Here is a 144179-nt window from a genome sequence, read left to right as displayed (position 1 = left end):
AGAATGCAAAGCAATGTTTCTTTTACTCAGGGTGAAATTCTAGATGACTTCAATGAAACTGCTTTTGCCACCCCACTGAACATCGTAGCCTTCGAAAGCTACCAAGAAAAATTGTATAATCAGGCTAATGTACAGTGAATAAGAGCAAAATACCTTCTGTTTATCCTTGCACCTACAGGAAGAAAAGTTTTTAAAAGGTGGTTGTGCTCTATGAAAGTGTCCACAGCTAACTGAGAGGAGGAAGAAAAAGATCAAACTTGACCAGAAATGCCAGGCAGTTTTTTTTTTAACCTAGCTAAAATAAACCACCACTTAACACTCTCATTGCTTCCGAAGCTTCACTCCGAGCTTTTAAGATGAAAAACCAGTGTGATTTTTTTTTTTTTTCCAGACAGGATCCATTTTCTCCTTCTTTCATTCATGTCTTTTAATGTCCTCGATTTACATGTATAAATTTAAGGCTCTGTGCAGGATGTGGGAATGAGATCAATCAGATGAGCAAGCTTCATGTGACTGCTTGCTACAGACTACAGGAGGAAAACACTGTGAGAGGGTGTTTAAAAGAAAGGTTGTGGGAATAAGGTGTTCATGGTAGGGAAGATTTGAGCACTGGAATGGAGTTGGGTAAAGTTTCCCGTAAGAAAACACATCCTCACGTAGCTTACTGCAAGCTGAAGCCATTTTTCATTTGTTCTGCTCTTGTTTTGGATCTTTTTTTGTGGCAATACAGCTGAGCATACAGCCTGGTGAACTTGGGTTACTGTTGGGGCTCCTCTTCAGAACCCATAGCAAATGCATGTGATTGTTATTTTGATATCACAAATAATAAAAATACTCTTTACCTTTTCTCTGGTTCTTCTCCACCTTTATGGCACTCCTTCCTAGCAAGGGTGTTTTCCTAAACTCTTGCAGAATTATGCAGAGCACTGAGCAAATCACGCAATGAAAAAGCACTGCTCCTGAAGACAAGGAATTGCAAGAACATCTTGGAATATGAAAGATTTTTTTCTCCTCTGCAGGCAGAACTTTTTAAACAATATCCCAAAGGCTTAGAGAATGTGGAAAAATCCCATACTATGAAGTAATCCTTACCTCACTTAATGAAACTTTATCCTGCTGCAGCCTATGCAGAATAGGGCCCAGTGTCCCTGGTATCTTTCAAATTACATTTTCCTCTAGAAGTATGATTCTCTTTATCCTTTTTTCTTCTGAGAAGAGTAGCACAGCCTGAAACATTCTTCAGAGCTCTGTAATTACTTCACAACAACACGACAGCAGTTCCCAACCACTGGAATGAAACATGTTTTTCAATTAAAATGGCATTATCTCATAAGTGTCTTAAAGTCAATGCTAAATGGTACTTGATCACATAAAAATTGTTGATGATAGGCCAGTCAAACAGGCTGGACCATAACAGGCAGTGCAGTGTAGTGCTGAATTAAACGCAGTGAAAACACTCAAAAAGAGAGATGTAACCAATAAAGAACACCTTAAATTCTGCATTGGCTTGGGGAATTTTCTGCCTCAGACCTTACACATAATTTGCTAATTTGCTTTTTGCAAAATACTCCAGTAAGTACAGACACAGTTCCTGTTAAGTACACAAAGTTGATTTCACGTGATTAACAGCTCATGAAAAAAGAGAAAGATCCCTACAGAAGAGCAACAATGACAAAATCAATGACTCAATAAAGCATTGCTTAACTGTTTTTCAACAAAACCCCACAAACTTTAGTATTCTACCTCTCCAATAAGAATTAGAGCAGGCATAATTTTTAGGAAACATTTGAACATGAAGAGGATAGCAGTTGATTGAAAAGATTGTTGTAAACATGTTCCAAGCATTAGGAAGAAATACAAGAGAAATTAAAGAACAGGTGTTTCAGTACAGCTACAGGTATGAAAATGTTAAAAAAACCCAAGAAGACACAATATCATTTCAGAGGAAGAAGTCGGAATTTATTTAAAGAACAGCCATTGGCAACAAGGCTAGAGATGACCCTGGAACAGGAAAATTGTAACACCAAAATAAACCCTTGTGTGTGTCTGTAAAACACAGATCTGTAGCTCAGTCACTGATGAAAATGATGTGTGATGTCTGCAACAGTGAGGAAAAATATTTAATGCAATCACCTTTGAACATTGTGATGTCTCCTAACTATGTTAAGACTTTTCTTTCAGCATGTAGCTATCCATAAATGTGTTTTACCCTGGAATGGACACGTGCAAACCCCCAGTGCCCTGGATGTGCTTAAGGATCTGGGTGAGTTCTGTCTCCTTTCCCTCCCAGCTTGGTGTTTTATGTCACATCCTGAAAGCCCCTCCCTCAACCCCTCTCCTCCAAGTTTAGCACCTCTTCAGCTCTCCATCAGCTCTCCAGTGTAACAATTACTAATAATACCAAAGTGTACTCATCAAGCCACAGAAACATTCTTCTGCACCATGCCTAGCACATATCCTGCACTGTCACAAAGGGCAGCAGGAAATCATTTGCCCTGGTAGCATTGTTCTGTACATGCACCAATTTATTCTAATTTTAAAATTTTTCTGCTACCTCATTCAGGGCTTCCTGTGCTGCACCTGTGTCACTCTCTGCCTGAACTGTGTGTGGAAGGCTCTATTAAGATTCACTGCTAGAGAATCTTAAAATATACTATAATTAAAGCTCACAGACCACACTTACTCCAAAAGAATAAAAAAAAAAAGAAAAAAAAAGGAACAAAAGAAACCAATATAAATCCTAAGGGACCTCTAAAGATTAGTGGTGGAAAACAAATCCGTGCTGAAGAAAGGGCAGAGGCAAACACGAAAAGAAGAGGTCAGGGAAAACAAAAATATCAAAATGAGGTCATAATCAGAATGAGGTCATAATCCCACTTTGGGACACACAGATGCCTTTGCTTGACTGGCTTTGCAAAGAAGTAATGCAGGGATCAAGTACTGAACTGACACTACCCAAAACAATAAGCACAATGTTTTTTATAAGCCTACAATAACAAGATGTACCAACACAAAATTAGATTTTTATTTGCCATGTTAACACGCTGGTTTTCAACACGTTTTTACCCCCTAATTTCTAGTGAGAACCTCTCAATAAAAAGCCAAGAAAGAACTACACAAAAAAGTAGTGTCAGGACACTGTATGAATCTTAGAACAATGGATCAGATATTCAATTCCCTTTAAAAAAATCACAAATTCTAGGGAAATTTTAAGAAAACAAGTGACAAGCAAATACGGTATCTGTTAAAAATTAAAAAGGTTAAAACATCCTAATGCCTCAAGAAAAAACCTTTTATACAAATCCTGTAGTAAGCAATTCCAATTTGTGAACATGACTCCACAAATCACTGAAAAATGTGGCTATCTACTGATCTATCTATCTGGGCTATCTCTGTATATGTAAGACAGAAGTCTGGAAAATGTAATGAAAATCTTGCCAAAGAATCACCAAATCTAAAAGCTGTTGTAAAACATTTGAGAGTGAACCGGCTAAAACCGCTTTGAGCTTTTGTCAATAGCAATATAATGAAAGAAACAGTAGCAAAAGTAATCCGAGGAAAATGTATCCATTTAAAAAAATGGATACAAGAACAACAAAAACGTGGTATTTAAGGCAGTGAGGCAAATTGATGCAGTGCCTTGTATCCCATGCAGTCATTTTGCAATCCGGATGACCTAAAGTAGATGCAGAAAGGGAACTTTACAGCGAAATGATTTTATTTACTACTGCAGAGGATGCTGTTGGAAAACTGAACATGCTCTAAGGCATAAAAGCTCTTTTCCATTCCTAGAAGACTATCGGATAGGCAGTTGGAAGAGAAAAAATGCAAGCTGCATCCATCAGCATGTGCCAAGGATTGATGTTGGGTGTGGTAGCACCTAAAATATCATCGCTAATCTAGATCTGAAATGTGTTAGCAAAATGTTACATGTTTATCCAGGAAAAAGATGATTATGGCGGAATAGAAAAGCTACTTGAGCAACTGGAAATACCAGCACTTGTGGATACGGAATTCCTATCTTAAATAACAAAAGGAAACACCACTCCCTGGCTAACATAATAGACCAGATAAAAATCAGAGGGAACACGACTTTGGGGCAGGGTCTCGGGGGCAGGTGATGGATGAAATAAGAATCACACAGGATCTTTCTGGGCCGCGTGGAAGTCAAACGCAGCTCTGAGGGGAATGCACTCTCGTGTGGGGTTTGTCTCACAGGGCACTCTGTGCCGGTGCTATTCCACGGGCATCTCAAGGAAAGCCAACGTGCACAGCCAGATATCCTGGAACGAGAACCGGGAAACAATTGCTGGAAAAAACAAGCTCCGCCGAGCTCGCTTTAATGGGTTCCTAACTCCAAACCTGAGCACCTGAGGGGCACGCGCCGAGCCCTTCAAACCGAGCAGGGCCGTGCCCTCGAACCGTGACCAGGCGGGGAGGAGGGAGGAGCGGGGTCCTGCCAGCCCCTTACCTCGCCGCGGCTGCACCTGCACGATGCCCGGGAAGGACGCGGGGATCCGAGCCCCGATCCCTGGGCAGGACGCGGGGATCCGATCCCAGCCCCGCTCCCGCCCCGTCGCCTCAGGCGCCATCGCGACCCCTCAGGCGGCCCCGGCCTCGCGCTCCTTCCCGCGCGCGCACCGCGCAGGCGCGCCGGCCGAGGGCGCGGCCGGCGCCTCCAGTCGCTTCTCCCTCCCCCGGCTCGGGAATATCCGGGATACCGCTCGGGAAAAGCGCCCCGGCTGCCGCCACGCTGCGCAGGCGCGGCGGCGCCGGGCTTGGGGAGGGGAGCGCGAAGGAGGAGCGGGAAGCGGGGGAAGCAAAAGTTGCCGTGAGGGCGGGGCCGAGCCCGGAGTCGCCGCCGGGAGGGGGCGGGAGAGGAGCTGCGTGAGGAGCCGCCGGTGAGCCGGGGGTTCGCGGGCACGGGCGGAGCCGGGACGGGGCTGAACCGCGGGTCGGGCACGGGGTGGGCTGGGGTCGGCTCGGGCCGGGGGTCGGGCAGGGTGGAGGGGGGGGGGGGGGGGGACGAGGCGCGGAGTGCCGGGGGACGGGAGCGTCGCCTCCTCCCCTGGCCGGGCGGAGGGGCGGCCGGGGTTAATTCCCCCGCCGGGGCTGCGTGGGTGCGGGTCAGCGGCAGCTCCGGGGCCGCGGCCGGCGCTGCCCCCGGGAGTTGTGTAAGCGGAGGGGCCGCGGAGCGGAGCGGGCTGGGAGCGAGCCGCGGTGCGCGGTTAATGTTCAACGCGGCCGTCGCACGCCCGCCAGCGCTTCGGGAGCGCTTCCAGAGGCTGGCTGGAACAGGAAACGCCGGTACAGGTAGTGTTGGGGCTGTCTGAAATTTAATCGGTTTTTGCAGCGTTTCGGAGGCAGAGTTGTTCGCTGCGTGTTCTAGTGCAGGTGGACTTTTCGGAGGTACGTGGGTAGATGTATGAAAATGCATGCAAATCGCCTGCCTAGCGTCTGGTCTAAGTTTACCTGTATCCCTTGCTTTGATTTTCAACGCAAATATTTTAAAATTAGCTTTTCGGAGGAACCGTGGCTTGTTCTCCTGACGTGGGTTTTTCCCTTCCCGAAATAAGTGTGAGTTTTACATAGCTCGACTTAGTGCTTTATATTGCTCGTGCAACCCCCTACCAAAAACACCAAACCGCTTAAGCTTTCTCACCTTTGAAGCTACTAGGATTATTGAAAGAACAGCAACTTAATCGTGCAAACAGCATTGTGTCTGATTGATGATGCACCTTCCTTCCACCCTAAGGCAATGGGAAATACCTTGACTGATTTTATGATTACCTGCTCTTTTCTTATAGAATGAAAGGTTTATTGTTGTCAAAATGGTGAGATCTCATGTTATAACCTGAGCATAAATTAGCTTTGTCGAAGGGTAAATAATCCTTTCTTCCCCTAACAAATTGTTGCAAAGTAAGAAGTACTTACTGGTTATTTTTTAAAGTATCAAATTACTTGTATAAAAAGTTATTATTCTTGACCAGTGGGTTGTTGACAGTAAAAACACAAAAAATATGCACTTAACTTTCGTACCCAGCCTTGATAGTGCAGAATGTTTTTTGGCCATACAGTGTGCATGATGTGCTACTGACAAAATTATTTGGACGTGCAACCCAGAGGGTGTCAGGATTTTGGCACTATCCTTGCTTATTCCTTGGTTTGTGCCTTATACTCTGATAGAGTAAAACAGTTTAGTCACTGAGGGGTGCAGTGATGGGAGCAAAACTCATTCACAGAATTCTTCACAAACTTCATGGTTTGAGCAGAAACAAGTTGGCGTTTGCTGGGGCCAGGTTAAATGATGATGGAATGAGGCTGGATGGGGATTATGCATGAGATGTTTGTAGGAAGGTTTGTACAGGATATGTCAACTGAGAAATATGAGGTATAGTGATTCAGACATTCAAACTCTTTTTTTGTCAAGCCTATAAAACATGTGGGTTTAATGATGATGCTCACATTACCATTCCTTCTAACTCATTTTTGTCTTTTTTTTTCCTGGTGACTTAAGAAATCAGGAAGATTTTCGAGGAAGAGCAGAACTTGGTATTTAGCACCTCTGTTAATGATCAAACATCTGCACAGCTCAAACGACTGAAAGGCAGGGGCAATTAATCTGAGATAAAAAGGCAAATGTGAGTATCACCATAAAGATGATATGTTCTATCTTCCTGAGGCTGGACAAAGAGAACTCTGTAGTCTTTGAATAATCACATATAAAGCAGTAGGAAGTTGGAGAAACAAAAATCTTCTCCATAGTGTCTGTGTGATGATTCACTGTAAAGGCTGGCCCGTGTCATGGGCTGGGAATTTGTGTTCTCCAAGATCTTTACTCAGAGTTCCCATTGTAGCTATTTCTAAAGTCGGTTTCTCCTTGTAATAGATGAGGGAGGCTGAGCTGTGAACCTGTTGTTTTGGTTTTAATTCAAACAGGAAAGTTTTTATTGGAACAGCTTAAAACAAAAAAATGGTACACTTATACAAAAGCATCTACGCTTCTGGTTCTCCGTCCTGGAAGGATACAGAGACGTGTGACGTGCAGGAGCTGTGCTTTGGCATAGCAGGGGCAGCTAAATAGGCAAGGGCTCGAGAAGAGACAATGAACATATTGAAAAAGGCAAAAGTCTGGGTTGGAAATCTATGGGGATTGTTTGGAAGAATTTCTGGAGGAGACAGCATCAAATACTTCTTTGGTGTCTTGGGGACTTGTTGAGTCCTTGACCAAAGGACAAACAATGTGTCAGACCAACACCAGCTGGTGGTAATATACTGGCACTGGCCTTTTCTTGTAGTGTTCTTCTTGCATGTGTTGCAACTAAGTGCTATGAATGAAGTTTTTCTCCTTCTCTGATGTTGAAAATAGTGAAAATTTGCATTCCTGTAAATATGTTTGTGACGATTTTAGAGGTAAATAGTATCATTTCCAGAGACAAAGGCTGGTGGCTACTAAAAACATTACGTGTATCTTATGGTGCATGAGATTTGCTGACAAAGATATTTAAAAGGGGTGCTAAAGGTGGAAGGGGACAGGATCTCTGTGCAGGGGCCAAAAGATTATGATTCAGCCTCATTGAGGTGGGTGTAAGGGATTATTTATTTCAAATTTTGGCATTTTCTGTGATTTTAGAGCAGCTTCACTGTTTATTTCTTTTTTTCCAATGCAGGGAAAATCATTGCATTGACACAATAGAAATCAGATTTTCCTTCCGTTGACCAAATTTGGCAACTTTAAATAACAACCTTTTGAACTGAGGAAAACACTTGAATTCTTGCAGCTGCAAGCTGTTGAGTTTTAGTTTAATTTCCTTCTGTTAAGGGGGAGACAGTAACCCCAGTCCTAACAGTATTGGCTAATCACAGAGAATTTTAGTGGTGTCCCATCAAAGCTTTGTTCCCTCATAACATATTTCATCACTCTTCCTTCACTATTTTTGTTGTCTTATGTCTAAGTTCCTAAATTATATCAATTTAGCAATTGATTTCCCAGAGTTGTCAGACTGTTGGGTGGGGTTGCCAGTCTCAGCACAGAGGCTTGAACTGCAAGCAGAAGCAAAATGCTGTGGGGCTTACAAGTAACCCCAGCACTGGGCATGAGAAAGGTTTGCCATTAATAATTTGTGCAACACTCTGAGAACAGTTGCAAAGTGAAGCTGAGAAGATGTAAATAACTATTCTTCGGCCAAATTTCGGGGATAGAAGCAGTCAACAACTTTTGAATTTGTTGGCAGGTTTCCACTCAATTTGACAGAAGGGATAGAAGCCTCAAAGATGATTATGTACTTAAAAAGTGCATGAAAAGAGGCAGCTGGCTGTAAGAGAGAGACCTGGTTGATGATGTGAGTGAGGAGCAGAGTTGGCTTATGCCCCAGCTGGGGAGAAAACTGTGAGAACTCTGCCACGAGGCAGAAAATTATTAGGAGCCCAGGCATTGGTAGTTCCAGTGTTCAGAGAGCCAGCTGTTTATCTCATCAGTTTTATCTCATATCAGGCTATCAGAGATGCTTAAACCCAAGTGTGCTTGTAGAAAGTGATTGTTTAGGCAAAATATCAGCTGCACTGATTTCTAAGCTTCTTTAGTTACACTGCTTCTTGAACAAAGGAATCTGTGCCAGCCACAGCTACGTGCTGGGGTGTACCAACCAAGCAGGTGATAACGTGCAGTTCTGCTGACAAGTGGATTTGTTCTTCTGGAAGCTGTCAAGGCAAGTGCCAGAAAATTTGGACAGGCATATGTTTTGTCCTGTAAGGCTGCACAGCTAAGGGTAGCCAGGTGCTCGATGGGATCACCTGTGACTGAAGAACAGGGACTGAAATTGGGCAAGGTAGAAGGAGTTAGGCTGGTTTGAGAGCTTACAGCCTTTGCTTAGTGTCTTTGGTTGAGAACAGTTGTCCACAATGAATTCCTGTAGTCTGAAGAGCTAAAAATCCTCTGTAGCATGTCAGTAATGGTGTGTGAAATAGCTCTTTTCCTGAAATATTGCACTTACTGAAGACTCAGTATGGTTCAGTCGGAGAATGATCGAGTTGGAAGGGACCCTGAAGATCACTGTGTTCCAAACCCTCTGCCCTGGGCAGGGACAACTTTCAGGTTGCTCAGAGTCCCATCCAACTTGCCCTTGAGCACTGCCAGGGATGGGGCATCCACAAGTGACTGATGGTCTCTGCTCTGTCGCTCACGCCTTTGGCAAGCCAAGAACTTAGAAAGGTCTGGTGAACCCCAGTGGTTACAGTGCCCTTAGCAGCACGGGCTTACCACAGACAAGGAAGAAGTCTTCAGGTCCTAATTACAGTGCTATTGACTATTGAATTTAGGTTATGGGAGTCTGGTCCAAGTCCCAGTCACCTAAATGTCCACCCAAACTCATGGGAGGTGAAGCAGCCAAAACTGATCAGCAGCATCACTTCTCTGGTTCATGGAGCCATCTGTGATGGGGGTAGGCTTTTCAGCAGACAAATAATAATCTTGTGGGTGTGTTATTTTCTTTTTTTAAATCAAAACTGAGATATATTTCCAGTGTATATTTCAAAGCAAGATGCTGTTCTAGATTTTCTTACCTTATGGAGAGATGTGATGACAATCCCCTTGCTTCTGGCACTGTTGGAAAGCTCATCTACAGTGCCTCTTACTAATGAATGAGAAGCCTTGCACCTTAATATTTAATGCAGCGGAGAAAAAATTTGCAGTGGAAAAAAATTACAGTGGAACTTCTGTGGAACACAAGAGACCTGCAATTAACGTGCTCTGCAATTTATTAGAAGATTGTGTGATAGATGGAATTATTTGCATTCACAGCTTTGTGGATATGTGAAATTCAGCAGGAAGCATTTTAATGCAATGAGACAGTAACACAGAGCTAATCCAGAAACATTTTTTCATTAATTTCCTGCAGTGAATCATTATTATAACTTTTCCTGAGAGCCAACCCAACACCAAAATGCTTGGTGCTTGGAGTGTTAATTGTAGGGCATCCCTGAAATGCAAGAGGAAATGACTTCCTGTAAGTTCTTAGCAAATGAATGCTCTTTGTCCTTATCCTAAATTGTTCCAGAAGAACTCTTGTTTCCAAAGGAGAGTGTGATTTCTAATAAGATCTGTAGCTGAGACACATTTCCAGCTACGCTTTCTTTTCCTATCCTCTTTCTGAGTTAACTGAAGTGAACATAAAGAAAATGAAATAGTTACATGATGTTCTGTCAAGGTTAGTTACCAGCTAGATTTCAGACTCCTTGCTCAGTGCTGCCGCAAATCACACTTACTATCTCCAGTATTATTAAATCAAATTACTTACGGGTGAGATACAGTAACATCAGTAAACAAACAGAACTCATCTGATTATTCATGGGGCAAAAGAGACTTTTGGTTAGGTTCCAGTTATTGATTTGATTTTTAAATGCAAGCAAGAACCAATGTTTCCCTTAAATAAAAGGAGTGGTTTTAAGGGTGCAAGACTTCCTGTGGGTATTTTGGAAAGCCACATAACCCAGCTGTACAAAGGGAGTTGTAGAATGGTTTTGTGTGAATGTGGAATTGCTTGTTCTGAGCTGAGCCAAGTTCTCTTCCAGTTTATGCAGTATTCCAACTACACAATTCATTTTGGTTTTTCAATGCTCCTCATTAATTGTGTTAAGTTTACACAGTGGAAAAAGCTGCAGTGAGAAGCTGCAGGTTTTGAAGTATACTGATATGTCTTTAGTATCTCGCATGCTTGTGAAACCCAGGGTTAGTATCTCCATTGAAATGTGAGGCCCAAATTTTACCCTCTCTGTGTCTCTCCCCTTCTCTCTCTCTCTGTGTCTCTCCCCTTCTCTCTCTCTCTGTGTCTCTCCCCTTCTCTCTCTCTCTGTGTCTCTCCCCTTCTCTCTCTCTCTGTGTCTCTCCCCTTCTCTCTCTCTCTGTGTCTCTCCCCTTCTCTCTCTCTCTGTGTCTCTCCCCTTCTCTCTCTCTCTGTGTCTCTCCCCTTCTCTCTCTCTCTGTGTCTCTCCCCTTCTCTCTCTCTCTGTGTCTCTCCCCTTCTCTCTCTCTGTGTCTCTCCCCTTCTCTCTCTCTCTGTGTCTCTCCCCTTCTCTCTCTCTCTGTGTCTCTCCCCTTCTCTCTCTCTCTCTGTGTCTCTCCCCTTCTCTCTCTCTCTCTGTGTCTCTCCCCTTCTCTCTCTCTCTCTGTGTCTCTCCCCTTCTCTCTCTCTCTCTGTGTCTCTCCCCTTCTCTCTCTCTCTCTGTGTCTCTCCCCTTCTCTCTCTCTCTCTGTCTCTCCCCTTCTCTCTCTCTCTCTGTCTCTCCCCTTCTCTCTCTCTCTCTCCCACATACGCAACCCCAATTGTGTTGGTTTATTTACATTTATTCTGTTCTGTGCTGTTCCTTCAAATGTTTGTGTGGGTGATGTAGTAATGCCAAACTGACAGAATAAGCCATTGTTGTGAGAGGATCATGGCTTGGGCTTTGCATGTGGTTGTGGGGATGTTCTGGGAATGGACTCATTTAACCTTGATTCAAGAATTGGAGGGACAGCCCTTATTGTTGGAATTTGACCATCTTGGAGTTGGTTATTGGGGCAGCCAGACTGTTCTCCCGTTTCTGTTAGCACTGCTTTTCTGGTTGCTTTGAGAATGCAGCCAGGTTAATGACACATTTATGTATTGTTTAGTAGGCACTACAAACTTCTGAAAGCTGAGTACTAGCTGACAATTCATCCATAAAATTGAAATTAAAACCAGCTTAGCTTTTTGAGTGTTGAATAAAAAGATTTTTTTCTTGGTAATGTTTTTATTAGCAGGGAGATTCAAAGATTGAATAACTCGTGTATTATATGGTCTTTTTATAAGCTGCTGCTTATAAAAAAGCAACCAAAAAAAAGGTTTGGAGAACCTTTACAGCAGTTTTATTTTGGTCTTCAGAGATGTGTAAGAAATTAGAAGATAACTTAGTTTATCTATCATAATAAATTATTTATTATGCCTTAAAACAATTATTAGGTGGTGATTTTTTTTTTGTTCTCCACTTTTCTGGCTATTTCATCTTGCTTTTAGATTTAGAGGTTGTTCTAGCCACGTTCTCTTTTATTTTAGAAGCCCTTTAACATTTTTGATTTTTTAAGTAATTTTTTTTTTTCTTATTTCAGGTTCACTGGAAAGAGAATGCAATAAACATGGAGTCTTCTAAACTGGAATATATTTCATGGGTTACAGTTAGAAGTAAAAAGAAGATGGAAGAAAATGAGAGAACAGGAGTATAACACCTGACAAGAACTTTCCAGTTCTGTTTTATATATATATATACACACACACATATAAACTTTCAATATAATAGAACTAATGATTTATAGTAATACTTTGTTGATATCCCTGGAAGAAATCAGCTACTGTGCAACTTGCTTAATAAGAAGTTTTATTCTAAGGACTTTTAACATGTTTTAACCTTAACTGGACACGTTTATTTATTTATTTTTTTTAAGACTGAGGGTTCGGCTGTGTTTTTACTGGGAGATTGATCCTGAGGGATGGCTCACAGCTGCTCATGGAAAATGGACTTAAACCCATGGATGGTTACTACTGCACAGAGTTGAATGGAATGCCATGACTTTAGAAATATTATTGTAGAACCACCTTCTTTGCCTTGCACCCATTATATCCTTAAATATTTAAGTGTGAACATTGTGATTATCAATTCTAAAAAATAATGGCATGGGTGAAATTCCTAAGGAAACCTGGGGGTAACCTTGGAAAAGTTTATCAGCCTGGAAGCATTCTGTCCCTGGCCCCTACAAAAGGCTTATTAAATGAACCTGGACAAAACAGCTGCTTTCTTAATAGTGCTGTTCAGGTAAGAGGAAACTTCATCTCTTAAACATTTTTTGAATTGACTTTGCTTAGTGTGTGTGGGAAACAAAACTGGCAATTGTAGGAATAAGAGACTGTATGGAGGTAATTTTATTCAGCATGCAACTGTAAAGAATTGAGAGTATTAATACTTTATTTTGCACCAAATGTTACTTGCATGCATCAGGAATAGCTGGGAAACTTTTCTTTTGTATTTGAAAATGTAGAAGTTAAAACTTTCTGCTCAAATTTTAAAAGTAATGTTTCTGTACATGACACTTCTTTTACGTGAGTCAGCCATTACTACTGGTTTTGACTAGGGCACTTTTAAAATCCCATTTTCTCAGGATTAGCACATGAGCCTATGATATTGGGGAATATCAGAATATGCACCTATAGTGAGAGCCTTGAATCTAATCTTAGGAGAGATTTGTGGAATTAGAGTGGGAGGTCACTTCGTATCAAGGAAATGTGACTTGGAATTATCCTTTTAGCAAGGTACTTTTTGTAGTGCTCAGATTTTGTATCTGAATGTTTTTGAATTGTACAGAATTATTTCCCGAACTGGCAGAGGCCTTAATAGAGGTATGGACTTCCTAAAAACTGGAAGACTTAAAATTGGCTTGGATTCAAACCTAGGACCTATGAGAGGTAGAGCTATGGGGTGTGTATGGTACCTATGTATATTTAAAACAAAATTGTACTGTAGTTTTAGTGGAGTGTTTGCTGTCTTGCATCCTATGGGATCAGCGTGACCTATATTCTCTTGCAGTTCTGCTCTTTTCACTTAGGTGCCCTAAAATGAAGCCCTAGGTAATTTTTAGTTCTAGTTTCAGGCAATCCTACAACTTCACAACCCAGTGCTGTTTGAGACAGTTGCAGATGGTTGGTGACTGCCCTTTTACAAGGAGGAATGTGTTCCTTTCCTTTCTTTTCTTTTGACCTCTGCTCAACCTTCAGAACTCAGCCTTGGACTTGGATTTTCCGATGCATCCTATTTCATTTTAGCTTTCATATTTATAGATGGGATATCTTTCCCCCCTGGGTTTGCAGCTGTTGTCTTACTGTGCCTCTTGACAACTCATTTTTAGGGGTTTTATTTTTTTAAACGGACAACTTTCTGAACTGCTTCACCTGACGTGTACCCAAGACTCATTAGATACTGAAAGCAGTGTGGTGTAGCCAAGCTGTTACTGCCTTTTTGCAGGCTATTTACACAAATGCCTGTGTAAGCACCAGGATTATTTTGATCTGTGGAAAAACAAATGTATTGCAGCAATCATTTTGATAAGAGACCGTAAGAATATAACCTAGACTTAACTCTTATGTAGAGCTTTAAGAAAACTGCTACAATGTTTAGATTGCTGCTTGTTTCCTTGACAATGCTTCAACTCTTTCTCCAAAATACCTTGTTTCAAAAACTTTCAAAGACAGATCTAAATTTTAAGTGCTGAGTGTGAAACTCTCATTTCCACCTCTACAATTTACCAAATTAATGGAAAAAAGCCCACATGTCTTGCAGCAATACTGCTCCTTGAATTGTATGTTGTATGAAATAAAAAAATCCAATAGAATCTACTGTATGGTGTGTTAAACAAAGAACCCTCAGAACTGATTACATATTTTCTCTTTATAGGTGTTATGGCAACTTGACATATTTCGACGAAGTTTAAGAGGTTTAACTGGACACGTGTGTCAAGGTGATGCCTGCATATTTTGTGCTTTAAAGGTAAATAAATTCTGAAAAAAACATATTTCAAAATGAGGGAATAGTAATTTAAATTTTTTTTTTGGTGGCTGTATCATACCTATCCTTAGGTGACCAAGTCATTCTCGTGTAAAGAAGCAATTTAGTTTTAAGGACACTTCTAACAGATGTTTGTAAGAGAAATATTTTCTTGCATTTAAAGAAGAAATTTTGCAGGGCTCCTCTGGGTGTGGTTAGCATGGCATAAGTTATTTTTTTAACAGTGTAGCTGTGATATTTAACTCCATGGCCTATGTGCTGACCTCAATGAAGAGTAGTTAATTCATCTGGAACTATCTGTCCCCAGCTGTTCTGTACACTACTGGTTTTGCTTTCTTGGCTCTTTAAGATACTGGTTGAGTAATTCTGTTTGTTCTGTCTTCAGAATCTTGGACATTTTAATTTCCATGCGACATATGCACTGGATGAGGATAAACAGTGACTTGTTTGTGACTCGGGTGGATTTTTTTGATTGGGTTGGGGCTTTTTTTTTTGTTGTCTTGGGTTATGTTAACCCTTCTTACCTGTTTGACCATGAAGGATTTGTGTCAGCCTCTCCTATAAACTAAAGGCAGAGCCAATAAATTCTGGAACTCGGACTGTAGAGGCCACTGAACTGAGCATACCTCTCTGCACACCTGCTTATCTGTACTGGTTGGTTTTTGCTGTTTTTAGCTGGACATCTAAAGCTATGTTGCATAACAAAAAATTACCTAGAAGCCAAAATGAGAAGTGATAAGTGTTTTCAAAGCCCGTCTGTCAACGTCTTCATTTTGCATGCTTACATGGGGATAGTGGCTGTAATTTTTTTTGGCAGTCCATATTTTTTGTTTTGAGAGGCAAGATTAAATACTTGAGAGACATCCTGGAATGCCTCACGGTTAAAACACTACTTCTTGTAAGCAGTGCAACTCTGCTTCTCTATTTTATCTTTGCCTGCTATCCAACAGATTTTAGCCATAGGAAGCCTACGTGAAGATTGCATATCCTCATTTATATTTTACATGGCTTCTCTTGACTTGCTTTGGTTTTAGTCTCTCCAGTTCTCTTTAAAGTTTGACTTAGAATTCTTGACTGGGGATTAAAGCTTTAAATATCTGCAGATCTGTAATTCATTTAATAGCTTTTAAGTTCCAGTTCTTTCAGAATCAGCCTCCTTTACTTGCTAAATGATGAGCTCACTTGGATGGGTATCTCTGCCAAAAAGAAAAGTAGCAGCCAACTCTCTCTTCTGGGAAATGAATTAAAAACCAAGTGCAATTTACTAATCGTGTTCCAGAACTGCACATAGTGACCTTTTCTTCTTGTGTTGCATGCACAGGTTCAGCACTGAGCTAATTTCATAGCAAGGATTATTGGCATCCTATCTAATTTGTGGGAGGTTTTGCATATCCATAATTTTAATAAAGCACTACCCCCCTTCTAAGCAGTAAATATTACATTATGTAGTCAATCATGAGTGGTATTATATTATGCCCTAAGAAATGCACACCATCTGTAGACATGAGATACATAGAAGTGAACTGCTCTTCCAGGTGCCAAATTAAAAAAGCTGTATAATTACAGAACAGGGCTTGTGTTGCCTCTGGGAGCTCAAGTCAATCACTTCTAGTTTTGTATTTTGTATGCTGTTGTTCTACAGGTTCAGTATTTAGTTTGTTACCATAACTTCTTGCAGAAGAATCAGTAGCAGAGTACAAATGTAGTAACCAGAAGAGAAAACAATTTTGAAAGTTACATGGGTCTCTAAACATAATAAACGTAGATATTTCACATACTTATGCAAGAAATGATGTATTTGTGTAGAACCACGGTGTCTAGCTAAGTAAACATTGCATTTCTTCCTAGGCAATCTTTTCCCAATTCCAACACAGCCGAGAAAAAGCCCTCCCATCAGATAACATGAGACACGCCCTCGCCGAAAGCTTCAAGGATGAGCAGCGCTTCCAGCTGGGATTCATGGATGATGCAGCAGAATGCTTTGTAAGTGTCTTGATAAGTAGTTATGTTAGTTTAGGGGGTTTGGTAGCTCCAGGATCATGGGTAGGATTTAAATAACATCATCCTGCGGGTTTCTTTGTGCCAGTTTAGGGCAATGGACACATGGAGTAAGTGTCAAATAAGGGCATGGTGTACTCCTGCATTTGTTCATGCTTTCCTCCCTTAACTCTGTAGCTCAGGCAGAGCAGGAGGTTGGTGAGGATGATCAACTCTGAGTCACTCCTAGAAATATTTTGATGGAGAGAAAGGTTATCTTTTTAGGAGAAGCACATATGGATTTGAATATATTGTCTGTTCCTTGAAGTATTGAGTCACCAGCTATTGAAATGCACTGTGTTACAACTGGCCAGCTCCCTGCTGAATTCTGCTGCAGAAGAGATGTCCATTTTCCTACCCAAGAGTCAACAAATACTTGAAGATCTTGCTGTGTTTACTTTGTTCTTCTGTGAGGTGTCTTACTGAAAAACATGAGCCGCTGCTGCTGCCTTTAAAGGTGACTCCAGATGTCACAGAACTCTGGTAAAGAGACCTTCCTGAGAGGTCCTGTGTTAGAAAATGAAGATGTTCACCATAAAACACCTGCAGTATTAACCTTCATGGTTAAATCCAGACATGGATTTGAGGGGCAGCAAACATGGTTGCTCCTTCAGTTACTTTCAGCTTTGGACATCCTTTGGGAGTATCCACAAATTAATTCCTACCTCCTAGCTGTTTCTTCACATATGTAGGAGAATCCAGTGCAGAACTCCTGAAAGAGGCTGTTTGAGATCTTGGAGTCATTAAAGAGACCCTCTTATTACTGCTCCATCTATTCAAAATGCATTTGGACTCCTGAACTAATCCTCTGTCTGATCTACCTGAATAGATTCACTTCTTCCCATTGTCTCTGGTATTTTTGGCAAAAGGAAAAAATGGTCTTGCTGATTCAGGGAACAAACTTGTTGCAGCCATAGTATTTTGGAGCCAAGGGGCCCAGCTGGGGTACTAAATTGTAATGTTCTTCATGTGTTCTGACTTTATCAGTTCAGTTTACATTTATATTGTTATTTCTTTGCAGGAAAACATCCTTGAGAGGATTCATTTCCACTTAGTGCCAAACAGTGAAACAGATATGTGCACTTCGAAATCCTGTATTTCTCACCAGAAGTTTGCTATGACACTGTATGAGCAGGTCAGACCTTCATTTGATTGGTTTAACCAATAGCTTGTTTTCTCTTTCCTGAGTAAATAAAAACAAAAGTATTTTTATTTCTGTAGTGTGTGTGTCGCAGTTGTGGAGCATCATCGGATCCGTTGCCTTTTACGGAATTTGTGCGTTACATTTCCACCACAGCCCTGTGGTAAGAGCTTTTATTCTTGTTACTCATTTTTCTATATACACCCTTCTAATAAGATGCAAAGCATGCCAGAGAGAGGCTTTCAGGTGCCAAAAATTAATGTGTAATTTCTCGGTTGCAACGTGTTTTGGAGACAATGTTCAGAAATAGCATTTGGATTTCAAAAGGAAGATGCAGAGAGGGCTCGACAAAAAAAAATTGTATTGCTACTGGTTTACCACTGTGCGTTTTCATTTTAGTTATACAATAGAGTTAATTGAAATCTGTTCCTCTTTAGAAGGGAGATCCATAGTGATGTGCTTTATTTTTTGCAGTAATGAAGTAGAAAAAATGATGGAGAGGCATGAACGACTCAAGCCAGAAATGTTTGCGGAATTGCTGCAGGCAGCAAATACTGCTGATGACTACAGAAAATGTCCTGTAAGTGAACAAAAATGTTGCATTACTTTGGGATACAAGGAAGAACTTTAGGTTCTTTAGAACCCAAACTTTAGAATTTAGGATATTAAATCAGGCTAGAAATACACCCCCAAAAACAGGGCTGTGTTGCTGCTTCAGAGCAGTCACCTTAAGGCAAGCAAAGCTCTTACACTTAGGTTTTATTGTTCCTGTTACAGAGATTTCTCTTATAAGGTGGTGATTGGATCTACAAGTTAAGCTGTAGTCTTGAAGTGTTTTTATGACGAAGAACGCTATCCTTAAATTGTTAGAAACAAACACCATAACTGTATTTTGGAATTGAAGACATTGCAGAGTTTTTTTGAACTAATTGTTGTGCAGTGACTCACCTTGGAGTGAGTCAGTTTTTAAAACACTTTAGTTTTCTTTCCTCTCATGGTTTTTATTTCCTTTTTTCTAGAGTAATTGTGGTCAAAAAATAAAAATTCGTCGTGTTCTTATGAATTGTCCTGAGATTGTCACCATTGGTTTAGTCTGGGATTCAGAACACTCTGATCTGACAGAAGAGGTTATGAGGAATCTGGCAACACAACTTTATCTTCCGGGGGTATCTGACTAAAACTTACTCTTTGCTTTTTCTAGAATTTAATTTTACTTTCTATTTTATGTATGTGTGAATATATGTAAAAAAAGCAATACTCATATATATTTTTTATAAGCAAGACTTGACTTAAGCTTATATAAAGTTAAGTCTTCTTCATGTCTATTTTTATGATTCTTTATAATGTGCTGCTTGATGTAGTTGCTGTGAGAGGAAAAAATCCTGTTGGAAGTGTTTTGTCCCTAAGTACAATGATTAATCAAAGAGACTTGTTAGTTGAAAATCTAGGAATATCAATACTATTTTCAGTCAGAAAGTTGTGAAATTATTCCAGAGCATTAATACTTGACTCTTTCAAATAGAAAGGAACCAAAAAAAGTTCAAGTAGCTGTAGTAAGTGCAAAAATCAGTATTTATACTTGGGAAAAATTGTGTAGTACAACAGGACATTAAATAGCAGTTGCCTTGGTGAAATGCCAGCAGTAGGTCAGGAAATCGAGGCTGCGTTTTACACGTGTTTTAAAACATGTAATTTTTTACATTTTTACAGCTGTTTTATAGGGTTACAGATGAAAATGCCAAAACCAGTGAGCTTTTTCTTGTGGGAATGATTTGCTACACTAGCCGACATTACTGTGCCTTTGCCTTTCACACCAAGAGCTGCAAATGGGTGCTCTTTGATGATGCTAATGTAAAAGAGGTAAGTATTGGCTTTACTCCTCCCAGATTTTGGCATCTTTTCTTCTCTGGAGAGTGTTCTTCTGACACCAGTGTTGTGGAAAGCCTAACAACTTACTTGTTTCAACAAACATTCAGTGTTGTAATTTTTTTTTTAATGACCTTTAGAATTGATTTCACTGCTTTATGGTCGTGCATTACAAATGCTGAATGTTTCAGAATGTTCATGCACTTGTCTATTGTTGAATTTGTACTCCTTTTGATGGAAAAGAAGATGATGGCAGCTGTATCCATAGGGATGATGTTCTGATTTTTAGCCCATACAATACTAGTTCTATCTTTTTGTTGCAATTTATGTAAACCACAGTGCAAAAATTTTGTGTCTTCATGTACATTTGGAATTAGGCATTTGGTGTTTCTTGCTTAATGAATTGCTCTTTGGCTTCAGTACTGTTGATCAAGTTTTGGGGTTTTGTTTGGCTCTTTTTTTACTTAGATTGGAACAAAATGGAAAGATGTAGTGTCCAGGTGCATTCGATGTCACTTCCAGCCATTGCTGCTATTTTATGCTAACCCAGATGGCACAGCTGTGTCTCCAGAAGATGCACCAAAGCAGATTATTCACTGGTCTCAATGCAAGGCAGCAGGAGGAAATGGGGAAGACCTGGGTAATTAGATGTATCTTATTTTTTCTTTTAATAACACGATCAGCTATATTTCTGAAATGGGTGTCATGAAAGAGAAAAAACCAGGCTGTTTTGTTCTGAAATACTTTTATCAATCATTATCAAAAGAGTCTCAAAAGGAAAGCGATTAGTGTGTATACTCAGCATTAGACCTGTTAATAAGGGGATACAAATTGAGACTAATGGGTAACAGGAAAAAGAATGCAGTCGTTTGGTTCTGTAATTTGTACTGCTGTCTCAGGTTGGCTTTTTCTAATGTAATGCTAAGCACAACTTCCAGGGAGCTTAAATGAAAGGCAAATTGAATTTGACATACTATTCTTCACATCATGTGTAGCAATAGAACTTAGATGACTTCAGGGAGCAAAGAATTGAGGGCCCTGTTTCACTGCAGGCTACCCCTACAAATGTGGCAGTATATAAAATATCACAGAGCCTTATTGCAGAGTATATTGAAATGCAGTGTGGTTTTTGGTGATGTTTAATCCATAGTTTAAAAGGCTTCTTTTTAAATTTAGATATTGGCAATTTAAATTAGGAAGCCTTTTATTTCTAAAGATAAATGTTGTTTGACAGGATTTGAAAAGCATTCTGCTGCTAAAGTAGACCATGTGAAAGAGAATGGAATTGGAGATTCCACTAATCAAAGAAGTAATAAAAAACTTCAGCCAGATAATCCAGCATTCAGTAGAAGCCATATTCAAGCAAGTGGTGGCAGAGGCCCAGGTATGTATTCCCTACTTAATTCCCAAAGAAACCAAATTAGTTATTTCTTACTATGAAATATTCCAGTTGGTAGTGTTTCAGGTGGGTTCTAACCTCGAGACCAGAATTATTTCTAGGGGAAGAATTCCATCATTTTCTTAGCTATAATTCAAAGATCCATTCTATTTTTAAGTAGTATCTGAATATTTGCCATGGAATGTTAATTTTCCAGCGAGAGCCATAAATGCAGAATGTTTATTACCCTCGTTATTCTTTAACTAAAGTGGCACTTGAAGCCTTGCTCCATTTCTCAGACATGTTGCTGATTAAAAGGCACATTAGTGACTTGAGGCTGGGGTGTGGCTCTGTGGATCACTGGGTCCTTGAGGAACACTTTTCCCCAGCAATGCTGGGATACCAGAATTATTTGTAGTCCTGTGTGTTAAAGGACTTGATCTTGGAAGGACATCTCACGTTCTTTATCTGTGCTAAATAATTCATTAATCAGTTTAAGTAGTCCTAACACTAAAAACTAGATTTTACTGTCCCTAGATGTTTGTGTGTTTTGGTGATGAATGACTTTGGAATAATGATGTTTGACAAGAAGTGGTTTTTGCAGCCAAGTTAGGATACAGCGAACAAAAGGACAGGTTAAAAGATTTATCCAGGGAGTGTGCCCAGAAAGCTGCTGACATGAAAAACTTCACATCTTTACGGAAAGATACGGACAGAGGACCGAGGAAAGAGTCTGGAAGACAAAGAGGTAAATTTTTAAAATATTACCAGAGAATCAGTGGATTAAATAACTTCTAGCATTAATGCTGCTTCTGCAGATTTCTTTCTCCTTCTAAGAAACCACACTGTAAGATTAGGCTTTCCCCAGTTTTCAGTGTTCTGAAATACATGCTGGATTTGTAGAGATACTGTAAGAAATATATTAAACAATATCAGTTAAATGACTGCTTCCACCCTGGAAGTGTTCAAGGCCAGGTTGGATGGGGCTCTGAGCAAGCCGGTCTGGTGGAAGGTGTCCCTGCCTGTGGCAGGGCAGCTGGAACTGTGGTGGTCATTAGAGTCCATTCCAACAGAAATCATGCTAGGAAATACTAATGAGAGCTGTAATGGAGCTTCTTTTTCCTCCTTGTTCTTGTAAGACTTGACTGGAGAAGAGCGTTCCAGTGCTAAGTCAGGGTCTCCTCCGGTTGGGAATGGACTGAGGCACTGCGCGGATCAGCGGATCTACGGCAGCCAGGGAAGGGGCCCCTACAAGCACGACAGCCAAGTGCCTCACCAGGCAAAGCTTCCTGCACATGTGCTTGGCTCCAACAAAACAGAGCCTTTTCCTGCTGGGGAGAAACCAGTGACAAGGACACGGACCGACGGCATCGCTGGCTACGACACGGATACCAGTCAAGACTCCAGGGACAAAGGAAATATCAGGAGCAGGAGTAAAGGTTGGAAACCAATGCGGGAGACATTGAATGTAGACAGCATTTTCAGTGAGACTGAGAAAAAACAGCACAGCCCAAAGCACAAAGCAAACCTGAGCAGTAAATCTAAGCACGAGAAGGAGCGGAGCTTTAACCACTGGCCGAAGGAGAACCAAATGCAGAAGGGTTTGATGACTATATATGAAGATGAGACAAAACAGGATACGGGAAGTCGAAGTTCACTGGATTCTGAGGGAAAAGGGAATGTGGAAAAAAGCAAAGGATTTACAGAGAGAAAAATCCATGGTGATAACTGGCAAATTCAGAGGACAGAATCTGGGTATGAAAGCAGTGACCATATCAGCAATGGCTCTGCAAATCCAGACTCCCCTGTTATTGAAGGAATCAATACGGCAGATGCCAAGAATGTGAAGGAAAGTGCTTCCTGCAGGTAATGCTAGTGCTCTTAGAGCTTGCATAGGTTGTGTTTATGGAAAAAATAACCCGTTCTAACGTTGACTTGTTCTTCAAAACCACCCAGGAAAACATGCTTTGAAACTTGCTTGAAGTCAGGTATGTGGAAAGCTCAAGTGTATCTAGAATTAAGGGTGTGGGCAATTAAGTGCTCAATGTACCTTCACTCTGGTTCTCTTTGGGAGGCACTGAGCCAGAACTGCTGAGCCCTGCTGAGGGGCAGGGTGTGTTCATTTGTAGTAAGTGCTACACTTCTTTACTTGGGAGAATTTTAGGCTGTGTGTAACTTTCCATGTGTAATGGACTAATACAGTGTCCATGTTAATGACACCTGTAACATGGGTACAGGCCTTGACAAGGAGATGGGAATGGCAGTAGGTGAATCTTGGGTGCTGTTACCAGTCATAGTGCAGAAATTCAGTTTCCTAGATCACCTCAGATACATATTGACCACTTGGTAATTGATTGACCTGCCTGAAATAAATCCTGGCTGAATAGTGTAAAATTACTAAAGCTGGTTGGACTTGATGATCTGAAGAGGTCCATTCCTACTTAAATTTGTGATGCTTGAAATATAAAGTTATAATCCTTCCACGTGCAGTTTTCAATATTGTGTATCCCAAACTGTGAGTGGAATGTGGATCCTTCTGAAACCTATTAATTCTTCTTCCAACTCTTGTTGGTGTCCCTAAAATGGAAGAGCACAATTGGGAGCCCAAGCCTAGTCTCTGATAGGTCTAATGTGCTAGATCCAAGCAAATTATCAGACATATATTTTCATGGCAACTTACTTCACAGGAAAAGAGAATAGCAAATACCAGGATATGAAAGGGTCTTGACCTTTCTCCCCTTTGTCCCACTCTTTTCCTCCCACCAAACTCTACAAAATCCCACTATGCAAAAACCTGATGGGCCTTTATTGGTTAACAACATAATTGTATATAAAGCTACTCCAACTCATGGTTGTATTTTCAGTGTTTGATGCTTGCCTCAAACAGTGATTTTGCAAAGTTCAAACTGTCTCATTTTTAAGCATGCTCTAGAGGCAGTGGGGCACCCAAATGTGTCATTTTGTGAGAGAGAATATCAAAAATTTCCAGCAGTGTCGTTCGTTAAGAAGCTGCTTACACTGTTTAAACATCTGTCAAATAAAGAATGAAACTTTATCAAAATACAATTAACATCCTGGGACTTCTACAAGTGCTTTATATGACTGGTAATTTCAGTTGGCTGGCAATACCTACTAGTTCCCTGCTAACCTTTCAGACTCTGTCTCATAAACCCCCAAAAATATAAATTCATTACTTCAAAGTTCTTTTAGAAAGTGGAAAAAAAATTACTGATTCATTTTTAACTCAGTTCTTCATGTTTCTTTCAGTATTTTTCTTGTTTTCCTGTCCGTTCAATAACAGGGTTATTTTTTTATTATTTGACTTTTGCCCCTGTGTATCTTCTTCCCTGCCTTACTCTTGTAAAAGGTAGAAATTGGCAGGGTGTTTGTCAGCTCTCTATCCAGATTATTAATGTATGTTTTCTGCTTGCCTAAGACAGCAAGATTAAGAAAATCCTCTGATCTTTTTTTCCTCCATTTGGGTTTGTAGCTGTGATCTTTCAGTTTTATTTCAGTTTGAGGGGGAAATAAATTAAGTGACAATCCCTATAAATGAGACACCAAGTGGCAATCACAACATAGAGTAATATTTGTTATTAAAACAAAGAATTAATGAATAGCAAATTATCAGATTGGGAAAAGGAACAAGATGGAATGTTGGTTAGCAGGTTGCACTTACTTAAGACATTGATACCTACAAATAAATGGGATTAGGTGACCAGTGGTGTCTGTTCAACAGTTTTAGTGCTATAATCACAGTGCTATATCTGCTTCTTTTACAGTGAACAGAACTTGCCAACCAAAAAAGCTGACAGTGTGGTACATTCAGTACCCCAGCAGAACAGAAGCTTCCATGGTAAGAACCCATATAAAAATGAAGTTTTCAAAAACTATTGTAGATATACCACAATTTCTCTTCCCTCCAGCCCCAAAATCCAAAAAAACCTAACAGAGATGAAATGGCATTTTGGTTCTCTCCCTGTGGTTTCCCCAAAAGTTTCTCTAGGAGATTTTTTGGTGGATACTATGCAAGACTTTTTTTTTTTTTTTTTTTTTTTTTTCCTTTTAAGCATCTGTGGCACCATTTCTTTTCCTCCTAGATATGAAGCAGTATCAGGAAGAAACACTTGTAATAAGGAAGTCTACTTCCTTTTACATACTAATATGTCTGCTGGGGTTTTATAAAGTTGATAAATGCCTTGGCATATAAATATTATAGGTCAGCCTGAGGCCAGCCAAAATCATTATCTGCTGTAGCTGAAACAATGGGAGGGTGCTTGTACAAAGAGGGGCAATAAATATTAGGCCACTTCCTCAGGAAACAGTTGATTTTTATAGATATCATACTTCTTTTCAAATAATGCATAGTATAGTTTCTGCTAGGATTTAAAGTGGGGGTGTTGCCATACCACTTTTACCTTTTCTGTCCTTATTCTCACTTATTTTTTGGTGCAGAAAGACAACTAATTTGGTGTTTGCTTATTTTGACAACCCAAAACAAAACAAGAAAAGAACCCCCAACCCACAATGAGTAGCATGGAATGCCAAGATGTGGTTTTGCATGAGATTTATCCTGCTTTAGTTCTGTGTTATACCATTCTTACCAAACACAGTTGGATAGGAAAAAGGGGAAAAAACACCAGGGAAAAATACTTAAAATACTCTTTAGGCATGAAAGATGAGTGGGTTAAAGCCATGTACTGTTCTCTGGTGACAGTACTTAAGAATACTTTAAGCTTTCAACATGCATCCTACATTTTGTTTAAAAAAGTCCAGTGATTCCATGTGATCCTCCAAGATACCATAAGGAAATGAATGATTTGATCCCATCCATTCAATTATTCTAATTCAGTAAATAAATATTAAATAGCTTCCTATAAAAAAATGCGTGTATTTAATGGAAAATGATACTTCTGATCTAAGTGATCAATGGACCAAAAAGAGATCTGAATAATTTGGTAATGTTACATGTATGTAGAGTTAAAGATTTATTTGAATTCACCTTTGGCAAGGACAACAGCAGTCCTTTACAGGTATCAGTTGTATTACCTTGTATTTCATCTCTGAATATTATGAACACGACATGGATTGGTAGGTAAATACCAGACAGACTCTCAGAAAATATCACTTCAAAAAACAAATGCTCAGTCCTTTCTGAGAGAGGAATGGAATGCAAGAAATCTTTGTTAGGTCTTCATGGCAACTCCAAAAAAAAATTATTTTTTTTTTTTTTTTGTGTGTGCGCCAAACTTTTTATGGAAATAATGTTGGACTTCTAATTATGCCCACCATTTGTGTAACTGTGCTTTACCAGCTCCTTGTTTTTTACTGGAGCTGAATGAGGCCACTGTTCAGCACTTGAGGAATCCTGTCCCTGACTCACAAAAATAAACTTATTGTCAGAACATGATAAAGATAGAAACACTGGGTCACACAGTGCTTGGGAGAGCACGGGCAGTAAGCAGCAGGTAAATGTAGTACTGAAGCAAAGGTCCCACAAGGCCAGTCCCTAAATGGTGTGGTCAGATTTTGGCAAGAAAATGCCAATATTGAGTAAACAGGTGTTGTATCCCTGACTTCTATTAATCACTTTGTGTTTATGAAGTTTGAACTTCTTGAGCTGAGGAGAAAAATTGTTTTTGAGCTTGAAACTTAAGCAGTGTGAGGGCCAAATTTCCAACCTTATGTTCTGCAAGTTAAAAAAAGATTATTTATTTTTATGGTTTTCCTGTTGTTCATTTCAATAGCATGAGACAAACTGAAATTTAGAATCATTCTAAAGATCGGGTTAATGTTTTAGAATCTGGTTAGCGTGGTTAAAATCCAAATTGCCTTTGCTTATGTGTCACTTTAGAAAACCCCACAAACCAACCATAACTCTGAAAAAGACAGCTCATACGCTTAGGAAAACTGTACATTTGTAGTAATGATTTAAAACATGCAACTGCTCTTAAGGAAATCCAGTTCTTACCCTTATGGTGCAGTCAGTGTACATTAATGTCAAGTTTAAAGAAATGAGTAGGGAATTAAGCTACTTGTAGCTGCTTAGTTTGCTTACCATTAAAGAGAAACAAATGCTTTACTGGAGAAACAAATAAATGTCTTTAAATGATAAAAGAAAGATACCTAGGAAAGGTTTTGCAAGTGAATGTTGCTCCCAAAGTTTCTAGACTATAAGGGGTTTTAATTTTTTTTTTCTAAGAAGATTGGTCACTGGTTTTCAGAAATAATACTCCATTTTAGACAAGTGATAACATGCTTGCTTCTGAGACTGAGAGGTTGTTGTTATTCCACATTTCCAAAACTTACAATAAGTTTGCTCGTAATTTCAACTGAATACAGAAGATGTCTGAGCTAAGAGAGAGGAATTTGCCACAAGATTTGTTACAATAAGTATTACGCTTTGTTGCTGGGGTTTTTTTGACGACTTAGGAAATGTTAAAAAAAAAAACAAAACCAAAACAACCCAGGAAACGTGCAGCTAAAGCCTGTAAAGAGGAAGTTGAATTTAATGTGGAGCTGAGTTTTTGCTGGAGGTTCTGTATTTATTTTCATTTGGGATTTTTTTCCCCACAGAAGCTGGACTTGGCAGGATTTTGCATGTGTTCTGTCTGTGTAAATGGAGATATTAGACAAGACCGTGTCAGCCCTACCTGTAGAATGAATGTTAATCTCTTGAAAACCTGGATTGACTACCCAGATGTGAACATAGATGTCTGTAAATCTTAAAAGCAGACCTGTTTATAGGTCAGAACACACCTACCTTTTATTTATTGCTCAGCTCTTCACGACCCATTGCTAAGGATGCCGGGCTCCAGCTGAGCAGGGCTTGCGCGTCCCATATTTAGGTTTGCAGAGAACTTGGGGCCAAAATTCCCAATCGAGCCGGCGTCTGGTTTTAACCGTGCATGGCTGTCCTGTCAGCAGAAGGGAAAAGAACACATCTATTTTTAATTTCGCTGGAATTCCGCGGGCACAGAGCACTGGCGCGGCTGGATGTGCCCGAGCGAGCCGCTCGCTGGCCTCTGCTGCCGTCTGGCGGCCGCCTGCGGTACTGCCCGGGGAGCCTGGGATTGCTCCGGGAGAGGGGCTGGGAGTGGAACATCATCACAGCCTGCAGCACAATGACGTGTTCCTGCCCGAAACATCACCTCTTCCACTGCTGTTAGGCAGCTCCGTGGCACACCGGCGGTTTTGAACTCTCGGGTTCCTTGCTTGTCCCTTGCATGGGCTCATTCAGTAGGAATATTTTCCCATAAATATTATTTCTAAGATTGTGGTATTGTTTACTTATGACTTTTTTTTTTTTTTTTAATCTCAAGACTTGTGGAAAGCCACATGGGGGTTTTGTCTCTTGTGCTGTGTGCTGCTTTATCCTCAGCTACCTGTGTTCTTGGTCAAAGATTGGATATTTTTAGTCTCACATCACCTACAAATAGGGCAGATATTGACCCTCAAAATGAATATCACCAAACAGCGACACGCAAACTTTTCAGTTTAGTTCTGCTCTGTTGTTGGGGTTTTGGCTGGTGTGTTCATGAGTCTAAAGTTGCAGGACTTTAAATATTTAAACTTAGGGAAATAAAAAGTGAAATAAGTGTAGCGGTTATGAGTCTAGTTTATACATAGACAAAAGAAGCCATTGTATTAGTAATAATAATGATGATAATCAGCCATTCCTTTGAGTGGCTTCAGAGCAGGTGCCTGATACTAATGGGCTAATCATGGCATTAGGAAGAGTTGGAGTCTAAACAAATAGACTGCTGCTTGTCACTTGCCAAGTTAGTGTTTTACTCTGTGTGGTGTTGACATGAAGACTTCAATGCTTCCTTTATTTCCTGTTCACTAGGAGCTGCCTTGTTCACAACTTGTGTATTTTCAGGGAATGATTCTTTGCCTGGGAATAAAAGGAGCTTCTGGAGTGGGAGTGCAGTAGTGCTGGCCCAGGCACTCGGTGCTGTGTGTTTGGGGCACGTGGGTGACAGTGCTCTTTGTCTGCCCATTGTCCCTGTGAGCCTTACAGTCTGCTCTAGGGTCTGAGCTGTTAAAACCCACCAACTTCAGAACGACCTAGACCACCCCTAATCTCTGCAGTATTCATTCTATTTAATTATTGTAATCAAAAATGAATTTTTACAAGTCATAGTTCTTATTTTTTAACTTAAATGACTTGGGACGTTTGAATAAACAGCCTTTTAAGAAAAGCTTCCACTGAAAATGTGCTTTTAGCCAGATTAAATATTAAAGTGATCTTGAAAACATGTCTACAGGACTTCAAAACTGCACCAATTACCTATTTCCTGGTAACAAGAAAACGCAGAAATTGAAAGCTCAGAAAATTTCGTCCAGATTCTAAGACCTGACCTTCTGTGACAGATTATCTTCAAAACAGTTATTTGACTCATCTCAAATCTTGAAAGACATTGTCCTGTTGTATTATGTTTGTTTCTGTAATCTCTAAGGAATTGCAAAGAAGGAACTGGATTATGTATCTGTTAATCTTGCAATATTTTCTTTTCTAGCCCCAGATTTGAGGAAAGACCAGATCAATTCTGAAATTACCTACAGACCTCATCCTCATGTTGGTATCCCAACAGAACTACATTTGCAGGTGCCCAGCCCTCCAGTGAAGAGGTAACCAGCACTGGCACATTCCTCTGTAATAGTTTAAGAAATACTGATTTCTGTTATGTTACCTTGATTGGTATTAAGCATTGATGAGTTAAGGCACTCAATATTTTTGACAGGCAGTTCCTTTTGAATTTTGCATAACTGATGGGTCTGAATTCTGTCTGTAATTTTGATGCTGACGATGTCACCAAATACCTTAGATGGTTTGAAACTATCTCATCAGAAACAGAAGGATTTTAACATTTTTCTGTTTGGAATTATGTGCAACATGCAATGATTAACGAATCTGTGGTTAGTGCACCCACCCCTAAAGCTTTGAAAAGTTTGTCTGGAAGGGGGGGACAAGTTCATTTGTGTTTAGAAGCTACTGCTGTATCTTGTTGTTTGTAATATGAACCGTAAGTGCTCAGTATCTCCTAAAAATCAAGAATCTAAATACAAATTTGTCAACTTAAAGTAGCATCCATTAATTGAAAAATGGATGTATCAGAGTCACAAGGATGTTTAGAAGAGAGCAGAGGTCATATCTGACATAATCCTGAACGTTGAAGGAATTTATCTTGGCTTCTTGGGGCACATTTGCATTTCAAATGAAAGAAGCTCTGGAGTCATTTAATACAACTCGAACTCCAAGGGCTGTATCCTATTGAACAGATCCTAATTCTCTTGTCAATTCGAGTATTTCAGCAGTTTCACCAGGGCTGTATTTGAAACACGTCCCGGTTATCTGAGCCTTTTCAGATGTTTTTATGGGTACTCACATCCTGCGTGGTTTTGTCTTTTAGAGTTGAAATGCCTGAGACCAACAGGAAATTTTTCCCCTCATCAGCTCTCCAGCCAGTTGTCAAAGAGATTGTGAAGTCAGACAGCAGGAACAAGGTCAGTGAGCCGAACTCTTCCGAGTGGCTTCAGGCAGAGAGGTTCGAGAAGCTGAACGTGCCGGTGTATTGTGCGGACAGCGTGTCCCACCCCTTCCCGGACAATGCCTGTGGCAGGAAGCCACTCCACAGCGACTTCCCCGCCCCTGCCCAGCCGCAGCCTCATCACACGAGGAGCGGGTCCCATCACACCCTGGGTCCCAAGGTGGGGCTGGTTCCCTGTGCCCCTCAGAGCCTGCCCGAGAGGCCGGCGGTGCTGCCCGCCCCTCCCAGCGAGCACCTGCTCCGGAGGACGGATCCCCTCTGGGTGCCTGAAGCCGTGTACCAGAACATTCCTCCCCCTTTACCTCCCAAGAAATATGCTCTGAGCACTTTGGCAGGATCAGAGAGTAACTCGGTAGCGGATGGAAAATCAACGGAAGCGCTGCAAAACAGCCCATTAAGGCAAACGGGTGCGCCTTCCAAATCTGCACCAGAAGCAAGTGCAGTCCCGGCTGAACAAAGGCTTAGAGAGCCCTTTCCAGGGAACGAAGTGTTTGTTCACAAACCGGATTCTCCACCTCGCTTATCAGTTAATGAGTTCTGGACCGTGTCTGAGAACACGCTGAAGAAAGGATCTCGTCACACGGGACCCAGCCCTGGCCACGCAGATGGGAACGACAGCGTGTCCCTCACCACTTACTTCTCCGTGGACAGCTGCATGACTGACACCTACAGGCTCAAGTACCACCAGAGACCCAAGCTGTATTTCACAGAGAGTGGAAGCTTCCACAAGGAGAAGCGTCCACCAGCAGCTGGAGTAGATCTGAATGCCACATACCCTGCCACTCTGGAGCCCAGGCATCCCACCCCTGAACAGAGGTACAAGGCAAATGCAGAAGGAATGCACTGCAGTCGATAGGTTCTTTGAGAAGCCCAACACCTGGATCTCACTTGGGCATTTCATGTAGTCTGTAAAGGGACACAACCTCCATCTGTGTGTGTGATCATCAGGTACCCAGCTGACTGTACTTTGCTTGGGAGTTGTGACTGTTCAAATGAATATGCAAAGAGGAGAAGAGGTGCTAAACTTGTGGTTCTTTGATTTGTTACTCTAGTTGCCTTAATGCTTACCTCTGTTACTGAGCTTGTCTTCTTCAGCCTGTATTCCATGTGGTCCTTGGGGCGTGCACACCTTGCAGCAGGGGAATCAGCTGGATGTCACTAATTCTGTAAGAAGGTCTGGTTAGCTGCAGTGTAAGAAGTGTTCCCTCAGACTGTGGTCACTACACTCCTAGACTAACAAAAGGGAAAAGCATGCTACCACAACTAATGCAGTACATGTAGGCATAACAGAGCAGTATTTGTCCTCAGAGGTAGCAGGAGGTGATGTGGTTTTTTCAACTGATGTCTCCCTGAGTCTGTGCTTTCACAAACCTTCAAGTGTCTTTAATGCAGGTGTATCCAGAGGATTTTTTTTTTATTTGAAAAGCCTTAATAATAATATTTCTTTTAAAACCATTTTGGTTTGCAAATGTTAAATGACACTTTCAAAGGGAATTGAAGTAAACTGCAGTAATACTTTCCTATTAATACCTCTGCTGTTAGTATATGTTTTTCAAGATACTTATCAGATTTGTTCACCCTTTAAGCTGTATACTTTAACTTATTCAACTTAACTTCTGAAGTTACAAACCAGTATAACAGAATAGGATGCTAATTTTAAATAGAGAGTTATGCAACTATGAAAGATGAATTTTGTAATATTTTAAAGTAATTCCTACTTACGTTCCATTCTGACTTACTCTACAATTGCATGTGAAGTCAATGCTGCTATTTATTAAACACTCCTTTTTTTTTCCACCTTGACATTTTGGTTCATGGGGATCACACACTTATTTCTTTTTTTTTTTTTTCCCTAACATGTTTTACCATTTGGAACAGTCCTACACATGGATGTGGCCTGCACTGGCAGGTCAGGCTGAATGTGCAGCCAGACTGGTGGCTAAGGGGGCACGGACAGAAGAGGTTCCTCTTTCTCTCCTCTGTCACTCTGGCTCCAGTTTTGGCAGCTCTGGAATTTACCTTGTCTTTTGTTAACCTGACTTATCTCACTAACAAGGAGGAAGATGTAGTTGCCTTTTATTTTGTTAGTTCAATGAGTGCACAGAACTATCTGGTGAGTGCTGAGGCAGCGTGAGCAAAGCCTGACACAACCCATAAAGGCAGAATTTTTCCATTATTCACATTAGAGTGTTAACTTGGGGTGCTGATGATGATACCTAAACATCAATGCCTTTTATTATGAAAATAATGCAAGAAGGTTAAATATGCATAATAAACACTCTTACTTGCACTGTTTGTCAGAAAGGCTTTTTTTTATGTTTATAACTTTATGTACATGTGTTTTAATGCTTCAACCAAATGATGGCAGTTGTTTAGCACAATTATCCAAGGTAAACATTTAAACAGTAGTTTTGGTTGATCTGTGGCAAGGTCAGGTTTTGTTTTTTTTTTTTTTTCTTTTAAATAGCACGTACCTTACAGTAGAACTGGAACATTATATATATGCAACAAAACAGGTATCTCAGATTAACCTTCTTTCTACCTTCTTGGTCAAAATTTATTGTAGCACTTGGGGAAAAAAATGAGTTCTAGAATTTACAGTGAAAATACTATGCATGTTTCTGTATGGCTGCTAGTAAACAGCAACTTGAACAATGAACCTTTTGTAAGAAAATCAGTTGAATACAGAAGAACACTAAACTTGTAAGAACTTGGGTGAATGCTATTGTAATATTTTTGAGAGATTTCAGAACCTGTAAATTAAACTTTTGTAGTTCATCTAGCCATGTTACATAATAAACCTAGCCAGTTAAGTATAATTGTCCTCTAATACCTGTGTAAAAAAGAAGATTATTAGAATTTGTAAATAATGTATAATTTGTAAAATGTTTTTCAAAAAAACAAACAAACAAAAAATCTTGTATTTGAAATGACAGTATTTTTTATGTATGGACATAGCACAGCAACAACTGTGAATGATGTTAGAACAGTTATTTTTAAACATGCATAGCAATGTTGATACTTCTGTAGCACGAGCAATATGAATGCCTCTTACTGATACCAATGAGCTCTGCTCCCAGTAAGCACAACTGATGAACTCCTCTCTGAAGTAGCTGCAGTGACTTAGGTGTACTTCAGTCTCCTTGCTTAGCCTGGAACAACCCTACCAGCCAGCTTCCTCTGTGACCCATGTTTACCAGGTATTTCATAATTAAATAGACAGCTAATCAAGGCACCTTTGTTTTTATATATTTGACTCTGCACTCCATGTATGTATGTATGTAATATTTGCTAACTAATATGTGATAACTTGTTTTAACTTACCTAGGGTGCCTATTTATTTTTTTATAAATGTTCCCCTCCAGCTATAGATTTGTATAAGAGCCTAGACAATTTTTGTAACAGTAAAGATATTAACAAGTCTTGTAATTAATATATTTTTCAGTCTTTAGAATTATTTACTTGCAAAGTTCTACTTGTTCAAAATATCAAGATAAAAATTTAAAACCTTTGTTGTCTGTTCTTTTTGTGCTCCATGTTTTGGGGGAAAAAAAAAAGCTGGCTTTCCAGAACTACATTTCTCATGTGACAGATAATGCTGCTACTGACTGGTCAAAGTTTTTGTGGAGATGGTGACTTGAATTTTACTGTTCAGAAAAGGTAACCATCTTCTGAAATATTGGTTCATAAAGCTATTAAATAGATCGAACTTTTTAAGTAGCTATGACATGCATAAAGCCATTTTTATATCATAATCCCACTGATTTGGTAACAATCCATGAGCTACCTTACCATCTTTACAAGGGATAAGCAAAATTTGCCTGGATCTGTGTACTTAGGAGCTCCATGTGCCTAGGGAAGAGCTGGGACCCAGTGCAGCACAAGCCTGCACTTTGTTAGGTTTCAAGTTCTCTGATAAACAAAACCTTGAATGTCAGATCTGGCTGAAGGAGAAAACTCAATTAGTGGAAGATACCTTGAAGTTCAACTTTCTAAGCATTGACAGCCTTGAAGTCTCACCTGTCTTCCTTATCAAAAAAGAAATGGAGCAGCATTTCAGTCCTTTCCTGCTCCGTTGGACGTAGGGAACTCTTTAATGGCCTTATCTGAAACACTGGAACCCCCATTGTGGTGTCTGTGAGGCTACAATCACTGTGCAGGGCTCCTGTGCACCTTGAGGCAAGATCTCTGCAACCACTGATCTCACAGGTACCAGCAGCCAAGATGATAAATGCCAGCATGGCACAGCATCTCTGTTCTTACAGCACAGCTCTGGCTCAATAAACGAACCACTGCCCAGAGCAAAACTGTCTAAACAATCAAACAAAAAGAAAAGGACAGAACACCTGTTTTTAACCTCATCCTGGCCCATTTTAATTTATTGTGTGGGAAGACACTGAAGCACTCTGTACTTTCAAGTCTCTGCAATCGAGTAATTTTGTTATATGTGCTCCTGGAAAAAAAAAAAACCAACTAAGCGTGGATTTTACTTCTCAGAATTAGAAATTAGTATTTTCAAGGTCAAAATGCCAAAGAAAACTAAACCCCCTTCATCCATAGCTTGCAAGCTGTCTTCCCCCAACCCTGCCCTGGCAAAAAGCTCACTCCATGTGCTCAGCTTCTCTTTCTTTCTCCAAAGACTGCAAGAGACTCCTGGCTTTAACACAGGTTTGAAAGTCTCCCTCTAGAGAGACAGAGGAAATTGATGTTGAAACCTTTTAATTACCTGTCACTGTCTGCTTATAGCCATCCATGGACTGTGAGGAGTAGGGATCTTTGTTTGTCATCTGCCAGTGACTCAAGGCTGATCTTGTAAACCTCTCCTTCAGTTTCTAGCAAGGAAATCAGAACCTGATTTATCTTAATCAGTAAGTGAGGACAGGACACTGCTGCTGGGTTAGAACACTGACATGTTTATACACGTATATATTCATATCTACAAATACTGAGCCTGAGAGGGCTCAGTACCTGCTGAAGGTAAAGAAAGAAAAAACAGAGAAAGGCATAATAGAACACCAACCCGACTCAACCCATCAGGACTAACTTTTCAGAAGTAGAACAGCTGGCTAAGCTTCACCTGTTGAGGGAACAGGTCTGAGTTACAACTTCAGTGTACACAGGAGCTGCGTTTTATTGTCAGTCACTCTGCAGGGTTGTCCTTTCAGTGGATTTTATTCAAGCACTGTATACTTCCATTTCTGCACACCAAACCTTTAGGTACTAATCACAAAAGCCCAGTCAGTCTGTCGTACGTGACCCTTAAGGCACAGTTTAGGACACACGAATGGGATACAGGTAAAACCTGAACAGCAACACTTGTGACACGCAGAGATCTATCACAGTACAGGAGAAAAATGCGCCTCCCCCATCGACATTCAAGCGGAGTCGTGTTCCCAGTTGCTCATCCCGCACAAATGGTCCTCCTCTTCCACCGCCTGTGTTCATAAGGTGCGAAATAGGTGAGAATTCCCTTGGTGGTAATGGCCCTACAGGGAACAGAAAAGGTCTGGTTATGTTCTTAGGGCTGCACAGCCCTTCGGAAGATCCTGACACGTAAGGAGCCTCAATCACACCTCCCGAAGGAAGCGCGGCTAATAAATCTCGCAAACAAATAAATAAAGCTGGGGGTGCTTTGGAATTAGTTTCCAGTCTCCTGAGAGGCAATCGTGCTCCCGAGGTCTTCTGAGGGGGGGCTGTAGGAATGCCAAGGCTGCTCCCAGGAGCCCGTTCTTGAAACGAACCCTTCCCTCCACGGGGCACAGCCCGTCGGGGCTTACAGACCGACCGACAGACAGACCGACCCCGAACGCCGCTCCTCACCTGGGCCGCGTCCTCAGGGCAGCAGGTAGATAAACAGGAAGAGCGCCAGGTCGAAAAGAATGAAGAGCCATAGGTCCAGCCAGTAGGACTGTCCCGACAGGGATCGTGACAGCACCTGCCCACCATCGTCCTGCTGCCGCTGCTGCCGCTCCTGCTCCCGCGGCCGCCGCCGCTCCGCCGCCTCCATCTCCAGGGAAAGGGGCAGCGCTGCCGCCCCACCGCGCAGGCGCCAGCGGCTCTTCCGGGTGCGGCACCAATGAGAACGGAGCGCACGTACCGAGGCCACGCCCCTGGGCACGAGCGGCGGCCCCGCCCCCTCCCGCCTCAGGCAAATCCCCGCAATTCCCTCCTCAGCCACAGCCCCGCCTCAGGCACCGCCCGCCATTCCCGCCTCAGGCAAATCTCCGCAATTCCCTCCTCAGCCACAGCCCCGCCTCAGGCACCGCCCGCCATTCCCGCCTCAGGCAAATCTCCGCAATTCCCTCCTCAGCCACAGCCCCGCCTCAGGCACCGCCCGCCATTCCCGCCTCAGGCAAATCTCCGCAATTCCCTCCTCAGCCACAGCCCCGCCTCAGGCACCGCCCGCCATTCCCGCCTCAGGCAAATCTCCGCAATTCCCTCCTCAGCCACAGCCCCGCCTCAGGCACCGCCCGCCATTCCCGCCTCAGGCAAATCCCCGCAATTCCCTCCTCAGGCACAGCCCCGCCTCAGGCACCGCCCGCCATTCCCGCCTCAGGCAAATCCCCGCAATTCCCTCCTCAGCCACAGCCCCGCCTCAGGCAAATCCCCGCAATTCCCTCCTCAGCCACAGCCCCGCCTCAGGCAAATCCCCGCAATTCCCTCCTCAGCCACAGCCCCGCCTCAGGCACCGCCTTGCAAGGCGGGCCCTTGTGGACGCTGGACGCGGAGAGCATTTCTGCTTGTCGCTCTGTTTTTGGGATAAGTGATGCTTGTGGTGGCTTCCCCGGTGCTGGTGACTGGCGTTCCTTCCTGGACGCTGCTGCTCAGTTCCAGGTGAGATGCGGACATTTGGGAAGGAGCAGGCGGTCAGTCCTGTCAGACCGTGCTGGCCTTGTCCTGCCGCCTGTGCAGGGGCTTGTGTGGAAATAAACATTGACGAATTCGTACCGATGCGGTTTCTTGGAGAGCAGGTGATGCCCTGAGGAAAACCAGAAGACCCTTGGGGAAATCCTGTTGTGAAGAGGCTTAGGAAAGTTAAAGTTGTTTTAAAATACCCTCCTCTCCTTGAAGGTTGCTTGGAGCTTGTGCACGGAGCAAACGTGGCCAAGTTCATGTCGATAGTGTACTCTGTTGCGCTTTATTTGCACAACACGCAGCTGCAGGAGTAAATAAAAATAAATGAAGTGGCACAGCCTGATGCCACGCTCGCAGTGCCACCCTCAGTCCTTCCAGTTCACTCCATGTTGAAATCAGGGTTACTATTTTCATCCTGTCCAGAGGAATCACCAGAAACCCAAGAGTGTGAAACAAAACTTTTCCCTTGGTAGCTATTACCCCTTTTTTTTTTTGCCAACATTAGGAGGTATTAAGATATTTTATTAAGAGATAAAGCAGATTGCAAGCAGGCCTTCTGAACAGAGGTTACTTTTCTTAAACAAGCACTTAAGGGTAGCAGTTTTCCTTTATAAGTTCAGTCAATAGAAATAAGGATGGATTTGTCTTTGCGTAGCAAGTATTGCTAAAGCATGTGTAGTAGATGAAGTATGTTAGAGATTTGGGGCAAAACAATTGCAGTACTTCCCTTTTAAGCCTTGTCCCTGTCATTTAATTTTGGTTTTCCAATAATTTCGCCCAGTATTAAATACACAAAGGCTTTCTCAGTATAAATACCTTTTGTAAGGAAACTAAGTTTCCATTTGAGAGCTTGTGCAGAGAAGTTCTGCTAATGCAGAATAGTTTCTGCAGCCTTTTGTATTGTGGCACTTCAGTAGGACTTGGTACAAAAGACATTTTAGCATCTGGTAATGGGAGTTTGTTCATTCAAGGCAAAACAGTGACATAAAGAACCAGCCCACGTTTTCAGCAGGACTAGGTAACTGCAGCTGGATGGAAAGGGGAAAAAAAAAAAAACAACACAGAGGATGTGTAGAAAATGATCTTTTATTGTTTCTTCATTATGGTGCAGTTCTGTGTGAAGTGCTTAGCCCCTCTTGAAGAATCTCTTGGACTCAACTCCTTCATACACATAGGTCTGTTAAAAAATTAGGAAGGAAAATCAGTGGTTGGAATTGCCAAGTTTCATTTCCCAGATACAGTTCAGAGAGTTTTAAATTTTTTATAGGCGACTGAGAATTTTAACTAAAGATAAATGAAGTTATTTGTCTTGAAGATAATATTTTCTACTTCTGGAAAAGCTCTTAAAACCTTTTCTGTTCAATCTATTGCAAAATTGTGTCTAAATAACTTCTTAACTCACCTGAACAAGTTCATCACCCATGATTTCTCTGGTTGCTTGAAGTACTTTTCCGTTGTCTTTTCTGGTAAATGTCCCCACAAGTTTATTTCCTTCCAGGTTCCAAACACCCTATGATGGGAAAAAAACCCCAAATTTTTGCAACAGTTATGGCACTGATTTGGTTTAAAGGCTGTAGAATGCTTAAAAACGAAAAAGGATTAAAACAGCATAATAAAGCTTTTCATAGAGGCCGTAAAAATGAAATTTTAGTAAAACCATTGGCTTGTTTAAATGCATAATAGCCAAGCTAGTTGTTTTTTACTGGTCAATACACCCTTATTTTAAATAATTGTATCAACAGAGAGTTGTAATTTCTTGCAAATACCCACTCTGCACTCTAGGTGGTGGACTTGAGTATTGGAAGAAGTAAAATTGAAATTCACCTGAATTTCATCTTGTGAAAATTGGTACTTGCTCTGCTTTTTGGGCTCTCTGGAACCCTGAGATGCATGGTACAGTGCTGAACCTTTAACAGTAAAGACTCCCTTCTGCTTTGATGTATGAGCTGCAAGCATTCCTGAACAGTCGGGTTCAGGAAAACTTAATGCAATGCAGAAATAAAATTTAAATTAAAAACTAGGAAGGCAAGCTATTAATCTTGAAACTGCACATTACAAAGTCATTATCATGTAGTAAATATTGAAGGATGTAGGAAGACTCTTACAGTAGTTTCAGTCCCATCAGCCAGGCTGTAATCAAAGCTGACTCCCAGAGTAAATTCAATCTCTATGCTTCGGAAGTTGCTGGATTCTTTGACACTAAATTTGTCCCCATTTTGTTGGATGGTGATCTTCAGATTATCATGGGCTCCCAGCTTTCTTTTCATCATGCCCACACCTAAAAAAATCAGTTAACATGAATCAGGAAAAAACCCCAAACCTCTGGAGCATCATATTTGACCCTTTTTAGTGAATTCTGTGTGCCCAAGTGAGTTTATTCCAGTGTTCTGACCCAAATTTTTGTCCTTCAGTTTTCATCCAGGCCTTGTTCACTAGTACACATATAATACAAATAGATTGCTATCGATATTATGCACAGTTTGTACAAACTTTAAGAAAATATCAGGGTGTTAGAATCACTTGAATCGAGTGTTTCTCCGAAATCAAGGAATGATGTTTGCTTCCCTGTGTAATTTTTAAACTGGTTTGATGTTGTCAAAATAATATTCCAGCTATAGAATTCTGTTTAAAGTTTATCCATTCAAGTTGTCTGAGCCTTTTCCTTTAATCTAGACTTAGAGATTATTTTTCCTGCTGAAATAAATTTGGAATCACTTAAAATGCTTCAGATTAATTAAGTGTAATTAAAATCAAAACATTTCTCAGCATCTTATACTCCCCCTCCTCAGAATATTTGGAAAATAAATGCAGAGGCAGAGCAGCCAAGAGTGAAAGGACAGGATGGCCCTAAGGGAGCTCTCAGACAGCTGGAGTTAGTGTTCAGCTCGAGTGGCATTTTTCCTGTGGAAGGGATTGGAAAGGTGAGCCTTACCCAGTGCCTCCATGAACTTCTCATAGTTCTCACTTCTGTCAACTTTCCAGGTGCCGTCGAATGCCATGGCTGTGCCTGCAGGAGTGCTGCTCTGCAGGGATGAGTCTCTGCACAGGGAATTTATTTCCTGCTTTATCTTGAGAGCAATTTACAGGATGATGCAGCAGAGTAAACCTCACCTGATGCACTGACCTCTCCAACAACACGTCTCCTGTACTTTAATCAAATTCCCAGTCCTGACCACGCTGCTTGCTAAATCTCCCTTATTGCCCCCAGATAATGTCAGAATCTTTATTGCTCATCTCAATTAAGAATTGCTAATCTGTTCATTCTGTCTACCACGTGGAGTAAAAACCAGGCGTCTAGTGAAAGCAATAAGTAGTTAGTTTAACATTTTCTGTCTCAGTTGCATCTTCAAGCTTGTGGGAGAGTCTTCATCAACTGGAGGTGATACTATTTACCCAACAAAACAGACATAAGTCTCTACTTTGCCCATTATAATTTGTTTGGGGGTCTGTTCTGCTCAGCATAACAAGCATGGGGCAGAGGATTTACTGAATGTCTGCAGGTTGTTTCGGAAAACTCTTTCACACTGAGCTGTGAAAATTGGGATGGTAGTCTCTATTCATGTGATCACTTTTTAACATATTTCATTTAAATCCTCAGCAGCATCTTCAATTTTCTTCATTATAACACGTTCAGTGAAGAAACCAGCCTGAAGGTGTTCAGACTGTTTCCTCCTGAGGGTGATGAGGGAAGTACCTCACAACGTGTGTTTCACAGCAACAGTAAGGTCTTTGTGTGTAGTTTTCACATGCAGGTTTCCCCCCACAATTTCATGCAGTTTTTGATCACCTGTATAACTCAAAACATGTTTTAGCCCGTGCCCTGTTCTGTGCCAATCACACCTGCCCATCTTGCCCTTCAGCCAGCTCACAAAAACGGGCAGAGTTTATTCCAAGAGTCAGATAATCTGCTTTTCTTGCACTGGAGTGTATCTTGACCTCTGCAGTTATCGCTGTCGGTCTGACGTGATCTGTGCAGGATGTATACACACACAAAAGCACCCTGTGTCGAGATACAGTTCATCCAAGCTGTTGTCACATAACAAATCTGAGAACTCTCTTTACAGCCTTTGCAGAAAGGTTCTTTCTGGCAGTGGTTGTAGTGCAGCTTCTGCTGTATTTAGTAGGAAATCGACACCTAAAATAACGTGAGTTGCCCAATAGGACAATATATTTGTTTGTTTTTTCACATGTACTAGAATCATGCAGTCTACACTTCATTTAGAGTTCTTTCATCTTCCTACAGTAGCTGGTTTTCCTTCTAAAATCACAATTAAAATAGGTTTTATAGATTTTCTTAGTTGGAATTTTCCACAACCTTTTTCCTTCTTCTGTCTCCTTTGTGTGGTTTTCATAACTATAGCTTTTCATAACATAGCTTTTTCTTCGATGGTGCATTGAAACCTTGTTTTCTAATATTGCTGTTTTCATGACAGTTTTGAAAGCTAAGGGTGTGTTCTTGGCTTTGTGGCTTTCCTCAACGTGCCAGCTTCAGAACATTGAAAATGGAAAAAACTTACTAATCAAATTTGAAGTTTGATCTTTAGATAAGGTGGATGTCAATAAATTATTAACTTATATGGTTATGCCAACCTCGTCCTGCCAATCTGTGATCATTCTATCAAGGTGTATTGTGATGCCAATTGCCAGTGAAGTTCCAAAGATCATGGTGGCAATAAGGCTTTTGCAGTGGCTTGTATTCACTTCTCCTGTTTATTGTTTTGTGGCTTGTATTCAAGTTGTCCTGACTAAAATTAGCTGGGACAGTGGAACTGTTGGGTTAGTTAAGGCTTGGTGCCAGCAAAAGGTAATTATAATATACTCATGAAAATATTGATTTATATAGTAAGAGATTAATTCCTGATTAAACCATCTATGAGTATTTATGAGTGTTTTCTACTGAATGATTCTTCATTATGCCTTGGCATGGGCTGCAAAGATGGATCCCTTACTGGGAAGTTTCACTAACCACAGTACTCAGTTTTATATCAATGTGGCAAATAGTTCTATGCCAGTAAAACCAATTTAAGCATAACAACGGGTGGCCTAGCAACCAGGAGCTTGATGGAGCCTAACTAATGCCACATCTTGGATAAATCATCCCAAAGTACATACTGCAGTTGGGTGTTGCATTGCAGCAGGATTAGATCTGCTTGAGCTAGGTGTTGTCCTACCCCTGGTGCCCGTTTGCTGAATTTCTGCTTTTATTTTGGTTCAAGGAGAATCACCTGGATACTGCTAATGTGAAATCGGTTCAGCAAGAGAATTCAGCATTTGAGGATTACCTAGAAATTTCCAGTGAGTATAGATGCATTTGTGTGATTAGTTAGTTAGCAGTGGGCTGTGGGTTGTAAAACTTGCTCTTAACTGTCTGTGTACACTGCTCTTTAATTCCTGTGTAATGGCTCTGATCCATAAGGTGCTGCATTTTTGAGAGTTTTTTTATTGGAGAGAACTGTAGTGCGGGAGTTAGTAAGATCCAGGTTGAAAAAAATCTGGAAGCAAACTTTAGGATTAAAAAAAGTAACAACCCTGGTGTTTACTTTATCAGTTACTGCCTGCTAAAGTGAATCCTAGGATTACCTAGAGTATAGAATCTGGCCTTGTTTCCATGAAAAAAGGGTGACAGTAAAGAATTACCAATAAAAACAAGTGTGCTTTTCCAGAAAAGGCTAGAAGAATCTCTGACTGGAACTGCCATTTGACACTTGCCACACAGAGGCCGATATCCCAATTGCCCCACAGGGCTTTGTGTCATGCTTATCTAGGGTCTTTACTTTTTATGTCTGAAGATTCCTGTATTCCCTAATTTCTTTTTGTTTAGAATATGAAATGTGATCCTAGGGTGAGGTCAAGTTATAGTCCAGTGAACTAAGAATGTACTAAGTGAACTAAGAGTGTTGAAAGCCTGCATCAGTCATTTTAGTTTCTCCAAAATCTGAACTGCACTTTCTGCTCATTTCAACATAACTCTTTTCCTCGTTGTGAACTTTTTCTCTTGGTTATCATATAGCTCCAAACCCCACAAAAGGTTATTGTGATTATCTGGATTGGTGGATTGAATCTAATTTCATCTGTAAAATAGTGACCTTCAGAGTTCTTCTGAGTGCAGCATTACAGCAAGAGAGCACCCTCTGTGGCTAAGTTATTTAAATTACTTGTATTCGCAAAAGGAAAAGATGGTTTCAGATTAACATTCTTTTATTCTTAGTTTGGGCATCATGTGTTTCATGTAAAAGCAGAACAGACACCCAGGTTCTGGTTTTCTTTCCAGCTCAGAAATGGACTTTCCATGTGACCTTGATCAAATTAACCCCTCTAGTTATCTGTAAAATGGACTTTCCTTTCACTAAGCAGCTCTGCATATCGTAAAATGAATTGCCAGTCACTTCATTAACTACTGCAGTAAAAGCATTCTGGATGCTTATATGCAAATGTAGCACGTGTGAACGCATGCTATAATTTAACCATGGATTTTACTCCTCGAATTTGATGGTGTTAAACAAAAGAAATGATTTTGCAGCCATCATGAACTTGGGGTATTTTTCAACTGAAGTGGTTATGAAGTTCTCTGTGTGCTGAGAAAAGCCACTCTTCTAAAACTCAGTGACTGTCAGATTCCCTAAGTCTGTCCCTAAAGCTTGCTGTCAGAACAAATGCACTCATGTGAGGTTTTTCCTAGAAGTCTAAAAGGGTGAGGTTTCATGGGAATGTGAAATGCAATAGCTGTCACCACTGCTGCTAAAAATGTGGCTGGAGGACAGAGCTTTTGTCTTTCCCATTTGTTAGCGAGGCATCAGAGCTGTACAAGAAGAGAAAGACCTCGTATAATGTTCGTTCACCTCTTCAACAAAAATGCCCTCGCTCAAGGTCATGCTCTTTCCAGGGCTGGGGAAGAGATGGATCCCAGAGCTCCTGCTGCAAACACAGAAATTCCACTTGTCAGAAGGGAATTCAAACCTCCAGCAGGCCAGAAAGGCTGAGCAGGGGCATGGGCTGGTGAGGGGGTGGAAGTGTTGTAGTCCCAGCAGCAAAGGGTGACCCGATGTTTGCAGATATGCACGGGCAGCTCTGCAGTTGCGCTCAGAAATTGCAGCTGGTTCCAGCAAACAGTGCTTGTGTTTTGTGCCGAGCTAAATCTGGCCCTTCATAACTTCTTGAATGAGCCTGCTGTTTGTCAGGGGTGCACATAGTTTTTGGTTTTGCCTAGAGCTAAAAAAAGTCAAGCCAGAAGTGTTGCTGTGAAGGACCTAATAGGCAAAGAACAGAGATTGCCAAGAAGCCCACTGGTCCAGAATGACTTCTAGGATCAGCAGTTTTAGCAAGATGAGGCTTCGGTTGTCAAAAACAATTTTTTCCCCCACAGTTTTGGTTGAAGTCACCGGGCCGAATATTTCTATGTCTCTTGCAATTGATATCTCCCAGGAATTGATATATGGGGGCAAAGGACGAGGATACATCTGTGTAATTCTTTTATTTGCTGGTTCTGCTTTCTGTCAGAGATCAACTGGCAGTTCTTCTGACAGCTCTCAGGAGGTGCAGCTCCAGTGCTCTCTAGTGGTCAGTGGCACTGAATTATTTTCTGTGGTTTTGAAACAAGAACTGCTTTACTGCTGGCTACACTCGGTAGTGTTCAGAACTATCTTGACATTAACAGATATTTTCCTCTTCAGGATTTCTAGGACCTAGAGAAGTTACTATAAAATATAAACTTACAGAAGCAATAGTTTGAATCAGGCATTGAAAATTACACCTCCACAATATTGATTATAACAAACAGTAAAATTTGACATCATCCTTTTTATTTCAAAAAGCATCAAAACAGTACAAAGAGAAGAAGGAAGGAGGAACTAAGTAAAAAGCAGCAGACTGACCACAGAAAATAAGCTGACCCTTATGTTCTCTAGCAGCTTTACAGTAAGTAGGCCTGATGATTCTCTTTAGTAATGTAACTAGCTTTATTCTAAGAAGTCATAGGACAGAAGCAAGAGAGAACACATAACATTCAGAAGACTTTAATACTGCTTAAAGGCAAAACATAATATACAGAGAAATCCTTTAGCCTAGTACAAAAATACTGTGCCCAGAAACTATATATTTGTTCAGGTATTTTTAAAAGATAGAAGAATACAAATGGACAAACTCAGTGACTAGTGACTGTGATTAAAGTTTTTATTAAACTATAATAGGAATGTATGTTAAAACTATTTACAGTGCATTTCAAACTACATTCTTTAAGAGACACTTACAGGTGTCTGCCATGTGAATGCAAAGAGGACTCAAATTCTAACTTCAGTTACATCTGTAAGGTACCTTGGGCATCAGTGGGAATAGCTGAACCAGCAAAGAGCAGGTGAGGCAGCTGTCACCAAGAGTAAGGGTTTGGTCCCTCTTTACAGGTAGAAAAAAAAGGTAGATTTGACCCATTCCTTCACTTTCTATACAGCTCAACCCAGCTCCCCCTGAGGTAAATGGGAATCACAAAATGGACTTCAGGAGGGCATCTGAGCACGTGTGAGGTCCTGGCATGCCAAGCTCGTGCCGTGGGAGTTAGTGGGACCCAGCAATTACAGAGAACTGTCACATAAATACACATTTACAAACACTGGTATTCAGATATGAGTTCCTCTGTGGAAACAACCTTCCTCATGTGGAAAAGAAACTTTCCTCTGCAATTTCCATTCACCTCACAACAACCAAGATAAAATATCCTGCTGACACGATTTGCTGCACTTAGCAAGTGTTGCTGATTCCCAGGACAGCTTCTGTCATGTTTCTTCTTCCTGTCCAAGTCCAAACCAAAAAACTCAGTCCTCATTATTTACCCTACTCTGGCCAAACTCATTCTGCTGTTCAAGCTCATGTTTTTAATTAGCGCAAGTCCCTGAAAAAGTACAGCAGGGAACTGGGAAATAAAGCTGAAACCTCATGGAATGTAAACTGTATGTAATTTGACATGAAGAAAAAAACCTGCAGCATCACAGAGATTAGACTGTGTACAAAAAATACTATATAATTTTACTTGGGAGATGAGGTCTCTATAAAACCTTTAAACACATGCGAACTCATTATAAGTGAGGCAATTTCTTTCCATGAAAAGTCTTTGCTATGTTCTTATGCATAACTGGAAGGGACAGCAGCTGGATCACTCCTCTAATTTTAAGGGCCTAGATCTGATTCTACATAATCTTTCTGGATAATGGGTTGGAAAAATCCGTTATCTGGTAATTTTGACAAACCCTAGTATGGACTAGATAAGCGTCCTAAATTTGGCAGTTCATGTCACTGGAAGGTAAAATGAGTTGGGTTGGAATTCAAAAGATGCATGCAATTGTCAGGGGGTGATGCATAGTAACAGGCTTTGGTTCTCTCTTCTAAGGATAAATCAGCTGATCATCAGTGAAATTGTTTCCTTTTATCAGTAGCTCACTCCTACACGTGCTCTGTGAAGATATAAGTTATCTACTTTTAACTATAAACTACTTCTAATTAAAAATTAACACCATCTCCAAAATCAGCATTACATTATTTCCCTCCACTTTCTTTAACTGTGTGAGATAATAGAAAACCTAGGCCTTCTGCAGCTAATATTTCATGTCTGGCTCATTTCCTGGAAAAGAAGTAGTACCTACAGCTCAAGAGCCTCACTGCTATCTGGAATTAGAAGAGGTAGGGTTAATCAGTAATTTTGTGGATGTTAACATTAGTGATTTCTATTTTAGAACAAACCAAGAAATACAAGTGTACTTTAAGCATTAAACTGTGCTGTGGAGTGAGTTTGACAGAAAACATGTTTGTATCTGAGGTCAAGCAGAATACTGAGTTGCCTTCATTGAGAGGAGTATTAAGTGGGACAAATTCTTGTATCCAGAGATTTAAATCTCACCTGTGACAATGGTTTCAATGAACCTAAGGCTGAACTGACAAAGTGATCAACTCCATTTCAGCTGGTTTCTTGTGTAAGCCACACTGATTGCTACAGCTAGACATCATAAATTGGGGAGACTGTATTTGAGAGCTGACTGAAATAATGAGACACACAGCTCTCGATTAAAATAATGAAAGCTGCGTGGCAGTAAATCCACCAGCTAGCTTTGAAAATGTTCAAATCTTAAGACAGTGAACTTCCAGCAGCAAACCTGTAGCCAGGCTAGGTTTGGGGCTTTTTCCCCCCATATTGTCCCCTACCTACATTCTGAAAGGAAGGAGCAGTTTCTGCAAGTGACTGAAACAAAGCCATGACACAGAACCAGCACTCTCTGCTTTACCTTCAGGCAGAGGAAAGCACTATGGAAAGGCTTTGTATTACATGAAATACAGCACTCTATGCTTTTAAGGTACTTAAACCAGTAGTTTAAAGGCTTTGGTGTTGTAGAAATATATACAGATACAGATATGTTATGATATTTAAATGTTTAATTACTAGGAACTGTGTTTATGTCTATGTTCCTACATGTAAGGTGGAAGAGGTTCTATGGGAACTATGTGTACAGATATGTAATTAAATATATGCACATACTTTATAGTTTTCATAATGTTCATTTTAAGTCAGTCTTTAAAAAATGTAACATCATGCCCTTTTTTTCAAGTCAAAGATATGAATCCAGCACTCATTTGTAGCATTTATCAATTTAGTTATAATAAAGCTTTGCTGAACACACAATGTAGCAAAAAAATACTGGAATATTCATGTCAAAATTACATCACTGCACTGTGATATCATCATCATTATCTGCTGTGTCATCACCATGAGTTACTAGTCTCAACCACAATAGCAAGATCACACCTTTATATACATATATATTCCTATTTATATTAAATATTTATCTCATCAGTTAGCATAATAATTATATTTTATCATCTCAAGCACTCAAGGAAAAGACTATACAAGGACTATGCAAATCCTGAAGCAAAGTTTTCTATTTATCAAAAAGTACCTAAAACCTTTTTTGGGGGGGGTTGGGTTGAGGGGGGGCAGGCTGCTGTTATTGCATACTGTGCATGCATAGAAATACACACATGGAATACTGCAAAACAACAGGCCTGGAATTCCTGGTGACTGTTTAAATATTGGGTTTTTTTATTTTGTTGGGAAAGAATAAGGAGAAATAATTCTGTAGAAAAATGTTTTCAAATTCACAGCTGCAATAATTTATTACTGGTGCTCACTAGAGAAGTTTGAGATGGGATTTAATCAGTGACAAATAATTTAGGGTGGCAGAAATGCTGCTGATTGTCAGAATACCTTGTTCTACATTTTAAAAAATATCAACTTTATAACTCACTATCATCAAACATTTGGAAACACTTGCTTCCTCTTTTCTTAGCTTCTGGCATCATTTATCTAAATGAAGAAATTGATAAAAAGAGGGAGTTTTCCCTCTTTCTGACCAGCTCTTAAGAGTTGGGTTGACAATCTCCTAGGAAGAAGTATTTACTGCAGTTTGCAACTGGAAGTTCCTGGGTTATTGTGATAGAACTCAATTCCCACACTTCAGAGTGCAATGCCAAATGTGCTACTTTTGCCAAACACAATTGCTGATTTTAACTGAAAAAAAAAAAACAAAACCAAAAAACCCCAAACAAACATTATTACAGGTTAAAAAACTAGAACATGTCATGTGTCTCTGTGCAGCCAAAGTTACATGTGCTGCTAATGCATTTTGGGCTGCTGACATTCATCTCCTTATCCTGTCTACCTAAAAACTAGTACACTCTCCTTATATTCTTCTCTTGGGATTTGTCCAATGCATATGTTTTTTCCATTGGTTCCCAATTCAAAGCCATTTTTATTAATCATCTTCATTTAAATAATACACCAATTTTGGTTTTTACTAATGCAAGTTATTTGATTGCTTATTTTTCACCAAGTTAATGCCTCACATACAAATGGCAGATCCCTGTAGCACTCTTGGCTATTTTTGCTTTTGGTATTTTTTCCTATTTCTTCAAGACACTATGACTGATCACTTTTAACTCATGTTGAAAATTATTTTTTAAGAGATATTAACATAAAACTTTCTTCTAAGTGGTCATAGCCATTTCATAGTAACACTGGCCTGAAGAATCAGTCACTGATGGTCACCAGGAACGTTGCTCTTCCTGCATCATTCTGATTCAGCTTTCCACCTCTTGCTCTCGCAGTCATTCTCTTCTGCCTGTCATCCAGTCTGTTGGTCGGATGACGTTAAAATCAACTTCCAAAGGAAGTTAAAACCAGCGTACAAAACCCATCCTCTTTTGTCTCCATTTCTCTGCGTGTTTCTTGCAGCTTTCTGTGGGAGCCATTCTTCCATGGCAGCCTGTCAGCTACGTGGGGACATTTCATCAGTCTTCAAGCAGTTTCCATTGGCCATGGATAACTCTGACACCTCTACCACAAAACTCACATTGCTTAGTAATACTCAGGGGTCTTAGAAGTTTCTTCAGCTGGAATAACACATTTGCTAAGACGTCCATCTAATATGGAAAAAACCCCAACCCTACTGGGTGCACAGATTTTGGGGCTTTTCACCTTAGATCCCCCAGTTCTGCTTTCTGAGAGGTTAGCAATGGTTTATGCTGGAATAGGCTCTCCAGAGTGAGTCCCAGTCTTTTCTATGAACCTCCAGAAAGAGAACAGGCAAGACTGCTCAATACTTCTAGAACATAACAGAGCAAGATGGGAGGAGGGAGAGAAAAGGTGCAAAATGCAGTAGTCTTTCAGATACTGGCCACAACACCATCACCAAAGAACTATGTACATCTGTAAAGCAACAGGCTCTCAGGCACAGTCAGCGCCTGCACCAGTACCTTCTTTTGGGGTGGGGCAGCAAAAACCACCCCTGCAGGTCTTCTTTTCCATCTCAGTCTAATGTAATAAAAGAAACATACTGTCTTCAGATAAGCTTGGCATCTACACTGTCATGCTATATCTTGAAATGTGGAAAAAATAATACAGCAGTGGCAAAACAGAAGCCAAATTCATACAGTGTTTAGCAAAATGCACAACTCCCCTATTACTGTGTCTCCTACGTGAACTTGAGCTTGTGGTGGTGAAATCAGCATCTCAGTTCCGTTTGCCTTGGTTGCTTTCTCCATTTATCAGGTTCTCTTGCTGCTCAGCCAAGGCTTGCCATTTCTGCCTGTTTTTTCTGCAGCCATCCAGCAAAGGTGAACAGGCCTCTGACACGTGTGTTAGTGCCTGAAATAAATTGAGAACATTGAAAACAGATTGCGTTCCATTTTTTCATAACAGATTGCGTTTAATTTTTAAATTAAAAATGGAGAATGAAACACGTCTCTTGTATTTCTTTCAGATGTCTGAACTTAGGGGAATACCTGTAGATCATTCATTGCACTGGTTACCTAACACAAGGGCCAGGTACAATTTAGACTAGGATCACTTGGTAACTGTAGATATAAACAGCAGTGCATATTTCAGAGTAAATAACTGCAGTTTTTCTGGTTTTTAAATAAATGAAAAGCTACAGCTCTCCTCTAAAAGGAAGAAATATAGATATTCAGGCTCTAGAACTGTGGGCATTCAGGCCTGCTCAGGTGTTCTGTTCAAGAGTTCTCTGTCTGTACCTCTGCAGAGACACTCATCTTCTACTGGAGACAGTTTTTCTGAGGCTTCAAAGCAAAGGCTGCCTTATTTTCCTAACAGTTTCTACAGCACAGAAACACTTGATTTTCAGGAGCAGCAGCTAGTAGCTCCCTTCCTCTATCCCGTTTCCTCTGAACTGGTGACTATGCATTCTTTTTAGAAAAGTTTATCATGTCAAAGGGAAAAATTCAAGTCATCATCTGGTTCCTCAAACTGGAAGGTTCTTAAGAGTTTGGTTATCTCTTCATCTCCTTCCTTTTTCTCACCTTGATTTCTGTAAAATACTTGCTACAGTTCAAATAAACAAGACTTTCACTCTGATGTTTTACTGGTTTAAAAAAACCCCAGAAGTCATGTTGTGTTGCACACTGCAGTTTGACCAAGGAGCTTCTCATACAGTTTGTGACCAGAACAAAAAAGCATTTCAGTGAACTATCTCGTGCAATGCTTTGGTGTGTGACAAAACAGAAGAATGGGATGGGAAGTGTTAAAATTGCATACAGTTCCTATACATATCACATCACCTTTTGTATGATGAATTCTGGATTCTTTATAACTTTGAAACATTTTCTATCAGTGTACTGCCTGGATACTATTCTTTCCCTAGAGGTCAAAGCATTAGTTTTGTGACTTCCCCTGATAATCCAGAATATAACCCAGGGACATAACACCAATTGCATAGAGCACAGCATTTTAATTAGGTTTTAAAAAGATTGTGACTAAATATATTAATCAGACAAATACACAACTAATTATAAAAACTAAAAAAATTCTTCAACAGAATAATGAACAATATGTAATACGAAATAAATATTTTCCAACTAAGGGGCTAGATTTTAATTTGATTTTTATTCTGATTGTAAATCTGTGTCTACCAGTGAGCAGCTCTGGTTTCAGATATTTGCTGTTCTTCCTTAGTCACCATACCTCATACAGCTGCAAACAAACAGCATCTATGAATCCAACCTGCATGCTGGGAATTTTGTTTTTCTTCTCTCTGTTCATTAAATCCTGCAGATAATAAGTAAACAAGCTCTGTATTTAAACGCATTAAATAAAAAAACCCCAGCCAAAAGAGACAGTCTGGAATTAAAAAGCAGCACCTTAAACAGCACAGCAAGCTCAGCACAGCAGGGAATCATTACAGATGTTGCAGTGAAGGGCATTGGACTGCATGACTCCCCTCAGGAAACTGGCTTTGGGCTGACAGAACCCAAATAAACAGGCAGACTTCCTGGGTTTGGATAGCTGCAAATGGGTACCAATTAAACAATGTATTTCCTAGCCCATTTAATAACACTGACTTAAAGGAAATAATACTGTCTGTTCTTCTGGTTCCGAGATAATGACACACTACTGGTGTTTCAGAACCCCTAGGGAAGGAGCTGGTCCTGTACTGTGGTCAGTGGGAGAAATTTTAAGTGCTGTTTCCAAAAGACATTTTTGCAAGAGGTGAATCTGCCACTCACCGTGGGTTCTATGTTGAGTTCCTTCCGCTCTTTATCTCCTTGATCAAAGAACTCTGTAGCCACAAGCTCAGCAATCTGTAAGAGACTGCACTCACTGAGAGCTCTACAAGTTTGCTTGCTACCTACAAACAAGAATGGTTCCTATCCCTCCTTAGGATATATCATATTAGCCCCAACCCCATTGTGAGACTCCAGCTCAGCATTCCACCACTGCCTTTGCAGTAAAGGCTGGGTGGAGGAAATGAACTTTAATGCAGTTTGCATTTAGGAGATCTTAAAAACTCAACACATACCCGTTGCTGAACTGGCCATGGTTTGGTTATGGCTGACAAGTCACAAGCAGTCATCAGCATTGCTCTGCAGAGCAAGCAGAAAGAAAGGGATAAATTACTTTAGGTGAAATACATGTAGCCACCAAGTCGAGTGACTGGTAAAACAGAACATAGAACTTCAGGGAATTTCAAGTCAGAAAAACAAATGAAACTAAAGCAAAGTTATAAATGTAAACTCCATGTGCTATGAAACCAAGTTTCTTACACAGGTCACACATTCAGTAGTTCACAGCCAGGGAGTTCAGTGACCTGTGTGACAATGCCTGGGTTTAATGAAGTTCACAGCAACACAGCGTGGGAAATTGGGTAGCCAGTAATATTAACTGGCTTCTTGATTATTCCACTTTTACTTACAAAAATAGCTCCTTTTGTGAGGGATCTTCCCAATTAAACTGCTTCTTCCTTAGAAGTTCGAAAAATTCTCCTCTCCTCCTTTAAAAGAAGTTAAAACAAAACATTTTGCAGGATGCTGAGGTGATGCTAATATCCAGCAGTGATTAACTAGCCAAAGTTTCCTCTGACTTACTTGATGTATAGTGCCAGATCTGTGGCAAGAATGGCTTGTTTTATCATTTTCAGTGTAGCCTTGTATTCTTCAATGGAAAGGCTGCTGAGAATCTGATTTCCCTTCACAAAAAAACAACAAAAACAGTGCTATCAGTAAAATGGGCAACAGCAAACCAGTTTGATAAAGTGTCTCTAAATTACCAAATCATTACGAGTTGCTTGCTGATATCTGAGGTCATTCTTTTACCCTCCTTCCTCTTGCAGATTCCCTAGTTTAAAAATAAAAATTCCAGTCTTCTTGAGTAATGGCAGAAAGCTGCACAGCAGCAGCATCACTGACTATTACAAAACGAAACTGCAAGCAGAGCAACATCAATGCCTTCAAGTCCATTTCATTCATTAAAATTACATTTGTCACTGGCTGCATCACAGCTTCTTTCCTCTGCTTCCTTCCGCTCTCCCTGAAGCAGATTTACAGCAGATCCCCATACCTACCCATAAACCTCTAGTAAATGAAAATATTTTCCTTTTATGAAGCAGCACAGAAAGTTATTAAATAGAAATATGAGCTCAGCAGCCCCCTGTTAAACCAAAGCACTTGCAGAGCTGGTGAAATGGAACTCACCTCAATTATTTTTTCCCTATTTGTATATCTCAGTAGGAAAGGATCACTACAGTACAAAGGATGGCAGAAGTACCACAACCTGTGGCACAACAGGAACAGTCCTTTGAAAGGATTGTGAATGCTAAATAACTGGTCTTGAGAATTAGTTAATAGCGTCAAACAAGAAGAATGCAGTTTTACTTGCATATTTACTAAACTTGGGTTTGGCTTCACTTTGGAATGTCAACATGTGCAGTGTTTGGTTTGGTCTCATCAGGGCTGCTTTGTGTATGTGTAGGCAGGAATGTTTTCTGAAAGGAGAGGAAGGACTGGGGTTTGGTGGCTCCTAAGAGCTCATCAAAATGGCAGCAAAGCCTTTTGTTTCCTTTGGACCAAGGAAGCAGGTACTCAGAAGGATGTTAGGAAGGCTTCCCTTATCAGGAAGCAATTGGAAGGCTTTGGTGGCACTCAGCAACAGAATTGTGATTTCCATGTTGCTGCATTTGCTTTCTTTACCCAAAAAGGAAAAAGGAGCACTTAAGAACATATAAGGGTGGGATTCTATCCAGAAGCTAAAAATAGAAAGTAAAATAGTTTCCTTCAGCATACACAGGAAGGTGGCACTCACTGGGCTATTCAGGATCATGAGGCATTGATCAAAATGATGATGCTCCATGATTGAGTGGCAATACAGCTGAGCCAGTGGATGTTCACTTCTGAGGAAGAAAAGGAGGGAGAAATCAAATTAGACAAATATATTAGTGGTCCAGAAATAACTTCCCTTTTAACATCCTCTTTGTAGGACTATGGATGAAAAGATAATGCTGTTCCTTCATCAGAGCACTGACAGCTCTGGTTTTCTGCCTTCTCTACCTGTAGAGAGCAGCTGCATGCACAGAGTGAGAAGGCAATGCAAGGTTTCACAAGGAGTCAAAGTTCCTGTATAGAGAGCAAAGGTAACATGAAGAGTTCATTCACAAGCACAGTTTAGGAAACAGTTTTAGTTTCTGTAACATGTTCTTAAACACCCAGCTGGCCTATTCAGGCATCTCAGCTGCTGAGCTTTTAAGAAATAATGAAAACCTAATAGGAAACCCACTATTAATGGAAAAATTCTTGCTAAACTCAGTGCAATATGGTGCTGGGCCCAAAAAAATTCTGATCAAGTACTTTATTGGTGTTAGTAACTGTACTGGTGCTTCATCACCACTGTTGTCATGACCAAACTACTACAACATTGTTAGCTGCTCTTTGCCCAGGGTAAAATCCAAAAGGGAAATTGCTTAGAGGCCAACAGTGACACTGATTGTACTACAGACAGTGAAAAATAGCAGGAAACCAATTGTGTAGGTACACAACTTAAAAATACCTTAATGCAAAATCTGAAACTATCTTAGTCTAGAAAATTGAATTTGCTGTTTGAGTAGCTTTAGTTAAAGTACATCTTTAGCCCTCCTCCTCTCTTGACAATTCCCCATTTCTCCCTGTTCCTTGTTGAGTAATACAGTTCTTGGCTTTTGCTGCCCTGTCTTATTTTTCACCCCCTGGTCCCACATTGCACATGTAATCTCCTCAACTAAATCTGGATTATTTTGGAAGTCTATTTTGCACATGATCCTGGACTTATTACTCTAATTATAATCTGACCTACCAATGTTTAATCATGCCAGTAGCTCTTTTTTGGCATATAATTCCATGAGATTTTCTGTATGGTTTAGGACCATTCACATGACTTAATGGGTGCAGGATTGGGTCCCTGTGTGAGTGAGCGCACAGAGGCTCAAATAAAAGTTCTAAGAGGAGACTTTGGGGATTTAAGAAGCACAAAAATGTGGAGAGAAAGAGGGAAAGACAAACAAAAAACCCAGAAAGGGAGATTAAAGGATGCAAGGCCCTGAGGAATATGGGCTGGCTGCCCAGCACCTCCTCTGAGATGACCACAAAAGGGGCATAGAACAAATGTACTCGTGTGTTTCAGTAAGGAAACAAACTACAGGATGGTGCCAACATGCTGGGTGAAATTCCCATTGAACTAAGTGGGATGCATATTGCATCTCCTAGAGTTCCATCGTGACTGCAGAAAGAAATACCTGAGAAATCTCTTGGGTTATCTTCCCAAGTACTGCTCCAAACTAGATCTTGCTTAGCACTCACGCACCCTGGCCGGGGCTGGAAATAAATTCAGGTCCAACTTCCGTAGTGGCACTTCTGTCAAACCCCTACTCCAGGCCCAAGGGCACCCTCCTGGCTGTCTGAGCACAGGGTTATGCCGACTTCCAAGTGCTTCCCACTTGGCATGTGGGATTGGAGCAAAAAGAAAATAACCCCCCTGCATAACTACCAAAAGGCCTTCAAGCAGTTCCCTTTCTGTAACTCCTATGGCCAGGACCATTTCAATTTCTGAAACCCTGCTGCATAAGAAAAGAAGCATACACTGAACACCCACTCTCCCTGCTTCAAAGGAAACAACAAATGGGATCTGTTCCTCAAAATAAAAACTTTTCAGGTTTAATGAAAAAGATATTACTGGAACTTTCTACTGAGAAAGGAATTAAGCTATAGCCCTCTCAGCTTTACAGCATGTGTAAACGTTAGATTTTGCTGTCTATGACACTTTCCCAGGACATTTTTGAGAGGAGATGACGCATCTCCAGATGTCTTCCAGGAAATTTATTTTTAAATAAATAAAGCAAAGAATGCTAACTAGTTCCAATCACTGCAAGGCTACAGTTACTGCTGGAATCCTCTATTACCAAGCTAGAAAAAGGTCACTCTTCTGATGTTGTGGAGTTTGTTTGGGTTTTTTTCTTCTTTACACATCACTCAGTGTTACTCCAAACATCTAACACTGATATGCAGGAGTTCTGCTTCAGCTTACTTATTTTCTGCTTTTCAGTATTCTGTGCCTTAAACAAGCTTTTCCCTCCTCTACTACCTTACTTTACACACAGTAAGAACAACAGACCACTTCTTCACAGGTCACTTCAAAACCATTCTCCAGTTCTGCCCGAAGATGATACAAGCACACATTTCTGGGCATCTTTTGCCCATCTCTGGTCAGATCAGGACACACTGCCCTTATCACAGGAGTCACACTAAGCCCCACTTTAAATCAACTGAAGACTTGTATGTTATTTCAAGTAATATCAAATGCACTGGATTGGGCAGATTTAAAACTACTAATAAATTGTAAAAACCCAGTATCTTTAGTTAAAAATTAGAATACAGGGAAAATTTTAGACTTGTTCAAATATTTCATTTTGATAACATCAAACCAAGATATTTTGTTCGGTAAAATTTTTTTGATGTTTTAAATGTATTTTGCCTTTTTGTATTGTACAGGCCTGTCTGTAATTCCAGATTGAATCCAAGTTAGAGTACAGATAACCCACAATCAATGCAAAACAGCCATACATTTGAAATGTGATTTTAACCATGTAACTTCCTAAACAACTTAGAATTCTGGAAAAACGTGGCTCCACCAAGAGTAAAACAGTATGAGTTCAGAACAGTGGGGAGACACCTCTGTGCCAGGGCTGCAGATCCCAGTGCTGCGCTGGCCCAGATGAGAAGGGAGCAGCTGGATGGGGCAGGGAGTGACCTGAAAAGCTGCACGTTTCCTACACCCTGTCCCTCGGAAGCTGCAGCCTTTTGCTGTCTCTTTATGGGAAATGGGGGAGGAGACTTCGGGAATGGGAGCAGGAAAACATTGTCCCTGCACAGCAAAGGGTTCACTTCATCAGCAACTGAGGCTGTGCCTGTTCTTTCTGCTTTGTGCAAAACCCGCTCCTTTGCGCAGCCCCCCATCATCAAAGCAGTCAGGCTGTACCTAATCCAGCTCTGTGCTTGGTTTGCTCACTCATTTGTTTTTATTTACCTGCTTACCTTTGTATGTAAGAGTTGTTCACTCCCCTGTGGTCCAGATCGTGGCTCAGAGTCGCTATCAGCAAAGCCAGCGTTTCTAAGTCAGTCAGTTTACTCTGTATGCAAAGAGTGATGCCACAGGTGAGTTGTGGATTTATTTACTACAACGTGTTTTACAGCTGCTTTCTAAATAATGAGGCCTGTTCTTAGTGCAGTCAAAAGACAACTCAGTTTGGAAATGATTGCTTTTGTGTTTCTGCTAGGAGGATCCATCTCCCAATGCTTGCCTTTCCCCTCAAACTATAAAAAAATTGACTGATGTTCAGTGCTGTTCAGACTCCAGAATCTAGGACATGAGAATCAGCAGGGAGTGAATCCAGTGTAGTTAAGAATAAACAATTTATGGAAATTGCAGTGGAGACTGTCAGGATTCCAAAAATAGCAGCCCAACTATCAGGATCATCAGAGACTGGTAGACCGCACACAGAGCAAAACTACCCTGTCCATTCCAACAGGGAAGGAAGATGAATGTCCTTGCCTTGGTCTCTTCCAACACCTTTTGTCATTTCCATTAATGAGATGAAGTTTGTAGAGGAACGAAATGTCTTTTCCTCACTGCTATTGGGTTTTGGCCTACAAATGGGATTTATTTATGCTCTCAGAAGTCCTTACTCTTAAACAGCATCAACCAACATGTAACAAGTGTCTGTAACCAAACTGAACAAACGTGTTTGTTCAGAATGAACAGAAACATTCTGTTTCCTAGAAGAATATAAAACCAAAACCTAAAAATGTGTTTTGGAACAATCTAGCATCAGTATCTCACTCAGGGGATCATCTACCCCTAATCAGAATTATCAGGTTCTTTCTTAAATTATTAGGTGTCTTTTTAAGTGGAAGGTTGAAAGTTTGTTCAAAAGGATTGGAACGAACATTTAAATATTTATCTCTATGCTTTTATCTTCTGTTGTTTATCTAAAGCTGTACTCAGCTCTGCATTTGAAGTTAAAAAATTCCTGTTGAAAAAATTTAAGGAACCATCCTGAAAATGGGTCAGCCTTTTCTTCTTCGCTTTTTTGACTTGCTTGTAGCATAAGCATTAACTTTAAAAAGGACATAACCATGTGCCTTATTTGAGATATTCCCATTGGGAACATCCAGATAACCACTTCCAGAGAATTTAACTGAAATGGGGAATGAAAAACCCTGGCAGCAGCTTCACAAACCAAGCCCTCATGGCCAGAAGCCTTCAGCAGAAGATTCCGCTGGCAATACCGTGCAGTGATGGACATCTTTCTGACGTGACAATCAGAGCTGTGCATCATTAGAGATGACCTTAATAGAGGAACTGGAAATGCACCTGAATTTTCCCAGATTTCAGAGCAGCAAACATGCACTGGGCTGTGTTAAAGGCGTGCCTCCAATTGTGATAAGCAACGTTCTTCCGATAGTTTTTCTTCACACTTAAAATCCATCGGCAGAGAACCTTCAAGAAACAGCATCACAGAGATGTGTTTTCATAAGAACAGATTTTTAATACATTCAAGCTTTCTTTATCCCCTTGAAACTCTTACTGCGGAAAGAATCCATTTAACTCAATTTAAAGTCCAAATATAAAACGGTTGTAACTGTGAACATAGATAAGAACAGGCTTACATCCACTAGTAGAGCTCCTATTTGAGTGTGTAATACTTGTGGGTTTGGGGTTTTATTGCTAATGGCTCAATGCTAATGGCAGAAACATTGCTGTTAAGTCACAAACAGAATATGTTGAGATACCTGGGGAAAAAAAATCCTTGTTTATAATGACATATTTAGTAGAGAAAACTTATTTATTATTGTATCCTCTTAAAAGCTGTTTTGAAAATGAAGAGGCAGCTTTTCCCTCCTATCAGCTTGTCAAAACCCAAGCAGAATTGGACTTTGGAAAGCAAATAAGTATGATAGGAAGATTACTACATTGCAGGGTAGTTTCTTTTTTTTATGCAGGAGGAAAGCGTGTCCTGGATGTTTTACTCAAGAGTATTAGAAATTGTGGGTTATAACTACCTATGTATATACACACAAATATATATATATACACACACATGTTTTTCCTACATTTTTTTTGTAAGGAAGTGACAGGTCTGAAGGTTAGGTAGTAATTTGGTGTTGGGACATGTATTCCTTAATGTTGTTGACCTAACTACAGAGGTAAAGATGAGTACTATGATATCCAAGAGATCAGATTAGGTAATACAGCACTTTTGGCCCTTGAACGCTCTTAATCTAAACTGGGCCATAAATTGGTGATGTAGAAAATTACTACATGTTTCCCTTAACTAATGCGTTTGCCTATGAAGCCCTATAAATTAACCTTTCATTTTGATAGCCATTTTAATGGTTTCATTGAAAAGGTTATAAAGCAATAATAAGGCATTTAAAAATGGAGGTTTCTACAAATAGATGACGTGTGCACTGAGGGGAGAGGCTAAAGAGATTTTTTGTTTTGCCCATCTTGATCACCTCTGACAGATGTATTAGTAAAAACCTTCAGGGAAATTCCCACAGCCCATCTAAGTTTTCATCTGCTTCAGTTTTTACTACCTCCATAACCATGAAGGTCCCCCTAATCTCTAATCTACCCTTTTATAGGGAAAGACTAAGATAATTACTACCTCATATGAGCATAGTGAACAAAGTTATTGTCCTCTTTATAAGTTTTTCACTTCCTGAAAAGTTACTAACCTCTTCTTCCCCACTATTGTTTTCCAGTCCATTAATCATAGACTGTAAGATTATTAAACCTTCAGTAGAACCAAACTGAGTACACACCCCAATTCTTCATATACCTTCCTAGTTTCCTAATTACTCTTTAATACACCTGTCCCATTCTATTTACTATGGGGATCATTTCACTGCTCTGAATTCCTAATAACTAAGCTGTCTCTTTCTGTGGGGCAGTATTTGGCAGCAACCATACCTCGTGTTTCATCTGGAAATTTTGCACCAGGTTGAGGTCTGTGAACATTCGAATTGTACACAGTGTTGTCTCAAAGTCTGACAGCTCGAAGTCACTGAAGTAGAAGTCAGTCAGGTTGAGAGTTTGTGCAGATGGCACTACAGCAGCCTGGAGAACAATGAGAGAACACAGCTTAGCACTAGGGCAGAGAAAGCACAACAAATACCCACTTTTTCAACAGACTAGTTGAAATAGAGACTCAATTTACCTACATGTGATACTGAAACCTGATGATTGCTTCTCATTTACTTCCCCATGCCTCTCTTGTTTAACATTTCCTTATTACCTTAGATTTAACAAGTACCATAGATCAAGAGAATAAGGATAGAATTACCTGGTCAGTCTGGTTATCTAAATCACCCGAGGCAAATTGTAACCAAAAGTACTGATGGAATTGGGAGAATGAGAAAAGGCAGTGCAGTTATGTGTTTGTTTTTATGGATGTGCAGACAGCAAAATCTGCAACTGCTGGCATTTTTCTAAAAATGGCGAGGAAAAAGATGTCAGTAAAACACATTTGCTAACAGAATCCACATTCAGCACGATGGGAGTCAGAACATGTCCACAGGCAGAGCTGTCTCAGTGCTAGAAACCTGAAAAATTAGAGTTCATCTGTGATCAGTAATCTTTAAAACCCGTGGTCAGTGGTTTTGGTGCAGTTTGCATACAACCATAAACCTTCCGTGTGAAATTTAAAATAAAATTTAAAATTACAAGGTATACAATACACTGCCCCCCCCAATTCCTCTATGTTTTTAAATCTGACTTTCTAATTGCAATTCATATCTCCATGTATTACATCCCTTTTCTAGTTACAAAATACAGAGTACTTACATCAGTTGCCCTATAAAATACTGGTGTTGAGGTTATAAGTCTTATATTAACTCTTAGACTAACAAAATGAAGGCTTAATCTTATACTATGAACAAAATTTAGTGTCATTTTCTGCAGTAGAATAAAAGGTAGGGCTCTCAGTGCTACTATTTTAGAGCTGTTTCACCTCAATATGAAGAAAATTGGGTCAATCTGAAACGGTGAAGGAACTAAACCTTTGTGTTTATCATCATCTTTGTAATTCTAGGGGAAAACATTTCTCCAGTGTGGGCAGCTGTGTCCCACAGAAGGCTGAGGAACTGAAAAGGAACCATTTGTCATAATCTACAATACTAGTAGATGTAACATGCAAATCCATAGAATTATGGCTGCCAGCCTCTGTTCCCTATCAGCTCGCTGTCCTCTCCCTTGTGTGTCAGAATCAGGAGGTCACAGATTATCCAAGAGAATATTGACACAGGGAGAAAATGCATCGTTCTTACACATTTCTTGTGCCAGTAATTTAGTTTAGTCCTTGTTTGGATTCATGTGGGATTTCAGCTGTGAGCACATGAAAGGCCTGCATACTCAGTGGTAAATGATGCAACTTTTCAGCAAAGCTACTGACATAACTATGAAAAAACTGCAACTGCAGGCTGGGATTTCACAAGGAAAGGGGCTGGAAGGACCCACAAGGCGCTCCAAAGAACACCTCACACCTGATTCATAATTTATCTTCCCCTACCTTGATCTCCTGCCTTTTTACAGCCACAACAGTAAGTTTCACTTCAGCTGAAACATAAAAACATTGCACTCTATAGCAGTTTATAGTGCTGTTTAACCAGATTAGCTATTTCCTTTTTCACTTACTGAAGGCAATAGAGGCTTTTGCCTCCTGTTATACAGCATGAAAATTCATCAGCTATTTTAATTTCAATTTATTGAGCTATGGTTTCTGTAAATACATTGGTAGCAAAAAGAAGGCTATAGAAAACATGGGACCACTGTGTGGCAGCTATAAAGAGTTTTACTGGGTTACATCTGCTGTGGATGATAAAACAAAGGTTGCAGACAGTACCCAGGCTCAAAGGAGGCAACTGATGCAATAGGACAGTTCTGTAGTATACGGAAGTTATAATTCAAGTAAAAAATTGGACTGCAACCTATTCTGTAAGGCAGATGGTTAGTGGAATAGAATAGTGCCAGTTGCAAAAGCCCTACAACCAACTTCTAGTCTAACTACCTGATAAGTATCCATTTTCAGATTATTTAGCAGCAAAAGGTATAGCCGCAAAACAAATTAAACTATTTCCACCATCTTTATACAACAATATAGGTGCAAAAAATGAAAACTGAAATAAAAACGTTCTAAGTGCAAGTAAAAAGGCCTGTGCTTGTGCTCTGGTATCACCTTAGAGAGTGGTGGGTGACACACCTGTGCTAGGAAGCTGTGGACAGTTAAGCCATGCAGGCTGACACTGGCCCAGTTCTTGGTTTGCTGTGGTTCTGTTTCATTGAGGAATAATGGTGGAACCACAAAGATTTCACCACAAGCCCTGAGGAGAAACCTCAGGAGAGGCACTCTGGTCTTGTCACGGCTCTTTATTGATGATGAGCAGCAGCCTGGTAGGACTGAGGTTCAAAAATCTGTGTGTATGACACCATTCTAGAAATCTCCTTAGTCTCACACCTCCTTGTGTTGTGTGGCCAGACCAGTCCCACGCTGCCCAACTCAGGGTCCCCTATGCCTTCCTTCCTCTCCATCCCTCCCGTTTGTTTTTGTGCAGCAGGGGTGATGCTGTTTCCCTGGAACAGCTGCTAAAGGCTTGGAGAAACTAAGCACACAGTGTGCTTTGAAATGCACTTGAAATCCTAGCTGTAGTTATTCCTTAGGCAGCGGCTTCTAAACACAGAATTTAATGTGAGCAGAACAGGACACTGCACAGCCAAGCAACCACAAAAAAATTGAAATCATTGCATTAAAATTCAATACAGAATTCATACAAACGGCCATAAAGCTACACCCATACTTGGGATGTTTGAAAGGTACCAGAGCTATAAGGTATGCAGCATTCAGACTTAGCTGCAGAAGGGAGAGCTCTGAACATTTTGCTTCTGGAATACTTAATCATGATGAGTTTGATACTGACATTGCATCAGTGGCTGTCTCAAACTCCTGAGAAAAATCAGTCAGCACAGGTGTGGTTCTCACAGTGCTCTGGCCAGCTTTTATCTCTCACTATAGACATTGTAACATTTCCTTTTAATGTGATTCAACTCAGGAACTCATCTCTATAAGCTTCACTGTCATTTTTATTCTGGAACATATGCTTCTGCCCCTTTAGGGATCACATCTGTGTACAGGACTGCTCTTGGTTTTTCTACTTAAGAAATATTTCTAAAGTAATAGTAAAAAATTCAATTACCACTGTTACCTGCAGCTCCCTCGTTTCCTCCTCAGCAGCAGAAGCATGGTATGAGAGAACCTATGGGAAGAAAAAAGCAGGCCTGAGTAATGAACAGAAAAACAATGTGATAACAAGGTACTTTTCCTAAAGCAGGTTTTTCAGCATTGCACTGCATTTTCTGATGAAATCTTCTGTCCATGCAGGGCCTTAGACAGTTTTAGGGGAGCTCTCTGAATGCATATAGGGAGGCATCTGCATCTTTTACACATCTCCCACAGCACTGAAGCTTCTCGAGATTATTAGGCAAAGAAAACACAAATAGCTTCTATAAAAGAGCAAAGAACTCAGATTTTCTCTTAGGGAAGTTTTCATGGCCCACTTTCAAAAACAAGTAATACACAACAGCTCTTACTGTGAGACTGACATTATTGTCACAGTAATTCTTTCACGAGTTTATTCAGACATGAAAGAAAGGTTTGTCCTAACTGAAACTTGGCACGAAAGTCTGAAAGACAATGCGTTGATTTTAAACTAAAGAAAAAAAAAGAAACTCAGATTTTTAACTGTTGAGAACATATGACATGAAAATGTTACAGAGTTGTATTTTCTTTTGTAAAGAATCCGTTATATATGCTAACCTATAATCTGACTGGATCCTCCTATATTATCTATGAAGCGTTATAGTAGGAGACAGAATTGCCAGTTTGCCATACAGGCAAATGATTTTTACCACAGTTTTACCAGCTTTTTATTTAACATGACCTAATATAGGCTTATTTCAGAACTGTAAAGGAGCCCCAGGACACATAATCCCATTTTAAGAGCTCTGCAAACACTCCTGTTTACATAATGAATGTTAGGACATCCAAAGTCTACAGATTTTCTACTTTCAGCTTCAAGTTATCACCCCTGAGTTGTTCAGCTTCTCAGACTAAAGCCCTCTTCAGCTGTGAGGCTTAACAGGCACCAATTCACAGGCTGGGACCAGATGATGTTCATCTTGATATGGTTTGTTGGAGTCTGAGGGAATTGCTGAGAACCTACAATAACGCTGCTGTCACTCCTCACACTGCTTCGGCTGAAGGACTGAGCCAAAATCATCACAAAAACCCTCAGACAAGAAGAGGAAGCCCCTTAATATGCCAAAGCATTTCCCTCTTCCTACACAACAGCACACACCCACTGTGCTGCCAGTGTGCAGCCTCGTGGAGAGGAAGAGACGCCTCCAGCTCCCCACTAAGTCTCAGGAGTGAAGTCAGGACATAATGCCAAATTAAAGAGGCTGCTGGCAGAGTCAGAAACAAGCAGAAAACTCCTGAGCAGCTCAGCAGCCTGAATGCTGCTCTTCTGAGGGATAACAATCTCCCTTCAGTGTCCCTGTGAGTAGCTGCACTTAGGTGCAGAGCACAGAGGGTCTGGGAACATTAGGATCTCTTGGGGGGCTAATTAAGGACCACCTAGATTTGGGCTCACCTCTAATGTCACCATCTGTTTGGCCATGGCTCTTTCCACAGCCTCGTACATCTGCGTGTTCTGGATCCCCAGGCCACAAAAGATGACGAATGCTTCTAGGAACTCTTCATCATTTCTGTTGAAAGCCTTGATTTTTCCTGATTTTTCTTCCATCTTATTCACAAGCTGGCAGACCCCTGTGTCAGGACACAGAAACGAAAGGAAGCAATACAGAAAACATATCACCATCGGGAATTAAGTTTAGGACACATTAGCCTACAGTACAAACCACCAACACACCTAAGTGACACATAGGAATGCTGTAGGATTTTCCCTTTTTTTAAGGGTAATTTCAATGAGTTATAAAATATATTTTAAAATATATGTATGTAGTAAATTGAAAAGTATTTATTAGGATTTGTAAACCAAAAAATGTAGGCCTTTAGAGACTTGATTATCCTGTGAAATTCTAGGGTCGTTTTCATCCTAACTTTTATTATTAATAGTTTTCTAGATTGATTTAATCCCTGAAGACAATTTGTCCTTTGGAGGCTAATTAAATTTCTGCAGCCATGCCAAAAGAACATTTATGAAAGTCAGAACAGTGGTACACAGAGTTTCTGCTTCCTTATTTGAGCCAATACTAGGATTTTTTTCAAGTAAATGAACTAAACAGGGAATACCCGAGCTGAGGTTCAAAGCTGAAGTACACTTGCCCATTTTTTGAGGATGTGGTTGAATTACAGCCTCTTCCAAACACTACTGAACTTCCTGAGAAGCATCTGACCGAATTCAGCTTGTTAGGTTCAAACTTGCTGATATTTACATTTGTTAATTTTCTTTTAAGAATTGCCGTGTTGTTCTGTGCGTGTGTCATTGAAGAAGTCTGACAGGTAACTTCTAGCACACCTTGCTGCAGTTTAAATCCCTTACACTATGGTGAGCAGGGGGAACTTCAGAAATGCACCTTCCCTTAGTTTTACCTGCTAAGAAACCAGAATATTAATTACAGCAGCTGAATCAGAGGAATATGTTGTCTTTGGCCAAAACTGCTTTGGGGGTCAGTACTATCTTAAGGGAGTCCAAATGTTTTCTCACTCCCATGAGCATAAAAAGCTGCATTTTCCTGGCTAAGTGCCAAGACAGCCCAGCTGCAAATTAAAAATTCTCAAAAAAATTACATGTACATCTTCCCTATTATAGTAGATAATAAAACTGAGGAAAAAAAAAAGGCAGCACACACATGCCAACTGTGGTTTTAGAAGAATGTTGGCCTCAAGTTTTGATGTCTGGTGAAAATGCAGCATTGTCCAGTTTCCTAATTGCATTCTGTAGGGACCTTACTATCAGAGTCCCCTCTAAAGAGGCCAAGACCATCATAACTGCAGCTGTTAAGTGTAATGCCAGGGACTGGGGTATCTGGATATTGCTAACAGAATTCTGAACCTTTATGGAATGAGATGGAAAGAAATGGATCATTGAATCACAGTGAAAAAGTATAATCCCATCAGAAGAGGATTAATTCAAATAAGGAACAAGATTAACTTTCCCTGGGGAAAAAAAAAGCTGACTGAGAAAACTCTATAGGAAAATCCCATGAAACTGGCTTTCAGATTTCTGTTTAGTACAGTTTATGACATTATAATTATTTCCATACCAACTATGATGTAATGAACAAAAGATTAAGACCCAACAGTGAATACTCCACAAAAGTAAATGAATTCTTAAAGGACACAGTATTTGCACGTAAATGTCTCTTTAAAAAAAACCCCAAACAACTGCAGTATACTGTATATTACTTAAGACTCTTTAACCTCTTTCAAAAACTTCCCCAAAGCACTAAGAGATCCACTGATTACAAATAAATGAACTCCAAAATCTTTCATTAGGGCAAAGGTATAAAATCACAGCAAGATTCCACAAAGCTTTTACCATATACCTAAGGAATGTACAAGTCAGGAGAAAAAAGTTATTTTCATCTTTCTTGCTAGTAAGGTTTGCTTGGGTTTGGTGTGGACAGTTTTTCCCATCCCCACCCCACTTCTCAAGTTCTGGTTGGGGGTACCCTAATCTTAAAAATAATTTTAAGAAACCAGACTTGTAATAATAGTTATACAAGCCATTAGTAAAGGAATTTCTGGGTACTGTCCCAAAGACAACTTCTTGACATTGCCCTATTCAATAATTGAACATGGGGCAATTGTGAAACCATAGAACACTTCAAAGAACATTTTCCCCTGAGAATGACTCAGATTTGAAAAGCCCACCTAAACAGGTGGCCTGACTGAAGCTTTCAGTTTGAACTTCAATAGAAAACCTCAATAAAAAAAAAAAGAAAAAAAAAAAGGGAGATGCAAGTATTTTATCAATAGCTCACAGTATGGTGAAATATCTCTAATTAAAGCTCCACAGTTCAGTCTTCATCTTGGTCTTCTAGGTCTTAAATAAAGTAACAGAACAACTCATGAAAGAGCCTAATAGCAAAAGAAATCTCAGAGAACTCCATTAAATAAAGATGAGGTTGCTCTTTCTGCCTCAGATGTTGAAAGCCTAAATCTGTCTTCACAAAAAAAAGGACACCATATTCACTCTAGAAATTGGGCCATGCAGTTTTGCCATCAAAGAAAATTTTAAGACCATTAAAAAGGCATTCTTGGAACGCTTAATATTTATTTGCCAATTTTTTTAAAGCTGATGAAATTGGATCCATGCTCTTATCTAAGAATCAGTATATTTTATTTTCTGTTTCCTTGCGGGACTTAGTGATGCCAGGAACAAAGACTGACACTCATCCTCTACTCTTCGGCAGCTTATTAGGTGAGCAATTTATATTCAAGGTTGCAGTAGATGTATTACTTGAGAACATGAGAATTAAGGATCTTCTCTCCTGGCTCGGGATTGCACATTGCTGTGATTTTACTGTGGAGCACATACATTCATCTATGAAATGTACAGCATTATTTTTGTAAAGATACCTACCTATCACTTTATTCTTTTTCCCATTTTTTATTGGTGTGCACAGCAAACTCTTGATGCTCCGACTTACATTTTCTACATTGTCATTCTGTTAAACAGAAAAACACAGTTACAGTTTTCAAGGCTGTTTTTCAGGTGGCTGAAGTGAAAAAGCTGTAGAGCTGGGTTCCATAACTACTCTTGGCTTACATCTTCCTTCAAAAATCAACCAGGTGATCCATGAGTTTGCACACAAACAACAGGCAGGGCAACTACTGCAGCTAGGTCAGCATTCTGCACTCTTCCCAGGACTTGGCAGCACCTCCCACATTCCAACAGCAGGAGATGAACTGATTTGGGGAGTGGAAGCATAGAACAGAGATAATGCCTCCTTTTCCAACACCTGGGGAGAAAAGCCTGCTCAGCTCTGCTCTGACTGCTCCAGGAATAATGTGGCACTTGTTGAGAAGTACTTTTGGTCTGATCTCTGATAGTGTGTGACACATAAAGAAATAGGCACACGCTAATATTTCTGATCAAAAGGTTCTCTGTTTTATTTTTATTTTTTACTGGTGCTTTGTGCTCTGGTGCTGTGCAAGGACTGTAGAGAGTATCCTGGCAGGATTTTTACGAAGTGAGCATGCTGTTGAATGTCCTCCAGAGAAAGAGGCAAGCCAAGGTTTCTAGGGCACTGGCAACACCTGAGATTTCCCTCATGTCAGGGTGCATCAGCTTTCCAAACATTTATCCTACAGCCCCGCCTTGCCCTGTTCTTGCAGTAGTGCAAGTGCAGTCTCTGTGTTGCTGAAAAAACATTACCCAGATTGCTTCTAAGAAGCACTATTGCTTTTGCTTTTTATGGGTTTCTTTAACATAAATAAGGTGAATTCCAGGGGAAAAAAAAAAAAAAATCAGTGCAACTCCAACCCTACTGAACAGCCTGTTTCCAACAACAGTTGTTCAGATGAGTCTTAAGGTATTAATTTCATTTTCAAATGTCTTGAAAAGTATCACCTCTTTCATTATCAATCTATACAGTACAGCCATTGGATTCTGTCTGTACTTCCAGTCTTGCAGTTAAGACAGGGTTAGGCCAAGAACTCAGTTCTTGTGTTGCTCAATCCATCACAGAAACCCACTCCAGAACATCCAAGAAACCTTGCACAGGAAAACAAAGGGAAACAACCCAGCTCCCTACCATGAGCCTGCCCCTTCTTTCCACTTCCTGCAACAATCACACTGAGCACTATATTTTCTGATCATTTTGTCTTGCATCTCAGAACAAGTTTTGGTAAAAAGCCATCTGCTGACCACAGTGGCTCCTCTCCCTCTCGTTACCTTCTCGCCAACAGGCTTAAACATAATAGGAAGAACAGACATCTTTCTAATTTCTGCATTGGGAATATGGGAAAACACAGAATTAAAAACTTGCTTTTTATCGATGATGACCATGAAAGAAACCTGACTGGAACCTGAGCCTTGCCAAGTGACCTTCCCTCCTCTCTCTCTCCAGTATCCCTGTGTTCAGTCACGCACCACATCACCAGTTCACACTTGAGCAAGTGTTAGGCAAAAGCTCCCAAAGAAAAGTGAAGTTGACCCATCTTTACTGCAGCAAAGAACTTTCATCTGTAACATTAATCTTTGCCAGAGCAAGAAGGGAAAGGAAACAATAAAAGGGAAGGAGCTTCTGAGGGCCTCCCAACACTTGCTGTATGTTTGCACCATTTCAACTGGGGCCACCTCGATAGAAACAATAATGGGAAAGCAAAAAAGGTTCAAAAGTCAAACAGAATAACATTTTCCACTTCTGAATTTCAAATCTAAGCTCATTTTACTTACTGTCCATGGAAATCTTCTGTCTTCGCAGACATCTGGGATGTTGAGTGGCTCCATTGTATTCTTGACATACTGAGCATACATGTAATTGATTTTGTTTGTGTCATAGTCCCTGAAGGATACAACTTTATTATTATGTGTTTTGCAAAAAAGTGAATCATTTTGTTATGCCAGGCAGGCAATGGGAATGTCTTTCCCATATGAAAGAAGGATACATAGATAAAACCAATAGATACATAATAAGGTTTAGTTCAAATCCTGCATCCTAATCCAGCTGTCATCACAAAACTGCAGCATGGATTGGTGCATGCTTTCCACCATTTCTTTAATGTTCAACAGCATTAACATTGATCACGGAACTGAAGAAACAAACAATTGCCTACAGCTTACACAGATGAAGGCTAAAGAATGAACAGCTGGGTTTACATAGAAATAGAGAACTATTTGAAAACAAACTTCATTCACAAATCTGGTACTCCTGAAAAACCAAAACTGGGTGAAATTCACATATCAGTTCAAGAGAATGCATCAGGTATCACTTGTGAATTTTCTGTGTCTAAGTTCATTTCAAATCTCTTCTAAAAGTAAAGAGACAAACAGTCACATGGAGGTTCTGCTACTGAAATAGAACTGTCTATTCCAAATCAGGACAAAGTATCTTTACAGAATCAATCATATCCACTTTTTTAGCCACAACTTCTTTAAGGTATTTTAATTCTTTTAGACCCTTTGCCTGCCTTGTAGGAGGACATGTGTCCTACTTATAAACCTATTCCTATCAAGCTCCTCAAGTTTCCTTCCAACATTGGAGTTGACTTTCATTATTCTCCTTGTGTAAGGATGTTCCAGGGCTAGAGGAGAGGAATTATCCTTTGTTATTTCTTACATACAAGGCAATGCCCCACAGTTCTGAAAAATAGGCTGATTTGGGGCTTGATCCAGTGTCCTTGATTGCATAATAAGTCTGAAATCTTATATTATGTAAAGTAATACTTCCCATCTAATCCCTGTCATTCTATTTCTGCTCTTGCTTCAAATTGTGCCCTTCAAGCACAGCAGAAGTTGTAACTGCCATGATTGACTCACAGTGCGCTTGCTTGGTATCTAACTGTGTCATCTCATGAACAACAATCTGATCAGCAACTAAGCCTCCAACACTCCTCTTCCCTATCAGGTATGAGAAATAAGCTCCTCGTGGCCAGTAAATAACATGTTGAGTCCATTAACTAGTCACCAAAGGAATAGTGAGGAGGAAGGGTCCATTCTCATGGAGGAGAAGAGGACTAAAGAGCAATTTTCTATTTCACCTATGATCTTACCAGGCTGTTGTACCTCTGTACTTTGTGGATGAACACTGTCTAAAACTGCAACACAGCTCAACAGCTTTTAGTTGGTCAAGTCACACACTTTGGACACCATTCTCTATTATACAGAATTTAACTTAATGCAATAAATATTTACTGCAAAACAACATCAAAGGGGCTCAGAACACGTTTCCTCTCTGTACAAAATATCTACAGTAGAGCATTTTATTTCTGACAGTATCTGAAACAACTGTTTTTGATGACAGATACAGTCATTTTCAAACTTCAATACAGAAGTTGAGGCTAACTTCAGCAGCTATTTTATCTGGGTGTTTTAATTCAGCTCTTGATCTCTTTCTTTTCATCCCAGCTGAACTCCTTAGTGGTTTGCCAAGGATGACTGAGAGTTAGAACTTTAGGACTCTAGTCTTGATTTAGTTGGACGTGTTGAGTCATCCTCCTTATCTATGAGATGAGAATCAGGATTAAAATAATTGATTAAAAGCATTATTTTGGTTATTATCTACTAATTTGCATATGTCTCCTCTACAACATAGTCATCCACAGAGATTTCTTTGAAACCAGTTTTGTAGCATCTGCTCTCTACATTCCCATAGCTTAGCCTTGAAATATCAACACGCTGTTAGACTGCCAAGTGAAGAGAACAAGCCCTGCTCCTGCTCTGCTCAGTGGGATCTTTCTAAGGCAAGAGAGTTGGTCTATGCCCACTGCAGGGGAAAAGCTGGTCTATAAAAATAGCAGGTAATACATGGGATCCAGTAGAAATAATTGTTATTAAGAAAAGAAGATTAAAAGCATAGTTTCTTAAGCATTCTCCTAGGATGAACAAAAGTTAGAATTAATTGCTTTACCTCTTCAGATTTTCAGCTGAATCCTCTAATTGCTCAGATTCCATGTGAAAGACACTAGAAAATGTATCCTGGAATATCAAGAGGATGTTTGAATACCCAGGTGTATAAGGCTGCCATTATTTAGAACAGTATTACTCATTAAAACCTTGCTGCAGTTATCAAGTCCTATTCTTGATACTAAAGACAAGTGTAGAATTACTTAGCTTTGTTCCACATCTGTCATCAAGCATACTGGATCCTATCATAAAGCTATCTTTTGATACAACTCAATATCACTGAGGTGTCTTAAATCTCTACTCATAACCCAGAGAAGAAATGCTGGTGTTTACAAGCCAGCACAGAAATTCTTCAATTACACAAAGGCCAAAACCTCTCGTGTCAACACCCAACCTGAGCAGATGCCACAAAAGACAGAATAAAAAGACAACAGAACATGTGAGAATGGAGTGAAGCCCACCCCCTTCCCAGGGAATAACCACTTGTGCCTCCAGACAAAATAAACACACTCACAGGACAATCTTCATCCACTATGAAGATGGTACACCTCTGCACCTGCATGAAGGATATTATAGTGGCTGCTATCTTCTTCAGGATCACTTCCAAAGACTGCTGCTCCTCAAAAATCAGGCTGGCAAGGTCAAGAAGCACCTGAAAGCAAAGGTAATTTGTGAGGGTTTGACTAATAGTGATTTATGCAATAATTATCGTGAGTGTTGTCTTAGAGTCTTCTCCTCTCCCCTGAACCAGGGAAGCCAATGTCTGTGACCAGAAATAAATTTTGGCTCTCATAGACAGCAAGGTAACAGTCAGTGTTAGCCAGTTTAACACGTTTTCTGGAAGAATTAAATGGCACAATAAGCTGTCTGATGTTTTTAATCAGAGAAGCAAAATAGATTTAGGCATTAATAGGTCAAATGAAACCTGTGCAATCCAAACAGATTGCTTGTCCTTAGGAAACCTATTTTCCTACGGCTCATGTGTGCATTCTCAAACCAATGATATTTACATTTTTTAAGATTTCTGAACACAGTTATTCTTGGTTGCAATTCTAACAGATCCTAATTAACTCAGTTGGTGAAAACATCATTTAAATACAGTCTGCTGCATTTCAAAGCTGCTGTTGAAGGACTTAGCTGCTCAGATATGATCTTTTTTTTTCCTCACAAGAAACATGAAAGCAATTCAATAAACTAACCAAAATTATACCAATTTACAGATACTGATAGTCAGTTGGAAACTCAGCCCTACCAGGAAAATTTTAAAACAACTGCTGTCTAGTATTCTCTCTGAAACATGATCACATCATGCAGGGCAGGCGCATTCACCCACAGGGACCATGGGTTGTTAACGCCATCAGTTACAAAGCTGACAGCACAGCACAGCCATAGCAGTCAAAAGGAAATTCACTTTTCCATTTGAGCATTACTGAAAATATGGTTAGTGACTGCTAGAGTGGTAATAGTCTAAAGGAACAGTCTGTATGCCCTCTGCTATTCCACAGGGATATTCCTTCCTGCCTGCCATTTCTGGAGTCTGACTCCTCTGGTGGTTTAATGCATATGGTGAACCACAGGATAACTGCAGGCAATACCAAGTACATGAACATGGAATGAATTTCTTGACACCTGGTTCTACCTGCCTGCCCTAGCCAGGCCATTTCTCACAGCCCAGGCTGCAATGTGCCCAGCCTCTCCCCAGTGCAGCTCCTGAGAACTTTATCAGAGAGACAGCATTCAGTCACAGGGATGAAAAGCAACCAAGGAATAACTATCACAGGAGAAGGAGGACAAGGAGGTGCTGACTTGCAAACCTCCCTAATTCCTGTCTCCCTGGGACAAGCCCATTGGCCGTACCTGATTGCGCCTGTTCTCGAGCAGCGACGTCTCGTACAGCTGAGCGTTGTGAAGAACAATTCCACAAAATGCCAAATACGCTGCAAAATCCTGGAGGCAAATGAACATCAGCATCTCACAGACAATGCCCCACAGCAGCTGACCTCTAGCCAAAGATAAGCTACTGCAACATTTTGTTTTCACTCTGAAGCATTAATTGATATTTTTGTTATTTTTGGCAACCGCACATTCAGGGTCTGGGTTGTTTTCAGATACTCATAATTTCTTATTTCCTCGAGAATCCCTACTTTTTCAAGAAAAAAAAATCTGAAGGTAATTATCTTGGTACAAACAGAGTACATCTAAAAAGCAGTTTCAAGTTAAAAATAATTGTGCAGCAATGAATATTTTATCTAGAAAAAGTGACCAGAGGCAACTCGCCTCTGAGGGAGTTCAGTCCCTGAGGAAGTCAAAATGAAAATTCGCTAACAGAGCAAACCCCAATTTTTTTCCTCATTCAGGATGGCATTAATTCTGATAGCCTGCAGATACACAATGTGCATTTTGTTTTAAAAGGGAGGTTTTTCAAGAGAAAGGGTGAATTCTGCTTCATTTCTTGCTGATTGTTAAGTCAACTTCTTCAGCCTGAACAAAGCATGTTTTATGCCCCACCTATCTGTGAAATCTGCAAAGTTGTGAAAAAGCAACTGCACTGGGGGAATTAGGAATCAATTCTACTGGCTGCACTCCTGCTTCTCTCATATATTGTTCACAATTTAACTAAAGCTTCTTCTTTTCCTTCAAATGGTATACTGAAAAGTGACATGGTGTTTAAAAGATAATCACTCCATAAGTTTTAACAGTCAAATTGCATTCTTTGGGCTTGCCAGGAGAGTTAAAACCACTTAATTAAAAAATATGTTCATTGAAATTTATGAAAGTGTTTTACAATGCATTTCAGTAGAATAAGCCTGTGTTTCAGAGATATATGACGTGGTGATCCAGAAATGAAATTATTTCACATCCACATTTCTTGTGGCCTCATTTAAAAAAAAAAAAAAAAAAAAAAAGGCAAAAAAGAGGCAAAAACTGCAGTATTGCCAGGAGCGTTTACTTTCTCAGAGATGTTTACTTTTTAGTAACTTAAAAATTTGTGAGCAGCAGGAAAATGAAAAATATATCTATCCCCCTCCCCCTATGAAAACAGAAGAGACAAAAACATCCAGTTCTTATACCTTTTCATCTTGTTCAGTGAAAGTGCCGCCAACTCCAGATTTCTTGTTGATTGCTTGAGCCACACCAACAACCTAGTTTATTCAAAATGGAGAAATAGGCTAACTTTTAGGGGTCTGGCACTGGATTCCATTTCTAGGCATATTTGCATAAGATAAATTATCATTACAGGTATCTGCTTGGTTGACTATTAAATCAAATTGTTCAGTTAATAAACGTTTCTCTCTCATGCAGAAAGATTTCCTAGATTACAGGATTGGAAGACTTAGCCTTTCCCTAATGTAATTCTGCATTTCCATTCCTTTTGAGACAAAGCATCATTAATCTGACAAAGTAAAATGCAAAGCTTTTAGATCTTCTCTGATTTTTAGCATGATTACAACAACTGATAAAAAGCTTTGAAGAGCTGCCTTTGCTTGAAGTGTAGTTGGTGTAAAACCAATGCAAAATGCTAATGATGGGGATTTTTTTTCCATCTTGCTTTTTTAGGATAAACACTCTCAGAGGAAAACTGTGTGGTAAGCATGTTTAAAAAGTTGTATTTAACCATTAATGGTAAAGTTGTAACTGCTCAACTGATGGAAGACGTGTGCTTTTATTTTTGCAGTGGAAAAGAAGACCATTTACAATCTCTCAGCCCAGCATTCCCAAAATACTGATGCTGTAAGTAAGGCCATTGTTCTTGCACATGAATCACTGCCAACTGCAGGCTCAAAAATGTCTGTCTGAAATAAAGCTCAAGTGTCAGCTCCATTCCATAGAACCCCATTTTTCCCACAGTCAACCTCTTATTTACTTCAGAGAGGAATATTTCTCATCCAGTGGATTTCCTTTCTGTAATAGCCATGTACCACCAGCCTGTATACTCCTCTGGCAGGCTTTGAATGAAAGCAAATCCCTTAACCAGTTTTTATGCTTTTATGTTTTCCTACATGTGCAGAGGTTAAAGCTTAGACCTCTTCTCATGCCACTGTCTTCCCTGGGTGCTGATTTAAATTTTTTTTCCTAGTTTTGGTCCAGTATGAGCTAAGACAACTTGAACAAGGCCAGAGACTTTTCACCCAAAAGGTGAGTACTTCCACACTGGTTGTTTAAATACATTCCCTTCATGAAAGCAAAGTCTGCAGTGCTTAAAAAAAAAAACCAAACCCATAAAAAAACAGTAAAAGGACCGTATTAATATAGGAAAAGGAAAAAAAAAAGGAGTATTTAGGCTCCTTTCATCAACACTCCAGGTTTCAGATACTTTAACAAGGGCAGGTGTTCCAAGAGCAACGGTCAGTTTTACATCTTTGATAAGGTCTGTCAGTAAAGGATTTTAACTGAAGGGAAAGAAGTAACTCTGCTAAAATTCATGTTGACTTGGTGAGGATAAAAATTTTGTGCATATGCAAACCTTTCTCTTTTTAGTTGCTCTTTCAGTGGCATTCTAAGCTTCCAGACAGCTTCGTATTGTGCCCATTTTTCTTTCATGCAAAATGAACAGTTTTAAAAATTAAACTGGTCCAAATTCTGGCTTCATTTTTATCAGTTGAAGTTTCAGTGCACTTATCAGAATTCCATAGAATGTGGTGCAGAGACAGTAATGAGAAAAAACTTCAGACAGGCATTTCTTAGCCATTGGAGTCTTGCCTGCAACGAGGTAATTAGGAGAAGACGTAGGAAACTCAAGAGGATCTGCTCCTGTTACTAAAGTAATTATATAATTAGGACAAAAGTCAATCATGTGGTAGCATTTGGGGCCATGGAAAACATATGCCTGCATTTTAGAGAATGTAAGCACAGCATCAAACTTAAATCCTGATTTTTAAAACTTATTCTAAACAACTCACAAATAACAATAGGTCAAATCTGTTATCTTCAGCTGGGAGTTTTGTTAGCACCAGCAGAAAAACTGACTCAAAGGTGACCAACTGCTCTGGGCTCAGCTACACAGGGAACTAAAAAAAGCTCAAGATATTACTCTGGACTGAGGAAAACCAAGGCTAAGGAAAAGACTGAAGTAATTAGGATCTGCTTATACTTCAACACCTGTGAGTTTAGGGTCTAATCACTGAAGTAAGCAGAGCACTGTGGAGTGCTACAAGCTCCTTTTCCTGAGCTTTCCTTCCAATTTGGACTAGCAAGTGGGGTCATAGAACACAGTATATATATGTAGAGGAATCCTGCAGTTCTCAACAAGAGCCTTTTTCCAGGTTTGCTCTATTGAAAGAGGGTAAGGGGGTGAGCACAAGGCAATTTCCCTTGGATCAGAAACCCAGTACTTGGCTATTTTCCATTCAGATCACATAATATAGACATAGACCATCAAGACAAAAAGCAATTTTGATTACGGAATTATTCCCTTACTTTCAGTCCCGAGGAACAAACCTTCCATCAATTGCTGATTCAATACCCACACATGTTCTGCCACATCTGAACACAGCTTTCCTGATTGTATTGTTGCTGGTAACACAGGTGACCTGCCAGTGCTCTACTTGTTCTCTAACCTTTCTTTTCTAGCACAGCTAGGAAAAACTATTAAAAAACTATTATTATTAAACTTTTCCAGTTTAATAAATCCTGATGCACATTACAAGGAGAGGTATCTTCTAATTATCAGAGAACTTCATTTTTACTCTTTTCTCTCAATTGCTGAGTCCTGCCTCTAGAAGTAGCAGGCTACCTGGAGTACCCAGCGGGTGACAACTGATGACTTCAATGTTGGTGACTGTGTTCTGGAATCTACGTGGATGGCTTCATGCTGCAGTCTTTTGCACATTAAAATTACAGGCCTAACTCTGTGAAAACTGTTCCAGCTCTAAAGGCAGCTGGTGCTTTTTTCAGTAGGTTCTTACTCAAGCTGGCTTCTGATATAATTAATTTTTCTTCTTAAGGAGATATATTTATTTACTCTGTCACCTCAAGGAAAATGAAATTAAAGCCAAAGAATGGTGACAGAAAATGGGAACCTTGAGATTTTTGATACAAGACTAAACCCACTTCAGAAGACAAGCTGGTGTTGACTTCACTTTGTTCTCCTGGTCTTGTAGAGGTTGGATTCAAGCTTATAAAATTATCCTACAGTGACAGAACTCCATTTACAGACTTTGATTTTTTTTTTTTTAATCAACAAAAACTTCACATCTCTTTCAATCATTCATGCCAACAGCAACCTCCACACGTTGCAGCAGTCTAGCTACTCTAATGTATGTCTCAGCAAAAGCAGAGAATCCATCCAAGAACCACATTACTGGCCTCCATAACCCTGCACAAAGACTGATGCTGGAACTGAGTTTGTTTCAAGTCATCTTGGCTAGACCTGCTCTAGCCTGCAATGATTGGGATGTGTGATATCTGAAGGGTTCACAGGGGGAGAAAATAACTTTGCTGGCTAAAGGTGACAAGCCCAGTCCCATTTTATGCCATAAAATTTAACAGGGGATTTTCAAAGGCTGTTGTAATGAGTAGCACCCCTGATTTGTTGGGAAGAGCTTCCCAGTGACAGGAGGCATGGCCCAGTCAACAATAAACCAAATAACTGATTGAGCATTGCCACAAAAAACCCCGGCATTTCCTATCCAATCACTATTAAATTCAATCTTACACACTCACAGCCTGGGAGAGACATCTTAGTTAATTCAGCTAAAAGCTCCATATGAGAAAATCCTAGAGATTCCAGTAGAAATTAAACTGAGATTGACTTTGATGAAAATGACTACATCTAGCTCAAAGGAAAAAAACAACACCACCACAAACAAACAAAGCAGCAATAACAGAAAATTGTGTCACTCCTGGAGATCCTGTAATGGCAGTTGTGGTGGCTGAGCTTCAGAGACCATTCTCCAGGGATTCCAAACCTGCTGGAGATCTGTACTGAGTTTTCCATCAGCTCTAAAGAGCTCCGCAAATTGGTTCAAGCTGAGGAATGGAGTAAGGATGTCTACTATTCCCTATCCAGTCCCTCCAAAATGACTTTTTGTGTACAAATGTCTAAGACATGCGAAAGGTAAAGTTCTCTTACTGCACTGCAGTGTGTCTTGTTACTAATTCCTGGGTCCCTTCCATGAGCTCTTCTGTGAATCGGATTTTTTTCATTTATAGATTCTCTTACTAGCTGTTATTTTTAAATGAGACTTCGGTTTCTCACATGCCTCGTGGAAATATAGGCAAATGTGAAAAACATCTACTGGAAAAATCTCCGTACTTCAGCAGGCCCAGAGGATTTAGTAATCAGCATGAGATTTTTCCTCCTCTCAATTACTGACTCTTTTGTTTAAAAAAAAAAAAAAGCATTAATATTGAACAAACAAACAGAAAGCCCCAGTTGCTTCTCTTTCTCAGTGTTTATTTTTGGATGTCTTCCAGAATCATCTTTTGACTGTGATTGCTGACATCCTGGGCTAAGGCAGCATTCACAAGCCTCAACATTTCTAGAGGGGCTTCAGGGATTTTTCGATTTTATCTATTTATTATTTTAACAGGGAGGAGCCAGTATTCTGGTTTTGTTGTTTGGGGGATTTTTAAACAGAAAAAGCAGCAGAATGCAAATGGAAAATTAAGGACTGATTCACTGACTCCAATGTCTCTCCAAAAACACGTCAGTCATTTGTTACAGAGAGAATGAGAAAAACCTTCTGGTAGAGGCTGTAAAACTCCAAAAAAATTACCAACTGCCATCCTTTCCTGTAAGAAATCGTACAGTTTAACACCTTCAAATTATTGCCTATGAGTCTAACGCTCCTCAAACTTTAGGTTGGCTGAACTTGTCAAAATAAACAAATTCCTGCTTCCTTTCCGCTCGCCGATGCACTCAGGAGGAGGAAGCTGGTCGAAGACACGGCCCATTGCAGATTTATTCAGCCCTTAAGTCATGGTGGGCTGGACAAACAGACTGCAGCTCTTATTCCTTCCCCACCCACCACCAGCACCTGGTGAGAAGTGAGCACTTCCACACTCCCCAGCTTTGTAGCTCCTTTCTGTGCCCAGTTCCATGGAGCATACCATCTTTTACCAACTGACAAAAAGAAAACGGCACTGCTTAGATGACATTGGAAGCCTTGCATCAGCCTGACATGGACCACTGATCCCTGACAGTTCTTCACGTGGCATCTGCTCTGCTCATCTGCTGGCCCAGGGCCAGCAGTAGCTGCTGCCAGGTAGAAAGGAGAAGACTTTAAAGTAGAAGTAGGAAAGGATCAAGTGCTGTCCTTGGGAGGATGGAACAAAATAATTTAAGATGAAGTTTTGCAGTATGTGAAAAAAGGCAATACCAGCTGTTGATCTGGGTCAGATAGAATAAGATTCCATAAACAAGTTAATGCAGGAGTTGAATATATTCATTTAAGAGAAAAAGTTTAGTGCAGTACAAGTCAAGGTGACACTCTACAAAAGGAGTGAAAGATGGAAGAACAGAGAAAAGAAGGTATGATATCTTCAAATCAATCTTGGCAACATTTCTTTTTGGAAGCTTGAGTTTTCTGGAAGCAAACTATAAACGCTCTGAAAAATCAATGAATTCCAGGAGAGCAAAATCTCCATTTCAAAGCTCTGACCCACCGTGTGGAAAGCCTTACATTTTATGAGTATTCTCTAACCGGTGATGTGGCTGAGGGCCACTACAGTCAGGATCAAAGACTGCATCTCATCTTCTCCTGTTCATTGGCTCTCATGGACTTCTTACTGAATTCACTTCTCAAATACTCAGGGCAAAAAGCTGTTGCTAGCCCATAACAGGAATTCTCCCTACTGCAGTAGCATGAGACAGGATGAGAGAGCTCCCATGAGAAGCAGCACAGACAGGAAATATGGACAAGAGTTCAGTGAGGAGATTCACATTGTTTCAAATTAGGAGTGATTTAAGTTATGACTTGAGGGTGACTTTCCTGAATCATATTGGCACCGTGTGTTTTTCAATGCCCGATGTCAGGCATTTAGCTCATGAGTAATAAATTAAGAACCATGCTGAGTTAAGAGTGTAAAAATAATCAGGCTTTAGACAATGATAAAACCCATTTTGAATTAAGCAATATAGATACAAGCTAAGCCAAAGTACAGTAAATTAATCACAATTTGAGATAGACCAGTAAATGTGCAGAGAACCTTAATGCTGACAGATACTGAGTACAGGAAGCAGGAACAGCACTTCTGGAGTTAAATACTTATACTCCACTGCTGCATTGGGATTAAACTCTTCCTGAAAGTTCCCTTTGGCTTGCATTACTCAACTAGATAAGATAAAATTACAGTCTAAACAAACATAAGCAGTCTTGCTTTAAAAAAACATGGTTGTAAGATGATGACTGCCAGCTAATGAAAGTTTAAAGCATCTTGACTGGAAATAGTATTGCATGAAGTGATCCCAAGATTGCAACTTACCTCTTCCCTGTGATTCTTTATTGGCATACAGAGAATGCTCTGAGTCTTATACCCTGTGATCTGGTCAACTTCTGCATTGAATCTTGGATCCTGATACAAGAAGAAATTGCTATTATTAGACTACTAGCCTAAACACCAGGTGGGGGGTTTTTCTACCTTGGTTTATATTTTAACAAAAGTTTACTATTTTGACTGTTACCCAAGATAACAAAGGTTCCATTACCAGCCAATAATTATATAAAGCTGTTACAATCAGTGGGTTAACAACAGAAAAGCATTTGTGTGGAATGAGAGTGCCACTAGATTAAGACCACTGCTATAAAGAACAAAAAACCCAAACCCTCGGAGAAGCTTTTTTTTTTTTTTTTGAGCCTAGACCATCACAATAATGAATATGCTCATGGATTAACCATCCCTAGTTTACCTTTTATCATCAAGAAAAAAGCACAGAAGTGAAAGATCCGTGCCCACAGAGAAACAGTTTCACACATGTGATTTATGGTTTTGCTTTTAACAAGACATTGCTTGTTTCATTTGTTCATCTCAGTATTGAATTCTGAATAATGACCTCCACAGAACTCGTTTTCCTAGTCCTAGCTTTGTGTTTCCGTATGCACACCTATCTATAATACACATATTATAACCAAAACCATGGTCTTGAGTTTGCATCTTGACCACTTTAAGTCATACAGCACCAAGAACAGGCATTACAGTGGTAATATTCCAGCAGGTGATAATGCAGCAGCAGCAGCTTTTTCAAGCATTGCTGAAGATGGATTTCCTTGGCTTACCTCATAGGCATTCTTGATGTTGAGAGGCTGCCCTATGGCTGCCACATGACCCACAATGCCCTTGTTCCACTCCAGGCGAATGCAGTTGTTGGAAGCTTCTTCCAGGGTGGATCCTTCTGCCACATCAAACAGCCTGCTCACGAGAAACTTCTCGTTGGAGCTGTCCTCACACACCAGGAACAGGGAATAGCGGTCGGCTGCGATCAGCTCGTGGATATGTAGGAAGATCTTATGGCAAAGCGCTGTGACATCTAAGTGACTAGAAATATCTTTCACAAGTTCTAACAGTCTCGAGCACTGATCCCCTGCACTGGTCTCAGTCCTTGGAGATTGCAGAGGCATCTGTTCCTTCTTGTCAGAGCCAGAGAGGAAGCTCACTGCTCCTACCGAGTCCTTGACAAAAATAGGCCTCAAGGGTCTGTCAAATTCAGAAGCGGAGATTTTCCTCGCTGGTGTCCCAGAGCTGGTGGTCTCGGCACAGGCGGGCTGGTGACAGGCACAGGCTTCGTTCTGGGACTTGGTTCCCTCCTTGCAGACTGGGATGGTGTGAACTCTCTCAGCAAACCATGCATTAACCATTTCTCTGTAAAACACAACCAAAAATACAGTGAATGACATGAACTGAAAATCCTCTAGTGCACGTTGGAAGCTGACAATGTGAGATGACAACTAAACCGTCTCACACAGAGGACACTGATGCACCTTTAGACTCCTTTGTATCAATATTCTCCAGTTTTACACAGCACTTAGCCCAGATAAAGCAGTAACATTTTCTGTCCCATAAAAAAGCAGCGTTTTTGCCTAGAGGAGATACTTGAATAGGGCAGAGGAGGACCACTTCTGCTGTGGTTTTCTGAGTACAGATCAGAAGTTTACACCATCATTTTGGGACTGAAAAGCTCCAATCCTTTCCATTCCTAAGATCTGGGTTTCTGTATAAGACATATATATTAATTTGAAGACAAAACTTCCTGTTTGTGACCTCCCAAAAACAAGTTTTGAACTTGAATTCTGTCAATCACCTGCAACCCTTCCTATTTTTTCTGTTGCCAATATACTATCTATTTTTAAGTTAACTTCCCCTGCCCTCCAAGTTAACAAAAAACGCTGGTTGGATTCAAAGCACCAAAATTTTACTTAAAAGCCATCAAAGAAACATGAATATTACCAATTCAACCCCCTTCAAAATAAGGAAAGGACATACTGTTTTCATGCATCTCTTGTGTTTCCTTTCCTTGCAAATTGTACTCCTTGTCTAACTCAACCTCAAATTCTGAATTACTCTAAAATTGCATTTTTAAGAGGCCATCACCAATCAAAAAATGCCATGCATCTCTAATATTTAACTGTGCTTTTCAAGTTCAGTTAGCACTAGAAAGCCAACCCTAAAAATGTCCTCACTAAATACAGCATATCATCATAACATGAGTATACTTCCTTTAATCACTGTAATATTTTCTTGTCCAAAGTCTGAGGGGTTTTACTTTCAGTTTCTTTTTGTCTTTTGGTTGGTTGGGGGTTTTTTTGTTTTTTTTTTTTTTTTTTTTTTTTGCTTTTTTAACACAAGGCTTTTAATTTCATTTGCTCAGTGTCGAGTACTCCTTGCAGCACATGCCCTACTCTCAGAAGAAGTGGGTTTTGCTGTATTACATAACATCTGAGCCTAGGAACAGCAAAAATCCTATTAACAAGTCTGATCTTTTAGAAACCTTTCATGGTGGTCATGTTTTAAATTTGGGATATTTGTTATTTGCTCAGCAGACCACAGGAATTCTGAGAGTGAAGCTGAATGAAGCCATGGAACTGAGTCAGGTTAGTCAGGCACTGATCAGTTACACGCGTCAGTGTACGTTACAAATGAAAAGCACTGCACAATAGTCATCTTCCTTACAGCACACCTTGATTTCTGCTGTAGGATGCAATACTGCAAGCACAATTAACCCTTAAAGCAAACTAATCAACTGAAACCTAAAATCCAACAGTATTATTCTTAATAGCAAGCCATCCACAAAAGGCGACTCATTTGACTTCAGCTGGGAAGGCTTGAATGAGTTTTTTAATCACATGTCATTTGGAGACCTCAACTGTAGGCAAACATGCTGTAAAGAACTGAATTATTAAAAACCAATGATCCTCCTTTACTAAAGCAACAATACCTAGTTGTTGTGCAGTAACCTCATCCAAGTGTTTCTTGCAGTGAAACAAAGAAAAACTAATATATTATTAGAAATTTGACTCTAACAGTATCACTTTCCAGAACTTAAACAGGATGAACGTTAAGTTAAATGTGGGAGCTGTGACCACTTATTACTGCAATGCATATTATGATTTGCATAGGACAGTGTCACACTTACAAAAACTGTTTCACTGAGAGTCAACATAATTAGCTAGCATTTGGTAACACTTGGAATTGTCATTCATTAGATCGAATGAGAAAGAATAAAAATTTTCAATTCAAGACCAAAAATATTCTTAAGAAAATGAAAAAGCAAAAGAGAAAAAAAATCTGTAGGTAAATACAGTACAGCCTCTGAAATCAGTGCTGCTAACTCTTGTTAGCAGATGTGTTATATGCGAGTCCCTTTCACTTCACTCTGATCTCCTCTATAATCAAAAATTAGCTGGAAATTTTAGCTTCTACAAAACAAAACTTGCATCTAGCACTAAAGCTGGAGAAAACAATGCGCAAACTCCAGCTGGAGGCATTTAAACCTCAGACACAAGAATGTAGGTATAGAAAAATAAATGGTTTTCAAGAAGATCAGTGACTTGACCCAGAGTCACATGCGTGCTCTGACTTCGTTTCTGAGCACTGAGGACTGGCATTAATGGAAGGTAAGATGGAAAAGTAGCAGTAATAACACAGTACCAGATGGAAGGTCTTCAACAACTGATGAGGCTCAGAAGCCATGCAATTGAAAAGGCACAAATTTGAAGGCATGTTTGGAAATGAACCTGCGCTGTTGTTGGGCAACAGCAGTTTGTAGAGCCATCTGATTCAGTGCTTACTTACTCCTGGGGAAAGGAGAATATAACAAGCCATCATTTTCCCTTCTTATTTGCACTGAACTTACATACATGGATGTGTTGATACAAGATGCAAAGCACAGAAATAATGTTACCTTTCACACATAAAGAAAAAGCTACAGCAGAAGCTTGATTTATCAGTAGAAACCTGTTATTTTATTAATTCGGCAGTATTATGTTATGATTTCCCCAGGCCTTAATGGTGTAGCAAAAGCAATCAGTAAGAACAATGTACTCTGAATGCTAATACCTGTTCTTAAACTGTGGCTGTGAGATTATTAATTTTTTACCCTCTTGCCTCTTTGCTGTATAAAATAAGCATACATTTCTTGTGGAGGTTATTGAGCGATGTGGAACATAGCCGTAAAACCTTCCACATGAAACAAATTATGTTTAACAAGAACTGACTACTTCTTGGGTATCAGCCCTGTTTATGAAACACTTAAACATTGAACAGAACTGTATGTGAAGCTGCATAATTATGAATAACATATTCCTGTCTTTTAATTTCTCTTGGGTGATGGTTCAATAATTTGCCAACACAGTACGTGATTCTCAGAAAGCTCTTTAGATTAACAACAACAACAGATCCTTAACTAAGCTGGTTAAAGCATGGTTTTCAAATTCCAGCCTTTTAAGCATTTTACTTCGAGCAACAGGAAAACCATTCAAATTCAACTGGAAAAAGAACAGCGTTCAGTGACCTTTACCAAACGCCTCTTTTAACAAGGAAACTATTTAGCTCCTTTTACTTACCCAGTTACACACAGGGGTGGAAGAACCAGCATTGCATGAGCTGATGCGTTCTAACTAACTAAAAATCTCCCTGTCTTGACGTGCATTTGCTTCTTAACACTCAGTCCTATTTAACAATGCATGACAAGAAGGGTATTACGACTAGCACAAGGACTCTCCCAGCACAGAATCAGCTCAGCAGATACTGATACCAGACGCATCCTGAGCCACAAGTGAGGCTCCTGGAAATCGGCAACGGGTGCCATGTACAATTAAGACATCATTTTGAAAGGACTGCAGGAAGAAACCAACCCTTGTGACTATTCACCTGAACTGCAGTAGGCATTGGCATTGTCAAGAGCTGATTGTAAGGACGAGACCCTGGCTGTAGTTTAGAAGTTGCAGGAGCAGCTACTGATCCACAGTGATCCATGCAGACAGTTAAACACAATGCAGCACCTCCAGCCCACCATGGCAATCACTGTGAGCTGAGGAGTTACAGCACCCATATTCCTCTGGGCCAGGATGCATCCTTGACTGCACTGTGATCCTTTAAAATCAACCTTCATTCAAGAAAGATGTCATGTATCCCAGAACTCATGAGCAGGAAGAGGAGAATATGAAGTTACCATTTTTTAGTCACTCCTAGCATCCAAATCCAATCTTTCCTCCTTAAAACATGACAGTAGTGACTGCTGAATATGGCCGGTGACTTCAGCAGATGATAAAACTGGCGCAATTTTGAAGCGATAGAACTAAGAAGGGGATAAAAATGCAATGGCAGGCAAAACATTGAAGGAAAAAAAAAAGATGGTGTGACTCTCCCCTCTATCATGTCTTATATACAAGCAGACGTAATCTGCACTTCATGAGACCTTGTGAGCTTCAGAGGAATTAAGATTCTTTAGCCCTGATCTGTTAAATGCCGCCCACAAAGTAGACCTGTCCGTTGAGCAAGAAGTTCTTGGTATTAATAGGCAATAAAAATAGAAAAACAGTGGTTGAGAAAACACAGGCACAAGGAAGCAACATGTCTTGAGCCAGGTCATGCAGGAGGGCACATGTAGAGCTGAAGAGAGCCTCACTGTATTTCCTGTGCCATATGCTTCAAACCATATCGACACAACACTAATCACTGTGTTACTCATACACTGGGAATATGACATAATTTATTGTACCCATCTTTGCTTCGTTGTGATTATCTTCAAAGTACACAGCAAACTTCCCAAAAAGAAAAACCAACCACCCAACCCAGTGAAAATATTTAAGTATTAACAGCCAGGTTGTGATTGTCTCGCTTACATATGGCCACACTACCCACATAAGAACACACCAATGTGACCATTCAGCAGAATTTCTTGGCACCTTTGGAGAAAACATACAAAAGAAAAAATGCAAAGGTAACACTGAGATGCAACAAGGACAGTAAAAACTGCACGTTACTTACCTTGCACTAAGAATGGGTAACACTTGCAGTTCCAGAACAGAGCACGGCAATAAGTAGCTTTCAGTGAAACAGCAGATAATTGTCTATTCTCTGCATTGCTCACAAACCATTCATATACACAACTGTCATGTTTTCGTAGTCGTGTGGACTGTCCTGCTGATCTTTCATTCAAACCAGCAGTTACTGGTAACACACTTCAGGACAGGCATTACAAACTTGCCTACTAGAAAACATCAGCTTGCAAGTGGCTGAATTCCTGTAGCCTAATCCTGCCAATGTTGAAATGTGCAATATTGCAAGCTGAACTTGATGACTGTTTTCTTGATTGCCTTCCATAAAATAACCACTAGATGTCTTCAAATTTCTCTCCACTATCTTGACATAAATCAGACACAGAAATCATTTAAAGCATTCACAAAAACTCCAAAACTATTCAGTCTTAGCAAAGGAGTTTGAAACGCAATGCCACTTGGATATTTTACTTGTCTTCTCATTTTCTTTCTAGTACTTCCTATTTCACAATCACATTCTAAGTGGTTTTGTCTCTTTTCTACTAATGGAAAGATTTAAATAAAATGTATAAGGCCTCATTAGATGGGAAGAGTAAACTGTAAAATAAGTGCTTTCAAACTGACTGAAAGAGCAGATCGACAAAAACAATATATGTTTTTCCTTAAACCCTTCCCAGTTATAGTTAGTGGAGATGTCATTTTTCACAGTGGTAGGCAAACAATTCTGGAAAATGAAGTATGACAGTGCCAGTTTTTTAGCACGATTAGGTTTAACATATTAGCATACATTTAGCTTTAAACATGTCAATTGGCACAAATGATTTCGGTTTGAATGCAGTTCTTAATTTAGAACATTAATTCTTGATTCAAACCATCTCATGAGAGACTGAAATAACTTGAATCTTATTTGAACACTTTTTTAAATAGAAGGCCAAGATGGCTTTATTATTTGTAGCAAAAGTATTCAAATTGGAAAACTAACACTGACAGGCTGTTCTTGGCTATTCTCAAGTTTTCTTTAATAACCTAACTTCAAGTTTCGCTTTTTACAAGGAAGCTTTCTTCCACGGAAGAGACTTTCTGCTTCTACTATAAGGAAAGACAGACTAAATCCTCAGGGATTAAAGTTCAAATTCTAAAACCTGACCTTTATTTCTCCTCTGTATGTTTGCTTCTTGCTCCAAGATCAAAAAGAGAAAAAAATTAAAAACAACTAGGTACTGAATGTTTTTGTTGAGAAAGTAGTACAACAATACCAGCAATTTCATTAAAAATTGAGGAAGAATTAAATTCACACCTTCTTGGAGACCACATGTAAATCTTCAGCACTTCTTCATTTCCACCTGAACTCCTAAACCTAATACCTGAATAGGGGTTAGGTATCACTGAAGTGGTGCAGAGGTTCTGGGCCAGATCTCTTGGCTGGGGTGAGTTATCCCTAATGCACAAATAAGTGGGAAGACATACTTCACTAAGCAGATATATTTTTGTGGCAATATTTTCAGTGCCAGACCCAATGTGAAATTGCAACCATTGTGTCATCCACAAAGGCTGTTTGAGTAGGGCTTCTTTTCTGGCACTTTGCAAATAGCTCCTTTTGTATTTAATGCCCTTTTAAAAATATTGTTTTCTTCAAGTCAACCATATAAATACGAAAGCATTCCATGTAAATTCATGTATGTTTCTTTTCCAGTAAGGAAAAGAAATACCTCTATACTGTGCTTTTATTAAATATATATATATTTGTAAGACAAAACCAAAACACTTAAACGGTAGAAATTAAAATAGTTACATTAGTTGCAGTCAAGAACGTATTGCCTAAAGCCTCCTCACAGGAGGATTCCTCAGCAGATACAGAGGATCATGGAGGTTCTCTACTGGGCAAGTCAGAAATGGAAGAAAGGTGTCAAACTTGGTTGAGTTTCCTGCAGAGGCAATGTATGCCTCAGCTCCACTTTTCTCCCCAGCAGTTTGACCCTGTTCTCTAAAGTCTCCCCAGTTACAGCTAAAAGAACCCCACCCAACAATGGAAATGAGATTTCAATGCCTATTAGCATTATCAAAAATACTGTAATGTGGTAATAGTTAGCCTGAAACAGGGGGCAAATAGGGATGTTAACTGCACTAGAGGTTCACCCCATCTTATTTTCTACCCATCCTGAAAGGTTTACCAGGGCATTTTAATTAATGTATTCTGTACACCCAGTTGTTTATTGAATATGGCAAGCAGATCTGAGTGAAAGCATGTTCTCCTTGTAGCTACTCACAGTTTCTGCTGAGTAGTTCATCTCCATACTAAAGATTCTGTGTAGGAGGTCGGTTTAGAGCTTTAAGATGTAAATTGCTACCAAGTGGTTTCTTATCATTTCTCAAATGACAATTTCTTCAATCTACAGTAATTGCTGTTTCAGAAATTGTTTCCAAAATACTCCAGCATTCACCTCACTTTATTTCCAAAAACAAATGCCAGTAGTAGTCAACCACATTTGGAGCTTGATGAATCCAGGTAACATTGCTCATCTTCCGGAAGGCTTTTGAATCAGTAATTAAAAATATTTTGGGATCATGTTACATTCTGCTGTTATCATGAAAGGCACAAGGAAGGATATGGATACATTATTGATAAGTGGGATAACTACGAACATCATTACACCAACAAAAAAATCTTTGCAAGATTTCACAGAAATTGATTTTCTTTCCCTGTACTTAGTTCTCAGAAAAGCTCGGTAAACATTCTACAAAACCAAATAAGGGGGAGAAAAATATTCTGATCCCTTGCATTAATACCAGTGCTTCCTGTGGGTTTCAAGCCATGGTCCCAAGAATCAGCAGGTATGCAGCCAGCCCTCCTGTAAATGCTTTACACCGGGAACTTAGAAAAGCCAGTCCCCTTTCAGCATATCCCAAATACCTGCACAACCTTCCATACCTGCACTGGAAAGCTACTGGGATCCTTCACAAAAGTTCAGAACTCACTGTCTACTTACCAAGCTCGTGCTAGAAGCACAAAGTTCATACCTGTGCATTTTTAGGATTATTACTTTTTTTGGGTATGCAACACCTTTTTAAGAAAAACAGGCCACAGCACCTTTCAGTGCAGAAAACCTCCAATAGCTTTATCTTTGAAAATCAGAACTTTCATTTAATTACAACAAATGAAACACATATGCATTGCCAATGCACAGAATGCCTATGACACATAATAATTAGGAGATTGAAAGTAAGCCAGCTTCAGGTAGCTGGCTTAAACTTAAAATCCATCTAGACAAACTAGAAGGCAAATGTCCTGACTAATGTAGTACACAGGCAGGACATTACAAATTGATTGTCCACCAGCCATCAAGAAGTAAAAAAAAACCCAAACAACTGCACTGGAGTTTTCTCAAAGCAATAAACGTTATTGATATATTCAAGTAATGCAATACCTGAATTTTAGCACCATTTCCCAGCAAACTCCAGTTCTGGAATCCTCAGTGAAGCACTATGAAGTACCAGACAGTTAAGAACCTTTATTTTTCCAAATACAATCTCACCTTAATTCACTTGTAAATATTTCCTCAAACCTGCTAATAAGCCATGATGCATTTATAACAAAATAATCTTATTTCCACTGAAGGGCATGTAAGATTTGGGTCAATAATTTGTTTCCATTATACCATACATTTAGGGAACCAGATAAAAGCCGCCTGTAACAATACAGTTACCTCTTATTGAGAATTTTCAGTTTGGCTGTTTTGGCAGGCTGCTGCTTCTGAGTACAACGAGTGCTAAGAGAGAATCCCTCCCATATTTTTAAAACAGGGACAAACAGGAAGTGAGAAGTACAGGGTTGAAATAAGTGTGATGTTTGAACACGGCAATCAATCTTAAAGGAACATAAAAAGATAGGACTTCAGTAAGACAAAAAGGGTAATGAATTTAGCCATAAGTGTGGCCAAAGCACACGCTCCCCCAGAACCCAGCAGATTACACCTTCATAGCATCTAGTTAGAACAACCATAATTGCAGCAACCAAGCAGAATTGCCTTACTTGAAAATGTTTCTGCTTCTGGGAAGCCAGAATACGATTGGCAACTCTACAGCTTCGGGAAGGGAAAAATAAGAAGAGCTGGGAAAAAAAAAAGTTTAAACTTCATAGGAGTGAGCCATTTAGAAACTCTTGACCCTTAGGTGTACAGTACCAAACTCTCCAGCTAGAAACTTTGTCAGCCAGCACAGTCTCGCTGAGTGAGCCAAATTCATCTCGTCCCCAAGTGTGCCGGTGACACACTTCCCCTTTGTTGTGCTGCACTTTGATCATCCTGGAACAGCACCTTACAGATAAATATTTATATTGCCTCCACATGTCACTCACCTCCCAAGTATGAAATCAAGTAATAAAAGACTGATTGCATATCTTCCTACTCATAGCATCCCAGTTTAGTCACCTAGTCCGAGGAGGGAGGACTCAAAGCCATTCACCTGGATTACACGCGTGTAGGATTGCAGCCTCACATTGCTCAGGTGGAATTCAATCAATGCAGTTTTAACAGAAACCATTCATAAAGCCAGCCCAGCCTGGAAGGAGGCCGGGATGTAGCCTTCCAGCAGACAGAGGACACTGCCAGCCTTGAGGCATTGCAGATCAAAACACAAGGTGTAAGTGCCTGCAATGTGCTCATCATCTGCAGCACGTCCAAGGGGAGAGTGGAATGCGGGTTCCCTCTTGTTAAGCTACAACCTGTAGCCCTTCCCTCCCAGAATCCAGAACACAGGCTGGGGAGCACAGCGACTCCAACAGTTGTCACCTTATGAGCAAATTGTGAATAGAAAGAAACATCTTTTAAAGCACCACCTTGGCAGAAAATACAATTTTTATTTCAAACCACAACAACAGAAAATAATACCAAACTACCCTATGCAATCTGGATCAGGAGACAACTACTCAATTATAACGCCATACTTAAAAAAAAAAAATAAAATCACAAAGCATACATCTTCTATGCATTATTTAGACATGGAATTAACACTTCTTTGTGTCTGGAAATTACGAACAAAACTACTGTATAAAACACTGTGGGAATTAATTAATTCCAGAAAAATATATTAACTACTCAACACTCCTTATAAAATTGCTAAATTAGATTCTAATTCAAAGCTCATTAGAAGGAGTGGAAATTGCTTGTGTTACCTGGTCATAAGCGATGGAGCTGCTGATCTTTTCCTATTCCTGTGTAGAAATATTTGAGAAACAGATACAGAAACTATCTTTATCCATTACCAATTGTGCCTCACAACTGGCAGCTGAATATGCCTCTGTGCTCCACAAGATCCCAGCTAAAACTAACTTCTTGGTCTATTGCTTTCAGGACCTGTGGGAGCTTTGGCATATTATGGGAAAAAAGCCCCAAACAAACAAAAAAGAAGCAGTAAATCACAAATAGAAGAGAGTTGAAACTAGCTCAGGGAACACTGCTTTACTTGAGAGAGCAAATATAATGCTAAGTAGCAAAACATTAACAACAGTCTCTGTTCAATGTTTGCTGCTCTGCAAAGATTCAGCTGAAACAAAGCATGGTATTAGATGCTAGGATTTTCTCTTTTCAAGCCCTAAATAACACTACCAAGTGGAACACTAAACCTCTTTACAAAATACAGCTATTCTTTCAAACCACTCAGCTCCACATTTTTATCATCTTTGAACCAACATGCAAAGGAATCGGTCATTTGTCTTTTCAAATACAAACTTACATTTAACAGGGATGTTCCTTATTATACAGTTTTCTATTTAAATAATAAGGACAAAAAACCCCAAAACATTCCACGCAAGACAGCAGAGAAGAGAGTTTTGAGACGATTGCAATGTTGCCGACACTTCAAAAACATCATAGAATTGTTGCCAAGCGAGGACTCAAAAGTCAACAGTCTTCCTGCAAACCCCTCTCTAGCTGCAGAGGCACTGCCATCACAGACACTCGACTGAATTGTATTTTCTGAAGTACTGCCTCTTTCAGAACGGCACAAATGCAAAACTGTGCCTCAGAGTGAAGGGAAAAAAAAATACTAACCAAACCTGCCTATGGGAAAACAAATCTGACGCAGCAGTTACTATTAATTAGCATTCCTATTTGTTCAATACTACATCCAGTTTCCAAAGGACTGGATTGCAGGCTGAACTAGGAAAACGCTACTTTCTCAACGCACCACACCAAGTTCTGGAAAGCATCAAGGTCAACGACTTCCACCTATGTACAGCCCTAAACAAATATAAAACCAACATTTAAAAGACACTTTAGAGGCTTTTTTCCTGTTAAATGAACCTAAGGAAGCAGCAGCAGAAGAAAGGGGACTGCCTGACAGATGGTCACAAGCCAGCAAGTGACCCCTGAAGCTTTCTAGCTCACTGCGAGTCAATTATTAATGGGGATTTCTCCTCTTACCACCCCATCCCATGCAGAGAGGAGCAGCGGCAACAAAACCTCCTTCAGAATGCATCCATCCCCGCCAAGTGACTCGGGGAAGAAGCAAACCGGCAGCGGTGAGCAGATGGTGCGAGCGGGAGCGCAGCCGAGAGGAGCGCAGCGAGCCCGCGGAGACGGCGTGTCCGAGGAGCCGACCGCAGCACTTACTAACCCGAGCTCTGCTAGGACATACCGTGGGAGCTGCAGATCGCCCGGGCTCTGCATCCCTACGGCTTTGTTTATCGGAAAATATTCAAAATGGAAACCTGACTCCACTTCTAAAAATAGCCGAATTTACTCCGATTCAACTTGAAGTCCCGCTGTTGAAGTGTGTGACAACAGTGAGCAAATACCTCGTCTTATCTCCAAAAGGCAGCATGTCAAGCCAAGGAGGGGGGGAGGAATGCCCAGACGAGCTCTTCAGGTCCTCAGTATTGGGTTCTCCCCTAGAACCGGCAACGAGAAGGGGCGAGCGGGGAGCGGCCGCCCCCGAGCCGCCCCCTGCCGGCAGCACCCCGCTCCCGGGGCAGAGATCCCTCCCTGCCCCGGGCTGCACCCCGCTCCCCCGGGCAGCGGAGCCCTCCCTGCCCCGGGCTGCACCCCCGCCTACTTCCCGGGGGAAGGCGCAGCGTCCCAGAGGCGCTCTCCCTACTGGACGGGCTCATCAGCTCTCTCGGCGCTTAACCCGTGGCCCTCGCCGCTCCTGGGTCCGCCCTCGTGTCAACAACAAAAACAACAACAACAAAAAAAAAAAAAAAAAGTGACGAACCCACACGGTGACGGAGCTCTCGAAAAGCATCGCTTTGTTTTGAGATGACTAAGTACTGACATAACCCGCCCTCCCCAAGGCAGCAGATGCTCCTTGAGGCTTCTGCCTACCTCGCAGGGCGGGGGAAATACATAGAAGCCCGCTACTCACGAGAAGCTGACCATGTCTGTTTTGAGCGGAGGAGAACACTAAATACATGACTAAAAGCCCTGGGCCGGGTCAGCTTCCCTGAGCGGCTCGCAGTGCCGGGGGGTGAAGGCGACAGCCCGCGGGGAAGCGCCGCATGTACCCCTCGGTGGCAGCCGGACGGAGCTGCTGCGTGGTGGTTTCAGTTCTTGCTCTTTCGCGAGTGGGGCGGCGGGGGTGCGAGTAGCTCCTTTCTATTTTCTTTGGAAATCAGCGAAGTATAAACGGCAAAGAAAGGAACTGCCTCTATCCACTGCCCGCTCACGATCTTACCTCGTAGCTTTTCTAACAAAGTAAGAGCGGGCGAAGTCGCCGTGATCATCCAGCCACGCTTCCAGCGCTTCCTGCTCCGGCAGAGGAGGAGAGCAGCGCTCCATGCTCCGCCGCGGCTGCCGGCGCTGCCTTGCCCGGCCCGGCCCGCTTTACAGCTGCGGTGCCCTGCGCTCCCACCCCCCGCCTACGCCCCGCTCCCAGGTGTGCGGGCAGCAGGAAGCCCGGCCCGCGGCACCTCCGCGCATCTCCGGCCCGGCCGCCGGTCCCGCGGCGGGCAGAGCCGGCTCCACCTCCGCCGCGGCCCCGCCTGCTTCGAAAAAGTGGTAAAATCGAGTGTCACTTTGGAGGGCTCCGCTGTCGGGTGCCTATGAGCCCTGACAGACCTCAGCCTGGATGCGAGTACTGAGCCCCTGGCTTTACAGTCGTTCATGCCTATGCTGCGGCTGTTAGATCCGTTTTAGACTCTGAATAAGCACAGCCTAGCTTTGAGGATGCTCAACACACAGCTCCTACTTTCTCAAAATTAGACAGCTGGGACTGCAATTTTGGTTAACACCGGGCACCGCTTTCATGTGTTGTAGTTCCATTCTGTGATGTGCACGTGCACACGTTTGCAATAATTTATACTCTGCATTCACAATGCACCTTTCTCAAAGTCTGATGCGTGTCTATGGCTTCCTGTGTTGCCACACGTGCAGTGTCTTTGAAGGTAAGATAACAAATAGCAGAATGTTTCAGGGGAAGGGAATGTACAGAATCTTGCAAATTAGTCTCCTGTGTAGTCAATTGAGAGCTATTGTATGAAATGTTTTCTGCTGCTCTTAACCCCCTTTGAGGTGTGCATAGACTCCTGATGCAGAGATAGATCTCCTGTATTTAGAGGGGTGGGGTTCTGCAGCTTGAGAAGCGGCTGCAACAGGAACTTCACGGCAAAGGGGTTCAGAGCCTGACCATGAGCTCGAGGGAAAATCTTCTGTTGTCTTTGTGTCACATCTGTGTGGAGCACTCACTTGGACACGTGTGTCTTTTGGCTGTGAGACTTTGTGTGTAATACGAGGCACACAGAAAGGGAGGTCTTACATGAACATTACTCTGTAGTATAAAGGGAGTCTCAGGGGAAATGTTGTGCATGGTGACCAGAGAGCAAATGTGAAGATAAAGCATAAGCCAGTTACACACAGCACGAGTCAAGCTGCTGTTCAAGGCAAAGACAAATCTTTCAGCAGAGAAATGAAGAATTACCAAGCAAACTGCATAAACAGACAACATGGCAATAAATGAAGCAGGTGTTCAGTGCCAAAACCTGGAAAGAGTGGTATGTTAGGAAAAAAAAAAACAAACGTTGTGCAGATTTCTGCATTAACCATTTCATTTTCAGAAAAAGAGTTCTGAGGTTACAGTAGACATGGCAGTTAAAGCTCCTAAGCTAGGCAGAGGTTTTGGAAAAAGACACTATGTTAAAATGCTTAAGTATAATAGCAGTGTAAAACATACAATTATAGAATGCAGATTTTATAAGTAACTGAAATGCCATCCCCTGAATGGTCTCATATGGAATATTGATCGTGGTACTGCTCATCCACGCTCAAAAAACAATTGCAGTATCATCAGAGGTGATCTAGACAGAAAAAACAAGGACCAAACACATGGAAATATCTTTTTTTGTAAAGAAGCAGAAAGAGTTTGTTTACATAAGGAGAAATACAAATCTATAATTTAATTACGGGTATTTAAAAAGTAAGTTAGTATTTTCTCTCTGTCTCATGGGAGAATAACAAGGTAATGGTCAATGCAATTATGTCAGCTGCAATAGATAGCATCTCATTTCATGTAATTAGGAGTAGCACTAATAGAAATAAGCATTTATCCTGTGGTAACATCCAGTATGCCCCAGTCAGGAACAGAGGTTGCACCAAGGAGCGCTGTAAACATGTAACATTAAATACCAGGCCAGCTGAGGTGCATCCAGCATCCCTGTACTCAGTGTCACAAGGAACTGGGACCCGTGGCTGCAGCTGCTGCTGCTGGGGCCTTTATTTAACCCGCAGATAAGAATCAGTGAAGCCAATGCAAATTTTTATCTTCCTGTGAATTCAGTGGCAAAGCACCCGTTCAAAGGATTGCTACCCAAGCAAAGAATAGCATAGTCTTTCCCAAAAGAAATAAAAATGAAACAGTTGGGGGGAAAAAGGGATGCCTTCTCCGTATCCAATGAATTTCCATGAATAATAATGAACATGTTGTTTTCGTTTTTAAGGTGACAGGAGGGGATGAAGGCCAAGCATAACAAAGAATGAATGGTCAAAGTGGAAAAAGTCTTCCATAACTTTGGCTTCCAAAGTGCTTTGAAAAAGCTCCGTGTATCTTAGCTCTCACCCAGCTTTCCAGTTTGTTTCCAGAGCTCAGAGGATAGAATTGATGTGGAGTAACTCTAAACCTGAGAAGGGCTTGTAGTAATGGCACACAAATAAAAATGTCCAGTTCAAGTTTAGAAGCTGCTTGAGAGCTCAGTGTTAAAGCCAGGTAGCTTTTCCATTAGTAGGCCGTGCTAGTGGATGGAAAAATTATTTAGCCGAAATGTTTCCTCGGATGTTTTGCAAATATTGTCATGTTAGGAGATAAAACAGTGGGGTTGTCTTCTGTATGCTCAAAGCATGTAAATTAGAAATTTTGCCAACTCAGGATAATTAGTAAGAATAAATAAGGAAGTATGTAACCAGAGGAGAAGTATTTATGTGATAATTTATGCTCAAAGAACTCAATATTTATTTAAAGTTATTTGAAAGTAATATAATTCTATTTAATTTCCTTTTAAAAGAGAAAAAGAAATTGAGATGTCAACATTGTTAACTCATCTGACTTATTCATTAGATGAATTGGAGTAGCAATTAGCTTTGCTATGAAGTAGGAATTGGCTGTCTCTCTACCATCTCTTAAATCTGGAAAACAGTTGGTCCGTTTTGGCTCCTAAATCAAGTTTAGGACTGTACTATATGGCCAATGAGGCTAGAATATGATAAGGCAGAGGAAACTATTACACTTCTTTATTAGCCAGCACTTTCACACACATGCAGTGGAAGAATCATAATACTAGTGAGGCAAGTTTCCGTTTCCCTTCCATTGCATAAGGAGAGTGAAATAGTAACCAAAATCCAATTAATTTAAAATCTAATTGTTATTTAGTGATGAAAACGCTAAATGCTGAGAATGTCTTATAAGTTTATATTCTCAGTCCTTTCCAAATAATTGCTGGAAATGTTTCCCCAGAGCTGCTCAGCAATTGCATAACCTGCCCTCTCCTCTGGGATAACAGTGCATATGTCCTACAGGAAGCCATGGAAAATGGTAGCTTCCTCCTATTTTGATTTAAATGTGACTGAGCACTTGCGTCAATCAAAGTACCAGGCGAAATTATTGTTCACGTCAGGAAAGCAGCAGCTTCTCAAAGCTGCTTGTAATGCATAGAGATCTGTCTGAAAAACTCTGTCAAACTTTTATCTCCTGAAAAATACAAGTTAGGATTTCAGTTTAACATATTAGCATTTGATGTGTAAATCTACCAGTATGGTCAAATTTTAACATTTTCTGATTTCTGTTGGAAATCTCAGGTTAAATTGGAAAGCTGTTAGCACGTCTCTTTTTCTCAGCCTTCTCTCCTTTAACCTAAGTAATGCCACATCTTTCAGTTCTTCCTTGTACATCATGTTTTCCAGCCCTCTGATCATTCACTTTCACTTTGGGCATTCCCTGGATTGTCTCTCCCATTCCTGCAGTGTCTCACCAAGCTAGGATTAAGTAATCCATCTGAACAGAGATCAAGTCTCAATGAAGTGGGAGGATTATTTTGGATTCCTTGCAAACTCTGTTCCTGCTAATACAGTCACCCTTGCTCATGCCTTCTTGGCAACAGCCTGATATTGTTGACTTCTGTACTCTGTTCCCTTTTTTAATACGCTTGCCATGTACTCAGGTGCTGCCTGTATGTTTACCTCTGCCTAACTGCATTTTCTTGCCCTTGAGCATTTTTAATTTCATCCTTTGCTTGTAATACATCTCCAAGTTATCAAGCTGAGTTCTGTGCCTGTCCTGCAGTGTGTACTTGGCCAAGCTTAGTGTAGGTTTGCTGAAGGGCACCGGTCTGGGCAGTGATGGGGTTTGGTGCAGGTAAGTGTAGGTGGATAATGTATGCATAGGGTTTGGTGGATTTTGCTTGGGAAGTGGTGGGTAGGTAGGAAATATGTAGCACACATTCATTCCAGGCCCTTGTCAATGGCATTTCAAACCCTTTGTTAATTTACAATTATACTTAGCTTATTTTTGAAGAGCTTCTTAGCAATTTCTTTGTGTTTTTCAATTAGCAGTTGTTCTTATTAGTACTTTCACTAGTAATTGTGATTTTGAAATGAAGTGTTTGGTTTATACCTAGTCTTACACATAATATTGAATCAAATTATAAGGGGCTTGCTTTCCTAGTCGTGGTTGTTTGGAGGTGGAGACTCGGTGGCAAACAGTATAAATGAAAACTTAGATTTTTTTCAAGTACGTACCATTGCAATTTAGGCATTCACTCTCCTGTTTCTGTACTCCTATACCACAATTCTCTGTTGAACTTCTCACATGATAACCTAACAACTGGAGTTTCTGGAGGCCCCCTATCATCACAAATCAGTATAATTTGTAAACCCTCAGTAACAAAAAAACCTCAGCAAAACCCTTGGTTTTCTGGAGCTGTTTTTTTCAGGACATTTTCCCAGTAATGATCTTTTTGAAACCGCAGAGAGGTGTAGTAGCAACCGCTCTGGCGTCATGGTTTAACCCACTTTGGGCAATAAGAATAACTTTGCCTACACTTTACTCTGGGAATGTGTCTGCTTGGCCTATTAGTAGCATTTCTTTCTTTTCACAGCAACTCCTTTTCAAAAATCTTGTAAATGAGATTTTCTTTGTTCCTTTAATGAGAAACTTAGATTTCTCTGTGGTATAATATAGGCCAGACCTCACTAAGTATTCTTAGCTGGTCTATATTAAGGGCCTGCCCTTCATGTTATTTATATCTCTATAACTTTTTTGTAATTTGCAGCTTTTTCCATCAATAATTTTCTATTTTTGTTCAGATCATTCTGTATGATTTGGGTCCATTTAGTATGGACCAGACTGATAGGATGCATTGCTGGGGCTTTTATCAAAAAACCTGTAGACTTGTGAGCCAAAGCCCTAATGAAATCTTACAGGAGTTTATCAAGCTAATTCATGGTCTCATGGGAAAATAGGAAGGTTTTTTTATTCCTGACAAAACTAATTTTCTGTGTTGACTGGCGTTAATTGTACTATCATCCTTTCATTGTACACTGATTTCTTCCTGTACCAGCCTTTCCATCAGTTTCCCTGACGTTGATGTCAGGCAAAATGGTCTGCAATTTCCTTATTAAATAATGGAACAATGCTTGCTTATTCTCTGTCTTGGGGACCTTATGTGGAATTTCAAGACACGTTTTGCTTAGTTTGGTTCTTTTTAATTTCATCTTTAAGGGTTTAGGGTTCATACCTGTTAAACTGGTATTGTTTTAGTTCTTGATGTTTTGGAATCTTAGTAGTGAACATACAGATTTCTTCTTTAACAGATCACATGAGGAATGTTTTAGTGGCACAGAGCTGGTGAAATATTATGCAGTGGACGTAGAAACTGTTTTCAGGGCATTTCAGGAATGCACAGACATACTCTGGTACTGAAGTAAAATGTTAATCTCTGATTGTGAAAGAGCAACAAAATAAATTAAACCATAAATATAGTGAATAAAGAGGTTATTTATGTGTAACATTGATATTATAACCTAAAGCTATAACCACAATATTTTCACTGTTCTGAGCAACGTGAATGGAAAATGTATAAGAGATTAGTGTGTAACTAGGGCTCAATAAAGCAGTGCTAGATGAATATAAAGGGTTTGCATAGCATTTTAATTATGTTCAAGAAGAAAATATATGAGAACAGTCAAGACTGAAAAGAGGTTGTAAAACAGGAGTATGTATCCATTTCTGACTATCCCATTTGATTTTTTTTTTTTTTTTGGAGGGGTGTGATGTACTTGGGATCCTTCCATGTTCTCCTTCACTTTTCATACCCTGAAGACATCTGTGGTGTTGATATTTGTGTGTCCCAGGGAATCTGAATGAGCGTATTCCCAGTGTACCATTGCTGATCCCAAATCATCAGCAGTCTCACAGAGAGGTTTTCCTCACAGTGCCTATTCATTCCTCCTCATCTCTTTTTTTTTTTTTTCCTTTCAAGCTTTGGCTGATGTGAGCACCTGGAGCTTTCAAAACCTTTTGATACTTGGTAACTAGTTTCTCTCTGGTAAATAAAAGAAAACTATTAGAGCAAATCAGTGTAATGGATTTTTAGATTCTCCCATCAAATAACTTGGGGTCAGCATCACCCTGCCTTCCTGAAGAAGTGAATCTCTGTTCTCAGGAAATAGTGAGCATTACAAGAGCTGCTGGGTCCAAATTGTGATAAATATGTAGCTTTTCACATTTGTTACCACAATTCTGAAATTGTTACTTACATTTCATCACAGGCAGGTTGCACACCATTAGGTTTCTGAGGCAGGGGCTTTCCATGACCGTGTGTTTCTGCAGCCTTTAGCATAGTTGGTACTTCATGTGCAGCTCTAAAACCAATGCAAGGGACAAATTAAATCTGTTTTTGTTGAAATCCAAATATCATTTGCATCACTTATGAGCTTTCTTATTAATCATTGTCCCTCCATTAGATCAGTGAGGACAGCAATAGTTGTAACTGGTAGTGTGCTGTAGGTAGCTATAGCAAAATAGAAAGTTTATGGGATTTCACTGTAGTTTATAGAAAATGTTTTTATCACCACTAAAATGAGTGACTTATTTTAGTATTACATTATTTTTTAAATCACCAGGGAGCTGATTTTGAATCTATCTTTCTATCCTTTGTAAGCCACAGGGGTTACACACTCTCTTCTAGCAGCTTATACCAGGTCCTAGTAGAGGCAGGAGGAGTTGTCACAGCAATGTGGCAGATCTCATTCGGCACCTTTGCTCCCAAAGGGATAATGTGAGCATCTGAAAACAGCGTGTGCCTCACTGGTGGCTGTGTACCTCACTGGCCTGGACTCATGGTGAAGGAGAACCTCGGCCACTCAGCCCCAAAAAGAAGTAGCTGGCTCAGCCCTGTTGGTTCACTGCTGGGGCACCCCACTTTTGAGGCTTCACTGTAGGTTTTAGAGCAGGGGAGAATCAAATGTGTGTCAGAGGAAAGCTGGAAGAAAGAGTGAGGGATGTGGGGACAGCAGGATGGAAATAAGCACAAAATTTTGCTAAACTGTTCCAATATGGAACAATATTAGGGAGGCTCTTGATGAGCCTAGAACTCCTTCCAGCTGCTTGTGAGCTATCAGCTGCGCCTGAGGTTCCTAATTTCTGGCTTGTAAGTCCGGTCTCTTTTTAGAACCTTGAAAAAACCCAGTTTTTATTTGAGCTTATTGAATTTATTTTAATTTTATTTTTTTCCAGAGTAAAATGTTTATGTGGTTACAAATTTGTGTGGTGTTCTCATGGCTCAAATAGTAATATTAGCACCCCATAGGGAATGAAAAGTGATGCAGCACGGGCCAGCCTGTGAGGACAGCTGAATGCTTGCAGGCTGCAGCCTGGCTCCTCAGTTCACCCTGCACTAAGCACATACACATTCCCTGCTGTTTTCCTCCTTTCCATGTGAGACTGGGTGGAAGAGGTGCAGAATGGACTGAAAAGCAGGATGTTGTGTGTGTAGGACATAGTATCTCTCTGCCGTTTTGCTTTCCTTTGTTAGTGATGTAGAAGAGTTTCTGTGTTTTATGAGAATTTTATGTTACCTACGCATTGCCAGTGTAGTGACATTACCAGGTAAAAGCATGGACAGAGAAGTATTGCAGTACTGGACTTCAGTACATTTTATAGAGACTTCAGATCCATTTATACTATGTTATCTGAATTTGCAGTGTGTGCCTTTTGATTAGAACTGCCAACATCTATTTTTTTCTCTGACAGCTGAATTACAGGTTTTCTGAGGAAAACCTCTCAGCTGATTAAATTTGTATTGACAGGATTGCATTCTGTATTAACAGGAAAACAGCTACTTCAGGCCCCCTAAATCACATCTTCTCTCTTGCTCTTACTTTAAGGCCCTGAAAACCCAGGGTGAATTAGGAAACTTTTGCCACCACAGATTCTTTCATTGTAAAGGAAACCAAATATGTTGCTGTGATTTGACCAGAGTAGCTCTTTTGATAAATTTACATCTTCTTTTAATCTGCTCTTTGTCTTTCAGATGTGGATTGATTTATCCTTCCAGCATTCCTGTCTTAGGCAAAATATTTTTTGTTAGTTTATAGGAGGTAAATCACAGCTCTTCCCTCTCAATACTTAGCGGCTGACTTTTCAGTTCTTGATCTCTGTGTGTGAATAAAGTCTGACCTCGTTTTGCTACTTCAAAATACTCAGGGGAGGTAAGAGAACACAGAGTTGCACATAATGAGAACATCAAAAGGAAAAAAATAACACAAAAACAAATGCATCTTCTCGGTTTTGAATTTTAGTGAGGTTGAAAGATGTTGATTTTCTATGGGCTAATACTCGTTTTAACTGATGCGTGGAGTTTAATGTTACGGCCAGGTAAAACAAATTTTGGCATTCCCATAATCTTGCAATTCTATTGCTTGATAGAGGTTGAATTATTTAGAATGGAAAGTTTATAACAAAGAAAGGATATAAATATATCTATGGAAACAAAAGGAGCAGGAACTGGAATTCTATAATGTTTATAGTTACTAATAAGGAAACAAAATAAATATAAGTTGTTCTTAAACCAGCTGGTAAAATTGAAAGTGAATGCTGCAAGTTTTCCCAAGTGCTTTCCAGCCATGAAAACTTGCAGAAAGTCGATTTTACCACAGATACAGCCCAGCTTAGCTGAAACATGCACACAGCTATTGTTTCCATTTGCTAACAGGCCTTAATTGCTTCAGGGGTTCCTGCATGTTCTGGCTGTTTTTCATTGCAAGTGGCTCAAAGCTTTAGGACAGTTTGGTCCCTTCACATCTCAGTAGGAAAGCTTTGCACTGAAACAGGCTCCCTCTTTGAAAAACAGAGCTTCTTCCTTGCTTTCTTTGTTTTTCTTGCTTTCCTTTCTTTTTTCCTTTCTTCCTCCCTTCCTTCCTTTCTTCCTCCCTCCTTTCCTCCCTTCCTTTTTGTTTTCTTAAATTCCCCCAGGATTCTTATTCTTGCTGTTTCTGAAGAATTATGCTCATAAATATTAATATAAAATAATTTCTGAAGCTCTTACTACAAGGTAATTAAAAGAGATGGGGGTGAAATATCTTTCAGTTTGTGTGTTTATAAGTGTCTTTGGATACCTATTCATTCCTGCAACTCCCAGACCCTTAAAATTCACTAGCTAGCATCAAGCATATCCAGAGGAAAGATAAATATAACAAAATACTGTGAACACCTTAAAAAAAAAAAAAGTGTCCTGTTGAAAAGAGATGCTGTTTTCATGCCTTCATCAAGAGTCAGGGTGTCAGTGACCATCTCAGGGGGGACAGCATGCAGCCAGCAGAAAACCAGCAGCTTTCTGGTGCTGGAATTCCAACTGGAGCTCTGCACAGTCCAAGGAAGGTGTTAATATGATTCACTTAAAACCTGGAAGCCACAAAATACAAATAGAAAAAAATGCAGCTGGATTTATTCTGATGCTCCCAGAGCAAACAGCTCTCTTGCTTCAGTCTGGACTCTGTCTGCTCTCTTGTTCCTTTTCCTCTGCTAACATCAAGCTTCTCACTCACTACTTGCAAGAAGAGTGTGGAGACAGCATAACGTTCTTACCTTGTCCAACTTTGCCCTCCTAGGTTTAGTTTCTTTTGGAAGGAATTGGAGAAAAGTCTTCTGCACATCGACCCTCCAGCTTCCAGCCCAAGAGTAAAATTCTTTCTGGTGTGTCTGGTGTCCTCACCACATTTCACCATATTCTGTTACCTTCTTGCTCTTATCATCACCAGTGCTTGAAAATACTTTACACTCTAGCCTAAGAGCAAAATACCCTCTCCTCTTCACACCTCCCTCAGGAAACTCTTCTTTGGCAGCACTCAGAGACACAAATCAGTAGCACAGGGAGCCATCATTATCTGACCATGCTGCTGCTTCTGCTTTGTTGCTCCCCTTTTGATCTCCTTGTGTTCTGCTCACAGATCTGTGGTGCTTAGCAAAGGTCCTTGGAACATGGACCAGGCCTTTGTGTTTTGTACAGGGTGTTTCTGTTCTCTGGCTGAATGTCTTGACCTTTAAAAGGCAGCTCTAAGACTGTCAAAATGGGGTTTATTTAATTAAGAATCTAATTTGGAGATAGCAACTCTCTGTTACAGGCCTGAGATTCTGTGTACTGTTCATGCCAACACAGCTTTGCCCGCACAAATGTTCATGGAGCTCAAATAAAAGGAGCTGTAAATAGAGAAGAAAAGGCCTTCAAAATTATGAGGAATGCTGTCCTAATATTTATGTTCTTACTTGTTGGCAAAATGGGTAATTTGAATTCAACTTAATATGGTTTTATTTCAAAAATGAGAAAAATACAAACTATGTATCTTTCCTCAGCAGGGCACATTAGTGACCTCCTGTGAGCTAAGCACAACACAATTAAATGAAACCATTTAAAGAAAACCATTCAAGGTAAAAACATTTGAGTAATCAACAACAATGTTCCCTTCAGAAGAGGACATTACAACAAAGCTGGTTGTGCTGCCAGTCTTGTTGATTTTCACTGACTACAAAGCAGAATAGAAACTTTCTCCATAAATCCCTGGGTGCTAATGCAGGAAGGTGGCTGTGTAATTTGAGCTGTCTGACCCTGGCAAAGGAGCAGACTGTAAGATCACTGCCTAAAGAAATGATTTAAAAATCCAGTGCTGGGAGGAGAACTTGCTGCTTTATTAATGTTTATCAGATTAAATAAGTTAAATAACGGAAGCAATATGAGCAGTGCATAAAAGCAGGGGCGTGAAAGGAAAAAAACTGGTTTTGGAGTGTGCCATGGCCTCTCTCACAGAACTTCTCATTGATCTGCCTTCCAATTCATCCTGTGGAACAGCTGCCATGGCCTGGGGTCCACAGTAGAGGAGCAGCACCATTCATACACCCTGCTATCCTGAGTACAGATGCTTTCCCTGATGCCTGGTAGCTCCTAGCCAGCTTCCAGAGCTTTGGCAGAATTCGTTCACAGATGTCTGGCACACGGGGATGACACAGAAATTCATACAAAAGGGATATGAAGTTAATGCATAGTTAATACTGTTGTCTTTATCTCTGTAAAGTGTATCTCTGTGAATCTGGTAGGAAATGATATATGCACATTGCATTAAAATTCCTTCTTGAAGGTATGTATCCCAGAAGTTAAGGAAAGAAGCTTTTTTATTTCATGTGAGTGTTTTAATGTGGTTTGAAAGGGATTGATCTGTCAGTGCTAGGGCCAAGATTCTTATCCCCAGAGCGCAGTGATCCTCACCCCCAGAGCGCGGTGCACAGATCGCTCTTCCAAGAGCCTTTTGATGTGCAATTCCAGGCAACTCCACAGCCCAGCAGAAAGGGGAGGCTGGAATGGCATCCTTCTCTTCTCAACATCACACTTGGGCTGTGGCTGACTATACCTCCCCAATAAAAGCTGTCACCCTCCGGCCAGTCCCACAGCACACAGCTATGTCCCTACTCCTCAGCATTGCTGTCAGGGTGGTGGGAAAGCTCAGGGTTAATGCCAGCTCATGAGAGGACAGAATTTAGACCAAAGATGTTTCTCAAAGTCTCTACAAGAGTCAGTAGAAACCAAAGTGGCGAGAAGTATACATTTATAGGAAAAGTGAAAAGCAAAGTAGTGACAGACGAGTATTTTAACAGGAGAATTTAATTTTGTCCCTTTTCACCTCATGTTATGCAAAGGATGATGGTGAGCACTGTATTTGCTGGCAGTGGAGGGAAGTCTGGGGAATCTATTCATTTTCCTCCTTATTTAAACAAACACTCTCAGAACCATGACCAAGAAAGGAAGCAAAAGTACTTAGTAAAGTTCTATTAAGTGTTCTAACTCAATGTTTGTATTTTGCTCCTGAAAAATATACTATCTGTATTGATAGCACAGTAGTGTCCAGCTCCTGCAATCTGCTGTGGGAGAGGGCTCAGGGAATAATTTTAACCTTGTATGGAAACCTAGTTTTATTTTCAAAATACCTGCAGCTCAGAACAGTCTGAGCTATTCTGCAGCAGAAATTGTGTCCTTCAAAGAAAGTTCATACAACTCCCACAGGGTAATCCTGCCTAGAAGAAAAAGCTACTGGTGCCCAGAGACGGGAATCCCTCCAAGGAAATCTGTCTCTTCCCCTAACTTTCTAGTGCTTTGGGAATGTGATTGTAAAACAGAGGTCTTGTGAACACCAAGAATATTCCTGTAGAAATACTAATTTCTTCCCACCAGGTAGCTGTCTCAGATAATAGCAAGCAGCTACATAATGCCATGGCTAGCTAAGATTTTATAGATTTTAATTTGATGGATAAACCTGTGACTTTGCTTACTAATCTGGAAGGTTTTGTGGATAAACAACAATATTTATGAAATTATACTGCGTTCCCAAAAGTCTGTATTTTTGGCTATTGAGCCAGAAGTTCTCATTTGGGAAATGTAAAGCAGATTTTAAATGTGATTGAAAGGGTAATTTGGTCTTGAGAAGCAAAAATATTTCAATTTTGTTTACTTTTTATTCTCATCTCATAATTTTGAATGTTTCATGCTAGATTCCCTTGTGTCTGTGTAAACTTTTATTAGCTAAGGATGAGCTGAAACTCACAAATACAATCTCCAAAGAAAAAGGAAAATCAATGTAGAACTGATGGGGTTTTTTTAAGGATACATCTGAAAGGTTTGGGTAAAAGATTTTAATTTCTTTCCATAATTTATCATCCCCACTATCAAAATAATGTCCCTCCTGCCACAGAAGGGCTAAGTCATAAACTGCATTGGATGGTAGATGTGTTTTTAATCAACAGTGTTGTCACTATGTGGCTTGGTTTTCCTCAAGAAAATCCTGCATCTTTTGCAGCGTTGAAAAAAAACCTTTGTACTTTTTAGCTGCCTTGAAATAAATTAATCATAATGAGGAAAAAGAGGTGGAATTGTGAAAGGCAGGTATTTTATGGCAAGGAGTGGCTCATTATTTCATCTTTCTGAGATAAGGACAGGACATGATGCACAGATTTGTGCCTGTCAGTGACCTCACTCAGTGCAGAATGCACAGTGAGAAACGTCACAGGCTCAGGAGCAGGGATGGCTTCAGAGGTACCTGGATACTTCTTTGCTGTCCCCTTCACCATCATATTCTCGTCACAGCTGCAAAAGTAATTAAATCTGAGAAGCAGATTTGTGGGTCAAATTCTCCTCTCTACCCTTTACTGTATGTTAAGAGTGACTCATTTCACCAGGGTTTATCTGTATTTATGCACATGTAGTATAAAGGAGCTTGTTGATGATGACATTTTCCCCTTGTTGGGAGATTTGCACCTGAAGTGGTATTTCAAAATATCAAAACTCTGAGGAAGCACAGAATCTGAATGATGGTAATGTGCTATTTCACTTTGGCAATTTTGCTTTAAAAGCTGTTACTGTTCTTCCTGAATCACCAGATTCAGCTTTTTCTAAAATAACATATTTGCCGCTTCTGTCCCACAGTAGTTTAGAGAAATGGTCTTGTCTCTGTCTCCAGTCTTGGGAATACTTAGAAGTGTCCATCAGTCTGAATATCTCTGAGTGACTAATGCAGTGTATGAGCCCTAAGAACAGCCCTGAGAACTTTGCTACCACACAGGAAATACACTGAGAGCTGAGTGTAGATATGGGTTATCTCTGTGATCTAATGAAGTAAATAGATACCCTCTGGAATCAAGAATGTTTGTTCTGAAGTTTCAAGAACCTCGTTCTCTATAATTCTGTGAGCTTAAATCAGATTTGGGTTGGTGAGGTTGCTCAGAAATAATAGGTACGAAAAGGGAAAAACAACAAAGGGTCTTGACGATTATTTCTTGGCAATTCCCACTTCCCGTGAGAAGCAAACACACAAACGCTTTTTTCGAAGTGACGCAGATGTCGCTGCACGTCCATCGCTTGGGAAGGCGCAGATGGACTCGTGTTTGGAGAAAAAACAACAGGCAGGGAGTTTGGAGAGGAAAAACAGTCTTTGGTATTTTGTGGCTGTCACCTTCTGATAGAGGCGTGCGCAGGCAGAGGGGCAGCAGGGCTGCCTCAAGCAAGCGCTTTTCCCTCCATGCCCACAGCTGCCAGGGCTGCTCTCAGACATGGGGTGCTCTGCCAGGCACTTTTGGGAGGAGGGAGAGTGCAAGGGGCACGGGCTGGCTGTGGTGGGACCTGGCCATCAGCTCTGTCCTGCTGCTGGGATAGCAGGAGGGATGCAGGGTGAGGGGCTTAGCATGGGCCGGAGCTCCAGTCTCACCCAGCCTGCCCTTGTTCAAAGATTTGGTCTTTGGGTTGGCTTTGTCATGGGAAAGCACGGTTTCCATCTCAACAATTAGTTAACACGGCTGCAGTGCGCAGACCAGAAATAAAAGAGCTGTGGAAAGGGGAGAAAAGCCGGAGCTGTGAACCCAAGAGAGACGCTGAGTTCTGGAGTGGCTCAAGCTCTCAGTTCCATGAGCAGGGCTTCCAGCAGTGCAATTCCTTCCTGGATACAAGTAGGGATTTAGTTCCTTCTGGTTTCCTGCCATTTTTTTTTTTTTTGTCTAATTGGCTAATTTTACTGACTTGACAGACAAAGAGCCAGAATTCTTTACCTCTGTTTCTACCCCTGTCACAAATAAGGATTATTTTTGTTATAACTGGTTATTTATTTATTACTGATAAAGATGTTAATTCATAATAAATACTCAGAATCCCATATGGATGAAGTAAATTAATCACACATGTACTGAACATGGATTTGAAACACCCGCCTGTCAGTGTCATCCAGTGGAATTTGGCCAGAAGTTGCACTATAAGTATGTGGGATCCACTTTGTCTTAGGTTATATTTTACTTGCCTTCTGTGGTAGAACACTGATCTCTGATTTTGAATCATTATTTTTCCATGTATTCTCATTTGATATATGCAAATATGTCAGTGACTGGAAGTAGAGAAATTTGGCAAATTATCTTTTCCAAGAGATTATCTGGGAATCAGCAAACTATCAAACAAGAGTTTATTGCTGTTGCTGAAGCAAGAAGGATTGCACTGCCTGCTTTCACATCCCCAGCAAGAACAATTAAAAGTGTATCATCCATCTATGGCTTGTACTGGAAAGAATTTTGTTTCCTTTTGTAATTTAGGTGTAAAAGAATATCCTAACCCCCAACACCATCAGAGAAAGAAGGAAAGGGGTCTAGTCTGTATCAGTTGCAAACAGCAGGAGAAAAGAGGCTGTTGTTTTCATCACCAGAGAGTAGATATCTAATGCATATGGTCTCTGAAAGACTCCTTAAGTCTTTTGAAAAGTCTGGAAGAACTTTTATCTATATTATCTATATCTGTATCTCAAAAGTTTTTGTACACTGCCCTAAAGTACTCAGTTATTAGGGCAAGTACAAATTCATTTTACCCATTGTAAGAATGAAATTGTCACTTGGGAACTTGTCTCCTATGAAAAGGGAAAAAACCCAAAAACCCTCCCTATAATTCTTTCCAGAAACTTAACCAAAAAATGTTTTTAGAGAAATTTTTCTGTTTAGGGAAAACACTGAAAAGCCCCACGTGGCACAGCCTCAGCACACATTACATATAGAACATGCAGTGGTGGCTGTGCAGCAGTGGAGAGTGCTCACAGGCTCTGAAGGTTTCAGTACTAATAAAATGGCAAATGATGGGAAATTATCCAAGGGAATAGCCTTGTAAAGGATGTTTTCCTGACTTATTTCACATCCCATATGCAGGACTTGTTTTTGTCAGACAGTCCTTAGTGAGGCTGCTGAGCTGGGCCCTGCTCAGGCTCCAGCAAACCACAGCAATGAGGTTAATGCTCCTCAGTGCACATTCATTAAAGTTCTTCATCAAGACTTGCTTTTCCTTCAGCAGAGGTTACTGATCCCTATAATTTGATGACAAAGGTATTAATGAAATTTGTGCTAAGGAGCATTCATTTAGACAAGAAAACCCCACAAAAATAACAAATAAAAATGCTTTTAGGAATATTTAAAGTAAACTGAAGTATTTTGAAGTACCTGTTCTAAGGGTCTAACAACCTCTGATTTATGTTAAAAATATTAGGAGATGGTAATCTAGAAGTGTGATCCTGACAGAAACCTTTTCATCCAGTTAATTTTCAGCCAAAAGGAGACCAATGGCTTCTTCCCATGTCTTTTTTTCCAAGGCCTTATGGTACTGTTTGTTTGGGAAGTACTTCTTCAAACCAAAGATAGCCAGGAAAAAAGAACAATTTAATTAACATTATAATTTGCAATTTAATTTGAGGCTGAGAAGACATTCTGAGAAGCAGAGTAGTAATCCAGCAGAGGGAGAGTGAGATAAATAAGCTTGCACTAATGTCAGCACTAATAAGGATCCTGTTTTCAGCAGCCAAGGCAGAGTGGTCAGGAACAGCTCAATTATGTCTGTGCTGTACCACAGCTCGTGGTGCAGATAAAACCAGAGAAACCTCACCGTGTCTGCCTCTGAAAGTTGGCAGCAAAATACTGGGGGCTGTTCCAGATGTGCTCGCTGGGAATTTGAACAAATTCTTACCTTCTTCTGACTTTCAAGGAGATGCAAAGCTTTCTTTCAGTCTCCAGACTTAGAAGATAGTTTTAAACAATGACACACAAGTATGTGAGTCTCACTTCAGAGGCTGCTCCAGTTTCCATGATAATTTAGGAGTTAATGTGTTCTACTGTGCCATTTCCTGGATTGGAATTCAAAAGACCTGTAACATTTCATCTCTCAGAGCTTGTTTCTCCTCCTACCCCCAGTCTTCTGGGAGCTAATAACCTAAACCTATAAGATAGCCTTGTATTACAGATATTGCACAGTTCCTAAATACAGTGGGAACAGGTTCTCAAGTGGTGTTGTGAGACACAAATAATATTAAACACTACCTTGAGACATCACTTTTCATTTTTATGCTGAGAACAGATGCATGTGTGGAACTCCAATGAAGACTTTGGGGCTTTAGAAATTCTGTTCGCTTTAAAGCTGGAACTTCATCTGTGAGCTTAAAGACATTTCAAATAAAATGGTTTATTCTTTCAGGGGGGTTTTGTATGGATGTCTCTGGTCAAATATGTGCAAAACCTGTCTACAAGCCTTGCCTCTGTACTTATTTAGGGAAACAGAAAGACTGTTTCTATAAATTATAATAGAATGTACAAACCGTATAACAAATTACAAACATTGTAAAATGTTGTCTGAAAACTTCAACCAAGCACTACATACAAATTGAATTTGAATTCCAAGATTCCAGATACAGATATTTTTTTGTCTCTCTAGATTTATGAGCCATTCTAGTTCTCCACTAATTTCCTCTTAGTTCTTGGAGCTGTGTTTATATTTTGTTCATTTGGCCTACTCGAGCATCCTTTTCTACCCCAGTCCCTAAATTTGATTTTCCAGTCAAGTACTCTTCTGGGGACACTCAGCACATCAATCCCTCGAGGGCTAAATTTGGAAAGCACAGCATCAGCTGTTATCATTAACTGCCTTAGAGTACACTGGAGTAGTGAGAGAAGTGATAGATTTCCCCAAGCTTCCTGAAGAACCATTTCCTACTTCAGACCAGGACACATGCTCTGCTATCTGCTTAATCAAGTAACAGAAGGAACAGTCATAGTCAAAAAGCCAGAAGAGGAACAATTATCTAGTCATATAATTTGAACATCTTTAAAATTTGACTCCACAATGCAGTAGAGTATAATTTCATTTTCCTCCAGACATTAAAATTATTAATAAGAAGTCACTATAAATTATGAACAGTACAAAGTGTTCAAAGCTACTCAGCTGTAAATTTCTTTTGGCAAAATTCCAGAGGTCTACTTTAGTCTTCCACAGAAGATATTTTTGCCTGATACTGTGCCCTTTGCATTTCTTTTCCTTTAGTACCAGCAAAGAGAAGCAGGAGGCTGGAACCAGCCATTCTTCTGGGCAGGAGCTGAAAACATCAAGAAAGGCTCCTGATATTATCTTGAAAAAGGATGTAGGCTACTGGCTAAGATCAGGAGTAATGGGAGGTGAGTTATTTCATAACTAGTTTGGATAGTTTCCATGAGCTGGTTAGAGAAAAATGGTATAATTCTGAAACTATAGCAGAGAAAGCATAAATAGCAAATTACTCTAACGAAAGCTTTTGTGAGCAAAGCCTTTCATTATAGCTATTCCAAATGTGCAAAGGGCAAAGTAACAAGTCTAAATACATTTTGTTTTTTCTTAAGCAGTGCCCAGTGTCCCTTGAGCTCCATTTGTTCAAGTGAGAAGGAATATGGTGATACAAAAGCAGATGGTGTTTGCTGCTATTGGATGACAGATGTTCCCTTATCCCTGAGATTATGCAGTTAAGTGTAATGCATTTATAGCTGGGTTATGCAAAATACTGAGCACCCTCAGCTCACATTAATGGCTGGGGCAGCTGGAGGGGGCTGGTGCCTCCCAGGAGATGCACAGCTCTTGGGAGTAAGGGGCCTTCTTAGCTGAACTCTCCACCTCAGCTCTTGATTTGGAGATGTCCTGATCATCAGTGTTCAGTACCTTTGGGAACAGCCTGCAGTCCCCCTCGCTAGGCCCGAAGTCAAAGACCTTCCCTCTTTGCAGGGAATGGATCCAGTGCTGAGGAACTGGGTTGATGCAATTGTGTGAATATAGCAATCCCACTAACAATAGCCGTGTTGAAACACACGTCTCTGTGTTGCACTGAGGTAGAAAGGAGATAAGATAATCTCAGTGCTCGGTAGAAAATGCTCACTAAAAGCTAAACAGTTCCAGGTGCTGAGCAGCCTCCCTTTTAACTTATCACTGCTGCAGTGTAGCAGCACTGGGCGAGCCCGCCAGCCAGCCCTGATCCTTGAACATAGCCCTCCCAGGATTACCAAAGGAAGGGCTCCTTCTCCTTCCAATGTGGTTTCTTTTGAAATGGCAAGAAGGATTCTTAAGTTTATCTGTATGGACCCTGAGATGAGGCTGGCAAATGTCAGAAAGTCAGTCAGATTTAAAGAGCCACCAGAGGAGTACAAAAGGGGATTTCCCACTATTGGTAAAATTCATTTGGAGGAATTTCTCCACAGTCATTATTTATCAGTTTAAAGTCAGTGAGACCAAGCTCTTTCTTATTTCAGGGCTGATTGTGTAGTCAAAAGTGCAATCACCTTTCCTTAACTTCTGGATGTTGCTGCATACTCTAGATGGATATAGTTACAAAGCAATTATTTAGGACAGCGTGCCACATGAGTAAATTCATCCTTGCCTTAAAAGTTCCTGGATTCCTGCTGAACCTTAGCTTTGACCTTCTCTGAATAGAAACAGGAGATAGGGACTTCAAAGCTGATACATTTCCTGGGTAACGGAGTGCACAACCAAGTTTCTGTTAGCACATATTAAAATAAATTTTCATGAGTTAATTCCAATAGTATTTAATTTTATATTTTAGTGTTACAAATGGCAGGGTTCTTTTGTATAAAATTGTAACTTCAATTTCACTTGATGGTTTTCTGTGTTTTGAATGGTGGATTTTTCTTTTTAGCCTATGAAATTTGAAAAAAAAATTGATCTCCAAGGAATTGGTGGTTAAAAAAATGGATATCTTATACCAGCTCCCTCCAAATTCTTCTATTTCTTAAACAATGCTGTCTTTTTATGTAAGCAATAGGCATGCCACACATTTACATGAAAAATATGATGTGTATAGTGCACTTCGTTTATTTCTTGACATGACAGCATAAGTTGAAAAAACACAGCAGTTTGTAGGAATTAAGTTAGGACATAAAACAGACTATTTATGTCAAGAGAAGGAGACAATTTGCACTAAAAACAGGGAGGCAATGACTCGCTATGCAGTTCATGCAAATCTTATGTGAACTTTGTAACAACACGAGAGGGACTCAGCCATGTGACAAAGCACAGAGCATTGTCACCCCAGGACAGTCACACAAACAGTACAGAGTTTCATTGTGGAGAAACCCAAATTGTGAATCTGAGTCTAGTAAGTGCACAAACACCATTGCTTATGGAAACTCTGGATTTGAAAGTGCCTCCCCACCTCCTGTGACCCAGGAAGGGTCCAGGGCAGCACTCCCTGGCAGCACAGTTTCTTCCCCACTTTCTGCAAAAGGAGGAATTCAGTTACTGCAAGACTTCAGCAGGCACTGCTAGGAGTTATAGCACCATACTGAACAAAACATATTGTCTGCCTGAAATCACAACAGAATTTCAGGATGAGCAGGCTGGCATGAAATAAATATTAGAGGTTCAGTCCACTTCAGGCAATTTGCCCAAAATAATAGATGATGGTTAAAAATTATATTTGGTTTCCAAATACCCATCCAAATGCATTTTACTTGGCAGCTTGACAGAACAGTAATTTTTAGAATTTTAAGCCATTAAAATCAGAGGTCAGATAAAGTGTAACTATCCAAACATTAGACTAATTATTGCTACCCAGTGTCTGTCAAGGGCTTTGTTCCTTGTTAAGATGCCTGCACACTTCAGCATAAATACTGTAACTCTCCTTCCCTAGGATCCCTCTTTTCCTTCACCCAAGCCCACACACAGGGTGGCATTTAAATAAGATTCTTCACACTGTGTCATAAATATTAATGACATGAAACTCAGAGCTTGGCATTTTTCACTAATGGCCCTCTTCATCACAGTTTCACCCCTGGACTGCACCCAGGCCCTTTGTAACTGGTTGACATTTTTTAAAAACCTATTACTATCAAAGTGAAACAAAATACTGAGACAATTTCTCACCAATTAAAATTGCTGGGAGATCCTCTCTTCACATTGTGTGCTTGGGATGTCATTTGGCATGGTTTCCTGAACAATGCCCATGTTGGCTTGGCATGATTTGTCTTGTAATTACAGTTTGTCTTTCACCTAATCCCTATAACAGCTCATTTGCTGTTGGATGGACATTTGATATAAAACTCAGCCTGGTTTAAAAAAAAAAAAAGTACATATTTCCCTACAATCCAACTTTTCTGTGAAGCTTCCAGAAAATTTCCATAGAAAGATTGATACCATTGTTGGCATTTCTTAGTTCCTGTGGTTATTTGCATCATTTCTGTACTTTCAGTCTGAGCTGTACCAGTCATCTGAAACTGTAAATTAAACAGCAAGGCAATGTTTTGGAGCTATTTATGGCAGTGTTCAAGATTTAATTTTCTGTTGTCTTTCTGCCTGAATGAAACACGTACGGCTCAGTCTCTCCATACAAGATAAGGAGCCTTCTGAACAAGCTGCCAGACACTGACACAGTTCCTGAAACAGCAAGTATGTATTTGCTTCTTCTTAACCTTCATTTTGTATCTGAGTTAGGACCACAATGTTCACATCCCACAGGCTTGAGCCTTTCAGTTTCTAGATCATCACTGAGAAACTGAGGTTTCATTTAAACAATTGGGTGAAGGAGAACAATAATAATTTGTCTTTTGCCTTCAGCAGTAAGTAAAAGTAAAAGGTGGATAAGCAGAAACATATTCTGGGCTCACTGAAATCAAATCTGTTTCACAGTATGGTGTGTGTCAGAAAATTTAGTGCTTTGAATTAAACAGGATAAAGAGCAAACAGAACCGTGGGATTGTAGGGTAGAAGGAATAATAAATCACCTGATACAAGGCAAAAGCAGCAACCTTTGGGTGCTTCCTGGCAGACATTTGTCAGCCTTCCTTGAAATCTTCAGTAGGGATGCACAAAACCTCAGTCAAATTTTCCTGCTGTTCATGGCCCTTTCATTACAAAATGTTTCTGATGATGTAACCTGAATATTTCTTTATCTTGTTACTTCTGCAAACACATAAAATAGCCTTCTACATATTTGAGAGACTGTTATCAAGGCTTTCCTCAGTCTGTTTGGCTAGATATCCCACTTTTCCAATATTTTACCCTAATTCATAATTTATAGATCACTTCATCATTTTTATTGCTGTGTTTAGAGCTGTCTCTGAGCAGTACATAGAAGTGTGGTCCACGACACAGCCACAGCAATCCAGCTAAAGCCTTATCAGTGCTGCTGTAGCAAAAGTGTTCCTCTGCAAACTTGTCTGCTATCCACATTCCACAATGACACTCTGTGTTGGTAGCAGCATGACATTGTTAACTCCCATCCTGTCTGCTCTCAGCTGTCATTTCTGTGCTTTTCTCTACCTGAATTTCTGTCTTCTCAGCCATTCCACATTTTCTGTCTGTGCAGGTCATTATTCCCGGGCGTGGTACTTACACTTGTAGAAATTGAAAAAGATAAAAAGTTTTCCATTTGTATCTCCAGTTTGTCCCAGCTATGTGGAATCCTATTCTTGACCTCTAAAGTACTGGCAGTGTACCAGACTTCATTTGTCTCTGAGTCAAACGAGCCTCTTCTGTGATGTGACCTTTGGGTAAGGAGTGTAAGCACTGAATAACACTGGGACAGACCCCAGTGGAACATCCACTGGATACAGCCTCCCATGATAAGGAACATAACTGGTCAGCTCTGCACTCACATTGGACATCCTTTTTCCCTAGCTTGCTGTGACATGAGACAGTATTACAGACATAACATTAATGAATGATGAATCTCTAAGGTTCATGGTTTTACTTTCCACTTTATTTCTCAATAATGCAATTTTGAAAAAATACGGCTTAACGTGCAGTTAACAGGGGAACCTTTGAAAGCACACATTTAAAATAACATATTTTATCTTGATTTGTTTCTTCTTCAACATACAGAATTAAAATACCAAGAAATGCTCTTCTGTTCTGAATGCTCTGAAAGTACTTTTTATAAGCTTGTGCATTTTAAAAGTCTGCATAATGTTATGGATGGGTACCAAATGCAACTTAAATTGTCTCTGCTATATGAAGACAAACTCATTATATACTTAAAATTCAGGTAAGTATTTGAGTTTTAGAAACTTGGAGAGTTTGCTGGCTGGATTTCATCTATCTGAAGTTTCCAGCCATCCAGTAAATTCAGGGTCAAGATGATAATGCTTGGATCCAGAATGAAAGTTTTTTTAAGATCTCAAAGTTCTGAAAATTTACGAGTGTTTGCACTTGGTGTTTTAGTTTTCCCCCTGCTACTTACATCTTTATTTTAACATGTGAAGTGTTGTTTTTTGTTTTTTGTTTTTCTTTTTAAGTTCAGTTATGTAGGGGTGTTCATCAGATATATGCCCAACTGTATATAAAATGGTAATGGACCAGTCCAAAACTTTGGTGTGGGCTGTGGTGTCCTCCTGTTGTTCAAGGGCTTGAAGTATTTTATAAACTCCTACTTTTAATTTATACATGTACTCAGAGATATGGAATGCTTTGATTCTTAATTTAGAACATTCATACCATGCTTTGACTCTGGAAAACAAAGGCAGCTCACCTAGGAGTTCACAGCTACTCGGAAGGGCTGTTTCCTTTCATTGCTGTCACCGTTAGGATTTCCTATACAACAGGAGCTCGAGTGTGAAGTGCAAAACTCCAAGTGCTCTGTAGGGTGGAAGCAGAGCCATTACTGTACTCAGTTCTTTTTGAAGCAGAAGGAGTGGAGGATTGTCTGGCTGAAGTAAGAAATGCAAGGAAAAACCTATGGTGTCTGTTTTTAAGGATATCGTGGAATAACAGTGGAACAAAGTTTGACTTGTAAGGAAATTGCCGCTTCTGGATGATAAAATATTCCATTATGAAGGGATCACAGCACTCTGCATTTCCATAGTACTTAGTTTCCTGAAACCCTAAACCCTTTCTAAATGTTAACTAATTCACTTTTTAATTCTCCCTTTAGGGAAAAAATAGTACTTTCAGGCCCTTTTTGACAGATGTTGAAACTTTGTCTCTGGAGGATGGAATTGTATACCCCAGTTCAAAGCAGAAACAGAGATCTCAGCTCCAGGTTGTCTGCTATATGAATATCAGGTTTAATCCTACAAATTGGCAAGCACTTGGAACAGCCAAGAGGTGAAGGAGTCCCAGACTTTGTACAAATACTCATGGCCCTTTTACAAGTAATACTTGTGTTTCTGTCCTGCAGAGAGATTTGGGAGTGATATTGAGTGACCTAAACTAAATTTGTGTAGAACTTGATCTATTGCCTTCACAGTAGATGTTTTCCTGGTGCTCACCCAGGAAAATCCTTGTGCCAGTGGGTAAATTAGCAGCACTGTTCCCATTACATAGGTGTCACAAGCTGAGCTGCTGAGCTCTGCACTTCCAGCATGAGTGAATTTGGTCTGTTACCATTCTTCTTGTGGTACCCTAGCAAGGAAGAGCTCTTTTAATAGGATTTTTTTTTCCCAAGTTATTTGTTCAAACCACTTGAAAACTACTCCTGTGTGGAAGGCTAGGCTGTCAGCATGGAGCCCTGATACCCGATGAGTGTCTTGAGGGCCAAAGTATGCCAGTGAAACACAAACTTGAAGCCAGTCAGATGTATTTCTGTCAGCCTGCAGCTCACTGCAGTTTGTTTGAGCTGAGATCTGTGTGCTTCCAGTAAGGCTGGAGCAAACAGAGGTCTAGGTAAGCACAAGGTGGAGTTTTGGTGTTTGGGGTTTGGTTCTAGTTACAGGTGCTTGCTGTTACAGCCCTACAAGATCCCTGTAAGCCCAAACCCGGTGCTGTGAGCTCCACACAGACCTGGTTTGAGAGAACAGCGTGTGTGCAAGGAGCTATGGCTTGGCATTGCTCCCAATTTACTTCCACAAGTAGGAACTAAAGATGAGATCTTCTTGTGTGGCTGGATAAAATGCATATCCTGCCTTACAGCTGAGGACACGTGCACAGCCTTAATCGCAAATCTTCACCGAGAAACTGTTTCTAAATAAGATGATAAGTGTTGACCAATTGTTTATCACTTTTTTGACTGCTGGTATATTTTACGGGAGACTGGATGATGGGAGCAGTGCAGCAGCATTACAGGAAAATATTCACCCTTTTCCCAGCAAATGCTTGCACTCATTTTTATTTGCTTGTTGTGACAATATGTTTGCAGAAAGTGACTGTTGGACTTGAAATTGAGATTAATTTAATCATGAGATGTAGTATATTTGAAACAAATTTAGTCTGGAAGTCTATCCGGTCAGGAAGAGGAAACGATATCAAGGAAGTTGAGCAAACAACTGAGATACTGAATTATGAATATTGAGCACTCAGAAAAATGTCAGATGGGCTCACACTGATTATCTTTTTGCAACAAAGAGAAACTTTCTGAAGTATAAAGACTGGGTGGTATATTGACCAACAATTCCTCAATATAAAATTCAGCTGACTTCACTGCACCTCTGTTCTTTGTCATGCACACTTCATAGAGTATTCCGGTCTGTAAAAGAAATGACTACATTGCTAAGTAAAGAATAAAGAACATTTTTTTGACACAGCTTTCATTTTCACTCTAACCATAGAAGTATCCAATTTTCTCATTTTTATGTAAATGAAACTCAAATAAGCAATCTTCATGTTGCATATTCCCTCTATCTTGCGAAAACCATTAGGGGCCAATTTTTCCACAAAAAAGAATGCAAAATGCTGTCTGCTTGAAAGTTTGTGATTCATGTCTCCTGTCAAGACTACTAAACCAGTAAAAACACTGGAATGTAAAAAAATAAGCATGATTCTGTATTTCAGGAAAACAATTTTCTCAAGAATGTTTCTGGAACAAATTTTCAGTGTTTAGCTATTTCTAGTTGATATTTCAGTGATGGAATGCCTACTGGCACCAATTTGTACTATGGAATTGTCCCACAGGACAATACTTTGCTGTAGTGTGTTTAAGGTGTCTTTTTTTCAGATTCTTGTAGCAGCAAATCCTTTAGCAGCTCATTACTTAATGGAAACTAAACAAAGCTTCTTCCAGGAAAAAAAAATGTTGATCTCTATCACCCCACAGTGAACTTCTCTTCTTAAATACATAACACATGCTTTTGGAAAATATTCTCAGTTTAATCAGAACAGTGTAAACTCCAAAGACAAGACCACGTCCTCATTCATCCATCTTGCATAGCTCAAAACTCCAAACTTTCTGGGAAAAAGAAAAGGAAGCACAGAAAGTAATCTTCATGTATACAAATCTCCTTGTGTGATATGACTAGACTTTTGTCTGTCATTCCTATTAAAAATTGCCACCTACACAAATGAGAGCTCAGGGGCAGGCTCTTATAAATAGGGATCCTAGAGATCCTGGCTGACCTTCTGTGCTCTCTGCTAACAGATATTTCTTTGGGTGTTTTTCCATTTCCTATGGAAACTCTTTCTGCTTTTTATTGTGCAGAAAGCGCAGTGCTGGCTGCTCTCTCCGTATATTGTGACCTTATTGCTGTGTCTGTTTCTGCCAGAGTTGCCGTTCCACAACTTTTCTGTTCCACTGGAACCACATGACCACTAGTATTAATTGTGCCAAAAGAAGTAAAGAGTGTCATTTAGGTGCAGAAGCCATTAATTTAGCAGCTGATAAGTTATTCATAGGTTTTGAAAAATATACAATAACGATTCTAAGCTTTCACCATGAATATCATATACCTCATGTACAATCTCAATTCACTTGGAGCAATGCTGGATCAGGAGGAAAGGTGTTTATGATATTTCACTGCTGCTGTCACTTGCAGAGATGCAGTGCACTGTTATAGTGGATCCATGCTGGAGATCCATTCCACACTACCTTTGGCTTATGCTTTTTGCCAAAAAAAAAAAAAAAAATTCCAGTCTTTCAGCAGGAATATGTTGCTGCCTGGAGTTGAGCAACCATAAAACATAATGCCATGAGTCTCATGGAACAATGAGTAAAAGAAAAAGGACAAGTTATTTTGCAGATGTATTTTGGAAACATGCTTTCAAAATGTTTGTCCTTTCAAAGCATTACATTCTAAAATTTTATATCTAGTCATTACTGTTCTGACTTTACAGTATAGGAAGACATCATGCTCCTGTTGTCCTTACTGTAGCAGTGAGCTATTCCCTTAGGAGAAGTCTCAGAATGTGGAAAAGAAACTATTCCTGAAATCAGTGAACTCTATTTTAAACTGGCTAAGCAAGTTGCTCCTGTTTCTCCTCCAACTTAACCCGTAATTCCTGGAAGTATACAGTTCCCAGATATAAATGTAGAAAAGTTAAAATTAAAAACAGGTCGCTTGCCTTTTCTTTTGAGGCTTGTGGAATTGCATACTCTGTGTTTATAATATAGCTGCCATGTAAATATAGAATATAGAGCAAAATACTGCTTAGGCCTTATGCCACGTTTGTGTTTGTGACTTATTTTCTTTGAAGTAATCACTTGTGATTTATGGCAATATTATAATAAACTAGGACAAAATATTGTCTTCTCTAAGGAATATATGCTTTGAAATAGGTGAATGAACCAAGCAGTTAGATAATGCACAAGGTCCACTATCCAAAGTTCTGTGCTGGTTCTTGGAATTATGTTCAGATAAGTGGAGGGCCATTTTCTCAGTACCTCTAGCAATTACTTGTTTTTTCAGAGGAGACAGTGTTCTTTCTTAATCGTTTAGGGGAAAGTCTTCCACAGGGCATATTTGTACTGAATAGCAAAGCTCTCTCAGAGAATCTGGAAGCAGCAAATAAAAAAAAAGAATATTATCCAGAACATGGTGGCTTGTCTGGCAATGCTTTAGCCATCTGCTGAGAGTGTGAGTACTGAGCATCCAGTTTTCATATTTAATCTGCCAGAACATAACTTAATTGTAACTTACTGCTTTCTTCATAGCTTTCAATAATAGAAGGTGCTGAAAACTCTACTAAATTGGGTGCATTTCACATAGATTTCCTGTCTGGTCCTGTCACTGACATGACCTAGATTCATTATTTCATACTCACTCTTATGGCCTTGGGCACAGATTTAAAGCCATAGTCATGGGGACTAATGAGGCATGAAAACATGGGAAAATACCTTTGAAAAATTAACCAAATGGTCCACAAGGTCAATTCTGCTTTATAATTTTTGTAGCTGTTTTGTATTCTATTCTATTCGTTTGGCAGAAATCTTCCATAATCAGGATCATTCCATAATTTTTTAATTGAGGATTATCAGGTATAGGTTATAGAGTTTTTTGTATTAAGTTGAACTATTTTGGCTTTGTATAAAAAGGAACTTTGAATGCTGATCACGCTCAATAGATATTCCCAACAGAATAATAACTGCTCAAAACATCCTAAAGGAAAGACATTTTGCCATGAATATTTCAATAATTTTTTTCAGACCTCCATGAAAATAATACATCTTAATGAAATAAGGGCATAGACTGCTTTTAATATCCTGTGACTGAAACCATGACATATCCCAAATAGGTTTCTGTAATTGTGAAGTTAGGTTGTGCTGAATGTTCCCTGATAGTTGGTCATGAGGGACAAACTCGTAGGTATACGTGCTAGAAGATCCCTTATCAAATCTAGGGCTAATTAGTTAGTTACTGGCCTAAAATGTAAAGAAAAATTATTAAACCAAAAAAAAAATAGAAATAGCTGATATTTCAAGCCTAGTAACAAAGGGGTTTTAGTACAGAATTGAGTCTTTGACTCAAATCCATTCTTAAGAAAGGACATCAAGCTGCTCATATTCCAGTGTTTCGTCATCCCTGTAAAAATTCCAGCTGCTGTTGTTGCTGAAAGTGCAATAAACAATTTGTTGTGTAGCATGTGCAGTGTCCTGCAGCACTCAGAGTTGTGCTGGTCACACTTCCAGTGCATCTTTACCTCATCCCTAAGCTTTGGGAAGTCTGTTGCTAATTCTACAAGAGATCACCCATTGGGCAGGCAATAATTACACAGCACACAGAGACTGAGAGAGATTAACAAATACATATCTACAGAATTATCCCTTTCCTGTTGATGGTGAATGCTTTTTGTTTCTCCCACCACCATCCTTCCACAATGTATTTTTTCAGAGTACACTGAAGGTGGATATGGAAGCAGTGCCATTTAGAGACCATTACAGAGAAAAGCAGGAGCTGTAAGGCTGATTAGAGCTGTTATCTAAATGCCTCCATTACCCAACAGGCATCACATTGGAAAAAAGGCCAGACTAATCCAAGGAAAATAATGTGAGGACAGTACTGTAGGTGTTCAGTACTGTGGGGGTGAGGTTGCACTACACTGTTCCTTGTATCCTCTGGCTCTCTACAGGGCTTTCCAGCACATTCTCAGGTCAGGCAAAACTCCACTGATCCCTCTCTGTTCCGTCACACTTCCCATCAGTGGCCAAAACTGGGGAAATTTAATTAAACCTCTGTAATGTCAGGTGGAAGCTAAGAAAAACCACATGGCATCTTAATATTCTATTAATCTGTTTATCTTTTTCAGGTCTTGTTAAAACTTGTGATCACTCAGACCCATCAACAGCAAAGCCAGACAAACCCCATTAAGGGTGGGGAGGATGAAGTTTGCTTAGGAAAGGCAGGACAATAGGGAGCCAACCATGCTGCTCTTCTCCATCCTCTTCAGTCACTGAGGGGGCACCAGTCACCTGCTCTCAGGACTAGTCCCACTTTTTGGAAACAGAAACAAACACAGAAGAAAAGTCATCATTTGAGCCCCATCTTATCCTTTCCCCCTTCTTACAGCCTAACGAAAAGAAGGAAGGAAGCAGGAAGGAGAAGTAAAAGCAGCAGAGCTGGAGGAGTTAGAGAGGAAAAGGGACTGATGCAAAAGCTATTTCTCTTTAAGAACTTGCTAAGCTCAAGCCTTGGTCCCAAAAGTATCTTCAGCAGCCCTTGATTCATAAAAATCCTGGTATGGTGAATAGTTCTGTTCTTACCTTCCCTGATCTTCAGGGTTTATGACTTCTGTCAATGTTCATCTTTCTGTAAACAGTTCATGTATGTGGCTGTGGCTGTGTGCAGCTTTTGTATGAAAGCAGGGAGGAAACCTGAGGTGCTGGGTCACTTTGTCACCATGTTTAGCCATGTCACTCACCCACTTCAGAGCTAAATACCTTCAGGGTGTAATGACATTGACACTGCATTAGCAGCAAAAATATCGATTCTAATTATTTGTGATTTCTGTCTGCTGTAAAAATAAGCCTCCTTTGGTAGATAATGAAAGTAGTAACAAATCCTTTACCCAAATTTAATTTTATTGCAGAGCTCTGTAGGTTTGTGCTAGTTTAAATATTAAATTTCCACCTCAACAGCTTCTTTACACAGGCCAGGCCAGATGTGCATCTGGTATAAATTAGCATTGCTCTGTGGATGCTGGGAGAGACAGGAAGATTTCTATCAAGCAGTGCTCAGTTCCTGTATGATTAAACATATATTATGTCAATCATTTGGGTATAAAATGCTTTTGAATCAGGATTGCTTTCCTGCCACTCTGCTTGGAAATATTTTCAAATAAATGCAGCAAGATAATGTCAGGGCAGTGAAAGGATGAAATAACTTCAGGCTGTTTATTCAAATAATTTTGACCCAAGCAAGTAGATTTCTCTGAGACTGGTCAAAATGTTTTGTTCCAAACCTTAGATCATGTAATTTTGAATACCAAACTATGCTTGAGATTAGGTTTAGCTATATTCATTTAATACTTCAGTGTTACTAGGTGAAATCACTTGGCCAAAAATTCAATTATTCACACAGTTCTACTTAAGCTACACAAAAACTTGTTTCCTTGACATTAATTTCTCCATCTTTTAAGGATTATCTACTCAGTGGGTATAAATGGACATTTCTCATCTGAGCCCCTGACCCCATAACTATTGCTTCTGATCTGGAGCAGTGGTTTCAATCCACAGCAAATGGAGGAAGTCTTTGTTTAGGCTCAGCTTCAAAAGGATTTTTGTATTGCCCGGGGAGATTACTGTACAAAATGGTACAACCATCCATACAAGATTGAGAGATTTCTTGAGATCTGATTTATAGCAAATTCTGAAGTTTAAAAACTTCTGGTTTCTTAACTTCTGAGAAAAATGTTTTCTTAGAAAACATTTTCTGGATTTCTGAGAAAATGCTGTGGAACATCCCAGTCCACACCTTTCCACTGATTGAACATCAGATGTCTGAGACCCTTCAGAGCACCATTAGCCCTTTTATTTAAGCAATCTCTGGCAATAGTTCAGGTCTAAACTTTTCCCCTGAAATAACTAAATGTAACTTTTCTAAATAAGTATTTTAAACAGACATTATACCACTCTTCTAAAATACTCTTTAAAATGCTGCCTCTCCCTCTTTTGGAGTTCTAGACCTTGATTTAATCTTCTCTTGTTTTTCATTACCGAATACTTACTTCTGCTTCATTTCTTGTTTTTCCAAACGTTCCCGGTGCCATAGCACATTAAGGGTTCCCCTAGCAACACAAAAACACACTTTTCCTCAGAGCTGCATCTTCGTGGTCTACAGCACTTACATTATGACCTTTTAGCTACAGCTTGTTCTGAGTTTAATTAAGGGCATTTTAAAATAATAATGACAAAGTTTAGGGCATTCTTTGATCTGCAGAAGACTGAACAAAGGGGTCAGATCTTGAGCTTTTTGTGCCCGGGTTAGCAATGAAATATTTGCATCCAGAGTTTATGTATACATTAAAATGTAATTGGATCCTAGATTTGAACTTTACATTCAGTTTTGTTAAATGCTGTCTTTATTGGGGCTGGCACTATGCGAATACACAAAAGCTTTAGCTGAGGACTACCAAGTGCAATGAAATCTGTTTATACCATTCTGTATTTATTCTCTGTCACAATATTTCAGCTCTCCTGGAGGTTTACGTTCCATAAGCAGAAGGATGTGTGTATGCACACACTTCACTTTGCTCAGGTTTACCCAAGCCTGACTGCAATGAAACATAAAGAGAATGAGTTGACATTCGAGATCTGTTTCACTTGCTACTAACCCTTTCCAGCAGCACAGCTTGGATGCCTGCACTAAATCCTTCTCAGAACAGTCATCTCTTTCCCCCTAAATGGAAAAAAAAATCCTAAGAAAAATATCTATTTGGAATAATTTGCCTTAATTTATTAAAACCGTGAGACATTTCAAGACATAGTTCTTCTTCGTTATGATAAATTCCTGAACAGTACCTTCTCAAAACATTTTCAGTACATGAAAAAGCTCACAGCTTTGCTCCTTACAGCTTTGCTCGAGTTTGTGATGGGAGAACTTCACTGTATTGGTGCCAGTCTGAGATGGGCCTCACTAAATCCCAGTAGAACACTTGTCTTTCATTACTTCTCTTCCTCATTTTTCCTGGCACATCATACTATTTATTTAAAATCATCTATGCATATCCTGCCCTTTCATTAGTCTTGCACCATTAAAGCTTAAGTACCAGATTTGGGAAGTGTCTTCAAGCCAAATTTCAAATCACTGATTTCAGAATGAGGTCTCAAACCCATAAAGTAGTAAGCAACAGTTGTTTGCAAAACTTTCCAGGATGGGGAAAAGGCACCAACTATCAGATAGCTATGAACTACTTTCTCCTTTTTTATCTCCTTAGTCTTGTCCTGTGTTACTAGGCAGTAAAATTTCAAAGCTCTAGATATAAATAGTGTCTGATTTACTCCCAATGCAAGGCAGATACATTTGTGATGATCTCATTGTTTGAGGTGGGTAAATGTAGCTGAAAGATAAGTTTTCTTACACAAAAAAAGTAAAACCTCCCAGTATGGTTAACTTCTATCTTTGGTCTCTGTCTATGGGCAAGCCCAGTTCATTCAAGGCCACCTGGCAAAAAAAGTTCCTAATTTTACACATTTGGGTGCTCTTTCAAATTTGGAAGAGTTATGTACATGTGAGTGCCTATCCACACAGCTCTGGTTCTAGAAAAACACTATTTGTGACATTTTGACTATCAAGCTTTTTTTATTCCAAGCCTGTATGCTAAAAGCAAAAGAACTCTGGATTTAGTCTGGACAGATGTGCAGAGGAAATCTGCAAAAGCAAACTCTCAACTTTACTTGAAATGCTGTTTCAGTTAAACTGTAGAGTAATTGAACAGACATGGAGCTGCTGCTGCAGGATTTGTGAGCTATGGAAACCTCTGGAAGTACTTTATATAAGAAAGCTCAGTTCCCTCAGCTAGGAGACAGATGAGAGCTATAGCTAAGAAACATAAAATATGAAATTAAAAAATTAATTTCTATGAGTTAATGCTAAATGACTGTAATTAACAAAGTAAAGGCCATATACAGACCACTGAAAGTTAACACTGATACTTAGATTTTATCTTTCTGGTTGCATTTACCTTGTAAATACCCCTCATGTTTCTGCTGTATATAATCTGATTTTTAGAATAGTCAATTATAATCAGAGCAACCTTTTTCTTTAAAGTATTAGGTAAAATTTGGTTCTGTTTTACCTTTCTATAACAGGTTTTTCTATATGAAGTTTTTAAACATGACTGAGTGAATTTTGAGAAAATTCATTTCTTTTAGTAAAAACATCTTTGAGGACTCTGTCTGGAACATAGGTTTAGGATTAGAGGAGTCAGTAGAAATAACTGAATGTACCTACTCATCTATGACAAATATGACAAATATTGCTATTAAATCCTAAGTCTCTTTCTGTTTACCATTCTTCAGCCTCCTCAGTAAATGTTTTTGTGATGTTCTGTTGCAATTTTGTTAAAAAAGGATGAATGACTCCATTAGAATAACTTCAGAGAAGAATAAACTGAACTTTTTATTGTACTTAAAAATACACAGCAAGTTACCATGGCATGGAGACAGATAAAATAAATGAAGGTTTCTAGCATTAATTCTCCAAGTCTGTTCTGAGGCAAACAGCATTTCCAGTTTGATTCAATTTGTTGTGTATATTTCCCCAAGCTCTCTTTCATTACGATTCAGAGTGCTTCAAACTTCAGAAGAACAGTGAGGAATGCTCATCATTCTCACCCCTGTTGGTATTGGCTTTGTAGATGGAGAACTGATTATACAGCCAGGATTCTTTCCTTCAGCCTGTGCTCATCCACACAGCAACGGGTTGTCAGCTCTGACAATCAGTTCTGCTCTTGCTCTTGAACATTTGAGTCTTTAATGACTCCCGAATCTGAGGATGCTTTGAACTGCTACACAAATGCCAAAGCAGGCCATTCCATCTCTGAGAGGATAAACTGAGATAGAACAAAAGTCAAGGAAGTTTCCAGCAGAGGAAGCAAAAAGCTAGCTGTTTATTCCCAGCCAGATGTACTTGTCTCTTTCTCTGTATGTTTGACTTAGGCCTGGCTCAGCTCTCTCCTTGTTTGGGGTTTGCAAGTATGAATTAATATTATGACACACTGTCTCCTGATGGTTCCACGTAAATAATTATGAGGAGAGGAGAGGTGGATGGAGTTACTCAACCATTTTGGGTTTTAGCAGATATCCTGAAATTTCATATCCAGACAAAACATGGCACACAGCTTAATATTGTCACTGCTTTTGCTGCAAAAAGAAGGAACGAAAGACTGTAAAATAAATATTTCAATGAATTAGTACAGAACTTCAAGCTTTCAGTTAGGAGCTCTGCAAGGTACTTGAGAGATAAATGGAGAAGCAGCACCGAACTTTAAACGCCAACAGGTTCCTTCTTTACCTTCCTATGATATTCTGAAATAGAAGCAGCTTCGGTCAAAAGCAAAGTCTTGGCATAAAATTGTGGTCACTTCACATGCCAGGAACTTCTAGTGGGGGCATAAGGGATGAGAACACCTGCACACACCAGGTGAATTTGCACAGCCCCTACATACATCTTTTTTCAAAAGCCCTCCCTACCTGGGAAGTATTTTATTTCATGCTTCTCACGCCTCTGTGATATAAAGAAAACCATTTTGCAGATGAGAAATCTGAGTACTGCATATTCCCAGCCTGGTCTCCAGAGTTAGTGCAAGAGTTCAGCCAAATCTGAAGAGAATTAGGCCCGTGAATATTCATATTCATGGCATTCAATAAGGCCCATGAATTTTGCAAACCAATAGAAAGAAACGATCCTTGTGGGCTGACCTGGGAACAGGATGTTGCTTTTGTGATGTTCAGTGCTTTAGTCACAATGCATTTCCACTAACCCAAGATGAACCTCAGGCCATGATCAGTTTAAAAAAAGGCTCCTTTATTCAACAAATTTCAAAATGTATTATGTTTATGTTTGACTGAATTATTTATCCATCTCTGGAAACTCAGGGGTGACTGAAAAATAGCTCAGTGAACTGAATTTGGTGTACTTTCCATTAAACTCCGAAACATTTGGGTCGTGTTCTCACCATCCAGTTTCCCCCAAAACTGCTTCTTGTCCCTGAAACTGAAATTGTCGAATGACAGGAAGATGAGCTAAAAGCTCTTAGCAGATCTCAAAATTTTCCTTGACAGTGTAGGCAAGCAACAAGACCAGCTGTAAACGAAGGATGAATTGAAGTCAGGGGAACAAAAAATTTTTGCCTTTGTCTCTGGATGGCCCTGCCTCCCTTGGGTGCCATCCCTTCAGCCAATATAAATGAGTGAAGTAATGAAATCAGAAAAGTCTTGGCTGATTTCACAAGGAAAGGATATTGTCCACAATGGCTTCAAGTCTTACTGTTTGACACAAAAGTGTGTTTTCTATACAGGAGTACTTCACACCTGATAAGCTGTAGAATGGTTTTCCTGAGGAGAGTCAGGGCTCAGTTTTACACATTTGAAATTATAATAATTAAAAATAGCACACACCAATTGCATCGCAGCAGCATGTTCTGTTCTGTTACAGAGAGCAGCTGTGCATATCGCTGTGAGTATTTTGCACTTTCAGTACAGGTTAGCTGGATAATGTTAAATAGAAGTTATTTTGAGGCAAACCTGTGCTGATTTTACCTTGTAACTGATTCATCAGCTAAAATAACTTTTTAAATGTGCTAATTTTTAAAGTTCACGTGTACAGCTTGAGTATATTTGAATAACTCTGAAATAAAACATCTCTGTGCACAAAAGGGAGCAAAAATATGCCTAGAGCATACCCAGACTTCATTTACTATGCCTGCAACCCAAACTTTTCCTCTGAGCAGAGCTATGTAGCTCCACAGAGTCATGTTAATAGTGTCATTAATCTTCCCTGCAGTAATCTCTACCTCTCAGCTTTTACACATTCAGCACCTGGGGCAGATTTGACCTGACAAGTTTGTCCTTGAATCCTATCATTTACAAAGTCCATGTTAAAAAAAGCCTCGTGTATTATCAGCACTGCTGCTTTTTATCAAATAACTGCCACCAGCTCCTGCCTGAAATAGTTCATTTGCAAAGCTGTTGCCACCAAACTGTGGAAACCAACCATCAGTCAAGGGCTTGTTTTGGTCCCTTTTTTACAGCAAGAGCAAATGAACTGCAGGTGGAGCACTGTTTATATTTTCCCATCATCCCTGAGTGCCAGGAGCTGCCACTGTGATGTCATTGCAGTTGGGCAGGACACAGAGAAGGCAGCAAGACTGGAAATATTTATTTATTGGGTTAAGACTGGTTTGACTTGTACTATAGAAAGAACACCAAGGGGCTGGAAATGCAAGGTCCATGACCTCACTTTTTTGTGTAGACCTATAAGGGTGACACCACACAGGGGAAAAAGTTTGATGTATCTGCTGATCAAATTGAAAATAGAAAGAACTTGTTCTTAGATTTTATGTAGCTCCATGTCAGGAGGAATCTTTGGTTGTTTGGGGTGGGGTGTATTTCTGAAAGCTCTGTCACAGAAATACTGGCTTTTCTGGCTGACACAGATGAGTTCTGTCTGATTAAGATAAATAGTATAGTCCATTCCCACCCTCAGATGTCTACCCGTCTTTGGAAGCAGCTGTTTACTGACTGGCTGGTGTTGTGCATGAAGCAAAGCAACACTGAGAAAACTACTCATAGACTTTTTCACTTCCTGTAGCAGGTTTCATCCATGAAACTGTGCTTGCAGCAGGAACTCTAAGTCACACCAGTGGCTGAGACAGTGACTGACAGCCATTGGAAAAGTCTGGTAACACAGAGCTGCAGAGCACACAAGCAGTGATAAAGCAAACAAATCAAGTTTATGGTATCACAAAAGGGACTTTGTCTACCTGGCCAGAAAACAATGTTCTTTACAGCATTACTTTCTCATTGTCTAGCTGGTGTGTTGTGTTGCTCATTGTAAAAGCTGCAAACAAAGCATGTGAGTCTGCTGCAATATTCTCTGTTAGGCAAAGATCTCTCCAGCAACTCCTAAGAAGCTTTATATTTAACTCTGCTCTCCTAAGCACAGAGTTAATTTCAGCTAAACCAGTGTCTAGTAGAAGTGTGGGAATGATTTCTTCATATGGCACCCCATGTAGGGAGAACAAATACCCTTTGTTTTTTATTTTTATATTAAACTTTCAAGGCATCTATGCTAAATGATTTTGTTCTGCCTGTAGTGTTTAGTGCTCAGTTTCATTGCTGTCTGTAGGAAAGTGCATTATTATGTGCTTAATGGTCACTTAAGGCTCACTTAAAGTTTTTATTACAGTATGCTTATTAATAGTGCACAGCTTATTTCTGGAGAGGTTCCGTTCCTCTATTTGTGTTTAACTAATGTTTTAAAAAATATGTGAAATTTTAAAGATGTTGGTAATATCTCTGAATATTTATGTTGGAAGGGATTTCAGGAAGTGATTTAGTTCCATTCCTCTGCTCCAGGCAGAGCTAATGTCGACATTAGAACAGGATGCTCGTGGCCTTTTGCAGTCATATTCTTGGTGTCTGACTCGAGGTTTCCCAGCCCATCCAGTGCCTCTCTGATGAGCCCCAGGGAAATGTGCTCAGTGAAGCCACTCAGTTCAGCTCCCAGGCAGCCTTCACAAGGCTTTGGGATCAGACCTGGGTCCCAGGTGCTGTGACCAGCGACTGTGCATCTGCCAGTGTGTGCCTGAAAGCCTTTTCCAACACACTCGGCTTTCCTGCACCGAGCCAGTGCTTTAAGACAAAGGAAAGTAAATGTTCTGAGTGGTTCCATAGGGAGAAAAAACACTGTGGGATGTAGTTTATTAAATTATCAAGAGGGGTGTGTATAGGAAGATATTTTGGCAGTCAAAAACAATAATGAACTTGCTTTCTATTCACTTGATCTAGGGGGTTTTTCTGCTCCTACTTCATCACCCCTTCTGTCACTAATATATTCCTTCCCTGAATAGTTAGGCTTGCATTAATCCCTCTGGCTGGCAGGAGAGAATCCTGATTTTCAAGATCACCAAAGTAAATACGACCTGTATCTTCATCTCTCATATTTTTTTAACTTCAGAACTACTAGCTGACTTTCCAGACTTGGAGAAAATGTAGGTTATCCCACCCAGTGGGTTTCCCTGGTTCTGCTCAGCTGGAGATGTAAAAAAATTAGAAGAGAATGCAGGAAAATGGGGTCATACAAGAAGTCTGTAAGAAAAGTTCCCTTCACTGAGCAATGTCCCATGATAACTGTGACCCTGAGAATCTCTCCTGCACTGTGGCCAGGAGGAAACAATGAAATACTCCAAGTCAGGAAAAGGAGAACAGCCACTGTGGTGCAACTACAAACCTGCATAAGGGAGGACTAGCCTGGATAATTTAAAAAATATGTTTTTACCCTTAGGCTAGATTCTAACATTGGCTAGGCTGGGGTAAATCAGGCATAACTTCACTGACATTGAAGGTCCTGCTCCAAATGATCTAGTTTCATCTCTTGAAACTGAGGTCAAGCCCATTAACTTTTCTAGGCAAGTTCTGCCCAAAATGAATGGGTGGAGCAAGCTCAAGCCTATGATTTTATTATTTACACTTGGGCACTTGCACAATTTGGTATTCACATCTGGCTTTGTCTTTTAAAGGGCATTTTTTTTTGGCATCTGAACTGGCAATTGTCTGTCCACAAGTATTCAGCTTCCCAGTTTCGGACGGGGTGGGTTAGGGGTAGGTCAGCTTGAGAATACAGATGCAAAAGAGTATGTAGTAATTTTTAGGATGCTGTAAGAAAGCTGTGTTGGATTCTAGGGGTCAAGATTCAGGCTGTTATAAAAATGGAGCTCATTTTTTGCCTGTAGCAATTTTCTTCTTTCACTTTAATTTAAAGTTAGTGAGCCATATGCAGAGCAGAGATGAAAATCTTGTAGTAAATGCCTGTGACCTTATTTTGAATAATCTAGAATATTTTTCATTGTGATAAAATGTAAGCATCGGGCAGCTGCTGAGATGCAGATCCCAGCTGAGGTGGTTGTACTTAGCTGCATGTCATTCTTAGCTGGAAACCTACACTGTGATTTCACATTGCTTTAGAGGCAGGGAATCGCTTTAGCAACATTCTGCCTTAGACATCTCTAGTAAACAGAAATTCAGCTGCGGTTGCAGTTGCTGGTGTGGATGTTTGATGCGTTCCCATGCAAAAACACGGGAAAGAGCTGATCTGTAAGAGGGAGTAAACTTAGAAAATAGCCTCCTGAAACTCTGCAAAGGCCAGGAGTCAAGGTGGGCTGTATGAAAAATTCTCAGCCACCAGGTGGCAATGAGCGGTGGCGCTGCGGCTGGGGACGCGGGAGGACCATGCACTGCAGTATCTGGAATTGCATGGGAGAAGCCATATCCCACACGGCTGAGGATCCATCCTCTGATGGATCTCAGCGCACTGGCAGCGACTGCAGTTTTTTCATTCCAGTTGGTGTGAATCAGTTTCCATTCCCTTGGTTGTCTTTTGTCGTTTGCCACTGTACAATGTCATGTTTTAACACTCTCGGTGTCCTTTGGGAAGCAACCACATTCTGTTATTTCAGCTGTGAGCCTGATCATCTACTGAACTGGTGATGGATGTTTTAAAGAAAATGGCAGTTATCATGTGCAGTTAAACTGAGCTTGAAATCTCCTGGAGCCAGTGTATCCTATTACCAGCAGTAAGAAATAAGAGCATGTGGAGCACTGTGCCCACCTAGAAAAGACATAGTGATAATTTAAAAATTATTCTGAGAGATATATTTGGTTCTGGCCTATCCTGAGGTTGTAAATTTTCCAGAGAAAAGCGGTGAAGTTTTTCACTAGGATTCTTTTTTCTACTGAGGCAAGAAAATAACCTTCAAGGACACCAACAGAGCTCAGCAGCACTTCTCCCAAGTTGCAGTAAGGTCAGCATTAGGAATTCCTCATTTTGTGGGATACTCTGGGAACCCTTTATCCATTTGCAGGAAGGCGTTCTTCTGTAGGTGTCACACTTCAACGGAGCACTTTCATTAGTAGTGGAATACAACTTCAGCAGCACTCAGGGCTTCACAGGCATGTCCTTAACATCTGAGAAGAAACTGCTTCTGAAGGAGCCCCATGTCATGTTCTTCACTTTGAAATCCCAGCAGAGCAGTGTGAGCCAGCGCAACTGACAAGTGTGTTCTGCAGGAAGTCTAGTGTTTGGTGGTATGTACTGCAAATGCCTCCTACAACAATGATACTGGAAAGGAAGTTGCTGTAGCAAAGCTGAACACCACACACACAAAACAGTGGTGTTGCAGACACTCATACAAGTTTTATTTCTTCTGTGTCTGTGATGGCATCAGTCTTTAGTTCTTTAGTTACATGGCAGTCCTACAGTTCTGGTTTTTTGGGTTTTTTCTTTTTTTTTTTTTTCCAGCTAAAGTATATCCAGCTAAAGCTCTGACTAAAACATCTTGAGTTAATGACACTTGGGAAGAATTTCTTGTATGCCCAGGTTCAGCTCCAATCACCATTTTTTAAGTACCTACAATAACAATATACTGCCTTTAGTAAGACGGTGTGATTTAAACAGGTGAAGATGAGAAAACCCCATAGAAAGTTCAGAAAGGGCAAGGAATTAAAAAGCCAGGAAAAGACATGGCAACAGTGGGAAGATTGAATTCCATGTAACACAGAGCAGTCTCAGCATGCACTTTGCCTGGCCAAGGTAAACCACACAATAAGTTACTGTACAAACAGAGAATCATGAAGTGTATGATCCTTTAATCTTGAGGTGACATCAGCGTAGTTCTGTTCTAATTAGTTTGTTATGGATAGAAGGAGCTAATGTGGTTCCAGCTCCTGAAGAGGCATGGTAACTTCTAACTGTTGGAAAACAGATAAAGGCTGTTCTATGGTTTCACAGGCATGCCTAAAATCCAGCTGTCAGGCGTATTTCTATTTAGCTATGGTTTGGAAGGTGTTTAAGGGAAACGGCAGTTTAATGGAGCATCTGGATCTCATTGCAGGGCTGCTTTTTGTTTTTGTGTTTCTTAATTTATTATTACACTTTCCAGCTGGGTGCATAGAGGCACAAACACACAAAGGAGACGAGAACATGGCCCCAAGTCACAAAGCAAATTTGTATTCCAGTTTAAACTTGAAAGTTGCCTTTTGCCATTTACTTAAAATATTAAATGTTAGAGCTTCCAATACTACTTGATAGTGTTTTTACTTGTTTCTTGAAGCTTAACTTAGGATTAATGTATCAATATTCCTTGTTTCAAAAACAATTTTTAAAAAATATTATAGAAGGCTTTGGTTATTTTTTAGCTTTGTTTTGCTCCACTGCTGCTGTTTTGTAGGAATAGTTGCTATCTATTTTTTTTTTTCAGGAGAACGTCAGGGGTGTCTCTGTGATTTGAGGACTCCTGGAGCTACTCTGTAAAATGTGCTTTATGTTATGGGTAATTGATACTCAACTCTTAATATGGATAAAGAAATAGCAGAACATGCCAGCTATTGACTGCATTATGTTGTTTATCCTGGTTATGAGCCTTCCTGCAGGCTCTTCATCTTCTCACTACCCATTTTCCAGTGATTTCTGACAAACTTTTGCTTTAAAAAAAAAAAAAAGGCAAGGGGCTGCAGTCACATCCACGTTCTGATCATTGCCTGCTGTATTCCTCCCTCACAGGACCCCAGTTTGTTGTCCTCCCACTCTATTAAACTGTGCCAAAATACAGAATGTAATTGAGAAATAATGTATTAATGCTCTTGTCGGGAAATAAGGAAATCCAAAAGGAAATTCCACTTGTAAGTCTCTTCAATTCTGTTAAGGCAAACTGTATATTTGGTTGTCTGCTTGGAGGGGAAAACTGAAGCCCAGCCACTTCAGTTAAAGGTGTGTGTGACCTTGGCTGTGCTGGCTGTTTACTACTTAGTTAAGTTCTTGCCATTTCTGATATCTGTGGATCATGTCCTTGGGCCTGCTGTGCAGTGCAGCCAAATCATTTCCATGGGAGTGAAGTGGAAAGACAAGAAATTTATCCCAGGGTTTAATCTGAATGAGATACACAGTTTTACAAGAGATTAAAGAAGACTCTTGAGAAAATAAATAGAAATATGCCCAGAAGCAGCCATTTGGGTGTCAGGTCTTTAGATTTATATTCATGCTCACAGATCTAATTACTGCTGGTGAACAGGAAATATCTATACCAGCTCCACTCTTCCCTAACATGCTGCTGATCACAGCTGTATAAAGCCAGTGAGTGAAAAATCAGCAAGTGCTTGTCAAACCTCAAACACTGGCCTAGTTTCTTTTTGTTCATGGTCCATGCAGAAGAAGGCAGGGGTGATTCCAGTTACTTTTTATCACATCAATGAAATGGGTTAATTTCTCTGAGTTTTGTGGAACAAGATGTTACCTAATGCAAATTACAGCAGCCACATGGATGTTTTATCAGAGGAGCTGCTCTTCCAGCTGGAACCATTGGAGTAGTTTTTGCACCCTTTCTTCCTGCCTCACCCTTGAACTGCTGCTGGGGTCAAGTAATGTGGAGGTAAAGCCAAAAACCTACAGGAGCACAAAGGAGACTCACGAGAGCTGTGGGTTTTATCCACGGAATTGGTGACAAACCCTGAAAGGTGGATGGAACCTAATTGTAACAGTGATCCATAACCTGTGGCTCTCATACATGCAGCTGCAAGTATGATGGTTCTTTGTCAGATTACTGCATTTATTCCTGCAGCTGTGAGTATTGCAGTACAATGCCTTATCACTGAGCATCTTTGCTCTGTTCACTAAAATTCTCGTGCCATCACCGCAGATTCACACGTTTCTCTCTCACCTGGCAATACTTAGAGCATTGTCAGGATCTGAAACTCTCCGTGTCTTTGGGCAACCATCAGTAAATGCACAAGCTCTCACTTTGGAGAGCTCCTTGGATGCTGTTGGGATGGATGTGAGCAATTCTGGCTGTGTCAGCCAAAAAGGCAGCAGACAAATGCAGAGAGAAGAGCATGCTAACAAGTGCTGGAAGGTAGCAGGCTGCCAAATGAGAGCATGCAGAGCATGGTGCTTGAAAAAGTGCTAGAATTTGTTACTTTATGCTAATTTCCTGTGTTTTGAAGGTCTTTTTTGAAGCTGTGATGGCACTGGAGACATTAGTGATGATGAGCTGGGGACAAACATAGCTTGCGTGCTGTCCTCAATCTCAGAAAATGTTGAAACCTGAATCATTTTCTTCTGGGAAAACTTTCAGTGCCAATTATGCTCCAAAAGAATTTCTGAGGCAGCCTGCCCATCCAATTTATCTATTTTCCAGCTTCTAAAATAGCAAGCTGATAGGATGCATCTATCCTTTTGACCCTGTGGAGCATAAGGCAGCTGAGAAATCACTGGGCTGCCCCTGGAAGCTGGGTTATGGATTCTGGCCAAAAGCATGGAAGCTGTAATTGGTGTGGAAGATTTTTCTTCTCTTAATCACGCCTTCATTTTTGAACTCTTTCCAGTCTTCCCAAAGAACAAGTCATTAGCAACTCCTTTGGAAGCAGAAAGGCTTGAAGCAGCATAGCTTGAGATCTGTTTGACCTCTCAGGTCTGCTTTCCTCAGAGCACAGGATTACTTCTGCTCTGTGCAATTTGGATTATGTAGGGATTCAAACATCTGAGAATGAGGGAAATGATAATTTTTGGGTCAATGAATGAGACTTTTGGGGAACCTCTCTCTGTTGGCTGGTAGGTTTTTTAGGAAGTGTGGTGTTATCAGAGTAGTTGCTGAAGCTACTAGCATGAAAATCTGAGGGGCTTGAATAGGATGTGAAAGTCTGAAAATTCCTTCTGTTAAGGATGGGTCTTATCCCGCGGTGAGTATTGAGGGCAGAAAATATTTCACAGCCCATTCACAGCAGAAAACATTTGCTGACCCAATATATATGGAAACAAGAGATTTCTGGAGGAGCTGTCTCTGCCAGAAGAGCTGCTGCAGAGATGTTCCTTTTAAATGGAATAACGCCACTCCTATAGGAATTAAAATCTGACTAAAATCACTAATGTTATGGAAAATACTCCAAAACCTACACTATGCTGTTCTACATGCAGTTGCTCCAAAATACCCTGAAGAACCAAATGCTGCACCTTAAAGACAGCAATACCAATTCAGTAGGTGTATAACATCCTCCAGTGTATGGAAACAAAGTGAGGACAGCTGATTTAATTCACAGAAAATACAGAATTTGATTAGTATCCTTCAGTGATTGGTTGTCTTACTGATGGTAGGATTTGTTTGATAGTAGCCAACTGTAAATACCATTGGTACCATGTAACCCCGGGTTACTGTGATTCCCACTCTCCCCCTGGCTGGGGAAATTCAGGTTTGATCTTGAGTAACTGAGACAGAAGTACCAAAGTACAGTAAATCCAACATAATACTTTCTTACCCCAAAATACACATTCCAAAACGCTGGAAGAACACAGCAATTTTTTTTTGTGTATTATTTACTGAAAAAACACATGAAAAATAATACAGTTCAGAAAGCTCATGTGTGATTAAAGGACTGTACTGTGCATACATGTTAATATGCAACATAGTTCCAATTATATTAGTGCATGGAGTCAGAGAAGAGACTTCTAAAGGCAGAGGAGGAGTTGCTCCCAGAAATGGAGAGGGAGACAGTCTAAAAAGAAACTTGGCTGGGGTCTTATTTCTACTTTGCATACAAGGCTGTAGCATGTTGGAACCTCATATGCTTTCATGCAATATTTGTCTTTTAAGCATGACTAACATCCTGAGAAAAAGGTTGAATATGCAGTTGGAGCCTAAAAGGGCCATTTGGAACTTAGGGATCCAAGTCCATGGTGTGTAGTCTGTCCTGGAGCCAGGATAACTTTTTTCCTACGTGTAGGTGAGGAGGCTTGAGCAGATCTGACTGTTAGGTGACCAAGTGACACTGTTCTTCCTGGAGCTGCCAGGCTGTGCTGATGTAACCTGCTCTGAATGTGCTGCTCTTCTCTACTTTCTTATCAATTTGAAGGGGTCACTGGCCATGCCAGGCATCTGTGTAGCTCTTGGGGTGCACGAGCTCTTTTGAATTGTCTGTCTCCAGTTTGCATTATCAGGTTACTTGTCTTTCAGGGGCCTGCATAAGAGAACAGGCCTCTGCCCAGTGCCAATTATAAGTGCAAAGAAAAGCCTTTTTGTTTGTGTTTGCCTTTGATGTGTGTCGAGAGGAAACGTGCAAACCACACTGCTGGGTTAGCTGACCTCTCTGCGGTGAGTTCCTGCTGCATTTATGTTTCAAATAGCTATAAAAAGTGAAGGGTTTTCAAAGCCATAATTCCAAATTGTTCCCTGCACAAACCCCAGACAGCTGCACTTTGTGCTAGGAAACGCCTTGAAGGCTGAAGGAGGGAGCCTTCCCTCCGGGCCATGTGGATGTTTTACGGCTGTACGTGTGGCCTTGAGGTTGAAGTGACTTCTTGGAGATCCCATCCATAGATGGGCTGGCCAGGCAGCTTTGTGGTTATGAAGGATGATCTTGGTCTGTTGTGCTGACAGCTGCTGTGGGGAGAGAACTGTGATGCACATCCTCACCTTCCAGGGACGCCTTTCAGCATCCTCACCTTTCTTTGCACACACTCCCTGCATTTGGGGCCCTCCTAATCCATAGGGACAGGTCTGGCCAGCCCAGAGGGAATGTCCCCGGTGCTGATGAGCAGGACATCCCTGCCAGCCCGAGGTGTTGAGCCCTCCCATTAACTCTGTGGGGAAGCACAGGAGTCCTGGGCTGAGACTGTGCTGACACCAGGTCTTGTTCCTGGTCACTCAAGTAGTGGCTTTTTTATATACCCTGAACTTTCCGAAGCAGCTCTGGAAGCCCCAACTCTGACATCTGCTTTACAATTATCTGACAGCTAATTTAATAAAAGCTGTGCAATTAACGGGCTGAATTAGTGTAGCTCATCTTCAGGGCCTCATCTGAAGGCTTTACAGGTCTTAATGGGCAGAACTTTGCAGATGCTGCACTGATCCACTAAGGTCTGCTGTAATATTGTTTAAAAGTAATTACCCTCACCATGTTGTTTCTGCTTTGCTATTTCTAACCTATGCAAATTCAGGAAGCTGCCTCGTGCACATGATTATAAATGGCTAGCTGGGGTGAGATACCTAACAGGCAGCTAAAATATAATAAAATATGAAATGCATTTTCATATTGTGCATGTTCTGTTTATGTATTATTCACGAGGGACTCTGAATTTGCTTCACAGAAATAACCATGAATGGAAAAAATTCTTTTCTCAGTAATGAGCAGATACAGCAGAAGGGTTTTGGCATATAGTTCTTCCCTTAAAGAATTTTGCCTCAAAAAGGTATGAAGAAAATCTCAATAAAATACTAAAATTTGACCTATTGCTGATTATGTTCGAAAAGCACAGGAGAAAGTCATGCCAGGGATGTAATAGGAGACAGAAGGAAAATAGGGTGCCAAGTGTATACCTTAAAAATTAAGTTTTTCTGACTTGTTATTAAGAAGAACAGCAGGTTTTATTAGTGGCATATAAACAACACTGAAACCTGGGAGTGACAATTAAGAGCAGCCCACAGCTTATTAAGTCCATGATAGAAGGTTATAATTCATATGCCATATGGACGTGGAAATTTTGTTGAAGGCTGCTCTCAACATGAGCTCATCACTTGGTGCAAAATATTCTCCTGCAGGAACATGTCTCAAAGAACAGCAAGAGAACTGAGGGGCAACAGTTTTCTGGATAAGAATTGATAAATTCTGTGAAGGAAGGAGATGACTGTATTTTCATCTTTGTCTTATTGATATTACTCTGAATTCAAAAGTTTCACTTAGATCCTGAAGTCTGAGTGGTCTCTTGTTTCTTCCTGACTGGGACTGTTGATCTGTTTAGATTGTGCCACGTGCCACAGACAAAAGTCCTGCCACAGACTTTATGTACAAAACTCATTCTGAATACCTGGCAGGAAACTGAAAATGGTAGAAAAACATGAAAATGAAATATTAAAGATAGCTTGATGGAATGCACCAGCTCATCTGCCACATAAGAAAAGATGGGATAACTTGTGTCGTACATATTACATAACAGAAGGTAAATGCTAGTGAGAGGTTTAATTTAAGTGATAACATTGGCACATGAAAAACTTCATGGGGACTAAAAGCCACTTTAGATTTTGAGTAGGAGAGACCATTAATTTTGAAAGCAGGGAAAGCCCAGAGCCTTGCGGAAATTTTGCCTCAGGAATTGTCTGAAACAAATCAGTTTCATTTAGCATTTAACAGAGAAAACACATGTACAAGTGGCAGCAGCAATTAAACTTTCAGGAGGGCTTCTAAACAAAACTGAAATCATGGATGATGAGCTCAGTTTGTTTAAAACAGCACATTAATTATAGAAATGTTAAGGTTAGTCATGGACCCAAAGTAATCTGATGTGGATGTCAATTATTTGAGCATTCTGTAATTAAACCCAGACTGTTCTGATAGCTGTGGTTGTCTGCACGTTGTTATGAAGTGTTTGACCTTGAATAATATTTGCTGAACCGGATGTCTACGGCCACACAACGCATTTTGGGGTTGTGAAAGATGAGCTCACAACCCACAGCCTGATCCATGGACAGTGACTGATGTCAGCCCAGACAAACAATCTGTTTTTCATATATCCTAAAAATGCTCTCTGCTTGCGTAGACATTCAGAGATGTTTTTGACAAAGTAAGTCATCAGTTTTTCTGCCCTCACCAGTCCTCTTTACAGTGGCATTTCCCAAAGATGTGCTCTCAGCTGAGATTCACCCATTAGTCATGTTGTTGATTCAGCCAGCTTCCCAAAGCCTGGCCTATGTCTCCTATCAGTTTCTTCCATGTGCATCCTTTTCTTTGAATTATTGCTGATCCAACTCTGAATTAAAGTAATTCTGTGTACACAGAGTTTATTTTATACTAACAAACACATTTACTTATTTTGCTGAAGACCCTCAGGAACAATCTTTAATTTTTAAAAAATGCTGCATTAAAATTGTTGTTCCCACTGAAAACTGGGGCTGTCCCAACAGACCATTAAATTACAGGAGATTTAGGTACTATAGGATCCTCCCCTTAGCAGGGGAAATATATGAAAGAAGCCTTAATTAGTTTCAGCCCAGCTCAAAATGAGACTCACTACTGCACCAGCTCCATGGTGTTGTTCTCAGAATAAAAACCTGTGGAAATCAGAGCTGGGGACTACAAAGTCAGTGAAGCCATTCTTGAAGATCTGATCACTGCATATATTTGGAACACTAGCCTTATGAGTATGGTGAGAATCATAACTTTAGTCGTGCC

General features: G+C 40.3%; 3 protein-coding genes and 1 long non-coding RNA gene across 7 annotated transcripts; 1 reads left to right on the top strand and 3 right to left on the bottom strand.

Moving 5' to 3' along the window:
- The first annotated feature begins 12487 nt into the window (after positions 1-12487).
- On the top strand, positions 12488-31397 carry USP53 (ubiquitin specific peptidase 53). 2 transcript variants are annotated; one of them, XM_062494012.1, is made up of 15 exons: positions 12488-12822; positions 14455-14547; positions 16414-16548; positions 17624-17737; positions 17824-17906; positions 18218-18323; positions 18763-18909; positions 19454-19603; positions 20078-20249; positions 20844-20993; positions 21592-21735; positions 22127-22853; positions 24770-24843; positions 29516-29621; positions 30404-31397. In XM_062494012.1, the coding sequence occupies exons 1-15, from the start codon at positions 12679-12681 to the stop codon at positions 31395-31397; spliced, it is 3339 nt and encodes a 1112-aa protein (XP_062349996.1). In that variant the 5' UTR covers positions 12488-12678. The 2 variants fall into 2 exon arrangements, with proteins under 2 accessions (XP_062349996.1, XP_062349995.1); XM_062494011.1 differs by having other exon boundaries at positions 29510-29621.
- Positions 31398-35647: 4250 nt separating this feature from the next.
- On the bottom strand, positions 35648-36558 carry LOC134044681 (uncharacterized). Its single transcript, XR_009933255.1, has 2 exons — positions 36362-36558; positions 35648-36027 (listed from the first exon to the last, which is right to left on the bottom strand). It is a non-coding gene; the product is annotated as an uncharacterized LOC134044681 (long non-coding RNA).
- A 1762-nt stretch (positions 36559-38320) lies between these two features.
- Positions 38321-40395, bottom strand: FABP2 (fatty acid binding protein 2). Its single transcript, XM_062494010.1, has 4 exons — positions 40329-40395; positions 39502-39674; positions 38799-38906; positions 38321-38573 (listed from the first exon to the last, which is right to left on the bottom strand). The coding sequence occupies exons 1-4, from the start codon at positions 40393-40395 to the stop codon at positions 38523-38525; spliced, it is 399 nt and encodes a 132-aa protein (XP_062349994.1). The 3' UTR covers positions 38321-38522.
- A 10046-nt stretch (positions 40396-50441) lies between these two features.
- On the bottom strand, positions 50442-102151 carry PDE5A (phosphodiesterase 5A). 3 transcript variants are annotated; one of them, XM_062494008.1, is made up of 21 exons: positions 102069-102151; positions 82615-83197; positions 81824-81913; positions 75469-75540; positions 74255-74344; positions 72912-73049; positions 72402-72469; positions 70229-70337; positions 68411-68495; positions 65453-65628; positions 63998-64057; positions 60720-60866; positions 59118-59243; positions 57779-57873; positions 54522-54609; positions 53309-53409; positions 53137-53214; positions 52744-52807; positions 52451-52525; positions 51909-51992; positions 50442-50576 (listed from the first exon to the last, which is right to left on the bottom strand). In XM_062494008.1, exons 1-21 carry the CDS (start codon positions 102149-102151, stop codon positions 50442-50444), a joined length of 2547 nt encoding a protein of 848 aa, XP_062349992.1. The 3 variants fall into 3 exon arrangements, with proteins under 3 accessions (XP_062349992.1, XP_062349993.1, XP_062349991.1); XM_062494009.1 differs by lacking the exon at positions 102069-102151 and adding an exon at positions 95503-95636; XM_062494007.1 differs by lacking the exon at positions 102069-102151 and adding an exon at positions 95503-95606 and having other exon boundaries at positions 64007-64057.
- Between the last annotated feature and the right edge of the window lie 42028 nt (positions 102152-144179).

The sequence above is a fragment of the Cinclus cinclus genome, chromosome 5 (assembly GCF_963662255.1).
Source record: "Cinclus cinclus chromosome 5, bCinCin1.1, whole genome shotgun sequence".
NCBI classification, from domain to species: Eukaryota; Metazoa; Chordata; class Aves; order Passeriformes; family Cinclidae; genus Cinclus; species Cinclus cinclus.
The sequence above is the reverse complement of the archived record's forward strand: the minus strand, read 5'-3'. Positions and strand labels throughout refer to the sequence as shown.

Bases quoted from the DNA above. Each gene is read 5' to 3' on its own strand.
- USP53 (XM_062494011.1), top strand. From the start codon at position 12,679: ATGGCATGGGTGAAATTCCTAAGGAAACCTGGGGGTAACCTTGGAAAA. The intron at 20,250-20,843 runs GTAATTAGATGT...GTTGTTTGACAG, and splicing joins AGGAAATGGGGAAGACCTGG to GATTTGAAAAGCATTCTGCT. The intron at 29,622-30,403 runs GTAACCAGCACT...TTTGTCTTTTAG, and splicing joins CCCAGCCCTCCAGTGAAGAG to AGTTGAAATGCCTGAGACCA.
- FABP2 (XM_062494010.1), bottom strand. From the start codon at position 40,395: ATGGCATTCGACGGCACCTGGAAAGTTGACAGAAGTGAGAACTATGAG. The intron at 38,907-39,501 runs GTAAGAGTCTTC...TTCCCATCATAG, and splicing joins CTGATGGGACTGAAACTACT to GGTGTTTGGAACCTGGAAGG. The intron at 38,574-38,798 runs GTGAGTTAAGAA...ATTTTTTAACAG, and splicing joins TGGGTGATGAACTTGTTCAG to ACCTATGTGTATGAAGGAGT.
- PDE5A (XM_062494009.1), bottom strand. From the start codon at position 95,606: ATGGAGCGCTGCTCTCCTCCTCTGCCGGAGCAGGAAGCGCTGGAAGCG. The intron at 75,541-81,823 runs GTAAGTTGCAAT...TGAATAAACTAG, and splicing joins TAAAGAATCACAGGGAAGAG to GTTGTTGGTGTGGCTCAAGC. The intron at 52,526-52,743 runs GTATGTGTTGAG...AGTCTCTTACAG, and splicing joins CATGGCCAGTTCAGCAACGG to ATTGCTGAGCTTGTGGCTAC.